This window comes from Tetrao urogallus, assembly GCF_951394365.1.
Source record: "Tetrao urogallus genome assembly, chromosome: 11".
NCBI lineage: Eukaryota > Metazoa > Chordata > Aves > Galliformes > Phasianidae > Tetrao > Tetrao urogallus.
In genome coordinates this window covers 324,846-455,497 of record NC_136824.1, presented here as the reverse complement: position 1 = coordinate 455,497, position 130,652 = coordinate 324,846, and the positions used below count along the sequence as shown (strand labels likewise).

The 130,652-nt window shown below is 64.3% G+C and overlaps 19 protein-coding genes across 27 annotated transcripts in view; 7 read left to right on the top strand and 12 right to left on the bottom strand.

Annotated features, from left to right (window-relative positions):
* Positions 1–747, top strand: part of LOC306950725 (transmembrane emp24 domain-containing protein 3-like) — a gene marked incomplete at both ends in the record, with an annotated part of 1,967 nt that extends 1,220 nt beyond the window's left edge. Inside the window, 2 exon segments of the mRNA XM_079541085.1 lie at positions 1–212; positions 511–747. The exon segment at positions 1–212 is cut by the window's left edge and continues 37 nt beyond it. Of these exon segments, the coding sequence (XP_079397211.1) occupies positions 1–212; positions 511–747 (449 nt within the window).
* Positions 748–2,560: 1,813 nt separating this feature from the next.
* On the bottom strand, positions 2,561–4,488 carry LOC306950441 (putative gonadotropin-releasing hormone II receptor; the record flags this gene model as incomplete). The annotated part of the gene is made up of 4 exons (XM_079540708.1): positions 2,561–3,015; positions 3,155–3,359; positions 3,545–4,098; positions 4,443–4,488. 4 exons carry the CDS (start codon positions 4,486–4,488, stop codon positions 2,561–2,563), a joined length of 1,260 nt encoding a protein of 419 aa, XP_079396834.1.
* Positions 4,489–5,773: 1,285 nt separating this feature from the next.
* On the bottom strand, positions 5,774–7,072 carry LOC306950626 (uncharacterized protein; the record flags this gene model as incomplete). The annotated part of the gene is made up of 2 exons (XM_079540925.1): positions 5,774–5,836; positions 6,224–7,072. The coding sequence occupies 2 exons, from the start codon at positions 7,070–7,072 to the stop codon at positions 5,774–5,776; spliced, it is 912 nt and encodes a 303-aa protein (XP_079397051.1).
* Positions 7,073–12,092: 5,020 nt separating this feature from the next.
* Positions 12,093–17,135, bottom strand: ANPEP (alanyl aminopeptidase, membrane; the record flags this gene model as incomplete). Its single annotated transcript, XM_079540648.1, has 20 exons — positions 12,093–12,251; positions 12,394–12,475; positions 12,582–12,722; positions 12,793–12,960; positions 13,042–13,152; positions 13,308–13,399; positions 13,480–13,627; positions 13,711–13,766; positions 13,838–13,971; positions 14,061–14,137; positions 14,233–14,405; positions 14,557–14,622; positions 14,751–14,816; positions 14,893–15,036; positions 15,338–15,451; positions 15,523–15,677; positions 15,766–15,892; positions 15,969–16,105; positions 16,176–16,318; positions 16,522–17,135. The coding sequence occupies 20 exons, from the start codon at positions 17,133–17,135 to the stop codon at positions 12,093–12,095; spliced, it is 2,907 nt and encodes a 968-aa protein (XP_079396774.1).
* Positions 17,136–20,747: 3,612 nt separating this feature from the next.
* LOC306950451 (AP-3 complex subunit sigma-2) lies at positions 20,748–24,874 on the bottom strand (the record flags this gene model as incomplete). 5 transcript variants are annotated; one of them, XM_079540721.1, is made up of 6 exons in its annotated part: positions 20,748–21,173; positions 21,509–21,628; positions 24,197–24,268; positions 24,456–24,567; positions 24,635–24,726; positions 24,806–24,874. In XM_079540721.1, the coding sequence occupies 6 exons, from the start codon at positions 24,872–24,874 to the stop codon at positions 21,045–21,047; spliced, it is 594 nt and encodes a 197-aa protein (XP_079396847.1). In that variant the 3' UTR covers positions 20,748–21,044. The 5 variants fall into 5 exon arrangements, with proteins under 5 accessions (XP_079396847.1, XP_079396848.1, XP_079396849.1 ...); XM_079540722.1 differs by having other exon boundaries at positions 21,521–21,628; XM_079540723.1 differs by having other exon boundaries at positions 21,521–21,610.
* An 18,580-nt stretch (positions 24,875–43,454) lies between these two features.
* IDH2 (isocitrate dehydrogenase (NADP(+)) 2) lies at positions 43,455–45,801 on the bottom strand. Its single transcript, XM_079541074.1, has 10 exons — positions 45,736–45,801; positions 45,403–45,568; positions 45,049–45,209; positions 44,835–44,978; positions 44,604–44,740; positions 44,362–44,513; positions 44,176–44,288; positions 44,003–44,100; positions 43,811–43,903; positions 43,455–43,655 (listed from the first exon to the last, which is right to left on the bottom strand). The coding sequence occupies exons 1-10, from the start codon at positions 45,784–45,786 to the stop codon at positions 43,568–43,570; spliced, it is 1,203 nt and encodes a 400-aa protein (XP_079397200.1). The 5' UTR covers positions 45,787–45,801; the 3' UTR covers positions 43,455–43,567.
* A 5,649-nt stretch (positions 45,802–51,450) lies between these two features.
* SEMA4B (semaphorin 4B) lies at positions 51,451–58,925 on the top strand (the record flags this gene model as incomplete). The annotated part of the gene is given in 20 exon segments (XM_079540955.1): positions 51,451–51,595; positions 51,598–51,695; positions 51,697–51,868; positions 51,871–52,153; positions 52,155–52,171; positions 52,293–52,352; positions 52,355–52,462; positions 54,835–54,995; positions 55,266–55,328; positions 55,420–55,518; positions 55,592–55,703; positions 55,821–55,937; positions 56,017–56,174; positions 56,574–56,755; positions 56,873–57,023; positions 57,111–57,321; positions 57,408–57,523; positions 57,751–57,914; positions 58,005–58,099; positions 58,180–58,925. Coding segments are annotated over 20 exon segments (3,258 nt in total).
* Positions 58,926–60,748: 1,823 nt separating this feature from the next.
* On the bottom strand, positions 60,749–63,055 carry CIB1 (calcium and integrin binding 1; the record flags this gene model as incomplete). 2 transcript variants are annotated; one of them, XM_079540872.1, is made up of 7 exons in its annotated part: positions 60,749–60,821; positions 61,405–61,493; positions 61,571–61,689; positions 61,913–62,066; positions 62,308–62,410; positions 62,768–62,802; positions 63,005–63,055. In XM_079540872.1, the coding sequence occupies 7 exons, from the start codon at positions 63,053–63,055 to the stop codon at positions 60,749–60,751; spliced, it is 624 nt and encodes a 207-aa protein (XP_079396998.1). The 2 variants fall into 2 exon arrangements, with proteins under 2 accessions (XP_079396998.1, XP_079396999.1); XM_079540873.1 differs by lacking the exon at positions 60,749–60,821 and adding an exon at positions 61,152–61,173.
* A 289-nt stretch (positions 63,056–63,344) lies between these two features.
* On the top strand, positions 63,345–64,442 carry GDPGP1 (GDP-D-glucose phosphorylase 1; the record flags this gene model as incomplete). Its single annotated transcript, XM_079540875.1, has 1 exon — positions 63,345–64,442. One exon carries the CDS (start codon positions 63,345–63,347, stop codon positions 64,440–64,442), a length of 1,098 nt encoding a protein of 365 aa, XP_079397001.1.
* A 150-nt stretch (positions 64,443–64,592) lies between these two features.
* On the top strand, positions 64,593–76,267 carry TTLL13 (tubulin tyrosine ligase like 13; the record flags this gene model as incomplete). Its single annotated transcript, XM_079540660.1, has 15 exons — positions 64,593–64,750; positions 65,184–65,224; positions 66,662–66,780; positions 67,310–67,440; positions 68,372–68,528; positions 68,775–68,918; positions 69,973–70,058; positions 70,201–70,426; positions 71,037–71,221; positions 72,158–72,346; positions 72,778–72,961; positions 73,273–73,470; positions 74,978–75,338; positions 75,531–75,725; positions 76,191–76,267. The coding sequence occupies 15 exons, from the start codon at positions 64,593–64,595 to the stop codon at positions 76,265–76,267; spliced, it is 2,451 nt and encodes an 816-aa protein (XP_079396786.1).
* A 439-nt stretch (positions 76,268–76,706) lies between these two features.
* On the top strand, positions 76,707–77,589 carry HDDC3 (HD domain containing 3; the record flags this gene model as incomplete). The annotated part of the gene is made up of 4 exons (XM_079540924.1): positions 76,707–76,818; positions 76,972–77,027; positions 77,123–77,363; positions 77,441–77,589. The coding sequence occupies 4 exons, from the start codon at positions 76,707–76,709 to the stop codon at positions 77,587–77,589; spliced, it is 558 nt and encodes a 185-aa protein (XP_079397050.1).
* A 163-nt stretch (positions 77,590–77,752) lies between these two features.
* Positions 77,753–83,856, top strand: VPS33B (VPS33B late endosome and lysosome associated; the record flags this gene model as incomplete). Of its 3 annotated transcripts, none has more annotated exons than XM_079540686.1 (23): positions 77,753–77,848; positions 77,974–78,054; positions 78,131–78,189; positions 78,277–78,326; positions 78,669–78,736; positions 78,940–78,985; positions 79,225–79,319; positions 79,683–79,787; positions 79,990–80,086; positions 80,173–80,250; positions 80,782–80,855; positions 81,185–81,271; positions 81,354–81,444; positions 81,650–81,724; positions 82,036–82,100; positions 82,171–82,225; positions 82,302–82,348; positions 82,519–82,651; positions 82,837–82,910; positions 83,184–83,285; positions 83,406–83,481; positions 83,587–83,703; positions 83,777–83,856. In XM_079540686.1, 23 exons carry the CDS (start codon positions 77,753–77,755, stop codon positions 83,854–83,856), a joined length of 1,851 nt encoding a protein of 616 aa, XP_079396812.1. The 3 variants fall into 3 exon arrangements, with proteins under 3 accessions (XP_079396812.1, XP_079396811.1, XP_079396813.1); XM_079540685.1 differs by having other exon boundaries at positions 78,128–78,189; XM_079540687.1 differs by lacking the exon at positions 77,974–78,054 and having other exon boundaries at positions 78,128–78,189.
* Positions 83,857–84,221: 365 nt separating this feature from the next.
* PRC1 (protein regulator of cytokinesis 1) lies at positions 84,222–89,829 on the top strand (the record flags this gene model as incomplete). The annotated part of the gene is made up of 14 exons (XM_079541084.1): positions 84,222–84,310; positions 84,394–84,526; positions 84,603–84,725; positions 84,977–85,210; positions 85,292–85,462; positions 85,705–85,854; positions 86,115–86,262; positions 86,388–86,524; positions 86,728–86,823; positions 86,986–87,132; positions 87,446–87,556; positions 87,877–87,987; positions 88,364–88,549; positions 89,752–89,829. The coding sequence occupies 14 exons, from the start codon at positions 84,222–84,224 to the stop codon at positions 89,827–89,829; spliced, it is 1,914 nt and encodes a 637-aa protein (XP_079397210.1).
* A 1,146-nt stretch (positions 89,830–90,975) lies between these two features.
* Positions 90,976–94,112, bottom strand: RCCD1 (RCC1 domain containing 1; the record flags this gene model as incomplete). The annotated part of the gene is made up of 7 exons (XM_079540849.1): positions 90,976–91,214; positions 91,309–91,338; positions 91,408–91,551; positions 91,618–91,722; positions 91,799–91,920; positions 93,493–93,844; positions 93,962–94,112. 7 exons carry the CDS (start codon positions 94,110–94,112, stop codon positions 90,976–90,978), a joined length of 1,143 nt encoding a protein of 380 aa, XP_079396975.1.
* A 223-nt stretch (positions 94,113–94,335) lies between these two features.
* UNC45A (unc-45 myosin chaperone A) lies at positions 94,336–100,414 on the bottom strand (the record flags this gene model as incomplete). Its single annotated transcript, XM_079540881.1, has 19 exons — positions 100,262–100,414; positions 99,716–99,752; positions 99,439–99,614; positions 99,248–99,340; positions 98,824–98,991; positions 98,419–98,587; positions 98,022–98,192; positions 97,716–97,887; positions 97,171–97,471; positions 96,929–97,023; positions 96,704–96,845; positions 96,363–96,503; positions 96,042–96,169; positions 95,786–95,852; positions 95,555–95,668; positions 95,165–95,280; positions 94,951–95,068; positions 94,720–94,875; positions 94,336–94,617 (listed from the first exon to the last, which is right to left on the bottom strand). The coding sequence occupies exons 3-19, from the start codon at positions 99,448–99,450 to the stop codon at positions 94,336–94,338; spliced, it is 2,445 nt and encodes an 814-aa protein (XP_079397007.1). The 5' UTR covers positions 99,451–99,614; positions 99,716–99,752; positions 100,262–100,414.
* Positions 100,415–100,906: 492 nt separating this feature from the next.
* On the bottom strand, positions 100,907–101,737 carry LOC306950723 (protein shisa-like-1; the record flags this gene model as incomplete). Its single annotated transcript, XM_079541083.1, has 3 exons — positions 100,907–101,099; positions 101,174–101,648; positions 101,719–101,737. 3 exons carry the CDS (start codon positions 101,735–101,737, stop codon positions 100,907–100,909), a joined length of 687 nt encoding a protein of 228 aa, XP_079397209.1.
* Positions 101,738–102,992: 1,255 nt separating this feature from the next.
* Positions 102,993–109,505, bottom strand: MAN2A2 (mannosidase alpha class 2A member 2; the record flags this gene model as incomplete). Of its 2 annotated transcripts, XM_079540679.1 has the most annotated exons (23): positions 102,993–103,145; positions 103,508–103,618; positions 103,704–103,895; positions 104,147–104,224; positions 104,460–104,593; positions 104,672–104,813; positions 104,898–105,031; positions 105,116–105,230; positions 105,327–105,449; positions 105,542–105,778; positions 105,887–106,052; positions 106,194–106,261; positions 106,374–106,488; positions 106,673–106,855; positions 106,926–107,128; positions 107,263–107,440; positions 107,524–107,710; positions 108,009–108,182; positions 108,270–108,397; positions 108,487–108,658; positions 108,752–108,896; positions 109,003–109,254; positions 109,374–109,505. In XM_079540679.1, 23 exons carry the CDS (start codon positions 109,503–109,505, stop codon positions 102,993–102,995), a joined length of 3,522 nt encoding a protein of 1,173 aa, XP_079396805.1. The 2 variants fall into 2 exon arrangements, with proteins under 2 accessions (XP_079396805.1, XP_079396806.1); XM_079540680.1 differs by lacking the exon at positions 104,147–104,224.
* Positions 109,506–110,279: 774 nt separating this feature from the next.
* FES (FES proto-oncogene, tyrosine kinase) lies at positions 110,280–115,171 on the bottom strand (the record flags this gene model as incomplete). Its single annotated transcript, XM_079540883.1, is given in 19 exon segments — positions 110,280–110,422; positions 110,523–110,645; positions 110,840–110,997; positions 111,066–111,214; positions 111,216–111,248; positions 111,250–111,403; positions 111,594–111,712; positions 111,794–111,847; positions 112,012–112,134; positions 112,461–112,670; positions 112,894–112,971; positions 113,074–113,260; positions 113,337–113,459; positions 113,526–113,645; positions 113,736–113,873; positions 114,150–114,333; positions 114,522–114,618; positions 114,693–114,866; positions 114,947–115,171. Coding segments are annotated over 19 exon segments (2,592 nt in total).
* Positions 115,172–119,094: 3,923 nt separating this feature from the next.
* FURIN (furin, paired basic amino acid cleaving enzyme) lies at positions 119,095–128,008 on the bottom strand (the record flags this gene model as incomplete). Its single annotated transcript, XM_079541082.1, has 15 exons — positions 119,095–119,663; positions 119,735–119,851; positions 120,103–120,227; positions 120,306–120,485; positions 121,353–121,470; positions 121,558–121,661; positions 121,745–121,845; positions 121,933–122,145; positions 122,917–123,089; positions 123,268–123,356; positions 123,701–123,777; positions 124,038–124,166; positions 124,274–124,369; positions 124,931–125,029; positions 127,829–128,008. The coding sequence occupies 15 exons, from the start codon at positions 128,006–128,008 to the stop codon at positions 119,095–119,097; spliced, it is 2,370 nt and encodes a 789-aa protein (XP_079397208.1).
* Between the last annotated feature and the right edge of the window lie 2,644 nt (positions 128,009–130,652).

Here is a 130,652-nt window from a genome sequence, read left to right as displayed (position 1 = left end):
TCGAGGACCCCAACGGCCGCATCATCTACAGGGAGACCAAAAAGCAGTACGACAGCTTCCCGCACCACGCTGAGCTCATGGGGATCTACACCTTCTGCTTCAGCAATGAGTTCTCCACGTTCTCCCACAAAACCGTCTACTTCAACCTGCAGGTGGGCGACGAGCCGCCCATCCTGCCCGACATGAGCAGCCGCGTCACGGCGTTGACACAGGTGTGTTGCAGCATGTGGCCAAACGCACAACCCCGTGCGACCGCGCTCGCTCCCTTCCCCTCTGCTGAGTGCAGAAGCGCCCGCTGCCAGGCGGCGCCGTGCCGGCCTGCTGGTGGCAGAGCGGAGCCGCGGTGCCAGGCTGGGGCGCAGAGCCCTCGCTGAGCCGCGTGGTGTCCCGTTGCCCACCGGGCTCCGGCGCTGCCCCTTGGAGCAGAGCCGCGTCGGCGGAGCCGGCAGCGCACCCCTCCCCCTGCCCAAGCCGTGGCTGGTGGGTGGCGCTGCATCCCTGTGCCCCCAGATGGAGTCTGCCTGCGTCACCATCCACGAGGCGCTGAACGCGGTGATCGACTCCCAGACTCACTACCGCCTGCGGGAAGCGCAGGACCGCAGCCGGGCTGAGGACCTCAACGGGCGCGTCTCGTATTGGTCGGCTGGGGAAACCGTCATCCTCTTCGTGGTCAGCGTTGGGCAAGTGATGCTGCTCAAAAGTTTCTTCACTGAGAAGAGGCCGGGCAGCAGTGCAGCTGGCACCTAATGCCACAGCTGTGCCATCCCAAACTGCAGGAGGGAGCGGGGGTTTTCATGGTGCTGTAGCGGGGACGTGGCTGGGGATGGCATGGGGAGTGCTGCTGTTGCTCGCCCGGGTGCAAAACAGCTGCCAAGCACCAGCATCCCCGCACATATTGGCAGCAACTCCCAAGATGTCACCTGCCCTCACCAGTGCCAGGCCACCTCTGGGCCGTGCGCCACCAGCCCAGGTCAGCTCCCCACCTGCAGACTGCAGGCTTTGCATCTGGCTGCATGAGCACGGCTCCCTGCTGTGCCTGCAGTGGGCAGGTTGTGCCCCGAGCGCACACAGCATCTTCCATGTTGAAATTTCAGCAGGGGCTCTTGGCTTCTTTATTTTGTCTGCTTCTCCCTGTGCAGTGTTTCCTAGGCCACAGGGGTAAGCAGCGTGCTCCACAGAAGATATTTTTGTACTTAGCTGAGTCTATGCCTGAGCCCCATCCCCTTCCCTTAGTCCTAGCCCTCAGGGGCAGCTGGCTGCAGCACCCAGTCAGCTCCAGCAGCACCACTTTGTCCTCCCACTTTGCCACTTCACAATAAACACACACAATTCTGTTCCTGCTGCTGTTATTGGGCACTGCTCCCAGCATGGCATGGCAAGCTCCTGCCCCATCGTGCCCCAGAGGCCCCCAGTGCTGTCAGTGACTGTGCATGGCTGCTGCCCTCCTGGGGACCTGGCATGACACTGCTCCTCGTGCATGGCTGCATCTGCAGGTGCAGTGCCATGCCATGCAGCCATGGTGTGGGATCAGGGCATCAGCACCATCCTTCAGCCCTGCCATCACCAGCCTGCGGGGACTGCAGCTCTGTGCTCAGCTCCCTCCCAGCTCCCTGCAGCAACTGTGGGGCTCTTGCGGTGCCTCCAGAGCCCAGCCCACCCTGGGGCCGTGTCCAGCCCTGCTGCAGAACGGAGTGCAGGGATGTGTGCCCAGAGCTCACAGTGCGCATCCCACCCATGCACCTGCTGGAGTAACGCCAGGCTCCTACTGCAGGCCTCTATCCAAGGGGATGCATTTTGGCAGCTCCAAATTCCTCCCGTATCCACTGCCCGCTTGCACTCTGTGCCAGGTCCAGGCTGGTCCAGTAGCAGTGTCAGGATCTGACAAATGCACTTACGGCACAATTCCATGCACCAGATCCGGGGAACCCCATTGAGGAGTGCCTCACTGCCCTCTCCCCACCAGCAGCCCCCACCCTTGCAGGGACCCCAGCCACAGCCCACACTGGGGCCGGGGCTGCAGCCCCTACAGTAGCAGAGCAGCAAAGCTGCGTCCCTGGCCCCGGCAGCACCACTGGCCTTGGAGCAGCTGCTGTGCTGCTGGGCGCTGCCAGGCTCCCGCACCTCGCAACGACCTTCAGCAGCAGCCCAGATCCTGTCCCCAGCAGCAGGCGGGTGCAGGGCTGGCACAGAGCAGAGGCACTGCAAGCCCTGCTCTGTGCAGCCCCCAGCAGCGCTGTGGGGATGGCAGAACCACTCTGCCCTTGGGGACAACAGCCAGGATCCCTACACGACCCATCCCCAGCCCCAGTGCAGCCACGTCCACGGATGCAGGCAGAACACAAGATGGCCACAGGATGCTTTATTACTGTGTTGGGCTCCAGCACGTAACATAAATGGGTGCAGAGAGGGAAGAGGGGTGGCTCACACCCACCTGGCTGTAGGAGCAGCTCTGCCCTACCACTTACAGAAGCATTTTGGAGCACAGCCCCCACCGCCTGCCCTCGCTGTTGTGCCCTTCCGGACACAGAGTGCCATCTTCATGGCATCAGGCTGCCCTGGCTCACAGCGCACTGCTCTGGCAGGAACTAGCCCCAGCAGGCAGCTCCAGCTCGATAGGTGGCTGTGGCCTCTCCGTGCCCCCTGTACTCTGCCTGCCCCGCAGGGATGAGGCTGAACAGTGGAAGGAACCCGTGGCTGAGGAGGGTGGCTCAGGCTCAGGGTTGTGCCCGCAGGGACAATTGCAGCGCCTCTGGAAGGGGATGGTGAAGAGCCCGTAGGTGATGGGGTCCAGGCAGGCATTGAAGAGGCCGAAGATGAAGAGGATGTGGGAGAGGGATGGTGGGACTTTTTGCTGCATGGCCCGTGGGCAGAACCAGTACCACAGCCCCAGCAGGTAGTAGGGGGTCCAGCAGAGGATGAAGGAGGAGACGATGACCAGGCTCATCTTCAGCGTGCGCAGCCGTGCCCGTGGGATGTTGCTCCCAGAGCACCGCAGCGGCACGTCCCTGGAGGAGACTGAAACGTGGGAGTGGGACCGGTGAGCGGGGGGCTCAGAGTGGTAACCGCACCCCAAGCAGGGAGCAAGGACCCCCACCATCCCGGCTGAGGCCGCACACTCGGATCTGCTCGCAGCCCCCCTGCCAGCCCCACTCACAGAGGCCGGAGCCCATGCGCCGGGAGATCTCGAGCAGGATGCGTGTGTAGCAGCACACCATGATGAGCAGCGGCAGCAGGAAGAGGCAGGAGAAGCTCAGCATGTTGTAGAGGGTCTCGTGCCAGGGCTGCGGGAAGCTGCCGCGCGTGGTGCACTGCGTGAAGTTGTGCGGGGCGTGCAGGGTGACGGTGTGGAAGAGGAACAGCTGGAAGCGGAGCAGAGGTGGGACGGGGCTGAGATGGAGACCCTGCCCCTCCCCAAGAGGCACCCAGGGGTCTCAGAGCACCTGAGCTGCAGGGTTGGGCCCCGCACCGAGGGCTCACGGCACTGCCACTCCTGAGAAGCCCCCGGGGCCCCCAGGAGCGCGGGGTGCGTGGGGCTGGCAGGCACCTGCGGCGCAGCGAGCGCGGCGCTGAGCATCCACGCGGCACGGAGCATGGCGCGGTTCCTGCGGCGCGCGCGGGCGATGGCCAACGGGCGCAGGATGGCGGCCTGCCGGTCCAGGCTGATGACGACGGTGACGAAGGCGGAGGCGTACATGGCCAGCAGGCGCAGGTACATGAGGAGGCGGCAGGCCAGGTCGCCCGCCCTCCACTGCAGCGTGATGTTCCAGACGGCATCCGACGGCATCACCACCACCGTCACCAGCAGGTCGGCGGCAGCCAGGTGCCGCAGCAGCAGGCGGATGTGGGAGCGCCCGCCGCCCCCCCGGCCCCCCGCCGCCCGCAGCACCGCCACGTTGCAGCCGGCCGAGAGCACGAAGAGCACGAAGGTGGCTGCCACGCGGGCCTGGGCCGCGGGTGAGAAGGTGGGGAGCAGCAGCGGCTCCTCGGCACCCTCGGAACGGGGGCTCCAGGCACAGCCCTGCTTGGGGTGGGACGTGATGCTGGAGGGCTCCGTGCTGACGTTCCCCGCCTCGGGGCCTGGGTCCAGCCAGCCCCCTCCTGCTGCGATAGGCAGATGGGCAGCACGGCCCATGCAGGGCTGGGGGTGCTCAGGGGAGGGGGTGACCTACCGACCCACCCAGAAGCCCACCTCAGCTCTTGGCATTCCCATCTGCAGCCCCGGCACCCAGAGAACTGTGGGATTCCGGCATCGCAGGTAAGCATGGGGAAGTGGTCTCAGCCTCCCCTACCCCCTGCCTGCCCCAGGCCATCGCTGCCGCCCTGTCCACCCCACTCCAGAACATCCCTCGTGGTCCTACTCAGGGACAAAGGTGCTCCCCGCTGCAGGAGCCCTTTGGTGCAGCACCCCATGCTCCCTGCACCCATCTCCCTGCACACCTCACCTGCAGCAGCAGCATCCTGCCCCGTTCCCCCGCCGAGCTGGGCCATGTCAGGGCTGCTCAAACACCACCCACTCGCTGCTCCCAGTGCTCCTACATTGGCATCAGCTGCAGCCAGCCGGGACGCGGGCAGCAGGGCCGGCACTGCAGCACTCAGCTGCCTGCAGCCACCTCCTCTCCCGCCCAGCACTCCGCCGGCTGCTGCCCTTGGCAGCTCAGGTTGCTCCTTGACGTAGCCAACCTGCATGGAACGACTCCGTCCTTTACCCCGCATCACCCACTCACGGATGAGCATGAACAGCCTCGTGCACACAGACACACGTGCACAAATGAACACGGTGTGTTACCAGCCCGACAGGCCTGCACCCAGGCGCTGTGGGGTGCCCGGAGCTGGGGTTGCTGCTGCAGAGCCGTGTTTGTGGGGTGCACAGTGCTCGTTGCTTTGGAGTGCATCGTTGGTGGGGACCCGAAGATGCGCAGGTCCCTTCTCCCGGCTCCTCCGTAGGACCAGGGCTGCGGGCTGGGGGAGGGGAACGCGGCTCTTTTGCATCTCAAAGGCTGCGTCTCCCAGGCGGAGGGCATTACCGTAATTAGCAAGTCACCTCAGTCATTTCACAGATAAGCGGGGCTCATTAGCCCTGCAGACCTCCTGCCCCGGGGACCCCGGTGCGCGTTAGCATCTGCCCGCCAGTCCCGGGATGGGGCTCCGCACCGCTCGACAGCCCGACCCGCGGGGATCCCCTGCAGCCAAGTACCCGCCCTCCACCCGGGACCCGCGGGGTCTCCAGCTCGGCGGGGTGCGGCCCCCAGGTGACCCTGCGACGTGGGGCCCTCCCAGGCTCCGGGCACGGGGTGCGGACATCGCTCAGCTGTCAGTGAGCCGCACCTGGGCAGTGCTGGTGAGCTCCATTCCCAGAGCTGGAGGTGTCTGTCCTGATACCTCCCGGCAATTGCTTTCCCAGATGCTGTCCCCAGCTGCACGCTGCCGGCTCAGGGCCCCGCAACGGTGCTGGCTCTGTGTCACAGCCCCTGCCCATGCCCAGAGAGATGCCCTGGTGCAGTTTCCCCAGCTCAGCTGTCCTCTCAGCCCCAGCATGACGGCTGTGCATGTTGCACCCATCCCGCGCCCAGCAGTTGCTGCAGGAATGGCCACGTGGCGACAGTCAGAGTGGGCAAAGGGGTTTATTTATGTACAGTCACAGTATATTATGTACAGTCTCAGCCAGCATGGATCCGGGCTCCAAGCACCTTGCTTTCACCACCCCCTTGCTGTCCAAGGGGGGACACACGTCTCCCTGGGTCCTGCAAGTCGTGGGCATCCGATGGTGCGTGGCTCAGTCCTGGGGCTGCGGTGGGAGCAGAGCCTCCAGCAGAGAGAGCAGATCTGCTGAGATGTCCTGTGGGGAAGAGAGAATCGGTGAGGAAAGCACCGATGCCAGGGCAGGGATGCAGGGCAGGGCTGGGTGTGGGTCAGCAGCATTAGGGGCTGGCAGAGTCCACCGTCAGGAAGGCACCCACTCAGGTACCAGCAGGGCTCTGTGCTAGCTGATAGGAGCCCAAACGATGCAAGGAAGGGTGGGAGCAGCTGAAGGATCCAACTCCCCACATACACATGCCATAGGGTAGAGGGGGGTCCTCTCCATTCCCAATCCCAGACTACATCACTGTGACCCCAACACCACTTCCACACCCACTCCCAACACCACAGGAGCACTCCGAGCACCCACCAGAGAGATTGTGCCCAGCCCCACATCAGTATCCCAGCTCCACGGCCACGCACATACCTGGGTGACCATCTCTGCATCCACAAAGTCTGGCAGCAGCAGCCCCGTGTCGAGGATGGGGTCACTGGGGGGGTCTGAAGAGGTCCCTGCCACTGCACAGTGAGGAGAGAATGGCCAGGAGGACACGTCGGAGGCGAGAGCCTCGTGCAGCTCCGGGGGGGTCCCCGCGGTGGGGCTGTAGGACGGTGATGACCAGAGCCCCATCCCCACGTCAGGAACCACGTGCAGCTGCGGACGGGTCTCCAACACGGGGCCGTTGGAGAGCGACCCCCAGGTCCCCGTCCCCGCATCCAGAGCCCCGCGCAGCTCTGGGGGGGTCCCCCAACCCTCCGAGCCGGGGGGCGAATTCTCCTGCGGGGCTGGGGAGCGCGGCCGGGGCTGCGGGGGCTGGCAGCAGCCCAGGCCCCCGGGGCAGAGCGGGCAGCGGCGGGGGGCCGCCCCGCGGCGCAGTAGCAGCACCTCCTCGCTGAGGCCCAGCAGCGCCGAGAGGTGGGCGATGTAGCGCGTGGCGAGGCGCAGGGTCTCGATCTTGGTGAGGCTCTGCCCGGCGGGCGCCAGCGCGGGCGGCAGGTAGTGCCGCAGCCGGTGCATGGCCTGCGCCAGCCGCCGCATCCGCAGCTTCTCCCTCTCGCTGGCGCTCTGCCGTGAGCCCCCGGCCGCCCCTGATCCCCTCCTGCCCGCCGGACCGCGGCGCGGTGCCCTGGCAGGGGGTGAGAGGCCGCAGGAGTCGGGTGAGGGTGCCGGCGAGCTGCTGCTGTAGCCCTCGGGCTCAGGCACGGCGGGGAGACCCCAGTCGTGCAGCGGAGACGCGGTGCGGAGCGCGAGGCCGGGAGCTGCCTGGTGGGCCATGGCTGAGGGCTGAGAGCCGCCCGCCCCGGAGCCCCGGCTTTATGCCGGGCCGGAGGTGTGAAGCGGCACCTCCGTGGCCGGCGTCGGCAGCACTTCAAAGGCGGGGGGCGAGGGCAGCCGTCCTTTGAACAGGCGGGTGAGGATTTTTACCCCGGTGGTGTGAGGCTGCTCCGCGCTGCCCACCCCCCGGCACTGCCCGCATCCCAGCACCGGCTCTGGCCCGGGGCCGGGGGAGCCCCCCCAGCAGGGATGCACGCGGGGTCTGCGGTGCGGTCTGCCGCAGGGTGCGTGCGGTTGGTTCGGCTGCTCGGCCGGCAGCGGGCTGCGCGCTGCGAGCTCTGCACGTTTGCTGGCACGTTTCTCTGTCCCCTCGCGTCCCCGGTCCGGTAGTCCCAGAGCCCAGCACCGCGCTGTTCCAGCCCATCCTGCTCCCCAGTGTGACCTACGGTGCCAGGGTGGGTCCGTGCCGCCACCCTCAGCCGGGGCAGCGGGCTTTGCCCAGGCCCCCCTGCAGTCCCTCTAATGGCATTTCACATGCTGGCACTAATGAGCCCTGACGCCTGTGGAGCCTCCCGGCTCTGCCTACAGCCGGTGCCCAAAGTCCACTGCTGTGACTGACAGCCCCCGCGCTGCACCCCCGACCCCCGCCTGCCCCCATATCCCACAGCAGCTCTGACCCTGCTGCCCCAGTCCCGATCTCCAGTCCCTGCAGTAGCACCCGCAAGGCGGCACAGCCCCACAGACCCCGGCCCCTCCCGGCATTCGTGGCCCTGTCCCCGCTCCGAGGGCTGGGAGGGGGCTGGGAGGGGGCTGGGAGGGGGCCCCCCGCCGCGTTCCCAGGCCCCGCACAGGAGTCGCGCGCTGCGGGTGTAAAGGTTTCCAGGGAAACGCGGCACCGAGCGGGAAGGAAAACAGATCAGGGAGAGCGCGCCTGGAAGGCCGGGGGGGAGAGCATCCCTGTGCCGCTGCGCGGCCCCACCGCACCGCAGCCGCACGTCAGCGGCGCAGCCTGGCCGTGCGCTGGGACGGCCCCTGAGTGGCACGGGGTGAAGCAGCGCACGCAGCTCCCAGGGCAGGGCGTGCACAGCCCCTGATAGCGGGGGTGCTCAGCCTCTCTGCTCGCGGGGCACGGAGCTGCGCGCAGGGCACGGAGCCGGGCACGAGGCACGGAGCCAGCTGCGGTCACGGGGTGCGCCGCTCCACGGGGAAGTGCTGGCGATGGGACTGCGTGAGCCGCCGCTTCATCAGCAATGGTCACATGAAAGTCATCCGGTTTTCCCCGCGCATGCTGTGACACGGAGGTGGTGACATCGGCCCTGCCTATCAGTCACCCCCGGTGGGGCCGCGGCACATCCGCACTCCTCGCCACGCTGGGCAGCACCAATACTGGATCTCCATCCCTCAGCAGTCACACTGTGTGGGTGTCACTGCACCTGAGCACACAGCAGCGCCGACACAGCAGGCGCTCCCTGCCCACCACCCACTGTGCCCAGCACTGCTGGAGCCACGCACACCCTGGTGCACGCCGTGCTGGCAGGGCACATCACCACAGGGCACCCAGGCACCCGCCACCCTGCTTCAGGCTGTCTGCCACCACCCGCACAGCCCCAGCTGGGTGCCACGAGGACAACAGCATTTTTCACCCCGCGGATGCCACAGACTGGTGGATAAATGCTGGTGATTTCCCAGCTGTTCCTCTGCCCTCGGTGGAAGAAGTGCCCCTGCGCCGTCCCATCCGAGGTCTGAGCACACTGGAATGCTGTACAGCTCTGTGCTCAGGCTACTGACAACAGCTGCACAGCCACAGGGTTGGAGCTGCACTGGGGACCTGGGGGCCTGCAGAGGATCCAGCCCAGAAGCGCAGAGGGGTGTTTGGGGGCGCTCAGAGGGAGCTCCACAGCCACGGGCACAGCCTTGGGCACAGCCCCTTCCCCACACATCCCCCTGCGCAGTCCCACAACTGCTCCCCCCTGTTCCCAGACCCCCTCCTGTGTCTCATTAGCTGACGAGCTCCCAGGTAATGAGTTTTGCGGCCCTGCTGGGCAGGCACTTCCCACCTCCCTCAGTGTTTAGACAAGTGCTGGAGCGCGGCCGGGGCTGAGGTCAGAGCCCCTGCAGAGCAGTGCCTGCAGCTCCCTATCGGGGAGCCGGGATCCCCTGCTCCCTCCATGCTGTGCTGATGGAATGCGGCACAGGGCGCTGCGCTGAGGGTGCAGGGATAGATTTTGGAGGCCAGGAACCCAGATCCAAACCTGAGCACTCCTGCAGCTCCCATCCCATCTTGGCACCCTCCTGCCCAGCACCAGCTCTTAACCCCAGGATCTCCCACCCACAGTTCTACTGGCTGAGCCCAAAGGCCGCAGGCAGGACCTGTGCCCTGGAGCACCTCACCACAGTGCTGCCCACATCCTGGGGTCAGGGCCTGGGGTTTGCCACAGCTGGGCAAGCAGCATGGCTCACTGTGTGTCCACAATCACACCGATAGTGTGCCCAGTTGCATGTAAGCATCTCAGGGACACACAGCAGCATCCCACAGAGTCAGGGAGACTGAAGCAGCATGGCTGGATGCAGAGACACTCAGGACCCCCATCTCTCAGCCACGCAAGGGGCAGAGTGGTGCAGGGATGCCAGGGATGCTGGCAATGGAAGGTCAAGGCCTCGCTGCCCCATAGTGCCATGCCGCAGTGCGGGTGCTGGCAGGGCTGGTCGGCACGTTAGCATCTCTCACGACCGTGTGAATTGGTCCTTGCACACTTCCCAGCACTGGGCAGTGACAATTAAGGGCTGGAGGAGTCAGAACTGACACCTCCGCAAATGGGTCCGGCTTTCCCAGGCTCCCGGTCCAGTCCCAGCCCACACCATGTAGGTTTTGACACCTCCAGGTGGCCACAGAATTGCCACCTCACACCTTGGGCCCACATAAAGCCAGGGCTGCCCAAGGACCCCCAGACATGCGCAGCCCCAGAGCGGAGCCCGCCATGGCCGGGTCCCCACTGCCACCCTGCAGCCTCCAGACCCCAACAACCGCCACCCTGACACCAACCGAGGAGCTCTGCAGACCCAGCGGCGGGTCCGGGCTGCGGCGGTGCGGGGGTCCGGCGGGCAGGAGGGGATCAGGGGCGGCCGGGGGCTCACGGCAGAGCGCCAGCGAGAGGGAGAAGCTGCGGATGCGGCGGCTGGCGCAGGCCATGCACCGGCTGCGGCACTACCTGCCGCCCGCGCTGGCGCCCGCCGGGCAGAGCCTCACCAAGATCGAGACCCTGCGCCTCGCCACGCGCTACATCGCCCACCTCTCGGCGCTGCTGGGCCTCAGCGAGGAGGTGCTGCTACTGCGCCGCGGGGCGGCCCCCCGCCGCTGCCCGCTCTGCCCCGGGGGCCTGGGCTGCTGCCAGCCCCCGCAGCCCCGGCCGCGCTCCCCAGCCCCGCAGGAGAATTCGCCCCCCGGCTCGGAGGGTTGGGGGACCCCCCCAGAGCTGCGCGGGGCTCTGGATGCGGGGACGGGGACCTGGGGGTCGCTCTCCAACGGCCCCGTGTTGGAGACCCGTCCGCAGCTGCACGTGGTTCCTGACGTGGGGATGGGGCTCTGGTCATCACCGTCCTACAGCCCCACCGCGGGGACCCCCGCAGAGCTGCATGGGACGCCGGGCTTTATGTCACAGCCCTCACCATCACCGCTGTGCAGCATCAGAGCAGCGACCCTCATGGAGGCCCCACGGAGATGCACAGCAACCACAGGCACCAGGACAGGTCCCTCCTGCTGCACAGAGCCCGCAGCCCCCTCCCTGCATCCTGGGATGAGAGCAAAGGCCATGGGACCTTCAGCACTCCACACATGCGGCTCTCAGGTACACATGGGTGCATGCGGGCTGATGGTGGAGCCTGGGATGTGGTGGGGTGGGATGGAGGATGCTCTTGCAGCGCACGTGTGTGCTGTGACCAGGGTGACTGCATGGGGTGGGGGCACAGCACAGGAGATGCAGAGCCAGCCCGGGATGCATGCACGTGGCCACAGCACTGCCCCACGCAGCCACCTGACACACAGCCTTTCTGCAGATCGGCAGCCCCCTGGACCAGGACGTGTTCATCTCCTCCGACGTCCACGGGACCCCTGTCCTGCCCGGCTGCAGCCCCGCACGGTGCTGGGGGTGGTGGAGCTGATGCGGTGCCCACAGCTGATGACGCAGCATGGGGACAGTGCCAAGAGGCACTGCGGGACACTGGGAGGGGCTCCTCATTAAAGCTGCTGTGCACTGCTGCACTTTGCCTTTGGTTATTGCGGGGCTCCTGATCACTGCATTCCAACAGGGAATGGGGCCCCGGGGGGGGGTTGTGGAAGGGCAATGTTCAGCCTTCACCTCCACATTACACACCTCGATGTGCTGCCCCCAGTCTCGGGGCTTGGTGTACTGTCCCACAGCCCAGAGACGTCCCCAGGGCCGGAGTGACAGAGGGACCCCATTTCTGGTCTCCCTCAGCCCTCCACCTGCCCCAGTCCCACCGATCGCCGGGGCACGGCGCCCATCCACCCGCCGACCCCCCCCCCTCCTTTCTGCACCCACGAGGGTTTGGGGTTGGGGCTCGAGGAGCTGCGCCACCCCCCCGCAGCGCCGCGGCCGAGCTCACACGCAGCCGTCAGACGGAGAGGCCGAGCGCTGGCGTCGGCGCAGCCCCCGGAGCCACTTAGCACCGGGCTCCTAACAGCCTCCGCTCCAGCCATTTCCTGCCCCGGCCCCGCTCAGCTTCGCAGCCGCTGCCACACCGCGCTCCCGTGCACCTCTTTATTTACGAGACCCCACGTCTGGCACGAGCCCTCGCTGTGCCCGGCCCCGTGCCCCCCCGCCCATCATCCAGGCGCCGGGCGCTTTCCGTCACGAGCAGCGAAGGGCTCGGCCGGGCGGGCCGGGGCGGCGGGCGGCAGCGCTCCGGGGTGGGCGCGGGACGGGGACGGAGCGGGCGAGCGGCCGGAGCGGCTTCGGGGAGCGACGGCGGACCCCGCGGCGCGGCGGTGCGCAGAGCAGACTTAGCTGGAGGCGATCTCGGCGCTGAACCAGGCGAGCACGACCTCCTTGTTCTTATTCACCCAGTTGATGTTGGTCCTGGTCCGCTCCAGCGCCTGCTCCAGGGCGCGCGTCCCCGAGCCGAAGCCGACGTCCTGGTTGTCTGCCTTGAACTGCTCCAGCTGCGAGGGGGGGACAGAAGGGCTGGGGAGGCGGGGGGACCCCGCAGCGAGCACACCGCGACGGCAAGCGGAGCAGGGCACACGCAGGGCTCGGCGGGACAGAGGGACCCGGGTGCAGAGGTGCCAGCTGGCAGCCGCTCACCTGCTGCAGCTCAAACTCCGTGTTGAAGCGTTGGGTGACGGCTGTAATCAGCCGGGAGAAAGAGAAGGAGCCGCCGCCGTACCTGGGGGACGGGACAGATGGCTGAGCCGTGTTGGAGCTGCCCAGCGTCCCCCCCGGCACACAGGCAACTGCGGCTGCTGCTGCTCCCCGCCCCACGCAGTGCTCACTGGCTGAAAAGTGTCTTCCAGTTGCCTCGGATGAAGTCCCAGGCCAGCGGCTGCCCCACCACGTTGCTGGCGATGCTGTTGATGGTGGAGGTGGCGTCCTGCCTGCGGATCTTGGTGGAGTCCATGGTGTACTGCAGGTACCTGGGTGGGGGGAGCTGCCAGGTGAGAGGCTGCGGGGGCAGAGCCGGGCCCCCCCCAGCCCTGCACCCACCGCTGGAGGATCCAGGGTTCAGTGCTGCAGGTCAGGGCCGTGCGCAGCTTGTCGGCCTCGGACACCACAGGAGCCTCGAGGAAGCGCTCCCATATGAAGTCCCACGCCTCCTCCCCGCCTGTGGCCACGGCGCTGCAGTAGATGGCGGAGCGCAGGTTCGGGGTGATGCTGTCGGGGAGAGATGTCTCAGCACGGAGCCCTCGCTGTGCCCAGCCTCTCTGTGCCCAGCCACGGCACTGCAGCACTCACGGGTTGTTGCTGACGTTGTTCTTCCACTGTTCGAAGAGCTCGGTGGCCAGCTCCTGGCACTCAGTGATGCCATAGGAGCAGGCTGTGCTGATGGCATTGATCTCGTTGTACCTGGGGGAGAGAGCAGCCCGCGGGGCTGGGATGGGCGCACAGCCTCCGGCACCCACTGGCCACATGGGGGGCTGCGCGTCCCCCCTGGAGCACAGTGCAGTGAGCGCCGCACCGCGCACAGGGCGGCAGGCAGCCCAGAGCTCTGCGGCACTCACTGATCCATCAGGTTGACGGGGATGGTTGTCCAGTTGCTGGTGACATTCTTGTAGTGCTCAAAGAGCGGAGTCACTTGCTTCTGGATGTATTTCTGCAGGGCGGTTGGGCAGGGCTCAGCATGCAGCCCCCACAGCAGCCCCGGCCCTCAGCACCCCCTGGGGCTGCGCTCACCCTCATGGGCCCGAACACTTCGCTGCGGTCGAACATCAGCTGGAAGTACTGCAGGTTGCTGAGCGCTGCCTGCCAAGGCATGTACTCTGTCTCCCCGCTCAGGAAGCGCGTGGTATTCAGTGCCAACGTCACATCGACTTGCAGTGCCCTGCAGCGGGGAGATGGCAGCGTGGAGATCCCTGTGCCACCCGTGCCGTGCATCCCACCGGGCCGCCCGGCCGCCCCGCTCACCTGGCCAGGTTGAAGGCATCATCGATGATCTGCGCCCGGTTGATGACGGGGATGACCTGGGGGAGAGCAGAGGCGGTGCCACAGGGCAGCGCCAGCGTGGGGCGTGTGGGATGGGAGTCCCACGTACCTGGTGGTTGTTGGAGAGCTGCTGCAGGAGCTGATCCCAGTTCTCCTGGTTGTAGTTGACGCGGAAGTAGCCGCTGACATTGAGGTTCAGCAGGAGCCAGGTGGAGTTGCCCACACTGAAGTTGCTGTTGGTGTCTGTGCGGGCAGAGGGGTTCTGCTTCTGCCCCGAACCCACCAGCACATGGGGGGGCAGCGAGCCCCCAGCCCAGACCCCAGCACCATACCTGAGACGTCCACCAGCCAATACCTGTCCCCAGTTCTGCTAGGCGTCATCCAGGTGATGGGGACAATCCAGGTGTAGCTGTGCAGGGGACACAAGGCCAACAGCCATTTCTCACTACCCATTCCCCCCATCCCCTCCGCACTCCACAGAACCACAGTCCCAGCCCCACTCACTTGAACACGGAAGGTCTCTCCACTGTGGAGTTGGAGTCGAGAAGGAAGTGGCTCTGCTTGATGCTGCCATTGAGTGTGTTGACAGTCACCAAAGGGAAACCCATTTGCAGCGTCCAGCGGTCCATGATGTCACTGATGGTGTTGGGCAGAGGCACGCTGTTGTTGTTGACAGCCTGTGAGAGGTGTTGGCAGTGTTCCCCGGTGCTGTGGGGCCCAGCCCCATGCAGGAACCGAACCCCTCGCCCAGGGGAGAATGCAGCCACTGGACCCAGAGGGGATGGGGAGGGTGGGAGCAGCACGGAGAGCTGCCCACTCCGCTCATACCTCCTGCAGGTGCTCCCACAGGTCTGTGTACACGGTGTTTCCGTAGGCAAAGGTGTGGAGGTAGGACTGCAGGAGAGCACCAGGAGAGCTGGGTGGGGAGGGGCAGAGGAGCCCCGTGGAGCCCCAGGGAGGGGAAAAAGACTGCCTGCCGCAGACACATGCACCACAACGCAGCCCAGCAACCCTCAGCTCACCTGCAGCCCCTCCTTGAACACGTCTTCAGTGAGGAAGTCAGAGAGCATCCGCAGCACCGATGCTCCCTGCGGAGACAGCAGTGAGGCTCTGAGCACACAGCGACCGCCGGGGACCTCGCGCTGCCCGATGCTGAGCACCCACCTTGCTGTAGGCGATGCTGTCAAAGACCTCGCTGATCTCTGCTGGGGTGTTGATCTCATCCTCGCTGAAGGTGAGCGGGTGGGAGGTGGTCAGGGCATCGGTCGCCATCACCGAGTGCAATTCATTCAGCACCATCAGGTCTTTCTGCGGGGGTCGGTGCAGCCATCAGTGCAGCATTTGCAGCAGGGCAGCACCTGGGCGCTGGGCAGCAGGGGGTGCCCGTGCCCTTGCCTCATATCCCCATCCCATGCCTTGTGACACATACTTGTCTCCCGTGCCTCATGCCCCACACCCATGCTCCAGGCCCCAGACACATGCCCCACATCCCGTACCTGTGCTCTACACAGCATGCCCGTGCTCTGTACAGTATACTCTGAGCCCCACACACGTGCCCCAAGTCCCATACACACGCCCTATGCTCCACGTCGCTGGTACCAGCACTCACAATGTTCCAGGTGGGTTCTGCTGAGTCTGCGCCCAGGTACTCCACGTAGGAGGCAAAGCCCTCGTTCAACCACAGGTCATTCCACCACCGCAGCGTCACCAGGTTCCCAAACCACTGCAGAGGAGCAGAGCGCCCTGTCAGCGGGGTACCGTGGCTCCAGGGGCGAGCAGGAGCCCGGCAGGTACCTGATGGGCCAACTCGTGGGCGATGACGGTCACCACGCGCTCCCTGTTGGCAATGGAGGAGTAGGCGTTGTCATAGAGCAGCGAGTTCTCCCGGTAGGTGACCAGTCCCCAGTTCTCCATCGCGCCCGCGTTGAAGTCGGGCAGGGCGACCTGATCTGGAGGATGGAGAGGCGCCATTGGCACATGGCCACAGCTGGAGCAGCTGCCAGCAGCGCAGCACGGCCCCATGCCCCCCGCACCCACCGGACTTGGGCAGCGGGTATGCCGTGCTGTAGTGCCTCTCAAAGAAGCTGAGGATGGGTCTGGTCTTTTCGAGCGCGTAATCGCCCTGCCCTTCAGCAATGGCTGCGGGGCGGCCCCAGATGCGGATCTGAGAGGAGAGATGGTGCCGGGCTCAGCTGCTGCCCTGGCTGCGCCTCGGGTGCGCGGGACGGCGCTCGGCTCACCTGCACCTCCCCATTGTAGTCTTCTACACAGTCAAACTGGCTGACGATGAAGGCCAGCAGGTAGGTGGACATCTTGGGCGTGGGGTTGAACTGGGTGACGTTCCAGCTCTGCCCATCCATCTCCAGCTGGTAGGTGTCTGCGGGGAGCACGGAGCAGCTCAGCCGCCCGCCCGCCCACCCGGCACAGAGCTCCCCCGCCCCACTCACTGTTGGCAGGCATGTTGGAGATGGCCTTGTGATCGGAGGGGTGGATCATCGTCACCGTGAAGACGGCCTTCATGGCCGGCTCATCAAAGCAGGGGAAGGCTTTTCTCGCATCAGGGGCCTGCATCTGCGTGGTGGCCACCACCCTGCAAGCGAACCCATCAGCACCGCGGCGCCCGGGCTCTCGTCCCCTCTGCCAAGGGGCTGACACCCCGTGAGGAGCCAGAGTCCCCTGCCCGCTCACAAGGGCACGTGCACACAGGCAACCTGCACTCATGGAGAGGCTCCTGGCACCGCGGCCACCTCCCCCCGCAGCGCCGTGCCCCCTCCCCGCCAGCCTTGCACCTACTTGGTGACGTTGCCCTCGGTGTACTCGCTGCGGTAGAATCCAGCCAGATCGTCGGCCAGCTCCCCGGTGAAGTTGCTGAAGAGGCGGTAGCTCTGGCCCTGCTGCAGCGGCCCGGCCAGCTGCACCACCAGGTACTGCGTGCTGGTCTCCAGCCACGTGTTGCTGATGGCGGGCGGTGTGGAGCCGCTCACCGCGTGCAGCGAGGCGTGGAAGCCATTCTGCAGCGTGTAGTTCAGCTTGTTGCTGTGGATCAGGATCAGGTCGGTGGCTTCCTCGCAGGTGAAGACCACGCTGCTGTTGCCCCTAAAGATGTACATGTTGTTGGCATCGGGCGTCAGGAAGGGCTGCAGCGTCACCTCGTAGCTCTCCGGCTTCAGCGCCGTCGGCAGCCGCCAGCGGTTCCAGGGGTTGTCGGGGGCAGTGGTGGTGCTGGCGGTGGTGGTGGTGGTGGTGGTGGTGGTGGTGGTGGTGTCGGTGCTGCCGCTGCCTCCTGTTGATTTGTTCTTCTCCTGTGCATACACCACAGACAGCGCAATGATGGTGGCCACGGCACCCAGCGCCAGCACGATGCCCACGATGCCCACGCTCTTGCTGATGAAGAAGCCGGCTGCCATGGCGAGGCTGCGGAGCGGCGTGCAGAGGAGCTGTGCTGGGCTGGCACGGCTTTTAGCCTCTTGCTTCCACAGGGTTTATTAGTCCAAGTTAATGGAGTGAACAATTAAAAGACCATGAGGCTCAGGATGAGCCTTCCACCCACCCACCTCCCCGCACCGCAGCTGCGCTAATCCCGAGCACTGGGGCACTACGGGAGCTCAGGGCTGCACCTCCAGGGATGGGCACAGGAGCGGGCATGGCTCCGGGCCAGGGCTCCCGGCATCCCTCCAGGGCAGCGGTGTGGCCCTGCAAAAGGAGGGACAGAGAGGGGTCACAGCCAGCAGCCGCATCCCCACCTCACCATAGGGAAGGCGGTGCAGCAGGGCGGGTGCTGGCCCTCAGCAAGGGCACAGCCAGGGCCCCCTGTGCAGGCAGGGAGAGCACGGCATCGCAGCTGGGGGTCCTCAGAGCCAGGGAGGAACTCCCCTGCCTCTCAAAGCCCAGGGCTGCATTAACAGGTGTGTGCTGGGAGCCCGAACTCCAGCACTCACATACCCCGCACAGGCTGGCCATACCGCACCCAGCAGCTCCCCATGTGCCCCTGAGCTGGGGATCCCAACCCGCACAGCACACAGCTGGGAGAATGCTGGTGGGCCTGGGGGCTCAGTTTGGCCTGCACCTCCCAGCTGAGAGCTGAGCAAAGGCACCGGGCCAGGAGCGCTGCAAGTGGCTCGTGACCAGGACACACCTTCCTCGTGCACCTGCCTGCATGGGAGAGCAGCCCCAACCGCGCTGGGCTGATCCCCCTGAGCTCTGCCCAGGGCTCCCATGGGCACAGCCAAAGACAAAGGAGCAAAGTCCCCATGCAGGGCAAGGTGGGGAAGAGAAAACATTGTGTGCACCTCACAATGGGAATAGAAACTCGTTTTCCCAAGGACTGATACCTCCAGCGGTGTGACCCGGGCTGGTACAGCTGGCAGAGGTACAGGAACAGAGGGCAAAGCAGGGCAGGGGCTGAGCGGTGTCCTCAAGGCACTGCAGCTCCCCGGTGTGCCCAACACTGTGACCTGTGCCCAGCAGCTCCCAGATGCATATCTCTGAGCCTGAGGAGCAGCACCACTTCCCTGCACATCCCCTGCCCCGCACGGCTCCACCGTACACACTGCCCTGCAAAGGCGCTGCGTCGGGGAACACCGTACCCCGAATCACGGCTGAGGGGGGGGGGCTGCCCGGAGCCCGGCGGTGCAGCCATGCCCCCCGCACAGACATCTCGGCACCGCACTGCGGGCGTTCGACCCCGCACTCCTCCCACCTCTGCCAGCTCTCCCCAGCCCCGCCCGCCCCCCAGCCCGCGTCCCCGCTTGCGCACCCGTAAACATCGCCCCACGGGCGGGCACGGACGCGACACCTCCGGCCCCGGGGCGCGCACACAGGGGCTCACCCCACAGCCCCCCACGCACACCCCACAGCCCTCCGGAGCTCCCTCGCTCCGTCTCCGCGTGCCCCTCCCGGAGCCCTCGCTCACACCGCGCTCCATTCCCCCGTGCAGTCGCAGCTCCCGTCCCCCCGCCCGGCCCGCGGAGCCCCGGCAGACCCCAGCCCCATCCGTGCCCCACTCACCACCCCGCGCTCAGCCGCGGCGAAACGCGGCCGCCGGGACTCCCGTCGGTGCGCCGACCGCTGCTCACCGCCCCGCTGCCGCTGCCCCGTTAGCTCGGACGGCAGCGGGAGGAAAGTTTCCTCCCCGAACTCCAGGGGAAGTAACCTTAACCGCTGCTCGTCACCTTAACCCCTGGGCTGCTGGCTGGGGGGCGGGCAGAGGGGGTCCCGGAACGGACATCGTGTGCCCAGCACAGGGCCGGGGCCCGGCACAGGGCAGTCACCCCAAGTCCGGGCACAGGGGACATCCCAGATGCACCACTGCCCTGTCTGGGAGGCACTGCTCGGGGGCACCAGCCTTTACCAGCGCACTCAACCCCAGAGGCGGCAGGGAAGGGAGCAGGGCAGCACTCGACAGCAACACCACCAGGCTGTGCTCACCCAGCACCCGGGCACCCTGCAAATCATCCCTGCTCTGGGGTGCCACACCGCTCAGCCCCTGCCCAGCACCCCATGTCCCACCCGGCTCCCCGTGTCCCTCCCTCCATGCTGTGCCCCATGCGGCTCCCTGCGTCCCACCTGTCCCAGCTGCAAGCAGCCTGCGGGGCTGTGTGGATGTGGATAGATTTGCAGTTGGCAGCCCTGTGCAGTTCCCAGGAAGCAGGGCTGGAGCGTTTCTCCTCTGGGAGTGAGCGGGCTCACCCAGTCCTTGGCAGGGTGAGGGCAAACACTGCAGTTTGGGCAGTGCAGGTGCCCGCAGAGGGGCTGGGCGCATGCCAGGCTCCATCTGCCCACATCCCCCCTCCTCCCCAGTGGCAAGGGGTCTGGAGGACAGGGGAGTTCCCACAAGTGAATCGAGCTCAGGAGAACCCTGCGCCCATGGGTGCCAGACACACCCGGCTGGTGGCGGGGCAGTACCTGGCAGCCACGCAGGGCTGGGACGGGGCCCCAACGCCAGTTCTTGCTTCCCCTGTGCAGGCAGCTGGGGAGCACAGTGCTGGGCGGTCCCTACGCTGCTGGGCTCGGGGCTGCAGCTCTCCTGGGTGTGGGGACGGGGCCGAGGGCTCAGCCCGTCCCTTTCTCCCTGCCCCGTCCTGCGCGCGGCAAGGCCGGGGCTACAGCAGGGAGCAGCAGCGGGACTTACCCAGCCCTGGGCTTCCCAGCTCCAGCAGGATACAGGAAAGGGCGGTGGGGATGCAGCCCGTACCGGAGGTGCCAGAACGTCTCCTTGTCATGTGCAGCCAGGCACGTCCTGCGCCAGTGACCACCACGGCACTGGGCTGGAGAAAGGGCACTGCTCGCTGCAGCCAGGATTCCCCCAGCCCCGCTCCACGAGTCCCCCCTGCATACCGGGCGTGGGCAGGAGCACCGCGCTGAGCCCCCCACCGCCCCGACCCCTCAGACCCCCACAACCACAGAACCCATCCCCCCCATCCCCGGACTCATCTCTGCACCGCTCACAGCTTCCACCACCGCGTGGCAGCCATGCGGCAGCAGGAGGAGGAGGAGGAGGAGGAGGAGGAGGAGGGCTGGAGGCGATGAAAAGCGGCTCAGTCCAGTGACCCCCCGCATGCTGCTGGGGGCCGGTGGCCAGCTGGGGAAGGGTTAAGTGGTGGGGAGGGGAGAGCAGAAAAATTCCTTCCAAGCAGAGTCACTGTTTCCCTGCCAGGGGAAGTGGAGGCAGAGCCCGCGGGAGCGCAGCTGGCGGGGAGGGAAACGGCACAGGAAGGGGCCCCCGCACCCAACGCAGGATGGTGGCCAGGAGGGGATGTGGGGCACCTCTGCCCCGGGATAGGGCTGCCCAGCCCTGTGCTCACTGCCTGCAGGCACCGGGCACTGGGCAGGGACGAGGACAGGAGGTCACAGGCTTCCACAGCCCAGCAGGAGGCAATGACCTATCTCAGCGTCTGGGCAGGCACCTTGCCAGAGCCACACCGCCACAGCCCCCACGGGCAGCACCCACAGCCCCATTTCCCCCCCACTGGCCAGACCCACAGCCCCGGCCCAGCAGCACACAGCGCAGACGGGTTCACACAGTGGTTTATTTGGAACAGGACACGCTCGCTGCTCACATCCACGTGTTCCTGGCACAGCAGGGTACACTGGCAGCTCCCAGCAGCTCCCACCCGCTGCCCTGCCCCGTGACACCAGCGCCAATCTCTCAGGGCCCCAACAGGAGCAGCGTGGGCAGGGAACACAGGCGGGCAGAGCGAGCCCCACGCCGGGAGGATGGAGGAGCAGCTCCACCACGGCTCCGCCACAGCCACATTTCCACACTGAGGAATCCCAAGCAGAGTCAGCCCCAGCTCCGGCCCCCCACGCCGGGACGCTCACATGAACTGCGATAGGTTGGGCACTTTGATGTTGATGTCCCCGATGCTGATGTTGCGTGGCATCTCCGGCAGGTTGATGTTCTTCATGGCTGAGACGGCGCGGGATGGCGCAGCCGAGAGCCCCCCCTGGGGGGAGAGGTGGGTGCCAGCCCCACACCCAAATCCCGTCCCTGCTGTCACTGCATGCTGCATCCTCATGATGACAGCGCCGATGGACCATAAAGGTTTCACTGCACGCTATTAACCTTGACAGCACGGCAATAACCACGTGCTGGCTGCTCCCTGCACCCTTCAATGGGGAGTACCCACCCTATGCCCTCTCCCTGGGGACACGCAGGCTGGGAACATCTGGGGGGGCACCGGCTCGCTCACCCCCGGCCCCACAGCCTGCAGCACGCTGTCTTCTTCACGGCACCCAGAGCCCACCCTGCTCTGCACCCACACCTCGGCACCCTCTCCAAACTGCTGCTCACCTCTGCCTTCTCCAGCTTGCTCTGCGCTTCCGCCTGTGCCACGATCTCATTCATGCTGGTCTCCAGCACCATCCCACCGATCACCACCTCCTGCAGGATGTAGTGCACCTGCGAGGCAAGAGAAGCATGTGGCCCCAGCATGTGCCATGGGGCAAACCTGGCCACTACCCCATGCCGGCCCCCCACCTCCCCACACCCCAGGATGGAACGGAGCCGTTCCTGAGCAGCAAGCTGCCCCCCAACACACACAAAAAAAGCCCTGGATGAGGTTTGGAACATGAGAACAAGAGTGCAGGTGACCGTGCCACTGCGACACACCTTTGGTCACGGCAGCAACACGGCTCTCTGCTGAGCCAGCACCTTCTAATAATCTCTCTGTGCAGATAACTGATTTATGGGTTTCTGTTTACTTCCATTATAAAGGCTGTTACTGGAAGATGGTTGTTATGATATTGGTTTATGGACACATGACAGCTGATTGTGCCTGTAAATGTTTGGCTGACACACCTGAAGGCTGTGCTGCCATTCAGCAAGACCTGGATAGGCTGGAGAGCTGGGCAGAAAAAAAACGGATGAGGTTTAACAAAAGCAAGTGTAGAGTCTTGCATCTGGGGAGGAATAATTGCATGCACCAGTACAGGTTGGGGGATGAGCTGCTGGAGGGGAGCTCTGTGGAGAGGGACCTGGGTGTCCTGGTGGATGACAGGTTGGCCATGAGCCAGCAGTGTGCCCTTGTAGCCAAAAAGGCCAATGGCATCCTGGGGTGCATTAAAAAGAGCGTGGCCAGCAGGTCGAGGGAGGTGATCCTCCCCCTCTGCTCTGCCCTGGTGAGGCCTCATCTGGAGCACTGCGTCCAGTTCTGGGCTCCCCAGTACAAAACAGACAAGGATCTCTTGGAAAGAGTCCAGCGGAGGGCCACGAAGGGCCTGGAGCATCTCTGCTATGAGGAAAGGCTGAGTGAACTGAGTCTGTTCAGCCTTGAGAAAAGAAGACTGAGAGGGGACCTGATCCAGGTCTATAAATTTCTAAGGTGTGGGGGGCAGAATGGCGAGGCCAGACTGTTTTCAGTGGTGAGTGGAGACAGGACAAGGGGAAACAGCCAGAAAAAACTGCAGCATAGGAAGTTCCGCACAAACGTGCGCAAGAACTTCTTTACAGTGAGGTGACGGAGCACTGGAGCAGGCTGCCCAGGGAGGTGGTGGAGTCTCCTTCTCTGGAGATGTTCAAGACCTGCCTGGATGCCGACCTGTGCGACCTGCTGTAGGGAACCTGCTTTGGCAGGGGGTTGGACTCGATGATCCCTGGAGGTCCCTTCCAACCCCTACAATTCTGTGATTCTGTAAATACTGTGTGGCAAACATCACCAGAGCAATGCTGTGAGAAATAAAATGCTGCCCAGCACCTTTCTCTGAGCAGGGAAAAACCCAGCTGAGCACAGCGCCTGCCCCGCGCTGCCCCACTCTGACAGCACAGCACAGAATATCAGGGTGCAGGAAACGGCGCTCCTTTTAGATCTGGTATCAGCTTAGCTTGGATCCAACCCAACCGGGCAGCAATCCCAAGCAACCTTTGTTTTCCAAGGAGCAATCCATGTCTCCTCTGGGACCTTGCAGCTGCCGAGCAAAACACGCTGTGCTCTGAGGTACAGCGGGGCCGAGCCCTGGGATGGCAGCCGGCAGCGCGCACTGAGCCGAGGTGCCGCACGGCCAAACACCGCACGGCTGTGGCGCTGCTGTGAGCACAGCGAGTGCATGGGAGCCCAGGGGGCTGAGCCGGGGCTCTCCCCAGCAGAAACCCTCCTGACTGAAACTCCTCTGAACCCTCATCTCATCAGCTGAGATCAGAGGAGGGCGGTTCGTGCCGCTCACAGCGCCGGGTCCCGACCCCACAGGAGCACTGTGCGCACAGCCGCAGACAGGGCTCTCACCACCACCCCCGAGTGCTCCTCCTTTCTCACCGCTCTCTCCCCTCCTCTCCCTCTCCTTTTACTTCCTTTGATAAGAGCACTTTTCCTGACAAGATAACTGGCCTAGCGACATCCCTGCAAGCTGAGAGCCAACCAACCCAACGGCAGAGTCAGAGTTACAAGCCAGGTGCAGAGCAGCCCTGACCACTGGAGCACACTTCCACGTTTGTTTCTCAGTCACGGAGTTCAGAATTTGGTATCCAAAACAGGAAGGGAACATTTACAGCACCACTGATTTTCCCACTTGTTTTTTGCTGTCAGGTTTTGCCTCCCAGCAGGCAGGAAGGCCTTATCAGCCCCGCACCACCCCTGCGCACAGCCCCGCTATCTGCAGCTCCATCCGGGACATCAAAGGAGGACACTTCCTCCCTGGGATTCTGTCCGCCTGAAGAGGAAGCGCAGAGGCTGTGCTCAAATCGAAGTTTACCAAACACTGCATTCCAAACACTTCCATTGTTCCTCCCCTTTTTTTTCCCCCTTACACTCCACGGCGTGCTGTGGTGCAGCAAGGGGCAAAGCGCCCACACACAGCCACCCCACATACATCTCCATCAGCACAGGGCTGTGCAGGAGGCAAAGAGCAGAGCTGCACATCCCTGTCCCCGCAGCAGCCCGGAGCGGTGGGGTTCCACTCTTGGCACAGTGACCCCAAGCTCAGAGCCAGGCGCTGCTCCCAGGAGCACAGAGGAGCGCACCAAGGCAGCACCCACCTTGTCCATGTGGAAGATGAGATCCAGCTCGCAGACGTTCTCAAAGCACTTGTCCAATGTCTCCACAAACACCTGAGGAAGAGAACGGGAGCACAGTGAGACCCACACAGAGCCTCAGCCCCACCTGGACCCCCAGCCCTCGCTGCCCCCTGCCCAGGGGCGGACCTCCCCGCTCTCATTGGTGCCGTCTCAGGGGTGGCACGGGGCAGGCAGCAGCACGGGCAGCTCTGCGGAGCTCGGGGCTCCCCGCAGCACCGACCTGGATGAGATCCAGGATGCCCAACTCGCTCTCGGAGGAGTCCACGCAGAACACGAAGTACAGCGTGGCGTAGTGCCGGTAGATGAGCTTGCAGTCAGGGCTGCCGAACAGACTGCGGGGGGATGCGGGGCTCAGGGGCCGGGCAGCTCGCAGCCCCCCCCGGCCGGTCGTTGCGGTACCTGCCGCACTCCAGGAAGTTGCAGACGTGCTCGTCGCGCCGCAGCACCATATGGAAAGCGTCGCGGAGGATCTGCTGCTGCGCCTCCTCCGCCTGCGAGCACCGAGCGGCCACGGCCTCGGACCCCGCCCGCCCCACCCGGCCCCCCATCGCGCAGCCCCCCGCCCCGCACCAGGTGCCGGTAGAAACGGACGAGCCGCGGCTTGCCGTGGTTGTTGAACACCAGGATGGCGTTGATCATCCCGGCGGCTGCACGACACGGCCGGAACCGGAACCGGGGCGCTGCGGCCTCATCACCCCCCCCCCCCCCCGCCCCCGCCCCCAGGAAGCCCCCCGCCCTCCCCGGAAACGCGGCGGAGCTCCGGGACCTCACGGCCGCTGCTCCCCTCCGCGCCGCCAGGGGGCGCCACAGCCACGGCGCGCCGGTACCGGGAGGGGCGGGGCTGCGCGGCGGGACGCGCGCGCACACACACGCGCGCGGCCGGGGGACGTCAATGGCCGCGCGAGGACTCCCGGCCCGGCGAGCTGATTGGCTGCAGGTGTCACGGCCGCCAATCGCCGTTATGCGAGGCTGCGGCAGGGATCGCGTCCGCGCGCTCCGATTGGCTGCGGCTGGAGGCTGCGGCACGATCGGGGCCGGCGTCGGTCGGGGCCGCCGGACGGCCGCGGGGATCCTTCCTGCCCGCCAGCTCTGATTGGCTGCTCGGGGCCGCGCATCCAAACATCGCCTCTGAGCGGGGCTTGGACTGCGATAAGCGCCGTGTCCGCGCGCAGCGATTGGCTGCGGCCGCTACGTTGCCCAAAGCACCGTGCCTGTGTGTTGCTATTGGCTGAGGCTGCCGCAAGCGTCGCGTCTGCGCGTTCCTGTTGGCTGAGTCCGGTGGGCTGCTGGAAGGATCCTGTCTGCGCGCTCTGATTGGCTGAGGCCGCTGGGCTGATGCGAGCTCCGTGTGTGCACGTTAGCAGCGGCCGAGGCTGTGCTGCGTTTTCTCCGCCGTGTTTGGGGGCTGCAGAGCCCAGCAGCAATCACAGCCAGCTGTGGCTGCTCCACAAGCGGCCTGCCGGTGGCCGGAGCTCGGCTGGGAACGATGCTGGTTGTGCCTTTGAGAACGATATGTAGCAGGACCTGGGAGAGAGAAGGGGGAAAGCAGAACAGTAATCTTGCTGGCACAAAGCTCTGCGGGAGGGCTGAGGTGCTGCAGAGCCAGGGCAGAAGTTCCCCCGCCATGGGAGTTCCCTGTGCGTCACGGAGATGCCCACAGCACAGCAGCGGGATGGGGCTGCCCGAGCTGCTGCCCGCAGAGAGCAGCCTGCGGTGCAGAGGGAGCCCTGGGGGGGGCACAGCCGTGCACGAGGCTCTGAAGGGTGGGAGCCCCGTGCTTCGGGCTCACGTGGGAAACCCACGCAGGATCCGTGCGGGAAGGCAGCGTCCATGGGAGGGACCCCAGGCCGAGCCCAGCCACCACCACACAGCGGCAGTGGCCGCGCTCTGTGCCGGCTGTACTGCTGGGGGAGAGGAGGGACCGGGGCCGGCGGATGGTTTTGTTTGCCCACAGTTACCGCTTCGCTCCGGTACCAATAGGTGACCGCTCGTCCCCACACCTCCCGTGCTGGGGCAGCGCCGCAGACCGGGGCTCCGCGGGGATGCTGGGCGCGGGCCGCCATTGGCTGCTGCGTGCAGGGGCCGCTCTGCGCGCGCGCTGATTGGCTGACGGCCGACTTCCTCCCTCCCCCCCCTCGGGCAGCCTGTGCTGACCGCTGCCCCTCGGCGTCCATCCTCAGCGGCGCCCAAGCCGCTCCTCACGACGGCCCCAGCGCTCCCCAGCCCCGCCCGTGCGGGAGGCCAATGAACGGCGTCAGCCCTACTGATGATCCTTGAATATCTGCAAATATTTGCATGGAAAAACCGAGCCCTAACAAAGCCCACACAGCGGGGAAAGGCTGCGGCCGCACGGAGGTGTGTGGCAGTGCTGTGCGTGCGCGGTGGAGGATCTGCCTTCTTTGAACCGGGCCCTCCGAGCAGAGATGCTGTTCTGGGCTCACCGGACCACCCTCCACACGTGCAGTGACAGCCGTGATCAGTCCCAGCTTACACGTATCAGCAATGTCAGTTTGCACATAAGGATGTGGAAACCAGAGTGAAAATGAGAAGCGTCTGCCAGACAAAGGACTGCATTTTCAGACACCTCTCGGCGGCGATGAGTCTGTTCAGCTCCGTGCTTCCATGGAGATGAGCCTCAGCCGCAGCCCCGCTGCCTTCGCTCCCTCTCCCACCGCCCCGCAGACCAGTCGCCTCCCGCTCTCCCCTCGCCCCGCTGCAGCCATCACACCCTGTCCCCCCGCGGCCCTCCCGCATCCATCCCACATCCCCGGGCCCTGAGCGGCGCTCCCCGGCCACGGGACGCTCTGGGGTTTCAGGGAGGGGGAAAGTTCTGCCCGCCCAGGGCTGGCCCTTCCCTCTGGGGGGAGCCGTGCCCGTCGCCGTGCCCCTCGCCGTGCCCTCGGGTCGCTCAGGTCCCCGCAGCACGGGGCCGTGGCTCCGGGGGGGGGATGCCGAGTCCCGGCAGCAACCGTGCCGCGCCCCCTCGTGCTGCCTCTCCCGGAGCGACCCGCGCAAAACCCGACCGGGCGGGCGGCCTCGAGGCCGGGGCTGGGGGCGGGGGCCGCTCCAGGCCCACGGTTACAGGTGGTCGCGGCGGGCGGCGACCCGGACCCGACGGGGCGGGGAGAGACTCGATGGCCGCCCCCGCTCCGGGCAGCGCCGCAGCCCCGGCGGCGAGCGGGCCGCGCCCCGCAGCTTTGTTTCCCGGTGCCGGGGGCGGGCCGGGCTCCGGGCGACCGCCGGCGGCCGGAGCGGGTCGGGGGGTGGGCGTAGGGCCGCTCGGATCCCGGGAAACTTGTCCGGGCGCTGCGGGGGGGACGCGGGGGCACGGCGGCGAGATAAAGGGCCCCGGCGCCGCCGCGCTCCTCGCTCCCGGCCGAGTTAGGAGGAGCTGTTTTGCATCCCTTCACGTCAGCCTGCCTCATTCCCTCCTTCCTTCCTTCCTGCGCGCCCAGCGCCGGGCCCGCGGCCCGCAGCCGCCGTCGCCCCGCGCCCTGCGGAGCCGCCGCGGCAGCGCACGGTGAGTCCCCGCCGCGCCCCGGGGCCGCAGCCCCCGCCCGGGGCCCCGCGCGTCGCCGCCCGCCCGCCCGCCTCCCCACGCCGGGCCGGGAGCGATGGCGGCGGGCGGGGGGTGCGGGGCGGCGGCGGTGCCCGGTCCGCACGTGGGTCCGCCCGCCCCGCTCCGCAGCCGCAAGTTTCCCTACCGCCGCCTCTCGCAAAGTTTCTCCGCGGCCGCGGGGGCCGAAGTTGCGGAGGGGCGGGAGGGGGCCGGGCGGGCCGGGCTGGGCTGCGGGGCGTAGGGTCAGGACCTGTTGCGGTGCGGCAGCGGGGTACGGCACGCTCCCACGCCGGCACCGGGCCCCGAGCGCGGCGTCCGGGGCGGGAGCTGAGGAGAGGTGCGGGTAGCGTGGATTTTGGGGGGGGTCGCCGGGGTCGCGCGTAAATGGGGCCGCGCTGCGGGGCGGGAGGCGACGCCAGAGGGGTCGGGGCCGGCTGCGCTGTCCCCGTGTCTCCGTCATCCCCCGGCTGTCATCCGCTCCTCACGCGCGGAGATCCTCGTGGAAGGCGTGGGAGAGCGGCGGCGCTGAGGGCGCGTCGTGCGGCCGCCGAGGTGCGAGGGAGCGCGGGGTCGGGCGGAGCGGCGCGGAAGCGGCCGGCTGCACCGGGGTTCGGGAGTCGGGGTGCCGTCCCGGCCGGGAACCGCGGTGCCTCCAGAGAGAGGGGAAAGGCCCCGGCGCGGGGTGACACCGCCGCCATCCCCGGGAGCCGCCCCGCCAGGTCCCGGGCTCCGCTCCTTTTGTCCCCCGGGGGCTGCGGGAGGGGCCGGGCCGGGCACGGCTGCGCTGGGCAGTGCTTGGCTGCGCTTCGGGCTGCGCTCGGAACTTCCTGCGGCCTTTTAGGAGCTCCCTGATAACCGGCAGGATGTAGTGCGTACATTCGTTACAGTTAATGAGTAAGTCAATCATGAGTAGTTTCTTTGTCAGCATTCGGGGTGGCAAGAGGTGGCAGGAGGCACCCAGCAGCACCTTCACTCCCCGCAGTGCCCTGGGGTGGCCATGGCAGCTCCCACAGCAGCACGGGCTCCCAGCTGTCACCGATTCCAAGCAGCCCAACACAACACACGGCTGCTCCGTACGCACTGCAGCAGTGCCATGCCACGCTGCTGAGGACACAGCCCAGGTGTGTGGGAGACCCTCAGCCCACGACTCTTCCAGGGAAGCTTCAGGAAGGCACAACAGCAGCACTCGCTCCAGCACCTCCTCTGAGCCCCTTGGCAGCGAGTTGAGGAGCAGCAGCCGTGGCCTCGGCAGTGGGGCGCTGCGGGTGCATTTCCCCAGTAAAGAATCTGAGAGCCATCAGAGGTGGGGCCTGGATGGGTGCAGCACCGAGGCTCTGAGGTTGATGCCCTCTGTGAACGCCCTCTGCCCCATGCAGCACGTTGGGCTGCAGCGACTCACGGTGCCACACACCAGGGAGCCTTTCTGTCCTGAGCTTAAGGAGCTCAGCGGGCAGGCGTCGGTGCTGGCAGTGCTGCAGTGAGAGCCTCCTTGTGTGGTGCCCAGCGCTTCTCTGCTGGTTCCTGCTGACAGCACGAGGGCGGGTTGGAGCCCTGCAGAGGTGCGTTGGGTTGGCTTTGTTGGGCAAACACACAGAGGAGGCTTCTTGTTTATCGGTGAGTTTAGGAAACAGCGCAGAGCAAACACAGCCCTGCCGTGCCGAGTGACGCCAGCAGCAGGCGGGCAGCGATGGGTCGGAGCGTGCAGGAGTTGCTCTGGTGCCGCAGAGCCCCCCAGCCCAGCGCCCGATTGCAGCCAAGCAGCCGTCCTGAGTGCTGTGAGTCCTCAGCACGGCCGCAGCTGCAGCTCAGGCCTGGCTGGGTGGAGGACGCTTCTTTATCTGAGGAATTCTTCCCCCTGATTCCGATGGGGAGCTGCGTTTTCTTTCTCCAACTTCAAACTGAAGGGGGCGAGGGGGATTTTAACCTCTCCCCACGGTGGTCTTTGCTCTCGGCTCCTTGACGGTCATTTGAATGACAATAGGGCATTTTTAACAATCTAAATAGAAACAACATGTAATCATCCTGCCTAAAAACCTCTTTGTGAAGCGCGCAGCTCCCCTGCTCCCGTTCCCCTGCAGACTGTGGCACGGTCACTATGAGATGCCACGGCCTTTTCTGTAAAGGAGAAGTGAGAGAGGGAGGCTTGTCTTTTCCGAACACGAGATCTGCTGAACTTCTGGGAACGTTCTCAAATGGGAAGTAGGAACACAACTTCCCCCTCCTCCTTCCCTCCCAGCCCAGCAGAGACACTGAGGCAGGAGGCACTGAGTCAGGAGAGGTAAAATCTCATAGAAGTTCACCAGCGGCTCCATGAGCCGTGCTGGGTGGCACTCACACGGGCCGCTGTGGGGCTGCAGGGCAGCGAGGCTGCTCTGGGCTCAGCCCGTGGCTCAGCCGGACGGGATTCCAACCTGATAGCTGAGAAGCAATGGACAAAGGAAGGAAATCTGTAACCGTTCATCACCTTGAAAGGCTGAAAATTAACTAAGTTAAGCCACAAAGCTGAGCGTTGCTGCTGAGAGCGGGAGCGAGGAGCTGTGCTGTGCTGTGCTGTGCTGTGCTGGCCGGAGGAGCCAACGGGACGCGGTCTGGGTGTGAAGCAGGAGGGAAGCACTGAGATGTCCGTCCCTGGTGCCCAAAAACGGCCCTGTGGTGAAATCCCAGAGGGCCCCTGGGAAGGGCTGGGTCCCTCCCGGAGGAAAGAATCGTGACAGAGGAGGTGATTCCTTTGGGTGCTCTTCTGGGCTGCGGTGCCACAGCGGCTTCCTCACTGCGTGGGAGCTCCCACTGCCCGGGAGCACTGAGTGTGGTCACGGCATGCCGTGCACTGCTGCCTTTCTTCCCTGTTTTGTGCTCTGACCGTACAGTGTACGCATCAGAAGCTCATCGGGGGGACTGCAGAACGCGCCTGCAGAGCTTAAGCTGTGATTTATGGGGGGTTTCATTTTATGATCACCAGCGAGGGGTGCATAGAAGTGAATTATTTCAGCAGTAGAATATTCAGTACATTTATGGGATTTCTTACTGCAATGAGTGCAAAACAGAGCAGCGATGCACATTGTTTTGGAAACATGGACTGCAGGCAGCTCAGGCAGCCCTTGTTGCCAAAGCAAAGGGGAAATGCATTTGGATAAAAGCAGCCTTGTGGCCGAGGTACCAAAGGTGCCAATGTTTATAACACTGCTAAAACGAAGGCGTTCCCAGAGCTGTGATAGGTGAGCATCCAGCCCAGTGCCTGCGGCTCAGTGCCCTCAGCTGTGTGCCGCTGGAGGTGCTGCCCTGGGAAGCAGCTGGAGGAGCACTGAGGTGTGCTGCTGGGCTCCTCCGCCCCACATCGCTGCCCTCTGCACTATTACCTCCGAGTTTGTTTCACTGTGGGCAGACTTTACCAGGCCTCCCCAGCTTTTAATGCATGGAGCTGCTGCACTGGTGTGCTCTGCTGTGCCTACATCCCGTGCACCTGCAGCTCCCCGTGCAGCTGCTCCCATGCAGGTCTGCAGGACAGGGCTGGAGGCAGACACAGTGCAGAGCCAAATGCAGCTCCGGTGTGAAATTTCAGCTGTTGCAGGCTGCCAGGCCGGGGCACTCAGCACAGCAGCGCACAGAGGGACGCAGTGTGGTGGTGTGGATCCCTTCCCCAGCTCTGCACTGCTGGTGTCACCACCTTAGTGGAAGCGGCCTTCTGCATGGGCAGCCCAGCAGGCTCCTTACTGGATCCTTACTGGCTCTTTCCCAGCACATCTGAAGGAGAGGGAAAAGCAGCTCTGCTCAAAGCGATCCCCAGACTCTGTTTGCTCGTAGGCTCTCAAGCAGTCTTCAGTTCCACGTACAGCCTTTACCTTCTGAAGCTTCCATTCCGTGCCCCACACGTGTTACCTTCGCTAGGGCAGCAGCAGAGCCTCCCAGCTCAGGACTGCTTTCCCTGTCAGTCACCAATTGTGTTTTACCTGTTGGTGCTCCAGGCTTTGCCATTAAAGGAGGAAAGAACCTCCGCACAGAGCCTCACTGAGCACAGCGCAGAGTTCTGTGCGTTGAAACGCTCGCTGTGCTCCCGCAGTGCTGAGATGGGCAGCAGGCGGCACCGAGCCCCAGCACCGGCCCTGGGGAGGGCTGTGGGAGCAGGAGGTCTGTGTGTGTGCATGCAGGTGTTTGCCAGCTTGTTCCTGAGCCTTGATGTATTGCAAGCAGTGCGTGTGATGTCTGTGCTGCTCACACAGGGCAGGGCTGTGCAGGGATAGGGCAGGGGAGCAGCATGCAGTGGAAGCACTGAGGAGTGCTGGCAGCAGCTCTGGAGCTTTGGGAGAGCTCCACGCTCCGGGCAGACCCACGCTGCTCCCCCACACCCCATTGCTTCCACTCTGTGAGTCACTGGGAAGCGCTTCCGAAATGTGAATGCCCATCTTTCCAAAGCGCTGCCCTGTTCAGAGAGGGATCTGAAATATTTTCAGTTCTCAGATCTGAGAATAACGCGGCCTCTGCAGCTGAGCGGTTTCTTTTGCTCCTAAAATGGTGAACGTACACCGGTGCTGCTGTTGGAGAAATAGGAGGCGGTGGGGCTTTCCCAGAGGGTCGTGGCCCCCCGAGACCCGAGGCGGCTGGCTGGGAGCAGAAGGTTTGCGTGTCCATAAAGCAGCGCTGAGCTCCTGTCCCTGCTGGGTGCTGGGGCTGCAGATGGCTGCTCCGGCCCTAGCAGCAGTAAGAACCGAAGCACAATACGTGGTGCTCACGGCTCAGGGGCCGCTTCCCAGCCGGCCATTGTTTGCTGCGTGGAAGGGTTGGGCTGTCGGTGACGCCGTGTGCAGCCGCGGCGGTCGCCCATTGACCCCCTGCTCACAAACCAGCCCTGCTGTGGGCTGCAGGGCCCAGCACCGCTCTGCCTGCGTGAACCCTGTGCCGGGATGCAAAGGCAGAAGTTGTTGGCAAGGAAAACGCAGCACATCACAAGAGCTGCCCTTGTCTCACTCGGTGCTCACTGCAGCGCAGCAGGGCACGGCGGCGTTGTTGGGGCTGCGTGTTGCACGCTGTGCCACCGTGTTCCTCTCACAGTCCCACATCCAGGCCTCGCAGCGCCCGGCTGCCGTCCCGCAGAGCTGGCTGCGTAGCTCTGCTGCCGCTGCCCTCCTCCCTCGGCCTGGCCACACGCAGGCCCCGCTCCGGCAGAGCAGCAGCGTTCTCCTGCCTGCCTCCACTTCCACCATCCTCTCCTCCCTACGCTGCGTTCTGCCTTTGTCCCACGTTTCACCCCCTCCCCACGCCGCGCTGTTTGCTCTGCGCAGAGCCCCACGCTGCTGCTGCGGCACTGAGCGCCGTGTGTCCCGGCAGGGCAGAGCAGCGCTCAGCTCAGGGCGTTCGGCCCCGCAGCGCCCACCCCACACGCTCAGAGCGCCCTGGTGCCCTCGGAGCGGCGCTGGGTCCCGGCCCTGCTCCCCGCCTGCCTCCCGCAGCCTTCCTTCCCGGCGAGGTTTGCTTCTTGACCCACATCTCCAGCTCGCCTCTCGTGGCTGCGCCGTTTTGTTTTCTGTTTGCTGCTTTTTCCAGCAGGGAAAGAACGGAGGTTTCGCGGAGGCCCTCTGTGGAGTCGGACCCTCCTGCAGGATCTCAGCATGCGGAATTCCGCTGACTTTTCTACATATCTGCATGCGTGATGGCCAGAGAAGCATTTTTAAAAGTAGCTCGGTGTCTCTTTCAGGGACTTAGAAAGGAGCAGATTTATTCTCTGCTGCGCTGAGAATTAACTCTCTTTTCTTCCTTCTCCCTCTGCCCCCACTGGAAAGAGAGAGAATGTAAAAAAAGAAGAAAGGATTTACATTGTCGTCGTGATTGGCACAGTCTGTGAATGAGAGGTCATTTCATGTGGCTGTTTCTTTTCAAGCACTCTTTTTTTCATGCACACTGTATTCAGGCTGGGAGCATTCTTTCTTTTCAAAGCTTCTCTGTCTGTCTCTCTCTTCCCCCTCCTTTATTTTTCATCCCTTTTCTTTACTTTTGCTGTCTTTTCATTCTGTTTTTCTCCTCCCCCTTGGGGCTCCATTTTTTCTTTCCTCTTTCCTCTATTCAGTTCCTTTTTTCTTTTCGCGTCTTTTTTGAATAGCTCTTCTATTTTCGGAGAGGAAAGGGACCGTGTAGAAGAGAAGTCGTTGCAGCAAGCAGGAACTTGAAAGTCGCTCTTTCCCTGTTTATTTCACTTAAAAGCAAAAAAAAAAAAAAAAAAAAAAAAAGCAAAAAGCAAAAAAAAAAAACAACCAAACTGTTTTGCAGGGAGGAGGGACGAGTGCCGCAGACCCCGCGCGCTGCGGGCAGCCCCGGCCGGGCAGGAGGGATCCGATCCGTGCGCCGGCATCGCTGCGCTCCGGTGCGGGCGAGCGGGGACATCCCAGGGCACGGCGCGGGGCCACGGCTCCGCTGCGCAGGTGGGGCGAGGCGCGGCCGGGGGGCTTCGAATGGAACACGAGCGCTGCGGTGCCCGCGGTGCGGTGCTGACGGCACTCGGGGCTGCGGGGCCGAGCTCGAGGGCTGCGGGCTCGGCGCTCCGTGTGGGGCAGCGGGCTCGCCGTGGGTCGCGGTGCCCCGGGGCGAAGGGCGCTGAGAGCGGCTGGCAGCGGCGGCTCGCGGCGGTGGCGCTCGGTGCCATGCGATGAGCTGCGGCCGGCGCTCCGGCCCTCCCGTGCGCTGCCACGGCCCGCGGCCGTTGTCTCCCCGCCTGCTCAGAGCCAAAGCGGAAGCTGAGGGCCGCAGGAGCTCGGGTCAGGGCCGCCGGTTCTCCTTTGGCGTCGGAGGGGCGGGAGGACGGAGCGTGGGGACGTGGGGACCGGGCTGCTGCAGGGCTGCTCCGTTTCAGCTGCAGAGCGCCGGGTAAAGGCGAAGCGGGAACGCAAAGCGCGGCACCGCACGGAACGTGGGCAGCGTGCGGGGCAGCTCCGATCGCCCAATCCTGGACGGCCGTAGCACGAAACTGACGCCGGGCTCTGCCTTTGTCTTTGCGGGGCTGGGAAGCGCTCGGCTGCAGCGCTGCTCCCAGCGCGGCTGGGCGCTCGGGGAGCCTTGGGGTCCCAGGCAGCACCGGGGCCACGACCGGTCACGGAGAGGATTCTTTTCTTTGTGAGATTCAAATAATCGTATCCCAGAGATAGAGGAGACGTAGGAGGAGATGAAAAGCGAGAGAGAAAGCAGGCAAGCAAAGGACAGAGGTTTGGAATACAGAGGGAGATTAGGAGATAGATGAAAGAGAAAGGAGAGAGATAAGAGGGAGGCAGAGGACAGATCCACAGCGCCCAGATAGAGGTTGCCAGGGAAACGGGAAGGATGAGAGTGGCGGAGAGGAGAGGAGAGGAGAGGAGAGGAGAGGAGAGGAGAGGAGAGGAGAGGAGAGGAGAGGAGAGGAGAGGAGAGGAGAGGAGAGGAGAGGAGAGGAGAGGAGAGGAGAGGAGAGGAGAGGAGAGGAGAGGAGAGGAGAGGAGAGGAGAGGAGAGGAGAGGAGAGGAGAGGAGAGGAGAGGGGAGTGCTGGGGGGGAAGGGGTGCAGGGTGGGTGCTCAGGGCTGGGCTGAGGGTCTCAGCAGGGGCTGTCTCAGGGTGCAGCCCTGCTCGGGCCAGCTTCTGGCAGCCCTGTGCTGTGCTCTCCCCATGCTGTCATTGTTTGGGAATCAGCCCTCCTTCTCCTCCACCTGTGTGACCAGGAGCCCCGTGGCTGTGAGCCCGTCAGTGATTGCTTTCCCCTCTGGGTGTGAGGATGGCAGTGAGACTGCTGGCAGATGTTGATAATGTGTGTGTTTTTAACATGGCCTGATGAGGAGGGGGTCGCTGCCTCCCTGACGCAGTGCCACGCAGACACACCGTCACTGTTTGCCCCAGGTGCTTGTGCCACCAAACGCAGTGCCTTCATCACAGTGAGGGCTGGGGCTGTCCTTGGCTCTGGAACCTGAGCCCCAGGAGGAGCCTCCACAGCTCCTCCACAGCCCCGTAGCTCCTTGCAGCGGATCAGCACGCGCCCAGCGCTGTTCTCTTTTCTCTACAGGACCTGCTACCAGTTTCCCTTAGTGAGCCCAGTTAGGTGGCACCCAACTTGGGGGCACTGATGGAGTGAATTGAAATGTTGGCTTGATTTCTTTAAGAAGGCCAAGTTTACTTTGTCAGCAGCAGAATGACTGTCCTGTATGGGGACACGCTGGGGAGCGGAGAGCAGAAACCCCCCAGGGCTCCATTGCGCAGCTCAGACCGTGGGGACCTCACCAATCCCCCGGCCTCATGCAGAGCGGCGTCCAGTTGGGGTTGTAAATGACTGCAGTGATTCCTTGTGATTTTCAGAGGGGAAAAATGCATTTTATTCTGCTTAAAATTTGTATGGATGCCGTAAGGAGGTTTTTTTTTTTTATGGAAAAATCACGCACAGACCGGAAGATGAAAGGCTGACTTTTTTCCTTTATCAAACTTGATGGAAAGCTCTTTTAGAAGAGAAAGAAAATAAGCCCAGAAGTGCTTGCGCAGATATTCGAGATCCAGCAATTAGCTGCTTGCTGCGGATGATGTGCACAGCCCCGGTGCCCCCCAGCGCAGCAGGGTCTGTGGGTATGGGGACACCCAAAGCACAGAGCAGCACAGAGGGGACAGGGAGCCCAGCAGGCACAGCAGCACAGGGGAAGACAAAGAGAGCTCAGCCCGGGCTGCGGGTGCTGCTGGCACTGCCTGCGGCTGTGGCTCAGGAGCTGCAGTGCACACAGCAGAACCAACGCGGCCTTTGCCCCCAGAGCACCGCAGCCACGGCGCGGGATGGGCAGCGTGGATCTGGGTGTCCCTGGAGCTGCAGAGGGGCACCGGTGTGCTTAGGGGAGATGTGGACAAATCGCTGTAGCGGGGGATTTTTGCAGAGATATTTCCTGGAAGAGTGATGGCTTTGCTGGAAAGTGGAGTGATGAAATTTGTGCAGCTGTTTGCTGGCACTCAGGGAGAGGCGGGCTGAGAGCAGATGTGGGGCGGGCAGTGTGCTGCAATGAGGTGTCATGGGGGCACCAGGAGTGGTCAGGGGTGTGCTGGTGCAGAGCCGTTCTGGATCAGGCTGTGCCTGTGCCACACAGAGCTCTGTGCATGCAGGGTACAAGCTCATGTGCCTGGTGGTGCTTTCCTGCTCGCAGCGGGCACTATTGCAGCGGTTTGTCCCTCTGCAGGGGTGCCTCTTCCATGGACGGGTGGAGTTCAACCATTCTGTCCTTCCTGTGCCCTTCTGGTGCTGGCCTGGAGCAGTGCTAGGATGGGTGCTGGACTGTGGGACCACCTCCCTCCCCAGTGCAGCACTGCAGTGCGGCTCTGCCCCCAGAGAGCCCCTGCTGTGTGCACGTGGAGCTGTGGGCGCTGCTCCCAGCCCAGCTGGTGCGCGGGGGAACGGCACTGCTGGCCCATGAGAGCCACAGGGAAGTGTGAGGGGGAAGTGACACATCAGCGTCCCTCCGGCTGCCACTTCTCCCTGCTGTGGTGCTGTGCAGCTGCGCCGGCAGCTCTGTGGCTGCTGTGGCCGTGCTCTCTTCTGAGCGGCAAAGCTCACTCACATACACAAGCTTCAATGTCTGACAAAGTGCAGAGGGTCCTGTGTGACACAGGCCTGTATTTAGTGCTGGGAGCACAGAGAGCAGCTCTCATCCCCTTGCTCGGAGTGCTGCAGAGGAGGATCTGTCACTGACCTTCTTCTGAAAGCCTCTGGTTATTGGCGATGTTTGGTTGTTTGCTTTTCTCAGGCACGTGAGTGCTGGGAGCTGTGTGTGTGCAGCTGCTCCCCGTCGCAGTGCTGTGCCATGGAGGAGCAGAGCTGTCCCCACTGCTGCTCCAGCTCTGCGCACCGCGACCCGTCCTGCCCCGCTGACTGCAGGGGGCAGAGCCGCTGCCCCAGGTGATGAATGGGGTATGATAAATGGCTTTGGAGAAGTCAACCCTTGGGTAAAGCGTGATCCAAATGGACTGGAACAGACATTCAAGTGAGAAATAGTAATTGCTGCACTGCCCTGCAAATGAAGGAAGAGAGCAAAATCCCAACCGGATCCGAGCAGCTTTTCCTGCTTTCCGTCTCCCCCCGCCTGCACAAACAGAGGGGACCCGGCCTTCCTCCCCAGGGAGCTCCTGTTGTGTGCAGCTTCCTCCCTGCAGCACGAATGCACAGCTCTGGGAGCCGAGTTCCTTCCGGGAAGCTGCTGCCCGCTGCGAGGCGCCCCGAAGCCCCGGCGCTGCGCTTCCCATCGCAGCATCCGCACCGCTTTGCCCAGCCCTGCCCCGACTGCAGCTCTGCTGCCGGGATGTTGAGAGCCTGATGGGGGGGGGGGGTCAGACAAGGAGGGTGATACACAGCCCGCGGTTGCTGCTCTCCAGCCCCATAGGTGCTCCTAGGACTGCGACAGCATCTGGCTTAGGGTTTATCCCTGTTTCACCTCCCCCATAGGGCTCCTCTTTGTTGCAGCTGCGGAAATAATTCCACTGAGCAGGACGTCCCCCCACAGGAGGAAGCTGCAGCCTCGGCTCACCCAGGGTGGCCGTCCCGTTTCTGCCTGCCTGCCCCGGGGATGGGCCCTGCTGGGGGCTGTGATCCCACGCAGCAGAACGCCCACATGTCCCCACGCAGTGGCTGTGTTCCCCACCAGCACGCTGCTCCCGCCGCCGGATGCCTGCTGCTTTAAGCAGCTCTCCCACTTCTCTCTCCCTCTTCCGCTTTTGCTTTGTCTGTGATCCTCCCTCGGCGTCTCCCATCATTGCTTCTCGCAGCCGGGATCATCACAGTGTGGGCCGGCCGCGGGGCTCTGGTGCTCCCCGCCCCTCCTTGCTGCAGGGCTGCTCCCGGTGCAGCACGGAACCTCCGCCCGGGGAGGAGCGGGTGCTGCTGCGTGGGCTTCCTCGGGGAGGAGCAGGGTGAGGAGGAGAGCCACAAGGCTGTTCCTTTGCCAGGGACTCTCAGCAGCAGTGGGAACCGAACAGAGGTGCTTTGGGGCACGGCTGTGCGGTGCTGGCAGTGATCACTGCTGTCTGTGGCACTGCTCATCCCCTGCTCTGGGGCTGGGCACTATTTCCGTTGGAGCGATTTGCTCAGAGGGTCCTGTGCTGCCAACAAGCCCGTGCCGGCGGTTCTGTCAGCCCGTCCCACTGCGCTGCGCTCCTCCCCGCACAAATGAGCATCGCTCTGTGTCAGTTGTGAGCAATGCTTTGACTTTCTTCCCGGAAGCAGATGGAATTATTAAACAGCATGAGGAGTCCCGCAGAAGCCTCCAGAGGGCAGCTGGGATGCTCTGCACGCTGAGTTTCAGTGCGTCCTGCTCTGCAGGCAGCGTTAGGTTGGGATGAGCCCCTGAATTGCGTGGGATTGTGTCAGTGGGAACGGCTGCGTGGGGGTCTGCACAGGGTGGGAGGGAGCACTAACAGCCGTCCCTCTCCTCCCGCAGCCATGACCGCATAGGGCGCAGGGATGGATCGTTTCAGCGAGTGTGGGACGCAGACGGACGCCGTGGTGGTGCTGTCCCTGGCACAGGCTGCGGTGCTGGGCTTGGTGTCCGACAATGAGCTGCTGGGGGCCACCGTCAGTCCCGCCGGCTTCTTCCCAGGGCTGGGGGGCGAGGGAGAGCCCGACATCACGGCAGAGCCCGAGAGCGAGGGGACGGCGCCAGACGGGCAGGATGACGAGTCCCTGGAGGCAGAGTGCTCCCCGGAGAAGCACGCGCGCAGGAGGAAGCGGCCCCCGGTGAGGCTGCTGCCCAAGGTGAAGCGCGAGGAGGCGGAGGCGGAGGTGTTCGAGGTGGCCGCGCCCGGGGAGGACGAGGCCGAGCCGCAGCGCGGCGCCCCGCCCGCCCCCCCCCCGGACCCCGTGCCGGAGCCCAGCGGCGCCGTGAAGATGATCGACCTCGGCGCCTTCAGCAGGAAGCCCCGGCGCCTGCGGCACCTGCGCCGGCACACGCGCCAGCAGCCGCACGGCCGCGAACCCGACCCGGCGCAGGGCGGCGGCGCAGACGCCACGCGGACGCCGTGCGCCTTCGAGGCGGGAGCCGCGTCCCCCGGGGAGCCCGAGGCGCCCGCGTCCCCCGAGCGGGTGAAGAGCGAGCAGGGCTTCGCGTGGCAGGAGCCGGGCGAGCTGGAGGCGGATGCTGCGGGCGGCAACAGCGAGCACAGCAAGAAGGCTCAGCTGGACCGGCTGGACATCAACGTGCAGATCGACGACTCGTACCTGGTGGAGGCGGGGGACCGCCAGAAGCGCTGGCAGTGCCGCATGTGCGAGAAGTCCTACACCTCCAAGTACAACCTGGTGACCCACATCCTGGGCCACAACGGCATCAAGCCGCACTCCTGCCCGCACTGCAACAAGCTGTTCAAGCAGCCCAGCCACCTGCAGACCCACCTGCTGACCCACCAGGGCACGCGGCCGCACAAGTGCGAGGTGTGCAGCAAGGCGTTCACGCAGACCAGCCACCTGAAGCGGCACATGCTGCTGCACACCGACATCAAGCCCTACAGCTGCCGCTTCTGCGGCCGCGGCTTCGCCTACCCCAGCGAGCTGAAGGCGCACGAGGTGAAGCACGAGAGCGGCCGCTGCCACGTCTGCGTGGAGTGCGGGCTGGACTTCTCCACGCTCACCCAGCTGAAGCGGCACCTGGCCACGCACCAGGGCCCCACGCTGTACCAGTGCCTGGAGTGCAGCAAGTCCTTCCACTACCGCAGCCAGCTGCAGAACCACATGCTGAAGCACCAGAACGTCCGGCCCTTCGTCTGCACCGAGTGCGGCATGGAGTTCAGCCAGATCCACCACCTCAAGCAGCACTCGCTCACACACAAGGTAGGTGCCGCGCAGCACGGAGCGCCCGGGCTGCCTTGCCGTGCCCGGAGACGTGTTGGCCGCAGAGGGAGCCGGGGTGCCTGCGGCCCACGTCAGCCCCGAGCCGGGGGGCAGCAGGCGGCCACCGCAGCGCAGCGCCCGCTCCGTGCCGGGCAGCTCAGCTCGGCTCCCCGCTGCGCTCACCACTTCCCGCATGCCTGCAGGGCGTGAAGGAGTTCAAGTGCGAGGTGTGCGGGCGCGAGTTCACGCTGCAGGCCAACATGAAGCGGCACATGCTCATCCACACCAGCGTCCGGCCCTACCAGTGCCACATCTGCTTCAAGACGTTTGTGCAGAAGCAGACGCTGAAGACGCACATGATCGTGCACTCCCCGGTGAAGCCATTCAAGTGCAAGGTACCAAGGGGCACCGGGGGAGGCCGGGGACGGCGCCTGGCACGCTGGGTTCTGCGAGTGTGGAGGCTGCAGAAAGGGCAGCGGGAAAGGAAAGGTGTGGGAGGTTGGTGGGAGGGCGGGCAGCCCCGCTAGGGATCACTGGGGAGCCATCGGGGCCCCCTGCGGTTTGAGGTCCGTTCTGCACAGCCGCACCCCGAGGCTCTGCTGGGCTTTTTGCTGGGACTGGGGGCTGCGGGACCCCGGTAACCGCAGAACACTGCTGCAGGTGTGTGGGAAGTCCTTCAACCGTATGTACAACCTGCTGGGCCACATGCACCTGCACGCGGGCAGCAAGCCCTTCAAATGCCCCTATTGCTCCAGCAAGTTCAACCTGAAAGGCAACCTGAGCCGGCACATGAAGGTCAAGCACGGCGTGATGGACATCAGCCTGGACAGCCAAGGTAGGTGTGGGCTGTGCTGGAGCTGTGCTGGGCTCTGCGTGTTGCAGACTGGGAGCTGTGCTCACTGCTGGCTTGCTGCAGGAGCGGGACCGAACCATGGTGCCCATACAGATGCTCCTTGGGGGCCGTGGTGGGGTGGGGGCCGCTGTGGGGAGAGCAGAGCCGCAGAGCCCCACAGGCACGGGGCTGATTCCGGGTTGTGTGCGCTGTGCCTAGATCCCATGATGGACCTGTCGGGGGCTGAGCACACCGAGCTGGATGGGCAGCAGGAGATGGAAGACGACGAGGAGGAGAACTCGTACGGCTATGAGGGTGTGGGGAACCCCCCAGATGATGGTGCGCTGGCAGAGCAGGCCATGAAGGAAATGGCTTATTACAACATGTTGTAGCAGGGAGGGTGGGTGGCCTGGGGCGGGCGGGGGGATGGAGAAATGGACCCAGCGTGTGAGAGAACTGCTGCTGGGATGCAGTGCTGCTGCAGGGGGGTGAGCAGGGGGCAGGCAGGGACATCCCTAAAGCACGGCTGGGCACAGGGCAGGGAGCCTGGGAGAGCTCTTGCCTTCATGAGGTCATTCCTGCCGGGGGCCCGTTCTCCCTAAGCCTCTGGATAAGGAGTGCCCTCCTACCCGGTGCCCTGCCACCCCTTTGTCCCTCACACCTCAGTGGTGGCCGGACCCTCGCCCCGTTCCTCACCCTCAGCCCTGTGTGATGTACTTGAAGCTGGCAGGCTGCATCCCAGCAGACAACGAGCATCACTCCTGATCCTACCTCCCGGGTCCCCGCTCAGCTGCGCCGTGCCATGCATCAGCCTGGCATCTCCTGCATGGAGACCAGCGCTGCACCGCCCCGCGCTCCCCAGCTCCCCACAGCCCAGAGCAGCTCCTGTTGCTCTGGCACCGGCCGGGAGCTGGTACGGGCAGAGCTGGGGCAGGCCACGAGAGGCCACAGGGCACACACACAAAGAGTATTTTCTTACAAACTAATTGCAAAGCTCAGCGGAAGCAGCAGCTCTGAGTACAGAGTGGCTTTGGTGAGCAGTGTATTTAAAGGAAGGCAAACCCTGTTCAACTTGAGCAAATGATGGTATTTTGAAAGTAATTTATTTTTTTCAGACGTGCCGCGTGGTTGGATTGATCTTTTCACTGAGTTCCGCTTCCCTCAACCAGTGTTCTTTGTAAACCTGTGTAATGTGTGTGATCTGTGGAGCTCTGCGGGGCTGCAGGGGCAGCGTGGGCCGGGCGGGGGTCCCACACCCACAGCGGCTGCTCTGCTGCACCAATGCTGCACACTGCTGCCGTGTGAGCACCTCTGGGCTGCAGGCAGGAGTGTGCCCTGGAAATGCAGGCCCGGGGGGGGGCTGCGGGCCCCTCCTGCCCTGCGGTGGGAGCGGGCTGCAGGGCTGCCCTTTGGTCGTGGCACAGCCTAGGATGCTGCACCCCCATCCCCGGGGCACACAGTGGTTGCATCCTGCAGCGCAGAGGGGAGCGGGCCGGCACCCAGAGCCGAGGGGCAGCTGCGTGCTGACCTCACAGCGTGCAACCCGTCACCACCCTGCCTGCTGTCCCTGCACCTGGAGCCTCCCACCGTGGCTCAGCAACTCCTCCGGCCCAGCTCCCCCCCCCCAGCACAGCCCCCCGTGCCCACCCACATCCCCACATCTACCTCTGTCCCGTTACCAAAAAGCACCGCACCCCGCGCCACGCTGTGCCGGAGAGCCGTTGGGGTGCAGCCCGCGCTGCGTCTGCAGAGCGGTTGGCCCCCCGTGCAAAGCCCTACTGTGTTTATTTTTGTCTATCTCCTCGGTTGGAAGAGTTGTTCAGCAATAATTCTAAATAAATGAATTTAAATTCTTTAGCTGCTGCTGCCTGCTGTGCCAGGAGCGCATGGACCCCCCTGCACACCACAGGCCGGGATGTGTTTAATGGCCATTTGGCACCACGAGGTCAGAGGTTACATAAATTACAGCACAGTGAAGGACAGCCCCCCGCACCCCTTCCTACAACCCCCCCTAGAAACGCTTTAAAAACACACGTAAGAAAATGGGTTATAAAAATGAGGGAACGTTCCTGAGCCGTGTGGAGGAGCTGCAGGTGCCGCTCGCGGGGTGTTAGCAGTGAGGTAAAGGCGGGCGGCACCTGGGGGGTCCTCTACTTTTTGCCCAGGGCCTTGTCCAGGTTGTTCCTGATGGCATCCAGGAAGTCGGTGGTGTTTACGAAGTGCTCGTTCAGCTTCACGCTGAGGGAGAAGGGCAAGGAATGGGAATCCTGCCCCCCAGCCACGGCCACAGCCACAGCCAGAGCTGCCGCCCGGTGCAGTGCCAGCCCTAAATAGCTGCCTGCTGCCTCCCGGCACGCACTGCCCCCCTCCCCCCCCCCCCCGCAGCCACGTACTTGGCCAGCCCGTGGATGCAGCCTGCCAGGTCCTTCGTCATCGTCCCACTCTCCACGGTCTCAACGCAGACTTTCTCCAGCGTCTGAGCGAACCTGGGGGCAGCGCGCTCAGCAGCAGCCGTGGCCCAGCACGGGTCCCCACGTGCCACACGGGGCAGCCCCGGAGCAACCCCCCCACCTCACACCACTCACTTGACCAGCTCCTGGTTGCCGTCCAGCCTGCCACGGTGCTCCAGCCCGCGCGTCCAGGCGAAGATGCTGGCGATGGGGTTGGTGCTGGTGGGCCGCCCCTGCGGGCAGACAGCCCCCACTCAGCAGTCGCCCTGGGACGCCTCACTTAGGTACCCCTCAGGGCGCTCACCCACCTTCTGGTGCTCCCGGTAGTGCCGTGTGACGGTGCCGTGTGCCGCCTCCGCCTCAATGGTCTTCCCATCGGGGCACACCAGCACCGAGGTCATCAGCCCCAGAGAGCCAAAACCTACGGGGGCAGGACGGGGTCAGGACGGGACGGGAGCACGGAACCCCACCGGCCCCAAAGCTGCCAGCATCACCTTGGGCCAGGATGTCCGACTGCACGTCCCCATCGTAGTTCTTACACGCCCAGACGAAGCCACCCGAGGACTTGAGCACCTGTGCCACCATGTCGTCGATGAGCCGGTGCTCGTACAAGATCTTCAGCTTGTCGAACTCCGTCTTGTAGTGCCTGCAGCAGCGCAGTCAGCGGCACCGTGCCGGCACAGGGTGCCCACCTCGCAGCCCTGCCCGGCCCCACGCCGCCCCGCCTGCTCCATACTTATCAAAGATCTCCTGGAAGATGTCCTTGAAGCGCCCGTCGTAGGCCTTCAGGATGGTGTTCTTGGTGCTCATGTAGAGCGGCCACTTCTTCTGGATGGCGTACTGGAAGCAGCTGTGCGCAAAGCCCGAGATGGACTGCAAAGGACACGCGGTGCTACACTCAGTAGGGTCCCCCGGGCTCCCTACCAGCCCCACGGCACCCCGGGACTCCCCAGCAGCTCCCCGGTACCTCATCCGTGTTGTACATGCCCATGCCCACGCCGCCGCCAGGGAAGTTGAACACCTCCCACTCCTTCGCCCCACTGCCATCCTTCGGCGTGAAAACCATCTTGAAGGTCCCGGACTTGTTCACCACGAAGTCGGTGGCTTTGTACTGCGTGGGGTGGCGTGTCGGTATGGGGCCGGGCAGCAGCAGCCCCCCAGCCCCACAGCGCTGTGCTCACCTGGTCACCGTGGGCGTGCCGACCGATGGTGATGGGCCGCGTCCAGCCAGGCACCAGGCGTGGGATGTTCTTGCAGATGATGGGCTCCCGGAACACCGTCCCACCCAGGATGTTCCGGATCGTCCCGTTGGGGCTCTTCCACATCTTCTTCAGTTTGAACTCTGCGAGGTGCAGCAGTGAGGCACGGGGTGCTCAGCCAGCGCCACGCAGCGCAGCGCAGCACGGCCCTCCTGGCCCCTCAGCTCCCTTGTGCCGTGAGCAGCTGCCAGAGCCCCGTGCCAGCAGCACAGCGCCCAACTCACAGCCAGCCCTGTGACACTGCGGTCCCGCATCCTCCCCCCAGTCCCTTCCCACCTTCCACCCTGGCCTCGTCGGGCGTGATGGTGGCACACTTGACGGCCACGCTGTACTTCTTGGTGGCCAGCGCCGAGTCGATGGTGACCTGATCATCCGTCTTGTCCCGGTGCGGCAGCCCCAGGTCAAAATACTTCAGCTGCACGTCCACGTTGGGCAGGATCAGCTGAGGGGGGAGGGTCAGAGCAGGGCTGTTCCGGAGCAGCACAGTGCAGCGCTGTACGGCCAAACCCGGCCCCCCTTCCCCCTCCCCCCCGCGTGCCGGAAGCCGCGCAGTGCGCACCACCTGCTTCCTGCGGGGAACGGGGGCCGCTGTGCCCCGCAGCCCCGTACCTTCTCCTTGATGAAGGCCCAGATGATGCGCGTCATCTCATCGCCGTCCATCTCCACCACCGGCTTGGCCACTTTGATCCGCCTGTCGGCATCTGGCGGCAGCACGGCGTCATGGGGCACCGCGTGGGGACGAGCCTCACGTCGGGCCGGGTGCGCTTCAGGTGCAAAGCGCCAGACGGGGCCGGGAGCAGGCTCGGTGCAAGCCTCCATTGGGGCACGATGGGTCGGAGCACAAAGCCCCCACCCGACCCGGGGTACCGGGGCTGAAAGGCTCCGGTCTGGACGCGGGTCGGGGCGCCGGGCGTTGGGGCTCACCTCTCACTGGGGTCCCACCCGTGGCCCCACCCACGGCCCAGACGAGGTGGGAGCACCGTGAGCTGCACAACCCCACCCGTCTGGGAGCGGCTCCGGGTGCAAACCGCGCTCAGGACGCGGGTACAACACGAAGGGCAAAACCCCACGCGGGATCGGGACGTGGCCCGGAGCAAACCCTCGGGGCCACGGGGACACGAACGCAGCTGGATGAGGGCGCAGCCTCCCCCCCCCCCATCCCGTTCTCAATCCGGGTCGCTACGGCCCGCGGGGCGAAGTGCCGGGCGGGGCCGCCTGCACACGGTGTTGGGGCCGGGCCGTGCCGAACCGCTCCGAACCGCGCCGCGTCTCCTCCCCGCACCCCTCCAACCCGCGCCCTCCCCGTCCCAAAGGACGACCCTCCGCCCCCCCCCCGAGGTCACCGCACTCACAGTGCCGCCGCTGCCCCGAGGGTCCCAGCGCGGTGCAGATGGCGGGGGGCGGGCAGCGGGACAGCCCGGCGGCGCGGCTCAGCGCCGGGACAGCGCGGAGGCAGCGGGCGGCCATGGCGCGGCGCGACGGGGCGGCGGTGGCGGCAGAGAGGGGACGCGGTTCGCTCCGCCCCGGGGCGGCGCGTAAAAGTCTGCGCCCGGCACCCCCGCGTTGGGCCCCGCACGGGACGAGGGGAGGTGGGGGTGTAAGCCGTTGCCGCCCCCATCCCACCGCCCACCCCGTATCCCTGTGGGGTGCATCAGGAGAACCCCCGGGTGGAGATCCTAAGGGCGTAAGCTGACCCGTGGTGCGCAGCGGGGTGCGCTTAATGCGGGCCACGAGCGGTGCCAAGGCACAAGGTGACCGGGCGGAGATCGGCTGTTAGCGCCGCGTGCTGTGGCCCCCGGGCTGCGTTCATCCCCCTCCTGCTCCGCGGAGATACTGGGGGGCTTGGCACAGTCTGGCTGCATACGGTGGTAGGGCACACAGGGTGCAGCGGGCGCGCTGCGTGTCCCCGTGCCCTTGTGGGGGCTGGGGGGGACGTGGCGCCTGCACATCTGGGGACGTGCTGCCAGCCCAGCCCACAGAGGGCACCGAGCTTTCCCTATATAGGAGCGAGCGATCCAACACGTGATGTGGGCACCGCACCAAGCGGGACGCAGCGCTGCTGCTCTGCCGAGCTCTGCCCGGACTGAGCCTGGCACGAGGGACGCCGTGCCCCACAGACACCCCGCAGCGTGCCCACGGCCGGACTGCGCAGGGCGTGGAGGCTTGCTGTCCCTCTGCTCGGGCCAGCGGGAGGCTTTTTTTAGCCACGAAGGCTGGGCAGAATCCCACTTTGGGAAGCGGAGCTGAACAACAGGCGGCCCCGAGCAGAGGGGCGGCAGGGAGGAGGCGGGGGGGTGGGGGGGGAGAGGCAGGGCCGGGCACAGTGACGTCCGCTGGCTTTAACATTAACCAGAGAGCTGCGGACGGCGGGCTGCCAGCTGAGGGGGGCTGCCAGCTGCGGGGGCCACGGCTCCAGTGCAGCGTGGGGGACTCGGGATCCCAACATACCCACTGCAGCTCAGCTGCGCACAGCCACGTGGCCGGCACCGTGGGGCTGCCCCATGGCAGGGTGTTGGCGTCGTGGGAAGGATCTGGGGGCCGCCCCACGGCCGCAGCGCTGCCCCCTCCGCCGCCCTGCGGTCAGTGACCTCGTGGCAGGGACGAGGTCAGGGCAGCGCGGCCCCGCTGGGGAGCGGCCATGTGGCACCGTCCCAGGAAGGACGGCCTCCCAACAAAGGAGAGCATAGTTGGCTGGAGCAGCTCTCCACAGCTGGGTGGCCCCAGCAGGGTCAGCGTGGGCTGCCGAGGGCGGGGGCCACACTCCAGCGCTGCTTGGAGAGCAATGTGTGCCAGGGGAGTCTGACAGCTGTGGTTTGAGGGCCCCAGCAAGGAATAACGGGGCTGGTGGAGGCGTGTGTCATCTGTGCCCCTCCACAGCCCCCACAACAGCCCCACAGCACACCCCACTGCACCAAAACCTGAGAGCCACCCACAGTCCAGGAGCAGCCGGGGCCACGCAGGGCAGCACAGCAGCTCCAGGAACATTGTGACAGCGGCACAGCAGCCGGGCTGCCAGGGCTTGGTGGCGCAGCAGGCAGATGGCAGCGCTCCGGGACGTGGCACAGCTGAAAATGCGAATGGAATGGCAAGGATGAGGAGCCCCCGGAGGTGTGGGGCTGAAGCTGGCGGGCTGCATGTGGTGCTTGGCTCCATCAGGGCTGTGCTGTTGCCGCAACTCTGCTCAGGGGCTGTGGGGGCTCAGCACCCAGGACCCCCATGCTGGGCCACCCCAAGCACCCACTAAGACTCAGGGAGACTCCAGCAGCCCTGCTCACCGGCAGCGCTTGGCCAGCAGCCTCAGGCTGTGCGTGGCTCTGGGCAGACACCAGCAGCCACATGCTGCCCCGAAGGCCCGGAGCCACGCAGCAGCGCCAGGACCTCACGGCAATGCCCGCAGCCCCAAGCACATCCCCGTCGTCCGTGCACCCGCCATACATCGCCAACACCTCTGCCTCTGGGGCTGCCCGAGAGCAGCTCCTCCCTGGAAGCACCCACAGAACCGCTCCCCATTCCCCGCGGCTCTCACTCAGCGCTGCGCGGGGAGCAGCACCGTCCGGGGCCGACGGCACCGCCGCACCGGGACCCCCCCTGTCCCGCACAGCCCCCCAGGTCCGCCTCCTCTCCCCGAACCCGAGCCGGGCGGACGGCGGCGGCGCTGCCGGCGGTGTTGAGCCGCGGGGAGGGGCCGGGCGGGGCGGCCCTTTGTTGCAGGCGGCGGGCGGAGCAGACGGAGCCGCCCCGCACCGCCCCGCACCTCTCCGCGCCCCCCGCGGGCGGGGAGCCCCGGAGCCGCCCCGCGCTGCAGGCGGGATCCGCGCCCCGAGCCGGTAAGCGGCGTGCGGGATGAGTGTGTGTGTGTGCAAGGGAGGTGTGCGGGGGGATGCGTGTGTGTGTGTATGTGTGTGTGTGTGTGTGTGTATATGTGTGTGTGTGCACGCTGCTGGGCGGGCGCTCATGTGCTGCCGTGCAGCGCCTGTGTGCGGGTTGGGGGGGGGGCGCGTGTGTGTTCGTGCACGGGAGGTGTGTAACGGGGGGTGCGCTGGGATGGGGATCCCCGCAGATGCGTGTGCACAGCGGCAGCGGCTGCACAGAGCTTGCAAGAGCCGTGGGGGTGGCAGAGGGCCTGCGTGTGTGCAAGGGCGTGTGCAATGCGTGCAGGGTGTGCGTGCACACAGCGCGTGGTGCAGGGGCACTCGGGCCGCGTGTGGGGACTGCTGCCCGCAGCAGCGTGGGGCTGCACTCATTGGGGCGCTTCCAGGTGTTTGCAGTGTGGGGCGTGTGCCTCCCGTGAGCGCCGTGCGTGTGTTTACATGCGTGTGGGGCTGCGTTCTGCACACTGCCTGCCCCAGGAAGTGCACACACAGCGTTATGGCCGCGTCTGGGGCGGCTGTGAGGAGCTGCGTGTGCTCTGTCACACGTGGGACGTACGTGTGCGTCGTGTCCCACCTGTGTGAATGTGTGCAGAGCAGGACGTCTGCATGCTGTGCACACGCTGCGCGTGCAGACACCACACTGATGGCGTTCGGTGCCACAGCAACCACGGGGCTTCGAAGTGGTGGGGGACAGCTGGGGCCACGCAGGTTGTGGGGTCTCAGTGCCTCCGACGTCTGCTCCCGCAGTGCCGTGTCTGCTCTTAGATTCCAGGAGCCGCTCTTCCTGCTGTGCCTGCGGGGGGCCGAGGAGAGCAGCGCTGGTTTGGGCTCTGCAGGGCCGAGGGTGGCCAGGGAGGGGTCACGCATCCCTGCACCGGGACCCCCTGCTTCCCGCACCCTGCATGCAGCTCGGAGCCGCCCCATCCCCGCCCCCTGAGGGGTGGACGGTGCTCTGGTTCCCAGGCCACACGCGCTGCCGGGTGGGTGCTGGTTCCAAGCGGGGCCTCTTTCTGCTGCCATCCGGGCGCAGCAGAGCAGAGAGGGCCGGCGTGCTGCAACCAACCCATTCCGCGCGGCCGCGGCTGCGGGCCTGAGGAAGCCCCGTTTCATGGAATGCACGCTTGGGGCCGCCAGCAGAGCAGCTGAGCCGGGAGGATCTGTGCGCGCATCGGCATCGCTCGGCACGGCTGCAGGTGTGCGTGATGCGCGCTCCCGCTCCGCACGCACAGCCGAGGGGGCGGCGCGGGGTCCCGCGGGGCGGCTCCAGGCTGTCTGGCAGCTCCAGGGGGAGCCGAGCCGGGGGTGCGCACGACATCCCCGGTGACGCGGGGCGGGACGAAGGGCCGCACGTGGGCTGCATCCGAGCCGGCGATGCGCCCGCACCGTGCCCGCAGCAAGCCGGCTGCCGAGCAGGGCCGGAGCACGCAGGGAACAGCAGCGCGGCGCGGCCTCGCGTTGGCTTCCGAGGGAGCGGAGGGCTTCAGCGTGGGAACTCGGTGCGAACACCGCGTCCCCCCCCGCAGCTGACCCCGGGCCGCGGGTTTGGCTCTGCCCAGCCCCGCACCCCGAGCTGTTGCCCCGTCTCCACCGCTGCGGCCGGTGCCGGGCTGACACGGCCGTGTACAGGCAGGGCGGGCAGACACGCACACACGCACATGCCCGAGCGGGGGGCGCGGAGCCGCGGGTGCCCCCCGTGCTGGCACGCTGCGTGGGCAGGCGGAGGAGATAAATGGGAGCTCGGCGTAAACAGGCCGGGCTGCCAGCAGCGGGCCGCGGGGCCGTTCCAGCAGCGCTTAAAGGCGCAGGCTCCGGGCTCGCTCCTGCTCCGCTCGCTGCCCTCCCGGGGCTCCCTGCCCCTTTGTCCCTCGGCCCACCCTTCCCGCAGGGCTCGCGCTGTTGCGGGCCGTCGTCCCGGGGCTCCGGACACCGCGCTGCGGCGGCCACACGTGGGCGATGCCCGGGTCCGCGGAGCCCCGCGGGGACCCCCACGGTGCCGGGGGACGGCGCTGCGGGGGCAGCGGCAGTGCTCGTACCCCACGCGGCGTGACGCTGCCCCGCTCCGTGACGCAGAACGCGTACCGTCGGTGGCACTTCCCGGGCAAAGGGTGCTGATAAGGCGGCGGGGTGGAGCCGGCCGGGCCCAGGAAGGGACGGCGAAGCGGCGGGAGCGGGAGGAGAGCCGGGACGCGGAGCGACGCTGCCCCGGCCCTGGGCGCCAGGTACGGCCCCACAGCGGGCAGTGCGGGTGAGCGGGGAGCAGGGACGGCGCGGAACACGGTCCGTCCGGGGAGGGTTCGCCCACGGTCCCGCTGGGGGTGGCGGTGGCCCAGGGGTGCGGGGCCGGGGCGGCCGAGCGAGCAGCGGGGAGATGAACCCCGAGCACGGGAGGGGGCGGCGAGCCCGGCCCCAGGAGAGCTGCCGAGGAGACCCTTTCCCCTTTCCCCTCGTTGCCATGGCAAAACAAGCAGCTGTCATTAATAACCGATTGCTATGGCAACCGCTGGACGAGCGCGGCGGTTCTCCGGGGGTCTGCATGTGCTTCGGCAAGAGCCCCTCATTCTGGCATAGGCCCGCACGGCTCGGGGCTGGAAGCGGCTCTGCGGTACGGCTCGACCGTACCCCGCACGCACCCAGCCGGGGCCGTGCCAGTCCCCCCGGGGATGGACCGGTGGGGAGGCGGAACGGTGTCCGGCGCTGCCGGCTGCTGCCGCGGCGGACACCGCTGCTCGCAAGCTTCAACCGTGGGACGGGCCGGCACGGCCGCTCCAGGGATGCTGTCGTTCTCCGGGCGCAGCAGCGAGCGCCGGGCCGAGCGGAGCCCCGCGGCCGCAACTCGCGGGGCGGCGCAGACGGTGCAAACGCACGGAGGGGCTCGGGAGCAGCGGCGCTCCCCGCACGGCCCCGCTCCGCCAGCGGCCCCGGGACGCGCTGCTGCTGGAAGAGCCGCGCGGGGGCGGCCCCGGCGTGGGGGCTGCCGGTGCGCGGGACGGCCGTGCCCTCCCGGCTGCGGCCAGCTGCTCGGTGGGAGCGGGGCCCGCCTGGGGAAGCTCACGGCACCGGGTGCCGCGGGCGGGGCTCCGCCTGCTCTCTCTCCCCGGTTCGGGTCCCGCCGGGGTGGGAGTGCGGGCTCTGCGGAAGGCGCCCGCGCTCGGTTCGCCCGTCGCCCCGTGCCGGTGGCCGCGCGTGGCGGGCCGGGAGCCCCGCGGGTCGGGGCGGGGCGGTGCCGGGCCGGGGGCGGAGCCGCGCCGTGCCGAGCGCGCCGAGCGCGCCGCTGAGCCCCTTCTCTCCCCGCAGGTCTGCTGTGCCCGGGGCGGCTTCGCGGGACGCGGCGGAGGCCCGGCCCGGCCCGGCTCGGCTCGCCATGGTGCCGCGGCCGGCGCTGCCCGTCCTGGCGCACTCGGTGTTGGCGGCGCTGCTGCTCTCGGCGGCGCAGGAGCCCGTGCCGCGGGTCAGTCTGCCCTATGGTGAGTGTCCGCCATGAGGAGGGGTGGGCTTGGGGCCGCCCGACCCTCCGCGCCCGATGGTCCCCTCGGGGGGGCGGGGAGCCCCGACGGCGGGCGCTGCCCCCGCGCGTCCCGCGGTACCGCAGACCCGGGGGTTGCGGGCCGCCCTCGCCCGCTGGATCGGGGTGCGGGGTACGGGGTGCGGGTTGGCCTCCCTCGACCGTGGATGGAGCTGGCCCCGCCGCTCCGGCGTGGAAACGCCTTGTGACAGCCCGCGGGGCTCTGAGCCTGCACAACACTCCCAGCCGGCCCGGCAAGCTGGGGCTCGCTGCTCCGTGGGTGCCGGTAGCAGGGAGCAGCGGCCGGGGCGGGTGTTTGTGTCCCTGTGTGCGGGGCTGTGAGGGCGTGGGAGAGGGCAAGCCGGCCGCGGGGGACTGTCCACGTGCTCCGGTTGCACTGCAGCAGCAGGGTTGCTGCCTGCGGGACCCCCACGACCACACGTGCTGGCGCTCTGCACGGGCTCTTGCTACACCCGGCCTTGGGGCTCCGGGTCCTGCTGATCCTGCTCTGTGCTGGTACCAGAGATGGACGGCCCAGGATAAGCGGGGTCCTGGCAGGCAGAGCCCCCTCACCCTGCAGGGCCGTTTCTGGCTGCTGCCTGTGGCCGAGTGCCTGCAGTGACATCGGGGGTCAGCATCGGGACGCTGGTGGGGCCGGCTGCCCTGCCTGGCGCTGCAGCTGTGGTGTGGGCGGCCCACAAGTGGTGAGGATCACTTTGCTCCAGGAGGTGGCAAATCCAGCTGCTGCTGCGAGCAGCGTCTGTCCTGTGCTGCCTCCTGGCTGGGGACGGCTGAGAGGGCGCGGTGGCTTTGGGTCAGGATGGCTCTGGCACAGCAACACTCCCTGGCTCCGTGTGCTGCGGTTCTTTGACGTGGCCGTGGCCTTGCCACGTGCTCCTGGGACCGCCAGCCACAGCCTCGGTGGCACCAGCAGATGTGAGATCTGCTCAGTGGGGTGGGATGGATGGGAGCCATGGGAGGCAGCGGGACAGCCCAGCTCAGCACCGTGCCACACTGTGCCTGCACAAACCAGTTCTGGCCCAGCTCTGCCCTCCTGCAGCTGGTGCTTGAGCAGGCGCTGCAGCCTGGGCTCAAAGCTACACAGAGAACCTCGGTGTCCCGATGTGGATGCACCCTCACCAAAGGAATGGGGAGGGGGGTGCAGGCTGGCCGGTGTGCACCCAGCAGTGGCTCCTGCGTGGGGCTCTCTGTTGGCAGGGGGAGGAGCAGGCGAGCTGCTCCCCTTGAGTGGCGGGATGTGCCTCCAGCAGGTTTGTCTGGAAGAAGCAGGTCTTGTCCTAACAGGTCCCCCTGGCAGCCAGCACAGGCTTCAGAGCTCCTGGGCTGGGTGAGCTCTGTGGGGTGCAGGGGCCCCGCTGCCCTTTTGCGCTGCGTCCACTGTGAGTGGCATCACCCTGTGCCAGGGCATGGGAACCCTCGGAGGGATGCAGCACCCCCAAGTGCGTCCCTGTTCCTCTCTACTACTGCAAGGGAGGCGATGGCTTAGGACAGGCACTGAGCCAAGTGTCCTAGATTGTGCCCATACTGCCAGGGCTGGGGAAGGGCTGTGCCACACAGCCGTGCCTTCTGGGGAGCCCAGAGAGCTTGCAGGCACAGCAGGGCTGGTGCCAGTGGGGGAGTGGACTGGGAGTGCCGTGTCCCTGTGGAGCCGTGACAGCATCACTGCTGCACTCCTCGCGGTGACAGCAGGAAGCAGGGAGAGGATCAGGGAGGGTCCTGCCCCAGCAGTACTGCTGGCACCGGGCACGGCTCATGGCAGCTGACACTGGGCAGGGCTTCGGGCAGGTCGGGGCTTCCCAGTGAGCTGTGGGTCAGGGGTGAGGGAGTTGGCAGCGTGAGTAAGCCCGACGTGTCCCGCTGACACAGCTGGGTGCTCTGATTCAGAGGGCTGCTGGCTGAGAGGAAGGGCTTCCGGGACTGGGCCACCCACACGGGACGGCTCTGCCTGCCCTGGCTGGCAGCCACTGCAGCAGCCTGGTGCGGGGAGCTGCTGGGGCATGGCCAGGGAGCTGTGCCCCCAGCTCTGTGGGAAGGGACCCCAGGGCTGAGGAGTGGGGCTGTGAGCCCCCGGGCTGTCCCCAGGGGCCGGGATGCCGTGGCAGTTCAGACTCTGCCCTCTGGCATTATTATGGCCGTGCGTGGTTTGTGGCGGTTCTGAGGTGCGGCAGCCCGGCCCACACTGGCGGCCAGGGCTGGAGATCGGGTCCTTGTGCAGCATCTGCTTCCTTCTGTGTTTCCCAGACGGCGCAGCGCCACCCTGGTGCTCGTGCCCCGGGTGCTGTGTGGTGCTGATCCCTCGCTGTCCCCCTGCAGACTCAGCTGAGCGTGTGGTGCAGCGCTTCGAGGTGCCCGGCGTCTCCAACTACACAGCGCTGCTGCTGAGCCCGGATGGCGGCACGCTGTACCTGGGTGCACGTGAGGTGCTCTTTGCTGTCAACACCAGCCACTTCCAGCACAGCGTGCTGGCCCACAGGGTGAGCCCACGTGCGTGCTGCCAACACCACGAGTCCACGGAGGGGGCTGGGGACACTGAGCCCAGCTCTGGCGTGGGGTCCTGGTGCGTTCTGCAGCCGGTCAGGGCAGCGCAGAGGGAGCTGCACCATCTGTGCGGGCATCAGGTGCTCAGACCCAGTGCTGGGATCTGTCTCGAGTGGGGTCAAGTGGAGCCACTGATATTGGGACCATAGAGCGGTGCTGGGGGGTAGGTGGTGATTGGGCTCTCGATGACCGTCCCTTCTCTGCAGCTGCCTTGGGGTGCAGATGAGGAGAAGAAGAGGCAGTGCGTGTTCAAGGGCAAGGACCCCCAGGTGAGCCCTGGTGCCTGGGATGTGCTGCCTGGGCTGGGCGGTGCCGGTGCCCGTGTGCAGGGTGGCTGAGCTGTGTCTCTCTCCTCTGCAGAGGGACTGTCACAACTACATCAAGATGCTGCTGCAGCTGAACAGCACCCACCTCTACACGTGCGGGACCTGTGCCTTCAGCCCCACCTGCGCCTACATTGTGAGCTGGGGAGAAGATGGTGTGGGAGTGGGGGGCACTGCAGCCTGCAGCTCACAGCCCCATTCCCTCACAGAACGTGCAGCACTTCTCCCTGGAGCGGGACGGGTTGGGAAGGGTGCTGCTGGAGGACGGGAAGGGACGTTGCCCCTTCGACCCCGAGTATCGCTCCACCGCCGTCATGGTCGGTAAGGCACGCGCCTGCAGCTCCGCCAGAACAGCGGGGCTGTGATCCCACACGCAGCCCCCACGAGGAGTGGGGCTGCGGGGCCGGGCCGGGTCCCAGCACAGCCCCTGTTTGGCAGATGGGGAGCTGTACGCTGGGACTGTCAGCAACTTCCAGGGCAACGAGCCCACCATCTACCGCAGCCAGGAGAGCCGCATTTCCCTGAAGACAGAGAACTCCCTCAGCTGGCTGCAGGGTAAGAGCCGGGCCGGGCCAGCGGGCTGCGGGAGGCCCTGGGATGGAGGTGAGCGATGCTGAGTGTGCTGTTCTCCCAGACCCGGTGTTCGTGGGCTCAGCCTTCCTGCAGGAGAGCCTGCCCGCCGGCAACCCCGACGGCGATGATGACAAGGTCTACTTTTTCTTCAGCGAGACCGGCAAGGAGTTTGACTACTTTGAGAACACCATTGTGTCGCGCATCGCACGCGTGTGCAAGGTGGGTGCAAGGCAGTGGGGTGGGAGGAATGCACCCCTAGAGCGTGGCGAGGACATGGGGCTGCCCTGCGTGTGCATCTCTGCTGGTTCCCAGACACTCTGGGAAGGAACCTGCAGGAGACCCTTCTAGGGCACTTCCAGCTCTGCAGTGCCTTTCCTCACCAACTCTGCCCCTTTGCTGGAGGACACACAGACCTGTCCGCCTCCTGCACCGCATTTCCCTTCTCCTGGGAACGCCTGCGCCTCCCCAAAACTGAGCTGCTCTGTCTGTGATCCTGGTGCAGCAGCATGAGTTGCAGAGCCCTCCACTATTCACCGACATGGGGGGCATCTCGGGGGCTCCCTCCGTGAGGCAGCTGCACCACCGTTGCCCATGCCCTGACCCTCAGTGCCCACACAGGGGGACCAGGGTGGGGAGCGGGTCCTGCAGCGGCGGTGGACGACATTCCTGAAGGCGCAGCTGCTCTGCTCGCACCCCGAGGACGGCTTCCCCTTCAACGTGCTGCAGGACGTCTTTGTGCTCACGCCCGGGGAGCAGCGCTGGAGGGAGACGCTCTTCTACGGGGTCTTCACGTCGCAATGGTGAGCGCAGGGCCGGAGCAGCAGTGTGGGGCGCTTGGGGCGGCGCGGGGGGTCTTGGCCACACTTGGGTTCCTGAAGCCGCAGTGCTTGACCCTGCCGTGTGCTGCTCCCTGCCAGGAACAAGGGCGGCCTGGGCAGCTCGGCAGTGTGCGCCTTCCCCATGCACAGCGTGCAGAAGGCCTTTGGTGGGCTCTACAAGGAGGTGAACCGTGAGACGCAGCAGTGGTACACCGACACCAGCCCGGTACCAGAACCGCGGCCAGGCACGGTGCGCGCCTCGGGGTGCTGGTGTGGGAGCGGGACGGGGCGGCCTCATCCTGCCCGGCTCCCCGGCCAACCCCCGCTCTCTCCACAGTGCATCACCAGCCACACGCGGCACCTGAAGATCAACTCGTCCCTGCAGATGCCGGACCGCGTGCTGAACTTTGTCAAAGATCACTTCTTGATGGACAGCCCGGTGCGCAGCCAGCCGCTGCTGCTGCAGAGCCGCCTGCGCTACCAGCAGATCGGCGTGCACCGCGTGCAGGGGCTGCGCGGCACCTACGACGTCCTCTTCCTGGGCACGGGTGGGTGCAGCCCGGGGGCTGGGCGGCACGGGGGGGTGGGTGCTGTGCGCCCCCAGCCCTGCTCAGCACAGTCGCTGTGTTTGCAGATGATGGCCGCTTGCACAAGGCGGTGCGTGTGAACCACCGGGTGCACATCATCGAGGAGATCCGCCTCTTCCCCACTGGCCAGCCTGTCCTGCAGTTGCTGCTGGACCACAAACAGGCAGGAGCCGAGCATGGGGGGGGGGGGGGGGGGGGGGGCTGGGGCAGGGGGGGTGGAAGGGGTATGAACCTGCTGGTGGGTTGAGGGTTGTCTTCCCATCTTGCCAGACCTGCACCGTGCTGGAAATTGCAACTCCAAGCCCAGGGCAGGGGATTCAGGCACGTGGGGTCCGTTCCCACTGCAGGCGCTGGTGGTGTGACTGACACCGCTGTGCCTCCTCCCCACAGGGCCTGGTCTATGCAGCCTCCTACACGGCGGTGGCTCAGGTGCCCTTCTCCAACTGCAGCCTGTACCGCAGCTGCGGTGAGTGCGTGCTGGCACGGGATCCCTTCTGTGCCTGGAGCCACGGCGCCTGCCGCAGCACTACCCCGCACCCCCCGGCGCATCCCCAGTAAGTGCTGCACCCCACCAGTGCTCCGTCCTCCTCAGAGCTGCACTCCCCCCGCAGCCCCCAGACCCCTGATCCCTCTCTCTGCCTCAGGCTGTGGGCGCAGGACATCGAAGGTGCCGAGACAGAGCGGCTCTGCCAACCAACCAACGTGTCCCAGCCCCGGCCCCGCGTCCTCCTGCCTCCAGGTGAGATCCTGCTTGTCCCCCCTAGCGCCCACAGCGCCAGGTCCCACAGCCTGGCTGACATCCCTGCTTCTCTCCCGCAGCCTCGGGCAGCCCGTGCCAGCGGATCCAGCTGCCGCCCAATGCGGTGCAGCCGCTGCCGTGCCGGCTGCTCTCCAACCTGGCGTCGCGGCGCTGGCTGCACAACGGGACCCCGGTCAATGCCTCCTACCTGGTGCTGCCCGAGGGGGCCCTCATCCTGGTGGGCAGCCCGGAGCGTGCGGGCACATACGAGTGCTGGTCGCTGGAGGAGGGCTTCCGCAAGCTGATGGCCAGCTACTGCGTGGCTGTGCAGGAGCCCGGCAGGAGGGGCTTCACCGCGCCGGAGACCGTCAGCACCTCGCGGAGCACTTCGGCCGCGGGCAGCATCGCGGCGCGGCTGGACGGCAAGACCTACTGGACCGAGTTCCTGGTGATGTGCGGGCTGTTCGCCGCCGCCGTGCTCGTGCTGATCCTCTTCCTCCTGCACCGCCACTGCGACGGCGTGAAGGCGCTGGTGGAGCCCGGGGACGCCAGCCGGCACCAGAAGACGCCCCGGAAGCCGGTGGAGAGCCTGCCCCTGAACGGCAGCAGCCTGCCCAACACGGCGCCCGAGCACAAGGGCTACCAGGCGCTGCAGGACAACTACATCGTCAGCACCCCCGTGCACGAGCCGCCGGGCGCTACGCGTGCCTTCTCCGAGTCGGAGAAGCGGCCCCTCCACGTGCGGGACAGCTTTGTGGAGGTGTCCCCCGCCTGCCAAAGACCCCGCGTGCGCCTGGGCTCCGAGATCCAGGACTCGGTGGTGTGAGGGGACGGACAGCCTTCGCGCACCACCTCTGCTCTGCTGAGCCTCGCCGGCTGGGATCGGTGTTCGTCTGTGTGTGCATGCCTGGAGCCCGGCCCCGTCGCGGCGCCGCCCACCCTGGTGGGGGGGGGGGGGGGGGGGTCTTGGGCACCGCCTCGGGATGGGGCCGGCAGAGGGTACCGCACGCCTTGCAGGGGTGGTCGGACTTCTCCCATCCCCGCGCAGGCACAGCCCCGTCTATGCAGAGGGCTGGGGGCGGCCGCAGCCCCCTCGAGCCCCGACTCACTGTGACATCCTGCTGGGGGCCCGGAGCCTCGTGTGCGGCCGGGCGGTGCTGGTGCGTGGTGGCCACGTGGATGTGGTGTGTGTCTGTGCTTGGTTCGTTTTTAATACGTTGAAAATGTGAATTGTGTCCTGGGGAGGGAGCAGACAGCGGTGCTCACCCTGTGCCGGGATGGAGCACCATGCTGCGTGTCTCGTGTCCCCGATGTGCGTGTGCAGAAACGTCTGTGGTTTTTATCTAAAGTCCAGGTGTTTCCTTTGTACACGTGTGTGCTGCTGTGGCTACAGGTGTGGAATTGGGGCCTCTTCCCGGAGCCAGGCCCATCGCATTGGCTCCACGGCTGTGTGTGGGGCAGGCACGATGGTGTGTGGGGCTGCTGCGTGAGGCTGTGCCAGCACACAGCTCCAGAACAGGATCCCCGTGACCCCGCTGTAGGGTGCTGCAGGGCTACAGCAGTGCTTTGCTGTTTTGAGGCCCCGCTTGCACGATGTGGGGAAGCAGCTCTAGAGCGAGGCACTGTGCTTCTTATCTGCCTGCTGCCTGGGAAGCAGTGAGCTCCGCACCATGCCAGCATGCTGGGGCAGGCTTCCTTGGGACCCGCGCTGGCTCACTCCCGCCAGGACAGTGTTCCCCACTTCCTGCCCAGCCTGTTCTGGGACATCAAAAAAGCCACCGGAGGCGTCGGCTGGTGCCGTGCCAGCAGACACGGCCCGCAGGCTGTGGCAGGCAGATAGCATCATCGCTGCGGGGCGGCGAGCTGGAAGGGCCCGCATCGCTGGGAGCAAGCAGCCAGGACGTGAGAAAAGGCAGCAAGCTGGGGCTGCGGATCCGGCAGCACCGGGGATCCGGCAGCACCAGGCCCTGCAGCCGTCTCAGCATGGTGCTGCTAGGGAATGCTGCGGGCTCCCTAAACAGAGCTGTTCCCAGATGGCAGCCAGCCAGCACCGAGCCCGCTGGATGAACAGACACAAAGGGCCCTTGCGTGGCACAGCAAAGGTACTGCTTGCTTGCCCTGGATTTCCCTTTGTGCCTCCTGCTAGAGAGCAGAGCTCTTTGTGCAGCGCCTGCTAAGCGCTCTGGGAACGGCCTCTGGTTCTCCCAAGGAGGGAGGGATCCTGCACCGAGCTTGTTCTCCAGCAGGACTAGGACCTGCCCCCTGCTGAACTGGGACCGCTGTTCCCAGGAGCTGCCTGGGGCTGGCAGGGGGCCACGTCCCCAGCACCATCTTGGCAGTGGTCCTGCAGCACTCACACCCCGCTCCTCCCTCCCCTGACGCAAGACAAAGGCCACTGGCAGCAGGACCAGGTTGGGGGTGAAACCAGAGCCCTTTATTTGTCCTCTCCAGTGTACAAAGGAAGGGGCCAGGCCCTGCATGCACCAGGCAGAGCGCTGGCTGAGCATGAGCCTAAGGCAGACAGGAAAGAACTGGAAAACGAGAACAGACCCTGAGTTTATTGGTGCAGAAGCAAGGAGTGCAGCCCCTGTGCCCCAGGGCAGCAAAGGGGAAGCACTGCCGGGATGGCACATCCAAAGTGCAATTGGGTTATTGCTTGGAGAGACTGCTCCCCAGGGTGCAGAAAGGCCCCATGGAAGAGCAGCAGAAGGCACATATGGTACTGGGGGCGGTGAGAGGGGCTGTGCTCGATGCACTGTGGCACCTTCTGTGCCTGCCCCATCAACCACAGAGCTGTGCTTGTGTGGGGTAAAAATGTGCTGCTGGGACAGCCAAGCTGCTGCCTGTGGTGGATCCTCATGGGGCGCCTGGACACCTGTAATCAAGCCCACCAGGCACTGGGGAAGCAGAGTCTTGCCCTGCAGCATGGTGCAGCACTGCCAGGCTGGGGAGGAGCAGGGCCTGAGCTGCTCTCCTCAGAAGAAGAGGGAACATCTGAGATAAAGAGCTGCAGCAGCTGGAGAAGCAGATCTGCAGGAGAGCTGCACGGCCCTCACAGGACAATCTTGAAGGAGCTGTAAGAGATAAAACATGTTCAGCACCTCCTTGCTGCAGAAGAAGTGGTTTGTGAGCAACCAGCTCTGTGCTGTGCTCTTGCGTAGATGAGTACATGCAGGAGGAAGTTCCTAAAGGAACTTCTAAGGGGTGGCTTTGCCTTGCTGCTCTGATAAGCGCTGCCCCAAAGCCAGCACAGCAGCAGGGTGGGCTGACTCCTGGGACCCCTCGTGCTGCTGGAAGCCACATACCTGACAAAGTCTGGGGAGCGGGAGATGACATGCTGGAACTCAGAGAGGTTGATGGTGCCATCCTTGTCAATGTCAGACTCCTCCAGGACCTGCAGCACAGGCAGTGAGCACCGAGCTCTCCGGGGCCGGGACCATGCAGCGCTCCCTGCCCAGCTCAGGTCCTTACGTTACAGATGAGCTGCTCCATCTCAGTGCTACTCAGCCGTGCCTCCTCGCCTTGCCCTGTCAGGCAGTTCACCAGCTCCTCCAAATCCTTTCTGTCCAGGACCCCGTCATCGTTAAAGTCTTTGGGCAGAAGAAAGTTATGTTTCTGTGGGGTCCCTGTGACTCAAGTCACAAAGCACCTGTGCTGAGAGGGGGCTGGAACAACTCATGGGCACAGCAGCTCCAAGTACAGAAGGTGTCCCCAAAGCTGCCCCACGGCACACTAAAGGAGCTGCCAGCCCTTGCCAACTGTCCCCGGCCAGTGGGTGGGATCCCAGGACACCACGTTCACACCCAGGGTTACCAAAGATGCGGAAGGCGTAGTTGGATTTGATATCTGAGGTGGCAGCATCACTGAAGGCGCTCAGCATGTCGAGGAAGTCTTCAAAGGACAGGCTGTCGTCCCCATCCGCTGACGTGGAGAACACACGGCAGATCCGGTGCTGGAAGGGGTTTGCCTGCCAAGGCGGGGAAGGCTCAGGACGGGGCTGGCACCGAACCACGTGGAGCAGAGCTCCGCTCTGATCTCAGCCCATCCCACCCGGCGCAGCCGTGCCACCACACAGCGGGGCCGCGGGGCTGCTCTGCACAGGGCCGAGGAAGCAATCCACGGTGCCACACGACGAGCACGGCGCGCTCCCAGCACCGAGAGCGCTCAGCGGGTGAGCCCGCCCACCCGGCCCGCTCCAGGTACCGTACCCGCAGCTCCGGCAGCGTCAGGATCTGGCTCTTGGGAACGCGCACAGAGCAGGCGTTCTCCCTCTGCTCCTTCGGCAGCAGCTCACTGAACCTCTTGTAGGCACTTGAGAAAGCGACAACAGGGGCCGCTCTGTGCGGGAGCACGCGGGGCAGCCCCGGGGCGGAGCAGCGCGGCCCCCAGGCGGCACCGCGCGGGGCCGGAGCCGCTGCCCGCCCCGTCCAGGAGCGGTCCCGTCGCGCAGCCGGAGCCGCTCTCTCGGACCCGGAGCCGCGCGCCCCGCCCGGCCAGGCCGCACCCGCGCACTTCGCACCCCGGGGTCACGAAAACGGCCCGGCCCAGCTCCGCGCTGCCCGCCCACCCCCCACGGAAAGCAGTTCCCAGGGTGAGCAGCGCCCGCGGCGCGGGGAGAATGCCCAGGGCTGAGCCCCCCTCCCGCAGAGCCCCGGCCCCGGCACTTACAGCAGGATCTCCTGCTTGTTCAGGAACGTCAGCTCCTGCGGGGAGAGCGCGGTCAGCGCGGGGGCGCCGAAGGAAGAGGCTCCGTCCCGGTCCCCGCCACAGCCCCGGACTGCCCCCGTTCCCCGGTTCTCACAGAGCCGGGAGCTTCCCCAGATACGGGACCGCAGATTCCCCATCCTTCGCCCCCCCACCCGGTGATCTTTCCCCCCGAGCGCCCCAACAGCCCATCCCACAGACCTGGTACTCCCCCAGCGCCTCCCGGGACAGCAGGCTGCTGGAGCCCCCCATGGCGCCGGTGCCGCTTCCGCCCCGCACGTCACTCTGCCGCTCCCGTAGCAACGGCCCGCCCCGGGCTGGGTACGCGCTGCACGTAGCACCGCCCCCGGCCCCGCGCGGCACCCGCTGGAAGCGCAGGTGCGTGGTGTGATGGGTGGGAGATCGGCGGGACGTGAGGGCCGGGCCAGAGCGGGTGCGGCGGGTGATGGGACGAACGTCGGGGACGGGGGTCAGGGCTGGGGACGGGGTTGCCAACTCGTACCCGCGTTCCCCCTCCGTCAGGTTCCCGGTGGCACCAAGCATGGCAGCGGGGACCGGTGAGCACCAAGAGCAGCTGCAGGACGCCCTTCAGCCCGAGGACTTCGCGTACCACGAGGATGAGTTCATCCTGGAGGGCGTCGCCTGGCCGGGCGCCGCGCCGTCCCGCTTCGACCGGGCGCTGCTGGGGGCCTGGCAGGAGCGCATGGCGCGGGGGCTGTTCCGGTACCACCTGGCGGAGCTGCCCACCCGCGTGCTGCCCGGCGCCATGCGCCTGCTGGTCCAGCTCAACGCGCAGCGCAGCACGGAGCGCAGGCGGCCGCAAGCAGTGCGCAGCCTGACGCAGCCTTTCGACTCTCAGCAATTCAACTTCACGCAGATCCGCCCCGGCGAGGTGGTGCTGCGCCTGCGCCGGAGGCCTGCGGCCGAGAGCGACCTCGCGGCTGCGGACCACGCGCTGGTGGTGATCAACGTCAGCCCCCTGGAGCGCGGCCACGTGCTGCTGCTGCCGGAGCCGACGCTGCGCCTGCCGCAAATCCTCACCCCCGAGCTGCTGCGCGTGGGGCTGGAGGCCGTGCTGCTCAGCGCCCAGCCCGGCTTCCGCGTGGGCTTCAACAGCCTGGGGGCCTCCGCTTCCGTCAACCACCTGCACCTGCACGGCTTCTACCTCGCCCACCCGCTGCTGGTGGAGACGGCGCCGGCCGAGCCGCTCTGCCCCACGCGGGGGCTCAGCCTCCTGCTAAAGGCCCCAGCGCCGGCGCTGCTCTTCTACACGGCGGGCGCCGGCCTGGAGGCGCTGGCCCGGGACGCGTGCAGGGCGGCCGCCCGTCTGCTGGCCCTGGGCCTGGCCTACAACGTCTTCGTGACGCGGGGCGCTCCGCCAGAGGGCTCGGTCGGGCCCGGGCCCGGCGCGGGGCTGCGGCTGCTGCTGTGGGCCAGGAGGCCGCACTTCGAAGTCGAGGAGAGCGCGGCCTTCAACGTGGCGCTGTGCGAGCTGGCCGGGTTCCTGCCCGTGGCCACGGCCGCCGCCTTCGAGGAACTCAGCGAGGCCGAGGTGCTGCGCGCCATCCGCCGACCCCTGCTGCCGGAACCGGAAATGCGCCGCCTCGCCGCTGACCTGGCGCTGCTTCTGGAGGACTGAGCCGCGGGGGCGCTGCCCGCGGGGGGCGCGGCGGGGCCCCGCCAGCCAATCGTGAGGTGCGGCGGGTGCGACCGCGTGACCGGTCCGGGGCCGCTCTAGCTGGCTGTGCTCGGCTCTCTATGGTCGAGAGGAGACAGCTGCCCCGTCGCCATGGGAACGGCGGCGGTCTCGAGCGGCGCCATGGAGGCGAGCGGCGGCGGTGGCGGCTCCTCGGGGACGGCAGCTCCGACCGGGTCCGCTGCGCCCGGGGACGAGCCCGGAGCTGCCGCCTCCAGCCCGAGACCGCGAAAGAAACGGAGGAAGTGCAGGCGAGTGCGGCGGGGGGAGGCGGCTCGATCCCGCGGCCTGTATCCGTCCGTGCGTCCGTCCGTCATGCGAGAGCCGTGCTGCCCGGGCCGCGCTGCTCACATAAAGCCTCTGTGCACACACCGCGTTCCTGTGTCTGTTGCGGGGTCCGCAGGCGGAGCGGCCCCGCGGTGTCTGGGCCTGCAGCCCTCGGGCTGGGGTCCTGCGGGCGGGTCGGAGCCCCAGGAGGAACGGGAACTGCCCCGGCGTGCGCGTCCTCCTAAGGAACAGCACGGGCCTGGCACCGTCTGCCTCACGGCCCGTGGCGACGGGCCGGACTTGGCAGTTGGCTCTGTGGGGTGTGCGGGTGTGGTGGACAGTTGTCTCCTTTGTGCCCACTCCCCTTGGGCTGGTCGCCTCACTGAGCAGCTCTTGTGTCGTCTCTTTCAATTCCAGCATCCCATCCATTAACCTGAGCAGCTGCAAGTACGAGAGCGGTAAGTCCGAGGATGCGGCCCCAAGGATGGAGCCCGCCTGCAGCAAGCCGTGCAGGTTCAGCTGGCGAGGTGGGCTGGTATTGAATTTCCACTGCAGAGTCACCTTTGTGTTATGTGTTTACTGCTTGTGAGCGACTTGGATCCCTGTGAATATTCTCCACTGTGGGCTGAGGAGCTTTGTGCTTTAAAGAGACCCAAGCTGCACAGCAGCACTGCAAGCCCTCACCACCCTCCGTTCCTGTATGTGCCACACTCCTGCTAAAAAATTGGTGAGAAGGGTTTGGCTGGAGGCAGTTACAGTGCAGGATGGTAGCTGTGCTTGGGAAAATGGAGTGAAAGCTACAAACAGTTTAAGTTGAAGCAGGTGGTGCAGCAGGCTGGATCAGTAGCTGTGATATCTCTTTGCTATTCCTCTGCAATGACGTGCTCTAGGCAGCTGCTTCAGGCTCCTGTCTCGCTCTTCTTTGCTGCCACAAGCTATTTCTCAAAAGAACGATTTGATGGATGTTATTAGTCAATTTGCTAATGACTACTCTAGCATTACTACTGTGTTTGCATTGTTGAAGGTCACAGCCTTGTCAGCTGTGTGAGGAATGCTGTTTTCACCCAGAGCGACACGTGTTTCACCTGCGGCCATGCTCAGGAGCTTTGGTGATGGGAGGTGGATGAGGATCCACGACAGAACATGGTGTGGCCTTTGGAGCTCCATAGGAACCAGAACAGTTTCATGCCCACCTCCAGAGCTGTGGTGCTGCTGGGCCGAGCTGGTCAGCCCAGAATAAGCAACAAGGCAACAGCCAATGCAAGGTGGCAGGGTTGTGATGGAGGAGGGCCCAAACGGCCTCAATAGCATGTGGGCTGTTGGGCAGTTCTGGCCACCTGGCTGTGGTGTGTGGAAAGACAGAGGCCTCTGACTTAGAGCTGCCCCCTGTGTTTCCTAACCTGCTTCTGTTTCACACGTGGTTCGTTCATCAGCTCCCCAGCTGTGTAAGAGGGCAAATTCAGAATTGGCACCAACACTAAATCATTGCAGCAACAGCCTTCCATTCCAAAGCTCATGCATTCTGCTACCAATTAGCCTTTGATTTTGAAGGTGAAACCAACACCTTTCAAAGACCTGTATTTAGCTGTGTGGCATCAAACCCAGGGTGGATTCAAGCCTGCTGTAATGCAGGGGATGTTCTGGAACCCCAAGGCAAGTGGACTTGCAGGCCGATGGTTCCCAGTGCACCTGCAGGCAGAGGCTGTGTTGAATTTAGCGGATAGAGTTTGTGTTTCTGAGGTCTTCTGAAGGGTCCTGCTTAGACCTTGTCATCCCTGGGGGTGGCAGTGCAGCTTGAAGAGTTTTGCCCACCCTCCTGTTTACTCTGGGGATTTACCCATCCCTGGCATTCGTATCCTCCCCCTGGACCTTTGTCTGTGCTTCCTTCCACACAGTGCGTCGTGCTGCGCTGTGCTGCGGGCTGAGAGAAGCGGGAGAAAACGAGGAGTGGACGGTGTACTGGACTGACTGCTCTGTCTCTCTGGAACGTGTGATGGAAATGAAGCGGTTTCAGGTAAGTTCCCCATGGAGAGGGGGTGCCCAGCAGGAAGAGCTCAGGACAGGAGGACGAGACGGAGCTGTTAGTGGAACAGAGTGTTGCAGAACAAAACCGATTTGTCTAAAAGTAGCGCTTGTGCCCCACGTTCTGTGTGTTGGTCCCAGATGCACGGGTTCATCGGTCGCTGCTTCTGTTGTGTCTGCAGCGATGCCATCAGTAACAGTCTGACAGTCAGTGGGGAGCTGGAAGGTTGCCAGCCCCTTGAATGTAGAGTGAAATAAATGGCTCTTGCTGACAAGCTGCTCCCTTTCAGAAGCTGCAGTACTGTAGGAAGGCAGAGCTTCAGGGCTGAGATGGAATGAGCAGATAAATCACGCTGCTGAAATCAGATAAGGCAGTTGGCGAACTCTTGTCCTTCAGCAGGCGTTCAAGGCAACAACTGGCCTGGCTTCCTGTTCTGCGTGCTTGTTTCTCCATACACTGCCTTTCCTTGACCTCAAGGATTATCACTGACAACTCTCTTTTTCTTCTGCACCTCTTTCAGAAAATCAACCATTTTCCTGGCATGATTGAGATCTGCCGGAAGGATTTGTTGGCTCGCAACCTCAACCGCATGCTCAAACTCTTCCCCAAGGAGTACAATATTTTTCCCCGCACGTGGACCCTGCCAGCTGAGTGAGTGATACCCATGAATGCAGCAGAGAACAGGGGTATGAAATCAGGAAGTGAGAAGCACCGTGCTTCACAGCTAGGGCTTGGATGGGAATGGCCTCTGAGGTTTCCTGTGGAATGACATCCCCTACGGTGTTTACTGTGCTCAGTGGCCAAAGAGCTGAACCTCGGAAGAGGGACCCGCCCTGAAAGCCACAGGGCAGGATGAGAAGCATAACTTCTGTGTTTCTGGGGAACGTCCCTCTGCAGCTCACCGGGAACAGCAGAGGTAAATGCAGAGCAGAAGAAGCTCTCTCCCCACGCAGGCTGGGTTCAGTGCCCACCGCTCACGCAAGAAGGGTCGGTACGGCTCCTCATTTCCCTGCAGTACAGAGACAGTGTTCCTCCATCAACAGCAAATAATTAACTGGCATGTGGGCTTGACTCTTCAAGGCATCATGTCCCAATGGAGCTGCTTTTGCAGACCAAGCAGGTGATGCGATACGTGAGCGCAGCCTGTGAGCCTCCGCACCCTGCTCACAGCATCCTGGCTGCAGCCTGCTGACCATTTGCTGATGAGCTGGAACAAAAGGGGATGTAAGGGCTTGTGACCTCCTCCTCCTTTGTAGGCAGTGTTTTATTTTTCCCCGATCCCTCCGCAGCAGCAGAGCCAAAACCCTCACTGGCTTCTGTACAAATAGTGCTGAATGTTTCCCATGAAACTCCTGGTAGAGGTAGAGATGTGTGCAAGAAAAAGCTGGAACTGGAAGAGCTTTGTCAGGTTGCTCAAGGACTAAATAATGTATTCCTGATGTAAGCCAGCAATTGCTGTACTATTTCCCCGCTGCAGAACTTAGGTCTGTTGTTAGCACAGTAGTTTGAATGTCTGAGTGTTACCAGAGAAGTGAGGGGCTCGTGTTCTGCAGCCTGTAACAGTCAGCCCTTCGTTGCACAGCTACGGGGACTTCCAGGCCTACAGGCGCAGGAGGAGGAACAGAACGTTCATCTGCAAGCCCGACAGCGGCTGCCAAGGCCGAGGCATCTTCATAACACGCGACCCAGGGGAGATCAGGCACGGAGAGCACATGATCTGTCAGCAGTATATCTCTAAGGTAGCGGGGATGACCTGAGGCACGGGGAAGGACTGCAGCTCCCTTGCTCCTCCCGCACCCTGCCTGCTCCTCGTCCTTTGCCCCGTGTCTCTTGAAGCCAGGGGCGCAGCGACAGCTTGTGTTCCTCCTCGCTGCTGGGCTGAAGTGGTGCAGGCAGTGCAGGTGGAGCAGCTGGCCTTGGGGACTCAGCAGCACACCCAGCAATGTTCCCTTTTCTCACGCTTGCTCCTGCCTTTTTCCTCGCAGCCTTTCCTTATTGATGGCTTTAAGTTTGACATGCGTGTCTATGTGCTGGTCACATCTTGTGACCCACTGAGGATTTTTGTCTACAAGGAGGGTCTGGCCCGGTTTGCCACCATGAGGTACATCGATCCCAGAAGGAGAAACCTGGTAAAAAAAAAATAGAAGGGGAGGATTACAAAAACCTGATGTAGTGTCTGTAGCTTTTGGTCCCTAATTTGTCCTAGGGGCATTCCATACCCTGAACAGGCAGGGACTGGTAGGTTTTATGGGACTCGGTTTTCTTTTTTCCTGCTTTCTCCTCCCTCTGCACCTCCTCCACACAGAAGGTATTTGGGGGTGTCTGAAGTACATCCCAGGTCCCACATCTAGGCTTTTTAATGACATTATCACAGAATCTTAGAGGTGTCTGGATTTGGAGGAACCCAGGAAGGTCTCAAGTCCAGCCTTCTGCTCAAAACTGGGCCAACAATAATTTCAAATGTGATTCCTCCGAGGTGTCACCCAGTTAGGTAATGAAAATCTGCACAGATGGAGACCCCGCAGTGTCTCTAGGCAACACTGCTGCTGCTTCTTGCCTCTGTGAGTGCTCTTGGGTCTGTACCATTCCCTGTCCGCACACCTGGAGACCTGGAGCTTACCTGGTGGTAGTGGAACAGCCTAGGAGACAAGGAGGGGAAATGGGAAAGAAAGGAGGAAAGGTACAGGCCTTGACACTGCGCCTTTCTAAGCAGGGGTCTGTGGTGTGTAACATCCCTAAAGAACGTGGAGTCTGTTGGATTGTGGCCCTCTCGTCAGTCTGATGCCAGGTGCACCTCTCCCAGAGCTGCACAATTACCTGCCCTCTGTCACTCCAACACGTTTATGTCTTGGAGAGGCCTTCTGCTTCACGTGAGCAAAGAGGACGAGTCTGCAGAAATGTGCTGCAGCTTCTGCCCTGGGGAGTCCCTTGTTCAGTGGTGAGGTTACAACTGGAACAGTGCCTGTGGAGCTGACTCCTGTGCTCTACCCAGGAGATTGGGACAGTGAAGCAAGTAGAGCAGTTAGCTCTAACTTCTGGTGAATCAAAGCTGAAAACCATTGCTACAGAGAGGAGGTAAAAGCGGGTGAAGCTGGTGGCTAGATCAGTACTAACGGAATTGTTGTTTCCATTGATGCTCTGCAATGAAGTGTAAATGAAGGTCTCTTGTGGTTCCTCTCTCAGGGTGACATCTGCATGCATTTGACCAATTATGCTATCAACAAACGTAATGCAAACTTTGTCCAGGATGACACGATGGGCAGTAAGAGGTACAGTCTTGTCCGGGTACCACAGCGCCTCCGTGACATCCTGCAGGAAAGCTGCACTGCGGATAGCTGTTTACTTCCACCATTTTTGGGGTGAAGTGTGACGTCCCAGGTGAGCTCTTATCATCTCCTGTCTTCCACACAGGAAACTCTCCACCCTGAATGCCTGGATGATGGATAACAGCTACAACACAACAAAACTCTGGGAAGATATTGAAGATATAATTATAAAGACTCTTATTTCAGCTCACCCTGTGGTGAAGCACAATTACCAAAGCTGCTTTCCTAACCACACTACCAGCTGTGCCTGTTTTGAGATACTGGGTTTTGACATTTTGCTAGACAGAAATCTGAAACCTTGGCTACTAGAGGTGAGGAAGAAATCTCCTGCTGTGTTGGAGCAGCTCTGAAAGTAGCAGATAGTTGAAAGCTTGCTTGTGTGCAGGAAGCTCAAGAACAAGGGCTGGTGGGCTGAACAGAACTTATTTGATTAAACCAGGCCACCTCACTCTCAGAATTAAACGGGTTATGAATACGAGTGGCCAAACAACCTTCTGCAGGCCAAGCAACCTTAATCCACCTGATCTAAGAGCCTGTTCCCTACACACCCTGTCTAACAGCAGGGAGTTTCCTGAACCTCGGCGCTCCTCGATCTGTAACAGCATCCTGAATTTACGGCAGCTGCTCTGCTCTTGCAGTCCTGTGGGGGCACAGAGCTGAGCAGCCTGCAGTGTGGATGAGCATCATAAGGCAGGAGGGACAGAAGGCCAGAACCAGATGGCGTGCACGCCCTCCTGCTTTCAGCCACTGTTATGGGGGAGAACATCAGTTGGACTCGATCTCTGTGGTCCCTTCCAACATTGGATATTCTTTGATCAATGGAAAACATGCAGAGGGGCAGGCTGGGGCCGGCAAGCTTGCTGCAGGCAGCAGTCTGAGCGCTGGGAGTTGCCAGGCTAGATGAGCTGTTTGTTTTGGCAGGTGAACCACTCTCCCAGCTTCACCACAGACTCTCACCTGGACCATGAGGTGAAGGATGCTCTTCTCTTTGACACCATCAACTTGATAAATGTGCACGCCTGTAGCAAAAGGAAAGCGACGGAGGAAGACAAGCAGCAGGCAAAGGAACGACTCCTGCAGGCTCATCGGTCTCCTCGTGTGTCCAGGTACTGCCTTCCCAATGGCACTGCAGGTCCCTGTGAGGAGAAGACAGGCTCTGACACTTGTGCTACCTGAAGCCGTGGCTCTGTGCAGCCCCTGACAGAGCCCACCCAAGCCATCTGCACTCTGGATAGGGAGAGCCTGTCCAGAACTGATCTCAGAAGAGATCTGGGACTCCCTGTGCTGTGATCCCTGGGCTTCCCCTTAGAGCTGCATGTCCTCGTGTCCTTCAGCGCTGTCAGGCTGCAGCAGTACGTTCCTGGTCTCGCAGTGACTCTCACAGGACGGGCCATAGCACTGCTTCAGGGACCAGGAGCACCGCGGGGCACAGGGCTCTTCTCCAAAGCAGGATTCCTTTCCCAGGGTTGAGCATTTTCCCACCCTTCTTTGTCTGCATGCCCTTTCATGATTTATTAATCTGCACGGCCTCTCGAGGCCATTTTAGATGAGGCTGCTGCCCGGGCTTTTCCTGCTGCGCAGGGCAAGGCAGGAACTGCCTCCAGCTCCCATTTCAATTAGGAAACCTGAGAAAACTGCAGGCTGGGGAAGCTGAGCTCGTTACTCCGTACATTTCATGTCCCTGCAGCCTCCACTGCTCCCAGCTCCCTGCTGGCTGAAAGCTCCCAGCTGAGTGCAGAGTGGCAAACGCTCCTTGAACACAAACACTGTAATTGAACTCTGGCAATCAGCTTAGTTGGGTGAAAAGGCTGAGGGGCAGGGTGTGATCCCAGCAGCAGGGGAGGCATCTGGAAATGCTCCAGCAGCATTCGCCATGCAGAGAATGAACAAGTGGGAATTGTTGGTTCCCAGCAGCGAACATGTGTGAAACGGGCTCTCAGATAGGGAAAGGCAGGAGCAAAAATTGAGCTATGTCCATTGTAAAATACCTGGAGCCTCCCATCGCAGCTCCCCGCCTGCCTGCGCTGTCTCCTGGTTTGCAGACATGAGGAGGCAGAGAGCAGCCAGGCAGCCTGGCTCTCTGAGGCAGAGGACTATGAGAACTCCCACCTGGGCAGCTACCGGCGCATTTACCCAGCGTGTGGCACTGACAAGTATGAGCCGTTTTTCAAGCAGAGCAGCTCCCTCTTCAAGGAGACTGCATCATCCAGAGCACGAGAGGAGTGTACCAGGTACGTTCACACACTGCTTCCTTGTGACCCTTTGCTGGGAGTGAGTGTGTTGTTTAAGGGAAGCAAGGAGGTTGTGGAGAGCTGGATACGGGGCAGTCTGCTGTACCTTGTTGCCATGGCAAAGCAACTCCTGTAGCAGTAACTTTGAGAGCAAATGCAGTATTCCACTGGCTTTTGGAATCCGGAGGCACATGTTGAAACATCCTCCACTGTTCTCCCCCTTCTGGCAGGCACAGACTAATTCATGGGCATTTCTTACAGCAGTGAGAGGCTCTCTTAAAAGCACTCCTCCCTCATTTCTTGGCGTGCTTTCTTTATGGTTATTCACTACAGTACTTGACTGCAGTAAAATGTCCTCAGACTGAAGTCTTTGCAGTTTTGCTATTATGCCTCTTATGGAACCAGTGACCAAAACAGCTCTTCTGTGGCAGGCAACAACTGGAAGAAATTCGCATGAAGAAAGAAAAGTTAGAAGCTGTTAACAGCAAGAAGAAAAAAGAGAGGAAGGAAGGGCTGCAGGGAGAGTCGCCTGCAGACAAATCCATGATCCACAACAAAACCTCAGCTTCTGCAACCCACTTCACCTACAGAAGCACAAAGATGTGGGATAAAAAGGTACCTTGTTTTCGTCTGTGCTCATCCATGGTGTATAAAGGCAGTCTGTGGCTCTAGGAGCAGCACTGGGCCATGGGTATCTCCTAAGGAGATGAGGCCCCTCCGTGAAGTCCTGTGGGGCTGACAGCTTGTGCCAGGAGGCACCTGGAAGCAGTGCTGCCCTTTGCTGCTGTGCAGTCATAGGCATTTTCATCCTACTCCACCCTGAGGTCTGTAATTCCCTGTAGGGCTCAGAGCAGTTTGCAGTTTTGTATCTCTCGCCCATTTCTGTAGCTTCAACTTTTCTGTAAGTCGGGTGTTTCTTTCCTAAGACAGAGCACGTGCAGTATGACTCCATGCAGCCTCAGGATATTCTGGAAAATGAAGAGAAGAAAAGAGTGAATGCTCTTGCAAGGCGTAAGAACCTTATCCAAGGCCTGGGTATCATGGATCAGCTCTCCCAGCTGCTTCCCACAACTGAGAGATCATCTGACAGCCACAGGCCCTGCGCTGTTACCTCTGAGATCCAGGTAACTGAAGCTTGCCCCGATGGTTCTACGAGGCCACCACAGGACGCCGCCGCTTGTGGCAGGATGCGGCCCATTTAAACGAGGTCCAACGTGCCGCCCGGGTCCTCGGGTCTTTTTCTCCTACAAGGGCTGGGGGCACGCCAGGCACTCACACAGAGCCCCTGGGCACCTTTCCTCAGAAGGTCCCTCATTCTCATTCCAAAAGACAGTCTGATAACACTGCCTTTCGCTGTCCCCACGTGCAGCACGGCGTGGTCTGCTTCTTCAGGGCCGTAAGGTTCTCCTGTCTAAGTGAGATTAATTCCCGAGCAGGAGTTCTCTGAGCTATGAGTGCTAAGAGCATGGCAAAGAAGCACAAGCAGCAAACAGGGTCTGAGTGGAAGTGTAGAAATACCTAAAAACATCTCGGTGAATTCTGCACTGCAAGCAGTGCCTCTTCCTAAACCCCCCAGCCTCTGTGTTACACAGCCCCCACCCATGGAAGGTGAAGAGCCCCCTGCACATCTCCTGACAGCACATGTGCTGGAAACACATCAGAGCTCAGTCCTTGCTGTGGGGCTTCCCCTTGACAGTCATGTTTGCTCTGCAAGAGCTTGCTGTAGTCTAAGCCCTTGGCTTTGCCACTGTCACGTCCTGGATTATTTCAAGGTGCGCAGCTGAAGAAACCTGGGCCGTGCAGGGATTACGCCCAGGGAAAATTTGGAGCTAGATTTGCTTGCCTACAGTTCCCAAACCTGGCCACAGGTGCCAGTGTTCTGAAATCAGATGAGGAGAAAGGCAGCAGTCTGTCATCACTGGACTCCAGTGGGCTGTAAGGGCTGCAGCAGAACTGATGGCTGATATCTGATATGTGGAGAAAGTGCTAATTGTTGACTGGCAGTTGTGAAAAGCCTTGCAAGGTCCTCTCCTGTGGCACCACCTGCTTCCATAAAGGCCTTCCACTCCTGCTTGGAAGGACAGCACACCTTGCAAGGATGCTGACAAACTCCAGATACCAGAATTGCAGGAATTATGTGGGCTGTGGGAGTATTCTGTGCCTTACAGCAAATTGGAAACGTCCCTTTAATTTAACAAAACAAGTGTAAGGTGCGATCTGATCTGTAAGAACTGATGGTAGCTGCCTTTTCTGCTCCCAGACAAAGCAAAGCAGAACTTGAAACCACGAGTTCCACCCTAGCTCTGGGCAGATCTTTTCAGAAGCAAAGGACTGTACAGGGCTGGGTCAGATCCTTCATCACTGAAGCCTCCCCACAAGGCCGTGGCGTTTCTTTCCACAAACCCTGCTGCAGCTCAGGGCGATGCTACGGGCAGTGCATGGGAGCCTCTGAGCTCTGCTGCAGGCAGACCAGACGCCGTCCACCTGGATGATTTGAATCTAAGGCTGAGGTGTGTGCAGGAGAGCAAACGTGGGGAGATGTGTAGTGAGCACCGGCGCGGAAGACGTTTCCTTCCTGTCTCTCATCAAGGGTCTCCAGAGCTAAGCTACAACCGCTTTCTCTCCTTCCAGACGCAGTTTCTTTGGGACGCACCGCAGGCACAGCAGCCTGCCCCCTTGATGACCATCATCCCCCTCTCGTTCCCAAGAGGCACCGTGTGGCCTTCAGGACAGCCGTGTGCTCATAAGCACAGCACCAGGGCACAGCTGCTGGCTGGCCAGCACCCTGCCCCGGGCACGCTGTTGGTTCGAGGGCAGAGCATCCCCTTCCGAGAGCAGCACACGGTGCAGTGCAGCGCCCAGCCCCAGGACAGGGGCAACTCGTGGAGCCGGGCTGCAGAGCCAGCAGCAGCTACCCAGCCCTGCACTAAAACCAGGGGAAGGCCGATGAGCGCCTGGCAGCTCTCTGCAGCCAGAAACAAGGCGGAAGGATGTGAGTGCGATTATCTCACTTTGGTTCTGCCTTTGTGTGCTTTGCGTGCAGAGCCGTGCAGACATGGAAGTTCTGATGGAGAAGCAGGAGGGTTGGGTGGAGCTGTTCCGCGGTTGGGGGGCTGTGCGGCGGCCACAAAGAACAGCAGGCTGCAGCTGTGCGGCTGCCCACACGCTGTCTGTGCTCCTGCAGGTGACGTCGGGCGGCCGCTCTGCGCAAGCAGCGCTCACCGCTGTTCGTTGGGATGCCCGGCCCGTGCAGGCAAGGCCACGGGTGATGGCGGCTTCAGCGGTGCGGCAGCACGGCGGCTCCTCGTAGCCTCTGCCGCTCTCGTGCTGCACACGCGCTGCGCCAGCGCCATGAATTTCCGCGACGTGAGCAGCACAGGTAAGGGGCAGCGGCGGCTCCAGCCCCCCCCCGGGCGCCGCTCCCTGCACCGTGGCTGCCGGGGGTTCCATCCGAGCGCCCTCGCTCTGGTCGTGGGGTCCTGCGGGACGTCGAGGCCCAGTTGTCCGTCAGGACTCCGAACCGCCGGCTAGCGGCGGCGCGGGAGCCCGCAGCCCCAGGTGCCGGGGAGCGGCGCGCCGTGCCCAGACCCCGCCGTGCCTCCCGCGCTTCCCCCGCCCTCGGGCCGCCCCCGCCCCGCCCCCCCTCGGGTCATGGCGGCGTTGGTGCGGCGCGGGCTGCGGGTCGGTGCGCTGCTGGCCGCATCCCCGCGGCGGGCGGCAGCAACGTGGCACGGGGAGCCGGAGCCGCCGAACGCGGTGCCGGATGAGGCCGAGAGGTACGGGACTGCGGGGCCGAGTCCGCGGCCGGGAGGACCGTGGCGCTCACACGTTTCTCTCCCCGCAGAGCACGGAGGCGGCGGGCAGCGGCGCGGCTGCGGCGGGAGCTGGGCGCGGAGCGCGGCGCCCCCGAGCGGACGCTGACCTGGGAGGCGATGGAGCAGATGCGGTGAGCGGCCGGGTCCGGGCGGGGCGAGGCGGGACGGAGCGGTAGGCGGTGACCGCGCTGCACCCGCAGGTTCCTGCGGCAGGAACTGCCCGAAGAGTGGCCGCTGGAGCGCCTGGCCGAAGGCTTCGGCGTCAGCCCCGACGTGGTGCGCCGGGTGCTGCGGAGCCGGAGCCGCCTCCCGCCGCACCGCCGCCTGCGCCAGGACGCGCGAGCGCTGCGCGCCGCCCCGCAGCGCCTGGACCCGGGCCCCGCTCCACCCGCCGGCACGGAGGTGCGCGCCCCGGACGGCTCGCTGCTGTACCGCCTGCCGCGAGGGCTGGACGGGTCGCAATAAACTGTTGAACTGGGCTCGGCTCCGCCCGCTCCTGGCGTTTGCATATTTTCCGGCGCGCCGGCGCAGCCCGCACAACGGCCATGGGTTCGGATGCGGCGCGGTTGCTGGAGGCGGCGGACTTCGCGGCCTGGAAACACAGGGAGCAGCGGCGGAAGGACCCCGAGGGCACCCCCTACATCAACCACCCCATCGGTGCGCGGCCGCTCCCGTCCCGTTGCCCTTCTCGCGATCCCTGCAGCGAGCCCCCGGTGCCGCTCCCGTCCGGTCAGCCCCCCTACGGTGGAGCGCGCGGCGCGGGGCCTCGACCCCCTCCCTCCCCACCCCTCCCGGTGTCTCCCGTTCCAGGCGTGGCGCGGATCCTGTCACACGAGGCGGGGGTCACGGACGTTGTGGTGCTGCAGGTACCGCTCCGCCCGGGGCCGCGGTGGGGACGCCGCCGCCCGGCCGGCCCTGACCGTCCCCCCCCCCACTCCCAAACTCCCCCCGGCCCCCGCAGGCCGCGCTGCTGCACGACACGGTGGAGGACACGGACACGACGCTGCCCGAGATCGAGGAGCGCTTCGGGCCCGAGGTGCGGCGCGTGGTGGAGGAGCTGACGGACGACAAAACGCTGCCGAAGGCGGAGCGGAAGCGGCTGCAGGTGGAGCGGGCGGCGGGCAGCAGCGCCCGGGCCAAGCTGGTGAAACTGGCGGACAAACTGCACAACCTGCGGGACCTGCAGCGCTGCGCGCCCAAAGGTGCGCCCGGCGCCCGGCCTGGCCCCGCCCCCCGCGAGCCCGGCGCCGGAAGTGACGCGCCGCGCGTGTCCCCGCAGGATGGTCGCAGGAGCGCGTGCAGGAGTACTTCCGGTGGGCGGCGGAAGTGGTGGCCGGCCTGCGCGGGACGAGCCCGCCGCTGGAGGCGGCGCTGCAGCGGCTGCTGGAGGAGCGCGGCGTGGCGCCGGGGCCGGGAACGGGGCAATAAATGCGGCGGGTGCCACCTCGCGTCTCCTACCTGATTGCCTTGGCGCTTCCGGCGCGGTGTCACGTGACTCCCGGTGCTTCCGGCGCGCGAGGTCCCGGGGTGCGTGGGTTCCGGCGGAACTGCGGGCTCGCGGCGGCGTTCCGGGCCCCGCGGCGGCTCCGCTATGGCCTCCACCGCCCGGCGTGACGCGCCCGAGCCGCCCGACTTCGGTATCCTGAAGAGGCTGGCGCGGGACCAGCTCATCTACTTGCTGGAGCAGGTGCGGGCGGGCGGGGGGCGCTGGAGAGGGCCGGGAGAGGGGAGCGGCCCCGGGGTTCGGCGCGGGGATGGGGCCCGGGGTGCGGGGTTTCCCGGCGCCGCCCCACGCCGCCCGACCGCCCGCAGCTGCCAGGCAGGAAGGACCTGTTCATCGAGCCCGACCTGATGAGCCCCCTGGACCGCATCGCCAACGTCTCCGTCCTGAAGGTATCGCGGGGCCGGGGGTCGGGACCGGGGGTGCCGGCACCGCCCGCTGACGGCTCCACGCCTCGCCCCGCAGCAGCACGAGGTGGACAAGCTGTACAGGGTGGAGAACCGGCCGGCCCCCAGCACCAGCGATCAGTGAGTGCTGCCCTTCTGCTCGGGACGCACCTCCCTGCGCCGCGGGGCTCAGGTGGCAGCTCTCACACCCTGTCGCCCTGTTCCCAGGCTCTGCTTCCTCGTGCGGCCGCGGGTCAGGACGATGCGGTACATTGCAGGTGAGCGCCCGGCGGGCAGCTGCCTGTGGCCTGTCGTTGGTTCACCGTCCCCTGTCGTTGGTTCGTGATCCCTCAGCTCTGCGCTCTGCAGGCGCTCTGGGAAGGTCAGGATGTGGCGTGTGGGTCATCTCATGCTGCACTGACTGCAGCTCTGCACTGCCAGTACCTTCCGGCCCCTGCAGGCCACTATTCCTGGGCTGGAAAATGGCCCTGTTCCCAGGTTCTTCTTTCTGCCCTGGGTGCTGTGAGGAGCAGTGCCCCACACCTCATCCTGTGGGACAAGTTGTGGCAGTTCAGGGTGGCAAGCAGTGTCTATGAGGTCTGCGCACATGTTCTTTGCAGACATTGTCAATGCTGACAAGATGTCAGGGAGGAGCCGGAAATACAAGATCATCTTCAGCCCCCAGAAGGTCAGTGCTGCTTCTACCCCTTGTGACCTGGTCTGACCCTCACGCTTCCTGCCCCTCCTGTCAAAATTGGAAGTTGTTTCTTAACCAGATGTCACCACTAAAGTCAAGCGTTACGGTGTCTGGGAAGAAGACAAGTCCTGTTACTGCAGGGAGCTCCTTCCCTGCCTGTGGTGGAGCGTGACTGAGGATCTTTTATTTTGCAGTTCTATGCTTGTGAGATGGTGTTAGAGGAAGAGGGAGTCTTTGGTGGTGAGTAGGTCTGTGGTGTGTGACACTTCGCTCACAGCACTCTGATCACCTCTGAACCCCAGTACCAGGATCTCCTGGGAGGAACAGTGGTTCTGCCCCTGCCTGGGTAGAGGAAAGGATGAGTCCCCTCGAAGAGGACCCATCTCTGCTTTGCTCCTCTGTGTGAGGAGTTGCTGGGATTCCTGGGGCTGTTTTTGCTGGGGGTGGATGACTGTTGCCTTTTCCTGTCCCGCGCTCAGATGTCACCTGTGATGAGTGGTCCTTCTACCTGCTTCCCCTGGATGAAGATATCATCAGTATGGAGCTGCCTGAGTTCTTCCGGGACTATTTCTTGGTCAGTAGGGATGGTCTGCTGGGTGCTGCCTGTGGGATGGCAGCCCTTCTGTCACTTGTCCCTGGGCTCAGGCTAGGAGGGCTTTGTTCAGGAAGCTAATGTCCTGCTCAGTCCTCCCAGCCCTCACTGCAGGCTGCTGCTGCTGTCTTGGGGAAGGTTTTGCCTGGGGCAGCCACCTGGACGTGCTGTGGTGGCTCCTCCTGAGCAGCACTGGGCACCAAGCTTGTTCCTATGTGTGTGCAGTGGGAGCCCACGGACCCTCAGCCCCACGTTGTGTCTGATTGAGGCCCCCAATGCAAGCAGTTATTTCCAGTCCAGCCTGCACAGAATGCACAGATCCTAATGCTGCTGTGCTCCTTGCAGGAGGGAGATCACCGCTGGATCAACTCCGTTGCTCGAGCCCTGCAGCTGCTGAACTCCCTGTATGGGCCATTCAGCAGGGCCTATGGGATTGGGAGGTGTGCCAAGGTAGGTATGGCAGGGCTTGTGGTGTGCTCTCACCTCTGGAGTGAAGGCTGGTGGGAGTGCCCTGTTTCCTGTGCCTGAGCTGAGGCTGCGCAGGGGAAGCTGCAGCAGCACCCCCACATGGCCGGGGGCTGTGCTGGCACCGGGTCCCTGCCGTGTACTGCAGCTCTTGGTCACAGGCATTGGCACAATTTTCCCCCTGCAGATGAGCTATGAGCTGTGGCGAGACCTGGAGGAGGAGAGCGAGAGTGAGGGGCAGGGCAGAAAGCCAGAGATTGGGAACATCTTCCTTATGGACAGAGGTGAGGGCTGGCACCAGTGGGAGTGAGAGGCAGCAGGACTGGGCCTGGCAGGGGGAAAACAGGCAGCAAACGAGTGCTCATTGCAGACACAGACTACGTCACAGCGCTGTGCTCGCAGGTGGTGTACGAGGGGCTGGTGGACGACACCTTCCGTATCAAGTGTGGTAAGTGGGGGTCAGTGATGGGGTGACGGGAGGCTCTCCTGAGGTTTGTGCTCGGTCCTGGCGTGGGATGGCGCTAAAGAGCACGCACGAGGGCAGACCTGCCTGCAGAAACATCAGGGCAAGTGTTACCTATCTCTGCAGGGACGTCACTGGTGCTGGGGCAAAGCAGTTTGGGGGGCACCTTATTGCAGCGTTGCACTGTGTGAAAGGGGCTTGTAAGAAAGAGAGAGATCTTTTAAAAGGGCTTTTTAAAAGTAGTGATGGAACACAGGGTAGGAGCTTTAAACTTGAGAGTAGATTTGGATTAGACGTTGGGAAGAAATTCTTGTCTGTGAGGGCAGTGAGGCCCTGGCACAGGCTGCCTAGAAAGGCTGTGGATGCCCCCTCCTTGGAAGTGCTTAGAAGTCTGGATGGGGCTGGTCTGCTAGGCAGGGGGTTTGTAACGAGGCCTTTAAGGTCTTTCCAACTCAAACTATTCCGTTGTTCTGTGATTCGTGCTATGATTCTGCAACTCTTCATCTTTCTCCGTAGGGAGTGTGGATTTTGGGCCAGAAGTCACCTCTTCTGACAAGAGCATTAAGGTGCTGCTCAATGCCCAGGACAAAGTGAGTCCTGCTTATGTGGCAGCAGGCCTTTCTGGTGCTCTGGGGGGAGGCTGAGCAGAGATTGACCGGGCACTGCTGGGTCTGGAGGCTTGGGTTGTCATGGGCTGCGTGTGGAGATGTAGAAGCAAAGTGTGGGCACAGCTGACCTCTGTTGTCAGCACCACCCCTGCAGGCAGAGCTGAGTCGTGCCCAGGGGGCAGCAACCACACTGGTGGAGTGCAGCCTCTTCTCACTCTCGGTCAGGGCAAGCCTGGCCCCTGGTTGGGCTGTGCTGACCTGGCCTGAGCTTTGGGGAACAATTAGCTCAGGTGCTGCGGTGCTTTCTGCAGATCTTCAGCCAGATTCGGAACGAACACTTCTCCAGTGTGTTTGGCTTCCTGAGCCAGAAGTCACGCAACCTGCAGGCGCAGTATGATGTGCGTACAGCCTTGTGCTCAGGGCTCCCCAGCATCATCCCTCCACAGCTGGGTCACTCCTTGGATGCTCTCACTCCCACAGCGCCGCCAGGGCATGGACATCAAGCAGATGAAGAACTTTGTCTCCCAGGAACTGAAGGGACTGAAACAAGAGCATCGCCTGTTGAGTCTGCGTAGGTGCTGGGACGGCAAGGAGCGGGAGGCCCCAGCTGCTGCAGTGGGTGCCTGAGCCCTAGGGAAGCAGGGGGGTTGCAGGGCCTGGTGGTCCCTAGGAGTGCGGTCAGGGCAACAGAGGGTGTTGTTGCATGCGCGTGCCTGCAGTGGGACTGCGTGCGGAGCCTGTTACAGCTCCACAGTGGAAAACTCTTGGCTGTACAGATATAGGTGCCTGTGAGTCCATCATGAAAAAGAAAACCAAGCAGGACTTCCAGGAGATGATCAAGGTTGAACACGGTGAGGGCCGTTCCCTGTGCCTGTTGTTGTCCCCACCCTAGGTCTGGCTCTTCCACCTTTGCTCTGATGCCAGCCTCATTGCCCCAGGTCTGGGCTGCCTCACAAGCTGGGAGCTCCCTCCAGACCTTTCATGCTGGGGTGGGTTGTGAGGTCCCCACAGGGCTGACACGTGGTAAGGCAGGCAGCCCAGCATTGCAAGCCTTCCCCTCTCCCCGAGGCTCAGTGGGGAGGCTGAGACCAGATTCTACCTCAGCTGGCTGGTGGGAGCCCCAGGGACGGGAGAAGTGACTGCCTCTCCCCCCCCGCCACAGCTCTACTGGAGGGTTTTGACATCCGGGAGAGCACCAGCTTCATCGAGGAGCACATTGACCGGCAGGTAGGAGCTGCACCGCACTGCGGGGCCGTGCGTGGGCTGGCAGCCTGCTCACAGCACCACTGCAATGCAGGTGTCCCCTATTGAGAGCTTGCGCCTGATGTGCCTGCTGTCCATCACGGAGAATGGTGAGGGGGAGTCTAGGAGCTCGGCGGATGTCAGCACGGGGGGCCGTGCACTCAGTTCACCACGGCATCCCCACAGGTCTCATCCCCAAAGACTACCGTTCCCTGAAGACCCAGTACCTGCAGGTGAGAGAACCTGGGGCACCGGGGCTGTCAGAGCAGGGGCTGAGCTCTCTGCCTGCCCCCGCCCTACTGAGTTACCTGAAGCAGCCCGCTGGGCTCCTGCGTGTCCCTGAGGCAGTGTCACACTGCTGTCTCGCGTGACTTTGTGCTGATCTGCCCACTCCCTTCCTCAGAGCTACGGGCCTGAGCACTTGCTGACCTTCCACAACCTCAAGCGCATCGGATTGCTGACTGAGCAGACAGCTGGAGAGACCCTGACAGCAGTGGAGAGCAGAGTCAGCAAGCTGGTGACGGACCGAGCGGCAGGTGAGAGGCTGCAGGAAGCCCAGGGCAGGACAGCAGGACAGCAGGGCGCTGCTGTGCTAAGAGGACGTGGTGTGGCCCCACAGCTCGTACTGCTGCTCCATCTTCCGGCAGTGCCTCAGCCTGGCTTATGGTGTGCAGCCGCTGTGATGCATCCAAAGACTGTCATTTATTATCTTGTTTTCCAGGAAAAATCACAGATGCATTTAATTCCTTGGCCAAGAAGAGCAACTTTCGAGCCATAAGCAAGAAGTTGAGCTTGGTACGTCCTCTGGGGGCTGCTGCGCTGGCAGAAGAGTTGTGCCCAGCCTGTGCCCGACCCCCAGGGCTCTACGCCCTCAGCTGCCGGCCAGGCACACGCGCTGCACAGGAGCTGGGCTGCTGCTGGGTGCCCCAGCCTGCTTTGCCAGCCACAGCTGCTCTGACCCCGCTGCAAGGGCAGTCCCTGCCGCTGGCCCTGCCTGGGACTCAGTCAGACTCAGCAGAGCCCAGCCCAGCTGCGCCTTTGTCAACATCAAGTGGTGCCTCCCTGCAGATCCCGCGGGTGGACGGTGAGTACAACCTGAAAATGCCTCCGGACATGGCGTACGTTTTCAGCGGGGCCTACACACCCCTGAGCTGCAAGATCATCGAGCAGGTGAGCCCCCCCTCGTGCTCTCCCCGAGCAGAGCACCGCCTCGTCTGCCCCGCGCCCCTGCGGGGGCTGCGCCGCTGCCTTCTGTGCGCGGCCCGGCCCCGAGCCTGCGCTGTCCTGCAGGTGCTGGAGCGCCGGGGCTGGCAGGGCTTGGAGGAGGCGGTGCGGCTGCTGAACGGCAACGAGTTCGCGATGGCCGGTAGGCCGGGGGTCGGTGCCGGGGGTCGGTGCCGGGGGTCGGTGCCGGGGGTCGGTGCCGGGGGTCGGTGCCGGGGGTCGGTGCGTGCCAGCCCGTGCCCCGCAGACAGTGCGCTGGAGGAGGGCGCGGGCGGGGACGCGCAGCGCGTCGTGCTGGCGCTCTTCCTGGGGGGCTGCACCTTCTCCGAGATCGCCGCTCTCCGCTTCCTGGGCAAGGAGCGAGGTAGGACGGGGCACTACGGGGGGGGCGGCGCGGCCCCGAGGGCGCCGAGCACGAGGCGCTGTGCCGTCCCCAGGCTGCAGGTTCATCTTCCTGACCACCGCCATTACCAGCAGCGCCCGCATGATGGAGGCCATGGCCGAGGCCAAGGCGTGAGGCCGGGCGGGGGGCGGCGCTGGCGGCTGCGGGGCGCCCCGTTCTGCTCAATAAACGCCGCCGCGCCGTTGGGGCGGCATTCGAAGCCGAGCGACGCGTACGTTTCCAGGTCACGTGATCCGCGTTAAAGTCCGCGCCTGCGCAGCGGTGCCCAGAGCGGCCTGGCGTAGCCGTTCTCGCTTGCGATTGGTAGAAACCCCGAAGGCGTTTCGCCGCCATTGGCTGGCGCCCGGCTTGGGGCGGGACCTGAGCGACGGTTGTGGGCGGGACCCGTCGCGGCACTTCAGCCAATGAGCGCCGCCGGGAGGCGAGTTTGAATCGGCGGCCCTGGACGGGCGGCGGCGGTGGTGGCGCAGAGCGGAGCCATGAGGAAGAGGTGCGGGGCCGGGAGCCGGGACGGGGCCGGGAGCCGCGAGCCGCGAGTTGGGGTCGGGGCCGGGAGCCGCGAGTTGGGGTCGGGGCCGGGGCTCTGGGCCGCTGGGCGCGGGGGGATGGCGGGCCCGGGCTGTCGTGCCGCTCAGGCCCCGCTGCCCGTAGCGAGGTGCTGGCGGCTGAGGCCGTGTCGTGCCTGAACCGCGCGTTTTCGGCGCTGCGGGACATCTGGGAGGAGATCGGCATCCCCGAGGAGCTGCGGCTGGAGCGCACCGGCGCGGTGAAGAAGCACATCAAGGTGAGCGGGGCGCCGGGCCGGGCGGGGGGCGGCGGCGGCGGCGGCCTCGGCGTGCCCTGAGCGTGCCGTGCCGCAGAACCTCCTGGACATGATGGTGGCGGAGGAGGAGCACCTGAAGGAGCAGCTGCTGAGGAGCGTCGCCGCATACCGAAAGGAGATCGAGGGCCTCTGCGCGGAGCTGCAGGCGGAGCCCTTCCAGGTGAGGGCCGCGGCTCTCCGCAGCCTCCCCCGCCCAAGCTGGGCCGAGCCGAAGGCTTTCTGCCCCCCTCCCCCGGCGTTGGGTGACGGTTGTGAGGCGGCCGGCGGGAAGCAGTGCTGTGCCTGGGTCCTGGGGCTGCCCTGCTGAGCTCTGGAGCTGCGTCCCGGCTCTGCGCCCAAGGATTTCCGAGTATCTGAGTTACTTCCAAAAAGCACAGCAGAGAACAGATCCTGATCCGTGGCTTCTTTCAGACAGAGGAGGGGAGTACCATCCTACAGATGGTGAAGGATTTGCGTTTCCACATGGAGGTGTTGCTGAAGCAGAAGAAGGATAGGAAGCAGGAACTGCAGGCCCTGCAGGAACAGGATAAGAACCTGTGTGACATTCTCTGCGTGTCCCTGTTCAGCATTGATGACAGCGCCGTGCCCAGCCTGGACGAGCTGGACCGCTACCGACGGCACGTGGCCTCCCTCAGCGCCGAGAAGGTGAGCAGGAGGGGCCTGGACCTCTGGGGAGGGAGGGTCGGAAGGCACCCACTGGGTCTTCATGGGGCTCCTCACCTACAGGAGCGACGGCAAGAAGAATTTGTCAGCATCAAGCGGCAGGTCATCTTCTGCATGGCGGAGCTGGAGCACAGCCCTGACACCAGCTTCGAGCGGGACGTGGTGTGTGAGGATGAGGAGGCCTTCTGCTTGTCCACGGATAACATCGCTAACCTCCAGAGCCTGCTGCAGCAGGTATGTTGGCATGCTGAGCTGGCCCTGCCACGACTGACGGCACTGCGGAGGCTGCCTGGCAGCACACTGTGAAGGCTGTTTTGTTTGTAGGAAGCCTGTGTGTTAGAATGTACTTCTAGAAGCTTTTGCTTGGAAGTGCTGGGGGGTGAGAGGGGGTGTGAGAGCTGCGGTCTGTGAACGGCCTCCTTGCATCCCTCAGCGCCAGGCTGAGGCAGTGCTGAACTCACGCTTTCCCTCTGCAGCTGGAAGCGCGGCGGGCGCTGAACGAAGCCATGTGTGCAGAGCTGCGCTCCAGAATCACTGAGCTCTGGGAAAGGCTGCAGGTTCCTGAGGAGGAGAGACAGTCTTTCGCAGTGCACATGACCGGGTCCAAAGCGAAAACCAGAGAAGCTGTAAGAACCACCTGATGGCATTTGGGAGTGGGAGGGTAAGGGCAGGGCAGCTCTGGGGTTCACTTGTTTGCTCATCTGGAGTGGAGGAGCAGCTTCCAGCAGTCAGGCGTAATGTGAGCAGACTAAATCCTGCCTTCAAGGACAGAGAGCTGGGAGTTGGTGCTGATGGTTGGCTCGCTAGAGGTGGACTGCGCAGAACTTACATTGGTCTTGCTCTTCTATTCTTCCTCTCTGAGTCTGTGCTGTGGTTGTGTTGGCAGCTGAAGCTGGAAGTAGACCGTCTGGAGGAGCTGAAGCTGCAGAACATGAAGTCTGTGGTTCAGGCGATCCGCGTGGAGCTGGCTAAATACTGGGACAAATGCTTCTACAGCCAGGAGCAGAGGGACGCCTTCAGTCCCTATCACGATGGTGGGTGGTGGCTCTTCCTGTAACTGACTCCCTTGAGGGAGCTCAGCAGGCCTGCTGCCAAAAAGGGCTGCTGAGTGGTGCGGGGATCCTGGGTGCTTCCTGAACGTGCTGCTGTGTCTCTCCAGAGGATTATACAGAGGCCTTGCTCCAGCTCCATGATATTGAGGTGAGGAAGGTGAAAAGCTACTACGAAACACACAAGGAGCTGTTTGAGGCTGTTCAGAAATGGGATGAAAACTGGAAGCTGTTTCTGGAGCTGGAGGTATTGGGTAGTGCTACATCTCTGGGCTGTGCATAGGGGTTGGTGAGGGAATGGGATGCTGTGCCTGGAGCACCAGTGTGACCCAAGGTGCAGAGCTTGTGCAGGTGTGTTGCACCGCTAAGGTGACTTCCTCGAGGGCCTAGGGGAGTGCTGGGCAGTGAGGCTGGGCCCCATCTCATTATCTCCTGACTTCTCTGTGCTAGAGGAAAACAGCTGACCCCAGCCGCTTCTCCAACCGTGGGGGGAGCCTGCTGAAAGAAGAGAAGCAGCGAGCAAAACTGCAGAAGACTCTTTCCAAGGTGGGTACAGACCTGGAGAAAAAGCTGTAGTCCTGAATAGGCACAGGTAACACTGACCAGGGAGAAGCACAGCGCTTGGAGCGCCAGCAAGGGCTGTCTGTGGGCAGGGAGCTGCCCACGACCAGTACGACGCCTCCTACACTGCCCTCCTGTCCTGAGCAGCTGCAGGAGGAGCTTGAAAGCAGGATCCAGGCCTGGGAGCAGGAGCGTGAGGAGCCTTTCCTGGTGAAGGGACAGCAGTTCATGGAGTATGTGACAGAGCAGTGGCAGCTGTATCACATGGAGAAAGAGAAGGAGAAACAGGAGCGGGTGAGTGCAGAGCTGACCGTGCTGTCGGGGCTTGGCACCGAGCTGTTGGCAGGGAGAGCAGTTCCAGCCCAGGTTCGCTGCCAGCTCCCTGGGGCAGAGGGGCTCCTCCTGCTCTTTTCTGGCTCTGTGTGGTCGCCTTCTTCAAACAGCAGGGCAGGTGGCTGCCTGCATCTGTGTTGAGCCCCAGCTGCTGCAGACCTGTAGTGTTTGCGCCTGTCCTTCCCCAGCACTGAGTGTTGGAGTTCCGTGGCGCTGTGCAGCCAGCTGTGTTCTGCTCCTCTGCTCAGATCGGTGACGTAGGTCTTTCACACAGCACCTGAAGAAAAGCCGCCAGATTGAGACGGAGATGATGTATGGGAGCACCCCAAGGACTCCGATCAAGCGTCGAGTGCTTGGCCCCCACACGCCTGGCAAAGTAAGGAAGGTAAACTGCCTGTGCTGGGCATGGAGTGCTTGGCTGAGACCCGACCAGGGCTTGAGCTAGACAAGTACTGTGAGAATAAAGGTGTTTAGAGCCCTCCCTCTGGATTTAGTCTCACAGTGATGCCAGAAGGGCCCAGGCTTATTGCAGCAGCAGCGTAAAAGAATCTTATGCTGTAAATGGGTACAGGGGGTGGGCTGCAGGCATCTCTGTTCTCTGTGGGGACAATGGGATCCGTCACCCTGCTCTGCAGCCAGTGCTTCCGCCGTGGTTTTCCTGGTGTGAGCATCCCCTCACGCTCCGTATGCTCTGCTTTCCTCCAGCTCAATGGCACTTCCCTCTCCACGGCCACTCCCAACAGCACCATTCGTTCAGCTTTTGGGGCAACTCTCTTCCATTCACCAACGTCTCGGCTGCCACCCTCTGGAGGGAAGGTGAGAGGCTTTGTGGAGCTTCCCTGCTCACAGGGTGGGTTGGTGCAGCACTGCTGTGCCACGCTGCTGTGTGACACTGCCAGGGCAGCTTGTGCTCAGCTGCACAGCTGTGCTCCTGGGCCACAAAGGCTGCTCTGCTGGTACCTGCTCTGCTGGTCAGCCATGCTGCTGGTAGGATGTTCTGGGGGACCAATACCGCCCAAATTAAAAGGAGAGCGGTAGCATGCAGGAAGTCTTCCTCCAACCCATACTTCTGCTGTTTCCGGGTCACAGACCTATGATGCAGGGTTTTAGGAGCTTGAAGTGCAGGGCAGCAGCTGCAAGTCCAGCACTGCTGCAGGCTGCCTCAGCTCCCACTCCGCCTCTCGTCCCACAGCTTGGCCAGGCTCGGACCCCCATCCGCGTGGCTGCGAAGCCCCCCCGGCCCGGACACAGGGAGCGGAACAAGGAGAACCTGTCGCAGCTGAACGGAACCACCCTGAGCGGTGGGTGCAGCCCCGCAGCCCCTGCCCAGCGTAACCACAGCGTTAATTCTGTTGCCAGCACCTATTCTGAGTTTGCGGTAATTCACCTCTTCTGAACGTGCCTCCCCTCACTGGGCTGCACCCAGGCTGTGCTTCTGCTCCTCCCAGAGCACCGCAGGGCCACCGCTGTGCACAGCCCAACCTCTGCCCTGCGCAGAGCAGCTGCTCCTGCCAGCACCCACGGCACCAGCTGCTGACTGTTGTCAGGAACTTCAGTTGAAGTTTGGTGGCCGAGGCCGAGCGCTGCTCCATCGTGTGCAGGCCCTGAGCAGCCCAGTGGGGATCTGATATTTACACAGGAAGATGGTGATGCTTGGCTCCCGCCTGCCCCTGCAGGAGCAGAGCTGTGCCTTTGACACGGCCCGTTGTGCCAGGCCTCCTGCATAGCCCTGCTGTAGTAATGCAGCCGCCCTCCAGACCTGGGTCTGCTCCCAGCTGCTTAGCAGAGAACCTCCACGTGGTTTGAAGCAATGTGTCATGGAGGGCATGTCCCATCCCAGCCCAGAGAGGCCTGGGTAGCTGGCAGCAGCAGCGCTCTGTCACTGTACTAACAGTCATGGGGAGAAGGGAGGGTGGGAGCCTTTTCCTGCAGCCTGCACGGCTTCATCAGTGCACGTGCTGTGCTCTCAGCCCAGGGGGAGAGATCCCTGTGCCGCTTGTTCTGCGGGCATGAGGTGTGCTGGGTGAGCAGAGGCTCCCAGGGGTGTGGAGGTGGGTGATCTCTGCTGTGGGATGGAGCTTTGCTGCCCCGAGGCCTCAGACTTTGATGTCCAAGCACTGACCTCTTCTGCCTCGTACAGATGTAAGCGTCACTCCCCATGGCAGTTGAGCAAGTGCTGAAGCTGCCCTGACACCAAGTCCTGCTCCCATGCATGTGTTTGGCTCCTGCTGGGCAGAGGCAGGGTCCTGCAGAGCTCCCTTCTGCAGCTGCATGTTGCCATTTGCGCCCATCCCCTGCCTGCGCTCTTGCTTCCCCTCCCTGCAGCTGAGGGACACCAGGTTGGGGCTGAGCTGCCCAGGACCAGCAGTGTGTGCGCTGCCAGCTGCAGGACTATGTACCAGTGCTTCTGGGATGCTCCCAGTTCTCTCCCAGCTATTAGGAGCAAATCCTCCTGTGTCCTAAAGCAAGAGGGCAGGGCCTTGTCTTCTCAAACAAACAGCAGCAGCTTTGTCTCTGTGGCCCTTGGCACAGCTACCCTCTCCCCCCCCTCATCCCTCTCTCTGCTTCTTGTATCCACAGCGTGAACTCTCAAAGGCCTCCAGGTGTGATACCAGCTCCCGCATCCTCAACTCCACCACCACCCATGCCTTCTGCTGAGGTGCTGCCTTGGGCTCCAGCTCTCTGTAGTCATAGTGAGTCACTGTTCTGGCAGCTCCTGGCCCCTGGGGCCGCTGCTCTCAGTTTAATTTTAGCAAGCACCCCTGCCAGCCTGGCTCTGCCGCGTGGGGGGGTTCCCACCTGTGAGGGCAGCAGCTGGAAGGGACACTTCTAAAATTTTGTTTTTATTTGGGGAACTCTTGCAAATAGTTGATTAAAGATTAAAGATTTAAGGTTTGAAGACAGTCTGGGGGTGGTCTAGTAGTGGATGCTGCAACCCAGTGGGCTGGTGGTGCAAGGGCTCAGGGCTCTGCCTTGCTGAGTGTGCACAGGGACAGACAGGACCAAGCACAGATACCTTCCTCCCCCAGTGCCTGTAGCTACTGTCTCTCAGGGTCTTCCTCTGTCACCATCACATCAGCTGTGCTTCAGCCAAGGCTTGCTTTAGCTGAGGTTTCCCTCAGGCTCCAGCCTGGCCTCAGCATATCATCTCGCCTAGGAAGGCAGCGTGGGCACCTGTGTCCTGCAGCTGCCCCGTGCTCCTGGAGCTCAGCACCCTGCTTCCTTGCATCCTCTGCCCTTCCTGAAACGTGCAGGGGTTGGGACTGGAGGCACAGTCCCAGCAGCTACTTGAGCTGTAGTAGGACCAAAGCCAACAGCCTCCAGTGCTGCCCCTTCCCCTGTTCTGCTCCAGCTGCATTCACAGTACAACAGCATGGTTGGTAGTTTGCACCTTTCTTAGCTCAGTCCTTGATCGTGACTAATTTGCACCTTGTTATCACTACAGCCCCCCGCCTGCTGTTACTTACACCCGAAGTTCTGTCTCCTTACTCTGTAACTGTATATACTGTTGATGAGAATAATCATATCTGTACATATAGCCACTGCTGTCCGTGTGTTTGTTGGGATGACCAAAATCTCTTCACAGAGCCTGGAGGGGGCAGAGTGAGGGCTGGGCGCTTCCCCCTCCCCTCTTGTCACTCCGGGGTCTCTGGCAGACAGGAGCCCTCCTTTGTAAGCACCATCAAGCACTACTGCCGCTGTTACAAAAGAATTACATTTAATAAATACGTTCATCCTGCCTCATCTTCAGCAGCAGCCCCTCGCTGGGCCGCAATGGGCAGCAGCACCGCTCCAGCACTGAGCTCAAGGACGGGGGCTGAGCTCCTCCTGGCAGCTCCTGAGCTCAGTTCCAGCTTGCAGGGCTGGGGCCGTGCAGGGCAGGGGGGAGCCCCGCGTCCCTCCCTGCTGCAGGACACAGACATACGTGCTCCAGGGCCCGCACACCACCTCCTGCGCCCGCAGCCCCTCAGCCCAGAGCTGCTCCACACGCCGTGGCTGGTCACAGCTGGCACGGGCCCCGTGCCCGAGCTGCCCGTATTTACCTGCGGGCAGAGCAGTGCAGACTGGGGGCTGAGGGATTCGCCCCTGAGGCAGCACCCCAAAGTGAGCAATAAAGGAGTGAAACCAAAGCCTTACCCCAGCCCCAGGTGTACAGCTCTCCGCCTCCTGCAATCAGGACGGTGCCATCAGCCCCCAGCCGGGGCAGCAGGACCCCCCCCCACCCCCGGCACTCACGTGTGACCGCAGCCGTGTGCCGTGAGCCGCAGCTCACTGCAGCCACCGCCGGCTCCAGCGGGAGGTCCAGCAGGGCCGGGAAGGCCTGGATGGAGATGAAGGCAGGGCCTGGCGGCTCCTCAGGCAGCGGCGGCTCTTCGGGCCCTGCGCACAGCACTGCTCAGCCCCACAGATGAGCCCAGCGCTGCCGCGGCCCCCCGGCGTCCTCACCTGCACCCACGTCCTCATCCTCTGCCTGCTCTTCCGCCACCGCCCGGGAGGGCAGCCCCAGTTGGCCCGACTCGTTCCAGCCCCACACGTAGAGGTCTCCGCCATCTGCAGAGGACGCGTCCCGCTCAGGGCACGGCACGAGCTGCCACCCCGTGCCCCCGGGCAGCGCCGAGCCCCTCACCGCTGATACAGGCCGAGTGCCACCCGCCAGCTGCCACCGCCCTCACGGGCAGACCGCCCAGAGCCTCCACCAGCCGCGGCTGCTGCTCGGATTCCAGGCTGCCGTGGCCGAGCTGCCCGTGCCTGCAGGGAGACACGGACAGACAGAAGGGCGCAGGCACACGCCTCCCCCACCACCCCTCGCCCCATGCCTGCTGCCCCTCTGCAGCTGTGTGCAGCTCAGCCCTCAGGGGCTGACAGTGCAGTAGCTATGTGCAACCCAGTGATGCGTGACACAACAGTGAAGCAAGCCCTGAGTTTACACATCGCTCCCTGATCTCACCGCTGCTGTCTGAGCTTCCTTCCGAGCAGCCTCCCCCTTCAGCCCCTGGGTTCAGACCTGGAGGGGGGGATTCCCTGCTGGGCCGGGTTTGGGCTCAGCTGGAGGCAGCACTGGCCAGCAGGCAGCTGAAGGCAGCAGTGCTAAGCACAGCGCCGGGACACGGCTGCAGCTGCACCGAGCACATGGCGTACAGCAAAGCAGCAGAGGCTGTGATTGTCACAACTGCTGCTGAAGCAGAAAGGGCTTTACTAAACCAAGAAGTCCATTTGGAGAGAAGGGTTGGTGTTACAATCAGAAACACCAGTGAGGTGGAAGGGCAATACAGGAGTGTGGTAGCAAAGGGACCAATGGAATGGTGTCACAAAGAAAAAGGAAAGTGCTCACCCATTCCTGTTCCTGAAGGTCTGGGCTCATGAGGAGAACTCCACCAGGGACGGATCTCCAAGCAGACATCCCTCCCCAGTGGCATCAGCCCTTAAATGAGCTCTAAGAGAGGCGCAGTCAGGCTGCACCCCTTCCTGTCCCACAGCTGATCTGCCTTCACCTGTGCTCCCAGGGCTGACCGGTCCTTTCCCCAGGTGATTATCGGTGGGTCAGGCCGTGACTCAACAGTTACCACACAGGTTGGGGAAAAGACAGCGATCAGATTTGGGTGAGGGCTGCTGAGGGCAGTGCTGTCAGCCCCACACGGCTGCAGCTGCCCAGGCCCAGCACGGCTCTGTGCCCAGAGCTCGGGCGCCTCACCGCCTTCTGAAATACACAAACCAGGGGCAGAAACCTTTCCTTTAATGGAAAGGAAACAGCAATGTTAATATCCATAAATGCAAGCAGCACTGAGCTAACAGCGCTGTCTGCTATGACAACCGCTGCCTATGACAACAGCCACCAAACTGCACTGCACCGACCCCGAGTGCTGCAGGAGGAGCCGGTCCAGCTGGCACCGCGCTGCTGAATGCCGAGAATCATCCCCAAGGCCTTGTCTCGTGGAAGCGGCACAGAGATCAACAACCCAACCTTCCCATAGCGCTGCTGGGCACAACAGCGGCACCTCGAGCCCAGCGCGGGCAGCGCCCCCCCCCCGACCCAGAGCCACGCCGGGCCCCAGCGGGGCACTCAGAGTCTGCAGGGCGCAACGAAGAACCGAGACCGAAGTTACTCATTGCAGTCAGTGTTTATGTGTAGCAGCAGCACGAGGAACAGCGGGAGCTCGGGTTGCTAACGGGTGCGCTTACCGCTCGGCCGGCTCCCTAAGCAGGTGATCGCTTCGTTATCTGATAGCGCCGAATAACCCACGGCCGCCACGGAGCCCCGAACCCACGCGGCCGCACGGCTCCGCCGCACCTCCGCCCCGCACCCCCCGCAGCCCCGCTCACCTGCCGCCTCCCCAGCCGTACACCTCCCCGGCCGCTCCCAGCCCCACGACGTGTTCGTGTCCCAGCGCCAACGCGCGGAGCGGCAGCGCTCCGGGCAGCGCCGTGTAGAAGGGCGGCCGCGGGGCCACGAAGCCGTCCGGCAGCAGCGGCAGCGCGGGCCGCGATCCCGGCGGCAGCGCTCGGCTCCACGCGGGCTCTCCCCGCAGCTCTCCCCGCAGCACCGCGGCGCGGGGCCACGCCTCGACCGCCGCCCCCCTCAGCAGCACCGCGTGCGTCTCCGACGGCAGCGCCGCCTCGCAGTCCTCGGGCAGCCGCCGCCGCCGCCCCGCGCTGAGCACCTCCAGCCCGGAGCCTGCGGGAGCGGCGGGGTCAGCGGCCCGGGAAGGTCCGAACCCCGTGGGGAACCGAGCACCGAGGGGAGTCGGAGGACGGCACCGCACAGGAGACTCGGGGCCGGGGGGGGGCTCACCCGTCTCCAGCACCGCGTAGCTCCACGCGGGCCACACGCGGCGGATGCCGTCGCCGCTCGGCTCCAGGCGGTGCCGCCCCGGCCCCGCATCCCCCGCCGCCTCCTCGGCGCTGAGGCCGAACAAGAACCAGGAGCGGCGCTGAGCCGCCATGGCGGGGGGGGGAAGAACATGGAGGGCGGCGGAAGGGAGCAGGCGGGGCCGGAGGGACGGGAGGCGGAGCCGTCGTTAAAGAGCAGCTTTAGTGCGTCGTGCGGCGCCGGAAGCCCGGCAAGGCACAGGCGGTGGCGGTGGCGGAGGCGCGGCCCCAGCGTTGCGGTGTGCCGCCCCCCCGCAGGCGGACCCGAGCAGCGCGGTGAGCCCGAGTGGGGCAGCATCACTGCTGGCGCGGGTTGGGCTCGATGAGGCCGTACGACACAGCCCGCTCCAGGCTCTGCTGGGCCGCCTGCGCCACTCGGGGTTTGTCCTCGTCCTTGGCCAGCACCGACAGGATCTCCAGCATCTCGCTGGCGATGAGCTGCTCGGCCACCTCCCGCGCCGCCGCCATCATGTTCATCACCACCACGGCCCCGCGGTGCTGCAGCTCGGCGCTGGGGCTCAGCAGCAGCGCCTGCAGGATCTCCAGCCAGTGCACCGTCTGCGGGCACGGCGTGACGCGCTCAGAGAGCGGCACCCCCCCCACCCCGAGCCGCAGGGCAGAGGGCGCCCCCGCGGGCAGCCCGGGGGCCCGGGGACGCACGCAGGCAGCCCCCACACTCACCACCCGCGGGATCCTCTTGCAGATGGGGGGGTGCAGCGCTGTCAGCATGGCCAGCGTCCCCGAGGCCGCCCGCCGCAGCTTCTCGTCCTCCTCCCCGCTGTACAGAACCATCAGCTTCAGGCGGTCGCTGCCCTCGTCCAGGAACAGCTCCTGCACCTGCAGGCGAGGGGGGGCTCACAGTGCGGCGCCGCACAGTGGGGGCTGCGCGCCCTCGGCCCAGACGGCCCTCACCTCCTTGCTCATGGCCATGTTGCACATGCACTCGGTAGCAGCCAGGCGGATCAGCTCGTGCTCTTCAAACATGTATCCCTCGATCATGGGCACAGCCCTCTCCTTCAGGATCTTCTGCCTGCGGCAAGGCAGCAGTAAGCGCCTCGCGCCCTGTGCTGGCCCCGTGCCCTCTTCCCCCAGCCGGAACAGCACAGCCCCTGCCCCACGCCCATACCGCAGCCGCTCACTGATGCCAGCCAGGTTGGTCAGTGCCATCAGCCCCTCAAAGTTCTCCAGGCCTGAGCGCTGGAGGTGCAGCAGGCTGACCAGGGGCCGGACCACCTCGTAGATCTGTGGAAGACAGCAGCACAGGGCTCAAACTCTGCCCCTGGCAGAGCAGGGGCTGAGCACAGTAGAATGGCAGAGGAGCTCACACAACTAGGCCTAGAAGGTTAGGCCGCTATGGAGACCACTGCGCCTCCTCAGCCCAACGCCTCCCCAGGCAGACAGGTGTCTGTCTGCAGCAGCAGCAGCAAGGCTCCATCACAGCCCCTCCTGCTGCCCTGCAATACTCCGACCGTCCCTTGGGCGGGTCCATTCCCCAGCCCACAGCCGTGACACCGACCCGCTCTCCAGGGAACGCCATCTCAGGGTTGGAGGTGATGGTGATCTTTGCCAGGGCCTGAGCTGCCTTGGTCTGCCCCACTTCGGTGCCCTCCAGGGACAGGGGGATGAGAGCCTGCAGATGAAGATGCATCAGCCAGGTCACAGCAGCCTCAGCTGCTCCCAGGCTCATGTATGAGTTCCAGACCTCCCATAGAGCAGGCCAGGGGCACCGTAGCACCCGTCAGCTCACCTTTCCTCCTCCCTGTGCGACCACACCGCCTCGGTCCTCTGCCTCTGCCACCAGGGCCAAGAACACCCTGCAGACAGGGCAGCAGTAGTTGGAACTGAGGACCTGCACCAGCACCACCCAGTACCTGACACTGAGCCCAAGCACTACTGGATGCCCACACACCCCCTTCTGCTCCCAGAAGCCTGGGTTCACCAGAAGCACCAAGCCTGCAGGCAGGGCAAACTCAAGGCAGCTCCCACCATGCTCTGCCCCATACCTGGAGATCAGCTCCCGACAGGAGTTGGTCAGTGCTGGGTTCTCACTCTTCACCACACAGGCCAGAGCAGACACCACACCAGCCGTCAGCAGCTTCCGCACGCGTCGCTTCACAAAGTCTGGCTTGTCCTGTCCCAGAGGCAGGACCACCACTCACTTTGGAACTGGCACACAACTTGCTGCTGCTGCTACCTGACCATGCTCAGCTCCCCAGAGGCATCAAGGCGGTACCTTCAGACACCTCTGTCCCACCCACACATTTTCCTGTGGGGCTGTGGGTCCCCACAGCTCCTGAGATCAGCCACCAGCCATGCTCCCTCACCTTGGGGTGCTGCTCTGGAATGTGCTGCTTGGCATACTTGGCCAGCTCCAGCATCTGTGGGTCTGGCTCCTCGTGGTCGTAGCTGTTGGTGCAGTTCACCAGCGTGGAAGCAACAGCATAGAGAACGCTCCTATCTTCTGACTGCAAAGGTAACCGAGCACTGATTGCAGCCACGGCAGGGGACATACGTGGGCTTGAGCCCAGTCAGCAGCACCAGGCCCCTCCACACACCCCAGCCACAGCCCCACGACCCTCTCCAGCAGGAGGGGCAGGTGGACACATTCCTCCAGCACCAGTATTCCCCCGACACAGGTCCCCCCACCACAGTGCTCAGCAATCACCTTTGTCAGCTGAAACATGGCCTGCATCGCTGCCTTGTCCTCTACAAACTCCTCCTTGACGTCAGCATCAAATGTGAGGTAAGCCAGGCCCTCCACAGCCCAGCGCCGCGTGCCGGCATCAATGGCCTCATTGCACAGCCACCTGCAAGATGGCCCCCGTCAGCCCACGCTGCAGCGCCCGCCCAGCTCCTGCTCCCATCACAGCCCACAGTTCTCAGCACTCACTTGCGGCACTGCTTGGCTAATTTCATCGTGGAGCCCTCGGCAAACTGCTTCATGCTGAAGTCGGTGCCTCCAGCAGATCCCAGCTTGCACAGCCCCTGTGGCCAGAAGCAGAGCGTCAGAGCAGGGAAGGCCGCGATGTCCCAGACGGAGCTGTAAGAGCCCCCAGCCAGTAAAGATGGCAGCAAAGCCCAGCCCTGCCCAGCAGCTCGGTGCAGCCGCTCCTCCCGCCCCGCTGCGCTCACCACCAGCGCACGGATGCGGATGCTGTCCCTCTCGCTGTGCTTGTAGATCTCTTTGAGCAGGCTGACCCCGTTGGCAGTGATGAAGGAGGCACGCTTGGCCTTGTCAGCGGCGTGGATCAGAGCCTCCACTGCTACCAGCTGGTGGGCCTCGCGGACGGAGGCGCAGAGGGACAGAATGCTGTCCATGATCCCCTCCAGCTCCAGCACCCTGTTCCCAGCTTCCGAGGGGCCCTGCAGCAGGCACGACACTGTCTGGATGGCCCGCAGCTTCCCAGCCAGCTCCTGCCCCTCGAACCAGCTCCTGCAGTGGAAGAACATTCAGAAGGACGAGGCTGATCCGGAACGCTGCCTCCAGCCCCTCGCAGCCCTACCCTGACAGACCCCAAGCTCTGCAGGTCGCAGGTGGTCTGCACTCCACTTTCACCAGTAAAAGCAAGAAGTTCAGAAATAGGAGTGCTGTCACTTACAGCGGAGACAGAAACAGCAGCAAAAAGCTCCTGACCGAGGACTCGGTCCTATGCAGCCCCAGGGAACCCCAGGCTCACCTCACATAGTCCTCACACAGGTGGTGGAAGTTCTCCCTCTCGGCATCGCATTTCAGGTCATCATAAAGCTTACTCAGAAGGACCGAGGCACTCATCCTGCTGTTCTCTGTCACAGGCAGGCTGCCCGGAGCCCCACACACAGTGCTTCCCACCTCCAGGATCTTCTTCAGGCCTAGGAGCACCTAGAGCTCAGGTGCCCGATGAGGTGCAAAGAGGGGTGCGCAGGTGCCTTGCAGAACCAAAGCACACAGCACCCCAAGGCAGAGGGATGTGCTGCCCCAGTGAGGTGCAGCCTGTTTCACTCACCCTGGTCGATCACCCAAAGGCTCATGCTGTTGTTGATATCCTTTGGTGACTTCCTGGGCACCACCTTGATGAGCAAGTTAAGGGCATTGTCACGGCCGTGAGCAGAGGCCCCTTCCAGAGATAGCAGCTCCAGGAGGTCCTTGATCAGCACTTTCTGTTCCTTGGAGGAATCTTCCAGGAGAGACAGTGCCAGCAGTCAGTGCCCTGCACACAGGCCTCACCCCATCACAGTAAGGCTGGCAAGCCACGCTGTCGGGACAAGGGGCTCCTGACTCCCATCTCAAGGTCACATTAATCCAGGCCCCATGGAAGGGAGCTGCGGCAATGTAAGCAGCAGGACAAAGCTCCCTCGGTCCTCCCTGCACCACGTCAGCCAGCTGGGGCAGCAGGCACTCACCCAGCACCACTGCATCCTCCTTGCCACGGAAGTCCTTCTGCATCCCCTCCTTCAGAGAATCGAACATCACATGCAGGAGGTTGCAAGCAGCCAAGGAAACCTGCTCGTGCTCCACACCCAGCACTGCTGAAAGACGCGAGGACCCCAGCTCTGTCAAGATGGCCATGGACTGTAGGTGGAAGCAGAGGCGTTTTCAGGAGACTGAGGAAACTGGCACTCCCCAGCACCTTATCAGCTCTGACAGCTCAAGCCTGGCAACTAACAAATCAAAGCTCCACTGTCAGGCTGTGGCCTGACACAGACAGCAATGTTCCCTGGCCTGACAAACTTCACAGCCTTCCCAGTGTGGACACCCCCTGCTCCGGGATTCCTCACACAGGAGAGCTGGGCTCTGGTGTAACCTACCCGGGAGCGGTGCCCAGAGCACAGCCCCACCAGGGTGCGCAGGGCCGCCAGCATCAAGTCAGCCTTGGCTGTGTCAAGCAGCTGCGTCAGGAGCCGCACTCCGTCACTCTGGAATATTTTCTCTGCCCCAGCCTCTTCTCGTGCCAGTACAATCAGGTTCTGCGCAGCCTGCAAAAGGAGAGGTGCATTGGGGTCACCAGCCCACCAGAACAGAGCTCCCTGCACACAGGGAACTCACCAGCAGGGAGCCCACAGGGCAGCCAAAGCAGCCACAAGCACCCAATCACCACTCCCAGTCTCCAAGGATGGCATTCTGCTGGCAGGAAGCCCAACCTCCAGAGGACAGAAAAGTTCAGCCAGCAGCGCTGACCTGAGAGTACAGTTCTTTCCACCCAAGCCACCTTGTGTGTCCTGGAGTTCAGACCTTTTGCTTCCTGTCCACATCCTTTTCTTGGGGATCCAGCAAAATCTGAAACATCTGTTCCACCTTCGAGTCCGTACAGGACATGGTCTTCATCTGAGGCACATTGGGAAGCGCAGCTCAGCCCTCGCTGCTCCCTTGAACCTACTGCACCCAGAGGGCACACAGCAGCCCCCGCACCACCCACTCCTCACCTTCTCATGCATGCTGCTCCCCAGGGCGCGCAGGGCCTCCTGGAAGGCTTTGTTCTTGGGCTCCAGGCTCACACACCTCTGCAGGTCGCTGACAGCCTGGTCCAAACGGCCCAACTTCTGCAGTGCCTGACTCCGACGGAACAGCGCCTTCACATCCCGGCCATCGGCTTCAATGGCTGCAGAGGAGTGAGGGAGCCATCACAGAGGCCCCGCACTGCTCCAGCCCGCCCCAGGGAGCAGCGTGTGGAAGGTGGTCCCCTGCCACACCTGACAGTACCTTTAGATGCATCTGCCTCTGCCTTGGCATAATCCTCCTGCAAAGAGAGTCGGTGAGAAGGAAATCTCAGCACGCTGCCATGGTGGCTGCACTCACCTCCACCCGCTGTGCCCACTGCTTCGGAAAGAAGGAGCAAGGAAACAGCCGCGGAGTTTAGGGATGGAAACAATGCCATGGAGCGCTGGAAAGCAGCACAGCAGCATGCCTGCCCCTCCCACAGCACGGCCGTTGTCCCCAACAGTCCCCGTCGCCTCGACACTTCTTGAGCCCCTACCCGAGCCCCTGCAGCTCACCGCACTCTGCCCCACAAACCCGACAGGAAACCAGAGATCCGGGGCCGCCCGAGGAGCAACCCAGGGCACCCGCAGCCCCCGACACAAACAGCAGCTCAGTGGGGCAGAACATCAGCCACCAGCGGGGCCGGGAGAAAAGAGGCGCAGAGGGAAGATGGCCCGTCCCGGGGCCCGCCGGGCAGCGCTGCACAGAGCCGAGCCCGTCCCGTCCCGCCCCGTCCCGCCGGGCAGCTCCCCGCTCTGCCGCTCTCACCAGTTTCAGGTAACACGCGGCGCGGTTGCGGTGCAGCACGGCGCGCTCCGGCTCGGCCTGGCAGAGGCTCAGCGCCCGCGTGTAGGCGGCGAGGGCCGCGCCGTGATCCCCGGCCTGGAACAGCGCGTTGCCGCGCTCCCGGAGCTGCCCCGCCGTCACCTGCCAACGGCACCGGACGGCATAGAGCAGAGTCCGAGACCCGCATGGAGCCCGACGAGGCCCCGCGGTGGCCCCGTTCCCCCGGCCGCCCCGTTCCGCCCCCCGGCCCGGCGCTCCCTCACCGCCTCCTCCATCTCGCCGCTCTCGCCACGCCCGTGACGTCACCGCCCGTCGCCGGGGGAACCCGGACGGCGACTCCACGTCACGTGACGGAGGGCGTCGGCGGTGTGGCGACGCAGGGCCTGCAGCGCCCCCCTGCGGCCCGGCGGTGCGCTCGCCGGCCACGTGCGGCCTCGTGAGAGCGCCCCCCCGTGACCCCAGGCGCGACCCGCCGTGACCCCGCGCGCCTCCTTGCCCCCCCCCCCCGAGATGCCCACGTGTGCCCCCACCCCGCCGCCCCCCCCCGGCCCCTTTATCCCCTCGTTCCCCCCTCCCTCCCCGTGCCCCTTTTCTGCCCTCCCCCACCCCGCACTGGGCACCGGGACCCTACGCCCCTCCGCCGGCAGCGCGCGGTGCCGCGGCTGCGGGGCTGGGGGAGCGGCAGGGCAGGCAGCGGGCACGGGGCAGGCGGCGGCCGAGGGCGCAGCGCTGGGTGCGGTAGAAGTGGGCGAGGTCGAGGGCCACGAGGAGCAGCACGAGCAGCCCGTAGAGCCCCACGAAGGGCAGCGCCAGGGGGTGCCTGCGGGGCGGGGACGATCAGCACCGGGCACTCCTCGGCGCCACCGCCCCGCACCGCCCCGCAGCCCCGCTCACCGCAGCAGGCCGGGCGCGGGCAGCCCGCTGATGTTGAGCCCGGTGAGCGCTTCCACGCGCAGCCGTGAGCAGCAGCCCTTGAGGGCGTGGGGGCCGGGCTGGCAGCAGTAGCGGTGCGTGGCCGGGTCCGTCAGGCGTGGGCAGTAGAAGCCGGGGTGGTAGCGGCCGTCAGGGCCCGCATAGCCCTCACACAGGTGCAGCTTCTGTAAAGAGGCTGCGGTGGCAGCAGCGGGGCCGGGGGCGTAGCGCCTGTGTGAGCTAATGCAGGCGGGAGCAGCCCTGGCCCAGCTCCGGTTCCCCCAGTTCTTCCCACCCCACGTGCTGCCCAGGACCAGCTTCTGCACCACGACCAGCACCCCCAGTGCAGACCATCGTCCCCCGGCCCTGACCGGCACGGCTCCGCCCGGGGACGCGGGGAACACCCAGGGGATGCAGCCCAGGAGCAGCGCGGGGGATGCGTGGCTCCTGCCCCCACCTACGAGGCGGGCAAGAGGCCATACCTGTGCCAAGGACGCCAGGAGCTGCAGCGAGGAGCAGGAGCCCACCCAGCATCTTCCCCGCCATACTGGGGTGAGGCAGCTGAGGCAGAAACCGCAGCCCTTCCTGCGCCCGCCTCCAGCGCGGCCCATCAGGAGCCTCGCAACCATTAGAGCCTGCACTTAGTGCCCTGCTCCACAGGGACGGTGGGCAGGAGGCGGGAGCATCGCTAATGAGCTTCTTAGGGCTGTGCAAGGGGCCAAGGGCACCATGCCCACCCTGCAGCGGGACACAGCCCTGACCGTGCCAGTCAGGCACTTGGCCCTGCTGGGCTCATGGCTGAGGGCTGTGGGCTGGGCAGCGGTGCAGGGTGGTGGGCACGCTGTGCCACAGCCTCAGGCAGCAGGGCAGCCTACCCCTGGCTCCCCCCCAAGCCGTGCCACTAGCTGGGCGGTGACAGAGCCGCTGCTGGGTGCCTGTGGATGGGCAGGACCAGCCTCCTGGCATCGCCCCAGCTGCACCCCATGGCCAGAGCCCTAAGCTCTGTGCCCAATAGCCCCTCATCCTGTGGCTCTGCACCCCGTGCAGGTCATGTGCTGAGTGGTGTGGTGCAAAACGAGGAGCTCAGCCAGCACCAGCTCCTTGCCCGGCCTTCCTTGAGGGCACCACAGCCCTCCCCAGCAGCACCCCAGCAATAATAATCAGCCCCAGAGGGGGCACAGAGTGCAGCATCCACAGCAACGGGACACAGTGCAGCTTATTGCAGCCTCGGAGGCCCCACGGAACAGATGGGTTTGGCAGCGCCACCAGTACGCAGGAGCAAGGTCTGCCCCATCCCCATTCACCAGCCCCACTGGTGTGAGAAGCACAGACCAGACGCAGGCCAGGGCTCTTGGAAACAGACTCATATTTCCTACAAGCTCCAGGTGAGCTCAGGTTCCAGTCCACAGTGCCTGCCTGGCCCCTGGTACCTGCGTGTTGCTGTGCTGTGGTAGCCAGGCTCTAGGTGGGCGCCATCCCAGGCAGCTGTGCAAACACAGCAAGGCAGAGTCCGTCATGCTGACCCACTGTCACCCTTCTCCGCTCCAAGTAGCGCCCAGCCCATGCCCTCTGTGCCCAGAATCCAGAAGCCTCTGTGCAGCCCTGCCACGGCAGTTCATTGAAATCTATCTGAGGACACAGAACTAATAAATAAGAAGGTAGCAGCCTCTGCAGGTCTGGCACCTCCTGCTGAGCACCAATCGCCTGCTGTGGGCCATGTAGCCAGGTCTCTGTGGGCTGTGCTGGCACTGCTGCTCCCACGCCGTGCAGCCACTCTGCTCCCATCCTACTCTGACAGGCACTACCCCAGGCGGATGCGGAAAGTGGCGATTTCCATGGGATTCAGCTGGATGTTGGTGCTGTTGGAGGCTGTGCCCAGCGGGTACATCAGGGTCAGCGATGTGGGCTGCAGGGAGTTCAGCTCCAGCCCCTGGAACAGGCTGCCCAGTGCCAGCTATGGAGAGACAAGTGGGGTGCTGCTGATGAGCAGGACGGGCAGCCCCACACCATGCCTACCAGCAGCTGCCCATCCCCTCTGCACCCAGGGCACCATGTTGACCCTGCCCAGGCTCTGCCCTTCCTCATTGCGGAATGTAGTGCCCATACAAGGCCCCAGACCCCTGCTTTGCATCCTGCAGTTTTGCTTGGGCAAAGGGCAGAGCTGGCTGGGTGCTGCAGCGTGGGACCTTTGAACAGCCAACAATTCTGGGATGTTGGTGCTAGGGGTCTGAAGGCCTCTCCTGCCCCTACCCTGGCTTGGCTGGAGAACAGCATGCTTGTGGCAAGCACAGCAGAGCGCCCCAGTGCATCTCCTACCTGGCCCTGGCTGGTGGTGCAGTTAAATCCCAGATTCTTGGCCTCCAGACTGCAGTCAAAGCCTTTGCGGTGCAGAATCAGGGCCGCCTCAGCCGAGGGCAGCGAGTCGTCCTGCAGGAGCATGGGAAAGGCACGACACTGGGCAGCAACAGCCCAAGGGTCACCCGTCCTCACGCAGCACAGGGCCACGACTCACCTCTGCCTGCAGCGTCCGCAGGTTGAGGATGTGGAAGTCGCAGGGGAGGGTTGTGGAGAGGGGTGCGAAAGAGCGCAGGGCCGGCAGGGCCGGCTGCTGAGCCACCGGCAGGACCAGGGCCTCGGCATTCAGATGCATGGAGGTGAGGTGGCTCAGCAGCGAGGGGAAGCTGACTGGGCGGCCGTCCTGTACCTGCAAGAAGCACAGTCAGCACTGGCAGTGCGGCTGCAGTGCCGGGGCCACGGGGCCTCCAGCTCCTTAGAGAACCGGCACCAGGCACCCGGACCCCCCGCCATGCGCAGCCTCTCCCTCCTCGTCACCCAAATGGCCGCAGGCCGTGCAGCCTGATGGTCGGACTACAAACCGCTACGGGCCGGCTAGGCTAGAGGCTAGCAGCTAGTGCACGAGACTGGGAGCAACGGTGAGGCCGGGCCGGCCGTTACCTCAGGGCTGCCGGTCCTGGAGCCAGGGAAGCCCAAGGCTTTAAGCACGGAGGCCAGTTTGGAAAAGAAGCTGGAGCTCTGAACGGGTGAAAGTGTGCAAGGATGGAGAGCAACGAGGTGACAGGACGAGAACACCACGATGAGCAGCGTGATGACAGCATGCCCCCGCAGCAGGACAGCCATCCCACCCCCCCCACACACACCCTGGGCACGGCCGCATACCCTGCAGCCATCCACACACTGGTGCCCATGTGTTCCACACCACCACAGGCTCTGAGCGACACTGCGTGACCCCCACACCCTGCCCAGGCACCTTGCTGGCGCTGCTGCGGCGCTCCAGGAGGAGGCGGAAACGGTTGCAGGTCCGTTTGTTGTCTTTCAGCCCTTGGCCCAGGCCTCGGTTGTCATCCTGCATGAGGCGCCGGTCCAGGATCACCTCCAGCTGGCCTGCAAAGAGCCCATGCCCCGGCTCAGCACCGGCCGGCCGCCCTGCATGGCCCCGACAGCCCCACAGCCCTGCCTCACCACTGCCCAGGCTGGAGACCCCCAGGGCCTGCGCTGTGTGCAGCGTCAGGCGGCTCTGCGTGTCCTGGATGTAGGCCATGGCAGGCATGGGGTAGAAGTTGGCCTGCAGCGGCAGCTTCTGCTGGTACCTGCGGGGCTGGATCTGCCGAGGGATGGGGTCAGGGGGCTCAGCAGCAGGGCACCGTCCCTGTGGGCAACTCCATCCCTCCCCAGCCTGCTGGCACACCTGGAAGCCGTTGAGGTCTGTGAAGAAGGTGTCGTCGCTCTCGATGTTGGTGCTGAAGCGCATGGCCAGCTCCTTGTTGACATGGTCACGGATGTCCACCAGGCATGACACGTCCAGGGACAGCCCCTCCACCCCTGCGGGCAGCAGTGAGGGTGGGCCCTGTGGGCAGAATCTCCCCACGCCCCGGACCTCCCTTTCACAGCCTCGCATCATCTCACCTGGCACATTGTAGAGTCGCACCACGGTCTGGACATGCTGGTAGTAGCTGGAGACCTCAGAGAAGAGCGGACCTTCTGTCACTCGCACAATGGGGGGGTCCTTGGGGGTGTAGGGCTGTGGGGAAGGAGGGCTGTGCTGAGTCTGCTGCTCCAGGACTATCTTATGGCTGTGGGCACGTCTGCCAGCCACGCTCCCCAGAGAGCCCCGTACCTTGGCCTCGCCATCAGGCAGGAAGAGATAGGCTCCGCTTTTGTCCTTGGAAGTCCGGGTGCCGTAGATGAAGAACTCAGTGCTCACCCGCTGCTCCCGCTCCTCCCCAGCGCAGCGGAGGCTCTGCAGGGTGAAGGTGGCACAGCAATGAGCTCCCCTCACATGAGGCAGCGCTGAGGCACCCACCCTCTTTCAATCTTTGGACCTGCACCCACCTGCAGCAGGCCTGAGCTGCCCGAGAAGCAGCTACGCAGGTGCTGACTCTCCAGGCAGAAGTCATCAGGGGCGGCCGGGAAGACCTGCACGGGGACAGCCTCCTGCTGGCGCACAGTCACGTCCCGGCCGTGCAGGTACAGACGCACAGAGGACTGCAGCGTGCTGTGGCCATCAAAGGACTTCTGCAGCTGCAGCACACGCAGCCCCAATGCAGGCAGGCGGGCGAGGATGGAGAGCTGTGGGCAGCAGGAGCCCTGAGCCAGCAGCTCCATGGAGGGCACTCGAGTGCTGCTGCCAGCAGGGCTGGGCCCCGTGGCAACAGTGGGCAGCAGGGCACCCCCTACCTGATAGGTGTCAGGCATCGCATCGGTGGCAGAGCTCCAGTGTGCAGAGAGCTGGGCAGGCAGCGGCTGCCCGTTCTCAGACAGCACACGCACGTGTGGAGAGTTCACCAGCAGAGGCACCAGGCTCAGGCGTTCCTGCTCCAGTGGGTTGAACACCACCAGGAATCTGTGGGGTGGGGTTGCACGGGATGGCCACACTCAGCTCATGGCATTCTGTGTGCCCCGTGCTCTGCAGCACCCAGCGGTGCCATATGCCCATAAACCCCAAACACAAGACCCAGCTTCAGGCAGCAAGACGCAGCCCTACCGTGGCGAGGCATCCAGTTTGACAACTGTTCTTTCTGGGAGCGAGTCCTGATTGAGTCGCGTGTCATCCTGAGGAGAGGTGTGAGTCACAGCCAGGGGGTCCCTGTGAGCCCAGCCTGGCTCAGGGACGTGACACTTCCCCAGAGCCCCCAGCCCACATCAGGCAGGCAGTGCAGCTCACCGCACTGAGGAAAAGCGTGGCGGGGTCATAGCGGTACGTGTCCTTGTCCCCCAGCACCAGGTAATGTGCAGCATTGATGATTACACGCTTCAAGTTGGTGAGGGAATGCAGCAGCCTGGGGCACAGTACTGTGCAGAGTGAGCCACAACCCATGGGCCCCCATTCCCATTCCCATTCCCATTCCCATTCCCATTCCCATTCCCATTCCCATTCCCACTCCCATTCCCCTACCCAGCCCCACGTGCACTGGCCCCTGCCCAAGACAGACCCTGGGGCCGTGCCCTGCCACCCGCACGCACCGCACTCCATAGTCAACCACCACGGCCTCCTTGGCGGTGCCGGTGATGGCGTCGTGGTGCTGGAAGAGCCCCAGGTTGCGGCGGGCGCTGCTCAGTAGGCTGTAGTCGGACAGCGGATAGTGGCTGTCGGCGCCGGCGCGGCGCGCGTGGGCCAATGCCAGGCTGAACAGGAGCTCTGCCCCCCTGTGCAGAGACAGTGTCATCCCCAGCCCTGCCCTGGTACCGGCCCCCCCGGCCCCCTCTGAGCCCTCACCGGAGGTGTGCCTCCAGCACGCGGTCCAGACTCTTGTAGAAGGGCCGGGAGGTGTAGTAGCCCGTCCAGTAGTGGTCCTCCCGGTCCGCGTAGGAGAAGAAATCCCCGCTCAGCACTGGGAACCCGGGTGGCCTCATCCCCGGCACGATGCCCGCCTTCTTGTACAGCGCATCAAAGTAGTCGGACAGCGTCCCAAACTGCGCCTGCGGGACGGCACACAGCTCTGAGCGTGATGCAGAGCTGCGGGGGCTCCTCCCGCTGCCCACCCCCGCCTGCATTCCCCACGACACTGCTCCCCAGCTCTGCCCCATGGGCCGCCCGGCCCCCCTGCACCTGCCTGCACGTGGAGCTGGGGCTGGGCGTTGAGGAAGTCAAAGATGCGCTGGTAGTTGAGGAACTGGGCGTCCCACTCCTGCGGTTTGTCGTAGCGGAAATCGTCTCCCAGGGGCACCAGCAGCACTTTGCTGCGGTACAGCTTGGACTTCTTGCGGTACTGGTCCAGCAGGAGCTGAGCTCTGCCGTGGGGTCAGGGCGTGAGGCCGGCCGCCGGCCGGAGGTGCGGCTCGGTGCTGCTCAGCCCTGCACTCACAGCACTCACCGCTCCGCCACGTTGGCCTCCGTGATGGCGCGGGGCGGCACCTTCCAGGGACAGTTGATGCGGCCGCCTGGTAGGCGCTTAAAGTCAAACTGGCAGCAGATTTTGGGGTCTGGCCCGCAGGTGTGGGGCACGTCGTAGCTGTAGAACGGCATCATGTGGCAGAAGATGTCAGTGCTGGAGTCCGGGTCTGCAGGACCAAGGGCAGACAAGCATCAGCAATGGCTCTCCCTCTGCTGTCTCCTAGCAGAGGGCCCAGAACACACGGAGCGTGTGGGGGCACAGCGATGTGGCACACAAGATCTGCCAATGGCTCATTCAGGTGTCACCGTGGGGCCGTTCCACAGAGCAAAACCACTGAGTAGCAGAGCCCCTGCTGCCCTGCACTCCACTCCCCAGCCACGCGTGACAGCGGTCAGCAGCTTTTCCCAGCTGCCACCACTCCTGCAGGTCCCCCCACCACGGCCACTTCCCCAGCAGCCCCTCACCCCACGTCTGTCTCCACATGAACTCCAGGTTCTGGCTGGCAGCAAAGTGCTTCTTGATGGCATAGTGCACACGCTGGATGACCATGCCTGTCAGGTTGGAGCGCTTCAACAGGTAGGGCATGGTGGAGCTGTACCCAAAGGGGTCGACAGCCCAGCCCGAGCGCGGTGTCACACCTGGGGAACAGGGACCATCAGCACCCCTCATGGACAGCCCCCCCCAGCACCCCACTCCTCCTGCCCTGCGTCCTGCTCAGCTCTCACCAATGTTCTTCTCCAGCCACTGGTGCCCCTCAATTAGCTGGTCAATCATGGCAAAGTAGTGGGAATTCGCCTCGTCGGGCATCACCCAGCCACCCGTCACCATCTCCAGCTGCCCATTTCCCACCAGCCTGCAAAGGACACCCAGGGACACGGTCAGCACTGCAGTGAGCCGCGGCAGAGCCCTCCTCAGGGCACGGACAGGGAGTGTGGGCCCTACCTCCGCACTGCAGCCCGCTTCTGAGCACTGATGTTATCCCACCACTTGGAGAAGAAGGAGATCTCAGACCAGATGAAGCGTCGGCGTGGGTCCTCCTGCATCTTCAGCACCATGCTGTTGAGGATGTGCTGCGTCTGGTCGTAGTAGTACTTGTCAAAGGTCTTGATCCAGCCTGCCAGCACAAGGGGGTGGTCACAGGGGCCTACCGGGCACAGTAGGAGCTGGATGGCTCCTCCCCTACACCTGCTTTCACCCCACTTCTCACCAGGGTCATTGTGGGAGTGCGGCACCACGAACACCTGCAGAGGCTCAGCGTCCCACTCACTGGGCTCGTAGGTGATGTCGAAGCCCTGCTTCCAAACACCGCCGTCCTGGTTGTCGAAGGGCAGCAGGGAGTAAACGGCCAGCATCTGCCGGGGAGAGAGCTCAGGATAGACCGCAGCCCCCAGCAGCGTGCAGCCGCCGGGCTGCCCTCTCCCCGCACGGAGCGCTGCGGAGCCCCCCCACGGCCCTCACCTGCAGGTCGGGGCTCTCGCCTTTGGCCCCCAGGGCAAACTGGCAGTCCTGCGGGGAGACGGCGAGGAAGCTGGGGCGGCTCTCGGGGGGCAGCGTCCAGGAGCCGTTGTCGCGACGGGGCGGCGCGGGCTGCCCGTCGGCGTGTGCCGTCAGCTCCAGCACCGAGTCCTTGATGTGGCTGATGATCTCGTGGTTCTCCTCCAGCAGCTGCTCCAGCTGCTCGATGCGGTTCTGCAGCACCGAGATCTGGCTCTGGGGACGCGGGCGCCGCGGTCAGCGCGGTGTTCTGCCCCGGAGCTCCCGGCCCGCACGATCCCCGCAGCGGCGGAGCCCCGACCCGCACGATCCCCGCCCGCCCCGCAGCCGCTCACCCGGGGGAAGTTCCCCCCGCTCTGGTGGCGCGCGGGGTCGTGCTGCACGCGGTCCAGCATCAGGTAGAGGGAGAAGACGGCCACGCAGAAGATGGCAGCCCCACACACCGTCACCTGCTTCTTCAGCTTCATCCCGCAGCGCCGCGGGACGCACCTGGTGCGGGCGGAGGGCGCAGGGGCAGCCCCGGCTCCGGACGCGTCCGCCTCGCCGTAGCCGCGGCCCCGCCCGCCGGGACCCCCGGTGCCGCCTCCCCCTCCCCCGCCCGTGCCCTTTGCGTCCCGCTCAGTCCGATCCGGGGTATTTATAGCGGCTGACGCCGCGCCGAAGGCAGAACGCGGCCCCCGTTCAGGGCCGGCCCTCAGCCGCGGCGGGGCGGGGAGCGGGGGACCCAGAGGCTGCGCCGGGGGAGCCGGGCGGTCGGGGGGGCCGGGGCCGGGGCCGGGGCCGTGCGGCCCGCAGCAGGGCCGGAGCCGGGAGAGGGGGCGGGCGGAGCGGGAGTCCCGCAGCCCCGGCGCAGGGACGGAACGGAAGGGCGGGGGGCGGCCCGCGGGGGGCCGGGCCGGGCCGGAGCCGTGCGGCGCGGTTCCCCCCCTCCGCCCCGCGCTTACCCTGCGCGGCTCCGCGGCCCGGCCCCGTCCTCACATCGCGCCCGGCCTCCGCCGGCTGCCGCGGCCGCGATGGGCCAAACCCCGCCCGCCGCTCCGCCCACCCGCCCGCCGGGACGCGGCGCTGCGGCCCCGACGGCACCGGAGCTCGGGGGGGAGCGGAGGCGCCGAGCCCGGATCGCGCCGCACCGCCCGGCGGAGCTCAGGACAGACGCGGCGCTGCAGAGCCGGCTTTTATTCCGCACCGCGCACCGCGGCCCTCCGCGCCTCCGGCCCCGCCGCCCGGGCGGGCGCAGCCGCTCAGCGGTGCCGTTTGCGGATGGCGATGAGCTCCTGGTAGATGGCGCCGAAGCTCGGCCGCCTGCGGGGGTCGTACTCCCAGCAGCGCTGCATCAGGCGGTACGCGTCCTCGGGGCACTGCTCGGGGGGCTCCAGCCGCACGCCTGTGGGCGGCAGGGATGGACGGGGCGGACGGACGGCGGCCCCGGTCCCGCGGTCCCGTCGGGAATGGCTCGAGGTCCCCCGGCCGCGCTCCCCGCTCACCCTGCTCGATGGCCTCGCGCGTCTGCTGGTTGGTGAGGTTGGCGTAGGGCACGGCGCCCAGGCTGAAGGCCTCCCACAGCAGGATCCCGAAGCTCCACACGTCGCTCTCCGAGCTGTACCGGCCTGGGGATGTGGCGGGCAGTGGGCGACGATGACGCCGCCGCCCGGTGGGTGCCCCGCTGCCGGCCACCCGCCCCGAGGGACTGCAGGATGCTGCCACCCAATCTCCGGCGTTCCACAGCACAGCCTGCCCGCTTCCCTCCCCGATGCCCCCCCTCCCTGCTCGGTGCCCAGGCGGTGCCCACACCACCGCATACCGTAATTCAGAGCCTCGGGGGCAGTCCACTTCACGGGGATCTGCTTCATGCCCCCCGTGGAGGCATAGATACCATCCTCCTCCTGCCGTGACATCCCGAAATCGCTGATTTTCAGGGTGTTCTTCTCTGTCACCAGGCAGTTGCGGGCAGCCAGGTCCCTGGGGGGCTCGAGGCCATCAGCTGTGCGCCCATTAATGGGGCCCCAGCTCCTGTGCCTCCAGCCCACCTGTGGATGCAGCGCTTGCTCTCCAGGTACTCCATGCCCGCCGCGGCATTCTCTGTCATCTTGATCAGCTCCCTCACCTTCAGGTGGGGCCCCTCGCTGCGCAGGAAGCTCAGGAAATCCCCTCCTGCAACGCAGAGCGTGGAGCTGTTGGGTGGCTGCCGCGGTGCACTGCGGTGAGCAGCGTGGTGTGCCGGGCCGAGCTCAGCACACACACATCAGGGCTGCAGAGGCCGCGGGTCTCACCCTGCACCAGCTCCATGACAATGTAGATGGGCTGCTTCTGGGTGCAGACGCCGATGAGCCGGACGATGTTGGGATGGTTGTACTGCTTGAGGATCCTGCGGGGACAACGAACGGCACTGCGAGCGGGCGGGGGCCCATCTGATCCCAGCACAGCCGCCTGTGGGCTGTCCCAGGGACTCTGCCCAGCCAGCGCTCAGCCACAGCAGCGCTGCATCCCAGCGGGTTTGAGCAGCCCCGAGTAGCTGGGGCTCACGGATGGGCCGGGACAGTGACGGCCACACAGACCTGGCCTCCTGCAGGAACTTGGCCTTCAGCTCGGGCGGCAGGGTTTCCCGGCAGGATTTCACCGCCACGGGGGTGTTGTCAGCACGCAGGCGGCCGCTGAACACCTCCCCAAAGTTCCCCTGCCGAGGGACACAGAAGTGTCGGCAAGTTGGCAATGGGCTCCCAAGCTGTACCGCTGCCAGGACCAGCACCCAACTCACCCGGCCAATGCGCTCCCCCAGCAGCACGTCCTCATGGTTGAGCACCCACTTGTCCTGTGGGCAGCAGACCCGAGGTCGGCGAGCAGCCCCCAGCTCCAGCAGCATTTCCCTTTGCCCTGCAGCTCCCCCTCGTGCAGAGATGTCATGCAGGCGGATGGAGGCAGCTGCCGGGGCTGTGCTCTGACGGGGCGCTGCCGCCTCCCGCTGCCCACCCTCACCTTGAGCACAGCTCTGGTCAGGACGATGCCACTCTTGCGGGTGATGGGCTGCTGGCTCTGCAGCAGGTGGTCGATGAGCAGCGGGATGGTGGGAAAGCCGTCACCCTCCAGCCTGTACAGGTTCTGCAGGGAGGGAAGGCTGCGGGGTCACCTCTGTGTGCCCATGTGGTGGAACGCGTGCGTGGGGGACTGCACACATGTCGTGTGCCACCGCGTGGGGTGCGCGCATGAGGTTGCAGACTTTCACATGGCACAAGCGCATGTCCATATGCATGATGCAGGCTCACACTCTATGCTCCAGGTTTGGTCCATCAAGGACACACACAGAGTCAAGCCACACACACACATCCCGTGCGCTGACACCAGGGCGACTCCCTGTGGCTGCACATCCAGGGCACAGCTCCAGCATCTGCCCCTGCCAGGCCTCCCCCGGTGCCACGGTCACTCACATCAGCAGCCTGGATGATGAAGTGCCGGGGCTGCCCGTCCCACAGCACGCTGAGCACGTACTCCTGCTTCCCCTGGCTCTCCCGCACCAGGAAGTCCCCGCTGCAGCTCAGCAGCTCCTGCACCTCTGAGCGCGGGATGGCCCCGTGGTACCAGGCCTGCTGGCACAGTGGCTTCTGCACCTCCGGGATGAGGGGCACGGGAGGTGGCAGCTGGGTGAAGATGAGGTGAGTCCAGCCGTGCCCCGGCTCCTGCAGCGGTGCAGGGGGAAGGGGCGGCAGGACAGAGGGGCTGCTGCAGTGTGGGGAGCGGAGCGGGGCTGGAGAGCAATGGAAGCAGGGCTGCAGGGCAGGAGAGGAGGGGCAATGGGTTCCAGAGGGACTGGGAGGCTCATCAGAGCAGGGTCAGAGTGGCTGCAGGTGTCCAGGGCCTCACCGAGAACCTGGAACCGAAGATGCCCGTGATGTGGTTCTTGATGGTCTCCAGCGCAGTCACCCCACTGCGCTCCTGATCCTGGGGGAAAACATGCTCTGTCTCCCAGAGGGACATGGTGTGGAGCCGCCAGAGCCCAGCAGGCCCCAGCCTGTGGTTCTGGTGGCCGTGGGTGGGACTCACCGTGGAGGACACTGACTGCTGGTCCTCCTGCAGGGGTAAGGCGGGACGGGGCTCCCCTGAGCCCAGCTCTGCCAGCTTGTTGGCCAGCATATCCCGCTGTGCCTGCAGCTTGGCCTGGGCACAGAGGCAGCCCTGCAGCTGCTGCTGGACCTCCTGCAGCCCCTGCCTCTTGCCCAGCAAGTGCACCCTGGGGATGGGATGTAGCAGGCTCATCTCCTGCCCACCCAGCCCCCAGCCCAGCCCTGCCACCCGCTGCACCTCACCGCTCCCCGGGGCTCAGTGCCAGCTCCTCGCCCCGCAGCTCAGCCTGCAGCTCCCGCAGCCGCTGCTCCTTGCTGCTCACTGCCTCCCTACTGGCCAACAGCTCCTCCTCGATGGATGTCAGGCTGCAGGGACATGGGTGCTGAGCCATGTGCCTGCCACCCCACTGCCCGTGTCCCAGCCACACTCACGAGTGCTGCACGCTCTCAATGGTCAGCTCATTCAGCTGCAGCTCCCCTGGCTCCAGGCTCTCTGTCTCCTCCAACAAACTCTCATCAAAGACCACTGCCGGCGGTACCTCAGAGTCATACCTGCAGGACCCGGTGCAGCACTGATGCTTACTCTGCTGCATCCACCCAGTGACGCTGTGCTGCACCTTGCTCACAGCCAAGCCGCCGTACCTGTGGCACTGAACAAAGCTGCTGTACTCAGTGGTGGGGTCGATCATCTCGATGGCGTGGGCAACCTCCTGGTGGATGGCCAGCACGTCTTCCTGCACCAGGCTGCTGATCCTATGGTACTCCCCAAGAATCTCCTTCCTGCAGGGATGCATGTGCTGGGAGCTGCCACCCTCCTGAGCCCCATGGCCCCCCAGTGCCTGGGATGGCTGCTCCTGGGGTGCGCACGGCCCCAGCCACGTAGCTCTGACCCCATCTGTGATGGCTTCGGTGCCAGGGAAAGCACGTGCATGGGGCAGGCAATGAGGACAGTGCTTGAGGCTGGAGGGGGAGGGAACATCTCCAGCTCTTGAGGGCAAAAAGGGTGCAGGAAGAGAGGGGTTGCTGGGGTGGAGCAGCGGGGTGCAGGGCTCTTACAGAACAAGGACCATCTCCTGCTGCAGGCTGTAGAGGGACTCGTGCAGGGTGGGCAGCGCACGCTGGTAGTGGTGCTGGTGGTGCAGCGCAGCCGCCTGTACAGCCAGCACATACTGGTTGTGCATGGCATAGAGCTTCCAGAGGCTGCGCACGTACTTTTCCTTCGCCTTTTCCCTCTCCTTGTCTGCAGGGAGATGCCGTGGGAGACAACCTCCCCTCAGCACTCCCGCTGCATCCCCAGGGCTGTGCCATGGGCCCCATAGGGCTGTAGGGGGTCTGGATGTCCCCAGCATGCCGGTGAGGCTCAAGGGGAACTGGTGGGGGACACGGAAGGCACGGCAGGGGGTGTGTGGGAATGGGGCTGGCACACACCTTTGCTGGCCTCCTGGTACTTGCGCCTGGCCTGGGTGCTGTCACGCACCAGGCTGCGGTACTGTGCCTTCAGCTTCTCCATTTCCTGCTGCGTGGTCTGCAGAGGAGGTGCCGTCAGCAGGGCTGGTTCAGGCTGAGGGTCGAGCCCCCCCACTGCCCATAGGGCCCTACCCGAGCATACTCTTGGCTGAGCTGCTGCCACTGCTCACTAAAGGCCTTGCGAAGCTGCTGCTTGTCACGGATCAGCATGCTCAGCTTGGCCAGCGGCCCTGCTGCCAGCTCCTCTGCGTGCCGCCGCAGCGTCTGGCTCAGTGTCTCTGTCTGGTTCGCCAGGATCCACCACGACTGCAGGACAGGGTGTCGGCACAGCGTGGGGATGGCCGTCTGCTTGTGCCGGGTCTGGGGGTGCACTGAATTGTCCCTACCTCCCCGATCCGGCTGCTGTGGTCGGTGGCACGGAGCTGCCCCATGCCTTCCTGTTTCTCCAGCTGAGAGAACATGTGGTGCAGCATCCCCGCGTACTCCCGGTCGCTCTTGGCACGCTGTGACATCCACTTCTTCATCAGCTCCAGGAGGCGCAGCTCACTGTCCTGCAGCTGCAGCAGTGCACTGTGCCCCTTCGGGCACCACAGCTCCGGCCCAAAGCCCATGGCACTGGTGGGATGGGGCTGCAGAGTTGCAGTTGGGCAGCCTGAGCTGTGGCTCTGAAGCCCACATGGTGCTCAGCTATGGCCAGGGCCCTTTTGCTTCCCATGCCCCCCTCCCAGCTGTGCCCCTGGCCAGCCCTGGGGCTGCGTTGCCAGGGGCAGACTGTGCCCTGCACAATCTGCCTTGCAAAACACATTCAAAGCATCTAGGAAGGCTGCTTGCACCCAACGTGGAATGTGGGCTGCCGCAGGGACAGTGCCAGGGAGAAGGAAGCAAGGAAGCATGGGGTCAAAAACCTGCATCACTCTGCCATGTGACCAAGAGCAGTGGCACGGTGCCCCCACCATGCCCCCACCATGCCCCCATGCAGCTCCAGCAGCTCTGACCCCATCCTGCCCCAACACGGGGTCACCCCTGTGCCTGTGTCAGGGACAACCAGGCAGTGAGGGGAACAGGGCGCCGAGCCCTGGGGGAAAGTGCCAAGGCTGGAGGTATCCCTGCGCATGGCCCTGGGGTGCCCAGCCGTGCAGCAGTGGAGCAGCCAGCAGCGGGAGGGTGCTGCAGCCCAGCTCCACGCAGTACAAGATGTCCCAGCACAGACCACAACCCAATAGAGGAACGGGGCAGTAACCCCCCCAGCCCTACAGAAGGGTCCCCCATCCCGTCAGCGCGTTGCTGGGCACGGTGCCTCCAACCTGCGTGTGCCGCCAAGTCCCCGCTGCAGCGCTGGTGCTGGTGTGTTCCTGAGGCTGGGGCCGGTGCAACTGACCTGACGCAGCTCCGGCACCCGGAGAGGAACAGGAAACCCTGCACTGACCATACAGCCATTGCGAGATTTCCTGCGCTTCCTCCCCTCCCTGCCAGTCTGCCATATTCGGGGCCAACTGTGTCACGCAGCCTCACTGCGGCTGTCAGCCCCCAGCCCCGCTGCTGCTGCTGCTAACAATCGTGCACCAAGGCCTTTCTCTGCAGGATTTGGCCCTGCAGGAACCTGGAGATCTTTTTTGGCTGGGCCAGGCTGCCATGCATTGCCCTTGTGGACCCCATCCTCAGCCCAGGCCCCTCAGGGGTTTGACGCAGCAAAGTCTTTTCAGCCATCCCTGTGCCTGCAGCCGCTCTCCCTGTCCCCGCTTCAGGGGCTGGTGAGGCACCCAGGGCTCTGTGCAGCACTATGGAAGGGGACCATTCTAAGGCCACCCCTCGAGCACGGCCCTCAGACACAGCAGCTCATGCGTGGGCACTCAAGGAGCGGTGCCTCAGCACACTGTGATGCTCCCAGGGTGCCTGCAGCCGTGGGCAGACTGCAAGGCTTCACCCCTCAGCACTGCTGCATGTGCCCCAGCTGCAGCCTAGCCCAGCAGCCTCATTGGAAGCCCCTCCTCTGCCAAGCAGTGCCTTCTGGCCCTAAGGTGATACTGTGGTCACCTGCAAGATACGAGTAAGTTGTTTCACTTCATAAGGAAGTTCCTGACTTGCCTTCCCATGGTTGAGCAATGCCTCGGTGGTCACAACCAAGGAAGACAACAGTGTCACAACGCATCAAGTGCAGCATTGGGCAGCACAGCACGGCACAGTACAGCATGGCGCACCGTGCTGCTGGAGCTCCTGGGCACCGTTGGTTCTGGTCACCTTGGAAACAGTGTTTCTCACGGCACATTTCAGGGTCAGAGCAGAAGCACTGCAGCTGCTCTGTGCAGTGGCACATGCTGACCTGCCTCCAGCCACCGCTGCCTGACCCCAAAGCCCATCCAGGAATGGTTTTATTTTCTGAGCTGCTGGTCATATAGCAGCATCCGTGTGCACAACTTGCTCCTTGGACATCTGCAGCATCTGCTCACATTCAGCGAGCGCTGTGCCAACTCACAACTTATCCCAGCCCAGCGTTGCCTGGCTTCTCCTATGCAGAGCAGGCTGTCCCTGCTGGCACTGGGCACTGAGCTGCACAGGGCTGGGATCTGACTGTGCCATGTCTGTGAGGACGGCTGAGCTGCAGGGCCCTATCCGTGACCATGATTGCAGACAGCCCTGCTCTCCAGCAGCCCTGACTGCTGCCTGTAGCAGGAAGGTCACTGCGGGCTGCGTTGCAGCTCACCCAGTTTCACATCCTTCATCCCTTCTTTCACAGCAGAGCTCGGTGCTGCTCTGCTGCACGGGGCTGCACAGGCACTGCACAGCCAGTGGCCAAATCCTACCTGCAGTGCCCGTTTGCTCCTGCCTGGAGCCACCATCTCAGCCCTGTGCAGCCTTCACTGATGGCAGCAGGTGCGTGGCTGCAGCACAGCTCCAGGCAGGAGAGAGAGGAGAGAGCCACGGCAGCAGCTCCCGCAGCCACGTGCACACAACAGAGAACTGCTCGTGACCACAGGAAGATGCTGTGGCCAGGAGCATGAGGGGCTCTGCAGAGAGGAGCTGCCTCCATGCAAGCATGTGAGGGATGCAGCTCAGGGCTTGCCCTGGGGCCAGGGGCACAGTGAGGTTGGATCTGGCTCTGCCTGCAGCACGCAGCGCATCCATAGTGGGAGCAGGGCTGGGGACACCTGGCTACTCACCCCAGGCTGCCCATGGGCAACGTGCTGCAGCAGAAGGGGCTGCACTGGGCACGTTGCTGCAGCGTGAGCTCTGCACCCTGCTGCCCCACCTCGCTGCAGCCAAAATTACCTCCCCTCACCACAGGTTTACAATTGGAAGCTGCTTCCAGTCACTCAGGTGAGTGGGATGACTGCCACCTGGGTGCCAGCACACCTTCAGCCCCCAGCCCCCAGCTCTGGGGGGGAGGAAGGGGAGTGGGGTTGGTCTCAGCCCTGCCCAGGGCCCCCCACAACCTCGGGGCAGCAGGACACATAGCACAGGCAGCAGAGCTGGTTTGCATAGTTCTGAACATTTAATAACTCAGTCTCTCTAGCGTTATATCCACATCCATTAAATTAAAAATGGGCTCAGGAGGCAGCTCCCGGCTGATTAAATTACAAGAAAAAATTACTGTGCACCAAAAAGTTATTATAGAAAAATAGTCCTGTGCCCCCCCGCCAGCAGCTCCGTCCATGGGCCAAGGTTGGCATAGGGCAGGCAGGAGCCCGTGCCACGGCCCCGGTGTGCAGCGGTGGTGGACGGCCAAGGGGCGGGCAGCACCGACCCCCACCGTGCAGGGAGTGTGCTGAGGGTGGGGGGTGCCTGGGGTTCCGGGGGGGAACAGAACGGATTGTCACCAAGAGGGGGAAAGGCACATCGGGGCCGGGGCGGTGGGGCCGGGGCTGCCAGCACAGTAGGCTCTGCCCGGCCCTGTCAGGGTGCGTCAGAGCCGGGTACGGGGGGCACCAACGCTGCCCAACAGACCCAGCAGCACCGCAGCCCTGCCCGGGGCAGAACAGGGGCTGCTGCTGAGCGGGGGGCCCTCTCTGCACTGAGGGCACAGCCTTGGGGAAGGCGTTGCCATGCCCACACCCTCCATCACCGGGCTCCGATCCGCGCTGCAGGTGGCTGCGGTGGGACAGGCAGCAGCGGGCAAGGAGGTAGGGGGCTGAGGCCTGGCCATTATTGCTGTTGAAGGGCACGGGTGGAGGCAGACAGGCCCTGGGGAGGTGGCGGGGAGCCTCAGGTAGCCCAGTCGGGGCAACACCAACGAGGGCGCCCAGCTCCCATCCCTGCAGCCTCGTGTGGCCCCCAGCAACCGCCGGCCCAGGGTAAGGAACGTGGCTGCCGGCACAGAGGCAGCATCAGGGTCTGGCCACACACCAGCACAGGGCACGGCACGGACACGAGGCTGTGAGAGATGGTCTGGGACGGGGACGGCGCAGGGCTGAGGACGGTTCCAGCGGTGAGGAGCCCAGAATGCCGCGGAGGGGGACGGGGGCAGAGTCCAGGCCCCTCGGCCTCACCTGCCCCGGCCCCGAGGTGCCGGGAGGAGAAGGGAGGGGCGGAGGGCTCATCAAAGGGCACTTTGGTCTCTGATGAAGGCAGTCCTCTCGTTGTGCACTTCGCACTCCTCAATGTCCGACTCGGAAGGGCCCTCCTCCTGCCAGATGTCAGAGGGCAGCCCCTTGTAGGAGATGATGCCGCTGTCCAGGGCGTAGACCTTCACGCCCCGCAGGCTGAACCCGGAGCGCACTTGCAGCACCAGGAAGACGGTGATGAAGATGACAACGATGAGAACGCAGCTGAGGCTGGCAATGAGGACGAGCGGGTTGGCAGGAGGGGGGGCCTCAGGCTGCCCCTCACCCTCTGCCAGGGCGGGGGATGCACGGCTGCTCTGCGTCTGGTGGGAGCAGGAGAGGTCCAAGCTGCTGAAGTGGGAGTGCGCGGGGCAGGTCAGGCACTGGTTGGGGCCGGGCCCTGTGCAGGTGGCGCAGGAGGGGTGGCAGGGCAGGCAGAGCTGGGGCGTGATGGGCTCCATGCTGTTCTCCAGGTTGTAGTGTGTGCTCTGCACGCCAGGTGCGAAGCCGGGGGGGCAGCGCTTCAGGCAGCTCTTCTGGTGCAGGTAGTATCCCTCTTCACAGACTGAAGAAGAGAAGGGTCAGCACCGAGGGTGTCATCCGCACAACCATACCCACACGGGACCCCGCACTCACCCACGCAGGTCTGGCTGGGGGTCAGGGTCTTGCAACCACTGCTCTCCAGTTGGTTGGAGAGTCCAGGGGGGTCGGTGGCCGTCCCGTACAGCACCAGCGTGAACTTGGTCAGCGTGCCTGGAACAACACGGGGTGAGCACCAGCAGCGCACCCATCGACCTCATACAGAGAGGGTGGGCACCAACACCACCAGGGCAGCAACGAGGGCCACGGGGACACCTCCATGAACAAGCACAAATGCAGTTGCGGGGGACAGGCCACCTCAGAGCCCCAACAACCAAAGCAGCTCTGTCTCCTCCCCAACCCAGTCACCGAACAGCACCAGGTGCCAGCAGGATGCAGGCACTGCTCCCATTGCCGAGCCCTACCGTAGTTGTTGGCATCACTAGTGTTCTCAATCTCCAGCAGCCACTCCCCAGAGGGATCCTCGTCCCACGAGTGCGTCGTCATGAAGGCCCAGTCATTGAAGCCATCGGCCGAGTAGTCATGGGGCCTGGGGAGAGAGGAGATGGTGTGGGTCATACAGCTGGGCACCCGCTGCCAGCTGCCATCCCACTGCCCAGGCACCGACCTGGCGGCCAGGAGGGTAGAGCGGGTGCCCATGGGGCTGACGAGGTGGATGGCCAGGTCCCCCCGCCGGTTGTAGGACAGCGTCAGCCTGGCCTGTGCGTGCTCCAGCCGGCTGATGTAGTTGGCCTTCCCTAAGCAGGCGTCAACCTTCCGCCGCACCTCCAGGCGCTTCCCGATGTCCCTGCCGAGGAACAGCGTGAACCCAGTGCCCCCAGTGAGGCAGCGGCAGTGTGCAGGGCTTCGTGTGCCCCCAGGAGCTCCCAGCTGCTCTCCAGCTCCACGCCAAGTGGTGGAGCTGCAGATAATCCCGGGGCCGCGGACAGCCTCTCTCCACCGCCAGGATGGGGCAGGAAGCAGCAACCGAGCAGCACATCCCAACTCCCAGGAAACCAGGGGCAAGGAGGGTTCTGCTCTGCTGAGCACGCGTTAAATCGCACTCTGTGCCAGCTGTGAATGGGGCCTTTCTTCAGCAGCCAGGGGCCAGCTCCACCCCCGTGCAGCGCGGCCAGGGATGGACAGGCACGGCCCGCCATGGCCCGCAGCTTGCCAGCCCTGCTGCTGACACAGGACGCGGCCACACGGAGCGGGGATGGGCAGGGAAGGGGCTGGCGCCTGCCCACAGGGCCCAGGCCCAGGGGAGCAGGGCAGGGCAGCAGCAGAGACAGGGCCATACCTCCCCCAGCCCAGGGCCTGCCCCCCAGGCCTGGTACCGCCCTGGCCGCAGACGGGACTCGGCAGATGCTGTGCTGCAGCGGTGGCCAAGCAGGAGTAAAAGGAGCTTCTGTCTGACCCCTGAAAGCCCCTCTGTCTGGTGATGACTCGCACTGGCTGCTCCCAAAACCGCGGCGTCCCAGCCCAGAAGCCTCCTGGCTGCACCCTGCCCAGCCCGGCTGTAGCGTTTGGCAGTTCTGTGCTCCCTGGCCCTGCCCAGCAGCAGAGCCCAGCACCCCCCGCTCCCTTCCTGGTGCTAAGCGTCTCTTGGCTCCTGCACAGGGCCGCGCACGGGGCAGATGCCAAGCAGTGGCTGCCTGGGCTCACCAGCCCTTACTTGGGCTCCGTGAGGATGTCCATGACACATTTCCTCTGGGGTCCCACTGTGATCCAATTCCTGGCCAGGCTCACCATGGCCCCAGCATCCAGCAGGCCGTAGCCGTAGGAGTGGCTGACTGTAGGGACAGCAGGGTAAGTGCTGCACCCTGAGGCCTCCTGAGCCCCAGGGCTGTTGTGGGCACCGAGCCCCTGCCCCCCGGTACCTTTGCGGCCAACGCCGTTGGTGACCCAGTCATTGGCATTGAGGTGCGCGGGCTTCGAGGTCTGCACCACCAGGTGCTGCATGTCCCGCCAGGTTAGGTTCTTGCTGCGGGGAGACAAGAGGCTTAGGCACCAGCACGAGGCACCCCTGCAGCCCCCAGCCCGGCCCTGCTCCGCGCCCAGCCTTACTTTGCCTCCAGGGCAAGAGCAATGATCCCAGCAGCTAGAGGCGCTGAGGCCGATGTCCCCGTGTGCGATTCAGTGCACTTCTGTCTCAGGTCAGTTGTCACCTGCGAGGAACAGACCCGCTAAGGTGGTGCCGTGCTTCCCCAGTCCGTCCCACGTGCCCCAAGCCCACAGCCCCTCGGGGCACTCACGATCTGCTTCTCATTCTGGTTGCCACTGCTGTAAGTGGTGGCGAGGGTGGAGGAGCAGGCCTCGCTGTACCAGGGTACGTTGCCATACTGCGTGGTGCTGCTGATGGACAGTGTGTAGATGCTGTTGGTGTAACCATCACAGTTGCAGCTGTCGTGTTCGCGGCCCCCATTTCCAGATGCCCAGACGAAGATGGAGCCCAGCCCCCCACGTCCCTGACAACAAAGGCAGAGTAAGCACTGGTGCCTGTGCAGCATGCAGCTCGTGGCACGCTGAGCACCACAGAGCACGGCAGGCAGCTGGGATCCAGCGAGAGGCACGGCGCTCCCAGCTGATGTGGCAGGATGTGGACACAGCGGCCACAGGAGCTGCCCCGGGTGGCATCGCTGGCGGAGGCGCTGCGGAATTGGTTTTCCCAAGAACAGATGTTCTTCCTCTGCTCAGAAATCACCCAGGCTGGCTGCACGGTTGTGTGCAACTCACAGCACCCTGCAGCCCCACAGCAGCTCTGCAGAGCGTTACTGAGTGCCGTGGCTCTGTTCACAGTGCGTGGGGCAGAGCTGACGCTGTGTGGGGATCTGCCAGCAGCGTGCCCACGTTTCCATGTGGGGAATCCCAGGCAGAATGCAGCACAGGATTGCACCACGGCTATGCTGAAGCTGAGCTGACAGCTGGGGACAGTGGGGAAGGACGGGTGGTGGCAGGGGTGAGGTGAGTGGCGCAGAGCCAGGCAGGGCCCAGCGGGGCTCCAGAGAGGTACTGCCCCGCTTCATGTGAGCTTTCAGAGCACAGAGAACAGGGCGGCTCTGGAGAGAGGAGTACCCTGAGCAGGACGGGCCCTGACTCAGAGCTGCAGTGCAGGAAGAACCAGAAAAACCAACAGAGCCTGATCCCAGAGATGGGCCAGGAGACAGCTCACAGCAGGAAGGCTGTGACAACACCGGAGGCCTGGGGAGCTCAGCTGGCCCCAGGAAACCAACGCTCACCTGGCTGACCCCTCGGAAGAAGGCCTCCTCTGCCAGCCGGGCCGGGCCATCCACCGTCTTGCCATCATCCTCAGGGCCCCAGCTGGCACTGTAGATGTGGATGTGGTTGGGATTGAGGCCCAGGGAATGGGCCTCCACAGCATCCGTCACCTCCCCATCCAGCATGCGCACACCTAGGGCCAGACAGCAGACATCACGCGTGGCCACGCTCCACGGGGCAGAGGTGCCACCAGTGAGAGCTCTCCATGCTGCTGGAGCTGCAGGCTGTCGCAGGCTGCCCTGGCGGCAGCACCGAGGGAGCAGACGCCTGCTGCAGGCTCTGCTCCTGATGCATCACAGGGTGGCACTCACCTCCAATCCGGGCATTGTAAGCCACACCGACGCCACAGATCCCATTGTTTGCTACAGCAGCGACTTCCCCAGCGCAGCGAGTGCCGTGCCTGCAGTTAGAACAGCACCAAGCACTCAGGTGGGCAGCGAGTGCATGGTGCTGAACACCAGCTGCAGACGGTGGGATCGGCACCCAAACTGTCTCCATTCCCCCAGATGGAGCGGTTGACAAAGCCCAACCCACAGAAATGGGCACAGCAGAGCTCTGTCTGCCCTGCTCTGGGGAGGGGCACAGCACAGTCAGTGCGAGCTCTGGGTGGTCCCGAAGGACGTTACCGACATCAGAAAATGAGGGGGGTTCTGCATGGGGCATCACCCCCACGCCCTCCTGAAATCCACAAGCGCTAGTGCTGCCCACTGAGGACTGGCTATAGCTGGGCTCTGCCACCCTCACCTGTTGTCGTTCATCTGTGTGTAACGGGGCTGTGGGTCTGGGTCCTGGTCATTGACATCAAAGCTTGCCCCTGGATCCTGGAAGGCAGATCTGGCAGTCAGAAGTGCCTGCCTTGGCCACCAAGTCCCACCGACCCGGTGCCATGCTGGTACCACATGCCCCACTGCTGGGCTGAGTCAGGGAGCAGGTTTCTGACTCGCCCCTGTTGCTGTACCCTACACGCCCCCATGGCAGGCATGAACCCTGCACCTGCACCATGCAGCTCTGGAGCTGCAGTGAGCAGGCACCAGCCCTGCACAGGCTCCTGTGCACCACCCAGGGATTGCCCCACACTTACGTAGTTGGCCTCCAGGTCAGGGTGGTTCTTCTCAATGCCATCATCCAGGATGGAAACCACAATGCCCTTGCCTGTGTAACCCTGCTCCCAGGCCTGACGCACGTTCAGGTCCCGCTGGTTTGTGTTGTACTGCAGAAAGAAGTCCTGACACTGTCAGCCATGCCCAACTGCTGGTGCTGCGATGAGCATCACAGCCAAGAGCAGCCGCCACCTCCACACCCCTCCTCCACACTCACCAGGTACCACTGCTGCGGGAACTTGGGGTCTGTGGGCTCCATGAAAATGTCTCGCTTGGTCCTGCGCTTCGCCACCTGCTGCTCAAGCCAGTGCACCTGGCAAGAGAGGGCATGAGGCTCCCCCTGCTCCCGCTGCCCTCCTTGTGCCCAGAAAGCAGCCAACAGTGCCAGCGCTGCAGCATTCCAACCAGTCAAGGGCCCAGGGCCGTCCTGGCCTCCCCTGCCCTCAGCCTCATCGACACCGGCTCTGCTCCAGCGGAGCATGCAAGGCAGAGCACCAAGCTCTGCACAGCACTGAGCACCTGGCAGCCGCCACGCCGCACGCCCTGCTGCACCCAGGGCAGGCAGACAGCACGTGTGCCCGGCCACTGGGCTGCAGCCAGAGCATGGGGATGGCTTCCATCCTGCCACAGAGCCATGCTGGGAGCCCCATACAAGGGGAAGGAAGGCCCTCCAGGGGGCCATGGCTGCCTGCGCCCAGGGCAGCCTGCAGGCAGCAGTATTGGTCTGCCTCCCTCCGTCCTTGCTGGCCACGTGCCAGGCTCCCTGGCTCTCCCTGACCTCTGAACGCACAGCATCGAGGCAGCTCACCCCATTCTGTGCCCAGTGCTGGCCTCATGCTGGGCGAGGGGTCCCACGGGCAGCCCCCCCACCTACCTGTGGCTCCCTTGCCAAACGGCTGTGCCAGGGCTGGTGGGGTGAAAGGGAGCGCTTCACCACGCCGCGGTGCTGGAAGTGGTAATAGTCACCAAAAATCTGGAGCAGAAGAAGGAATAGGACGGATATGAGTGCCGGCTTCCCCATCCCCCACTGGCACCCTCAGCCCCAAATACCAGTAAGTATCTAACAGTCCAACCAAGCTGCAGCCAGGGCAGGGGGAGCTGAGTCTCAGTTCTTCCTTATGTTTGCCTAAGACAGGACGCTCTCTGAGCACCCAGGAAGCTCTGGTTCCTAATCTGCATATCTGTCCTGGGGCAAAGGGTCACACAGTTGTCCCACCCAGGACAGACATTGACAGCTACGGAGCCATGCAGTGCTGTCCCACATCAGCCCCCAGATATAAGAGCATGGCTTAGGCTCAGGGCAGCTACACAGCCACCGGCACGGCCCCAGCTGGCCCAGGATGCCTTCCGGCCTCCCCACCAGTTATTTTTAAACCTGAAACCCTCTCCAGTCCTGCCATGTCCTCACCCCTTCCTGCATGTCCTGCAGGCCATGTGGGGGAGAGAGGCTGTGCTTTTACCTGCCTGCTGGGAGCCAGGGCATAACCCCACCACACAGACTGCTGAGGGCTGAAGGGAGAGGATGATCCTCTCTCTGAGCACCCCAGGCTGCAGCAGAAGCTTGGTTACCTTTAAGGACAGCCCTAAGTGCTTATCAGACCTCCGCACATGTGTGTCATCATCCTGGCCAGCACACAGCCAGCCCAAGCCAGGCAGCAATAGGAAGGACGCCCTGCGTGGCTCAGAGGCACCCACGACCTCAAGGCAGCAAACCCCAAGCGCCACATCTCATCCCAAAGCCTCTCGGTGCTCTTCAGGGTGCAGGAACACGCCTCGGCACCTGTGGAGGGGCACGTTCAACCCACCCCCCCACTCTGCCTGGAGTCACAGGCAGCAAGACAAGGCCCTGTGCAGGCTGGGGAATCGCTCACCCCGCACATCTGGGGTGAGACACCCCTGTGCCAGGCTGGCTCCCAACGCCCTCATCCCTCCACAGGCACGAACAGAGCCCCGATTGTTCCGCAAGGAGAGCGTGGCTCTGCCCGCTCACTCGGCTGGATGAGGTCTGCACAGGCGCTGCGGTGACAGCCAGGAGCCGCCAGCCCACGCGCTGCCATCCTAATCCCCACAGCTCCTGTCCTCAGCAAGGACGGCGCTGCCCCCAGCCCCATGCAACCCCACTGCTCTGCATGTCAGTGCTGATCCTGTACGAGCGGTGCCCCAGCTCACCCCATACTGCCCGTTCCTCGCCTCTGTCCCCATCCTACAGCCACCATCCATTTGGAGCTCTGCAAGGCCACTGGCCCCAGGCGCATGTCTGCGGACTGCAGTCCATTCCCGGCTCTTCCGTCCCTGCTGGCCCAGGGTGCCGCAGTCCCGTTGCTGCCGCCCACCCCGGCTCTGCGGGCAGAGGTGGGGCTGGGCTCAGCAGGACAGCACATCTCTGAGGGCAGCGCCTCGGCCCCCACGGAGGGCAGGATCCTCCCAGACACAAATTCGGGCTCTCCCTGGGGTGCAGTCATTAGAGCCTGCTCCTCCCACCCCTCCCACCGCGTCCTGTTCCGCAGCACCAGCACCCCAGGAACAACTTCTGTGAGCACGGTGTGAGCACTCAGACACCCCCAGCTTCCAGCCCCATCCCACAGCACAGATACCAGGATGGGCTCCCGGTGGCGGCAGAGACGTGCCAAGACCCGCGCCTCCGGCTCAGCTGAGCCCACATCTTCTTTTGGGGCTCTGCTGTGTGTCTGCTCCACCGCAGCTCAGCACTAGGCAGGCTGGGAGCCAGGGGGCTGAAGGCAGCTCAGCCCTATGTCTCATTCTCAGGGTTCTCGGCAGGACCCGGCCTGCCAGAATGAGCCCAGATCTCTTCTTGAAGAGCCTGATACACACCCTTCTTCCCAACGCGCACAGAAGGACCGCAGGCTCCCTGAACAAGCTGCACCCACAGCCATGCCAGGGCCACGTTCGGGTGGCAGGACGAGTCACAGCCAGCTGCCATGGCGGTCATCCTCCCACACTCCCAGCAGCTGGCTCCCACCGAGGTCCTGACACCGCAGCCACAAATTGTGCAACTTCCTCTGGGATTTCACCCCTCGCTTCCTTCCTGCGGGAGCCAGCGTGGCCCAGCCAAGTGCCTGACCTTGGGAGAGTGGGCTGTGTGTGCCGGGGCCGCAGCGTTCACCCCAGCATCCACACCGCACCACACGGTGCCAGCAGAACCACAAGGCTCTGATCCGCCAGCTGCCGGTTCCACCGTTCACACCAACCTCACAGCTCCCATCAGTCCAACCTGGCCCCAGGGTTCACCCCAGGCTCCATGTGGCAGCACCCAGCTCCCTCCACCCCAATGGCTCCATAGGGCCTGGCCAATGAGAACGGCATATGACACACAACAGGGTCGTGCGTCCTGCCCACAGCTCCACAGAGCACAGAGCACAGCCAGTATGAAGAGCTGAGACCCAGGGAACACCCAGGACCACGAGGAACACAGTCCCACACTCCCCAAGCACTGCCCACGCAGCTGCAGGGATGGCACTGACACAGCCCCGTTCCCACACTGGCTGACAGCAGAGAAAGCTGAGCGTGGCGGGACCTGCTGACACAGGACTGCTGAAGGGCAGCGCAAGGGCCAAGGACACGCGGTGCTGTCAGACCTCTCGCCTTCAGCAACGTACAGCGACCTCAGCACCCCCAATTTGGGATGGGCTTTTCCCCCCTCCACGTCCCACAGGCAGCGCATGCTATGCTATGCCGTGCTGTCCCCTGCCTGGACCGCAGCAGGGCGATGGAGGACATCATTCCCACGGCGAAAGGGCAGCGAGGGACTTACCGGGCCCAGGTTAAGGAATCCATGCTTCCTGGCCAGCCGGTTGGCCTCCAGCGGCCCAGCAGGGACGAGCACAGCCCAAGTGTTGGTGTAAATGCGCTGGGCCAACACCTCTCGGGCCAGGAGAGCGAGGGCAACCACCAGAGTCCAGAGCAGGAGCAGCGAGCAGGGCCTCAGATCCATCAGAGTATCGGGGATCTTCTACCACAGCACGAGGTCCAGGCGGCGGCGGCTCCCACGTCAGCGCCCTGCGGCACACCGGGCCCCGCTCTGCCCCGCTGGCCCCTGCGCAGCCCAACAGACCATGGGGACGGGGCCGTGACGGCAGCAGGAGGGCAGCAGCGGACACAGAGCAGTGGGATGGCAGCACGGCCTGTGGGAGAGGGGAGGTCAGAGCAGGACAGGGCCCCGCCAGCCCTGCTGCGGCCCGTGGTTCCAGGGCTACCAGAAGGGCTCCGCAGCGGCACAGAGCTGTTGTTTACCTCACTCATTGCCCAATGTGTACTTATGCTCTAAGCTCACAAACATGGAAGGCAGAGTGCGAGACGGGCACAGAAAGAGCGGAGGAAATAGAGCCCGTGCTTCCTGCCGCCACCTAGCACGGACAGGGCACGGGGTGGGGAGCTGCCAGGTGAGCCCTGCCAGCCTCGTGCCAGGAGGCACAAGGAGATGCTCCAGGTGCTGTGCTGAGGACCTGAGCACCAGTTCCCAGAGGAACTGCAACTGCAGCCCCCGCCCCAGCATGCCTGAACTCAGGACCTCCGGCACAGGGGGGTGGTTCCCTGGCCAAGGGCACACAAGGGACTCCCAGACAGAAACACACGAGCTGCAGTGGGAAAAACAGGACAGCAGAAGGAGGAGAAGCTGCAGCAGCCCTTGCGCTCAGCTCGCAGCGCCCCAGGCCCAGCAGCTCACTAGCAGGCAACAATCCGTCCAACAGTGCTATGCTGCCTATCACCATCCACAGCTCTGCCCTTCCCCGGGAGCAGAACATGGTGACACCGGTGTGACTCATCTCCAAAACAGGGAGGAAACAGGCAGAGGGACAGGGAAAAAGGTGCACTATCACCTCCGGCAGCACCACACAGCCAGGAGATACTTGGGGGTGCAAGGAGGTCACCAGAGGTGTCAGAGTGGGAGCGAGAGGCCGGGCAGCACCTGGGGCCGCAGGCAGAGCGTGTCATGCCACAGCACAGCGCGGAGCCCCTCGGCAGCCCACGAAGGTGCCCGGAGCAGCACAGCAGCACGACGCCGGGCAGGAGCCGCGGTCCGGGGCTGCGCCACGGCCTAAAGCACAGCTCGCACTGGGCAGCGCTCCCCGAGCCCCGGAGGAGGTGAACAGCGGCCGAAGAGGAGCGGTGGAAAGCCCGAGGGGACTCCGCGTGCCGGCGTCCATCCCCCGCCCCGAACCGCGCACCGGGCACCGCGCACCGGGCAGCCCTCTGGCGCCGCGCCCCGAGGCCACCGCTGCACGGGGAAGCGCGGCAGGACGCCTCCGCCCGCCCGGACCTCTGCCCGCAGCCCGAAGCTCCGCACCCGCAGCGCTCCGTCCGCCCCGGGGCAACGAACGGCGACGCGGCCTCGGGCCCGGAGCGCCCCGCGGGGCCGTGGAGCGGATCGCCGGGACCCGGCCGGGCGGATCTCACCCCGCGGGCGGCGGGGGCGGCGCGGGGCGGGGTGGAGGCGACGGCGCCCGCCCGAGGGGCTCCGGGTGGCCGCGGCGCCTCCTCCTCCTCCTCCTCCTCTTCCTCCTCCTCCTCCTCCTCCTCCCCCCGCCGCCTCGCCGCCCCCGAGCGCCCCCCGCCCGGAGCTGTCAGACCCGGCCCGGCCGCCCCCGGCCCTTACCGCGGCGGCGCCGCCTCGCTCTCCCGTCCCGCCGGCGGCCCGGGCCCTTCTGTCGGTGGCGCCGCGTCACGGCGCGGGGTAACCCCGAGCGCCCGCCCCGGAGCCGGGCCCGGCCCAGGCAGGGGCGGCCGGGGCGGGCGGCGGGGCCGCTTGTTTACCTCGCGCAGCTGTCAGCGCCGCCCGCTCGGCCCCGCTCGGCTCGGCCGCCACGGCGCACCCGGCCCGGCCCGGCACGGCACGGCGCGGCACGGCCGCCGCTCCGCCGGGCGCCGCCGGATGCCGTCACCGCCGCCCGCCCCGCCCGCCCCGCCGCGGCACCGGCGCTGCCGGCCCCGGGCCCGGCCCCGCGTGCGGCCCGGCTGCCTCCGGCGCGAGGCCGGGGCTCGGAGCCGCCGACGGTCTCCCGGGGCGGCGGACGGACGGAGCCCGGGAGAGGAACCGCGTCGCGCCGGCCGGGATCCCGCGGGGAGCGCTGCCCGAAGCAGAGCGAGGAATCGCGGGGTTCGGCTGGAAAGGACCAGAAAGCACCACGGCATCACTGAGGTTGGAAAAGTCCATCCGCCAGAAGAATCTTCCGGCAGGTTCTGCTTCCAGGAGAGACCCTTCTACCCGGGGGAGAGGCTGCTGTGTCCCGGCTGCACTCACAGCCCCGCGCTGCAGCCCCCCATGCGCGGCAGTGCGTGCCAGGAGCAGTGCCAAAGGCAGCGCCAGAGCAGAAAGCGGCGGCCCCGGACTGACCTGGATGCTCCCTGCTGCAGAGGGCTCTGCAGGCGTCCGATAGGAGCAGCCCTTATATCTCCTGGCAGAGGAGGAAGTCACCGAGATACCCCGATCGCATCGCGGAGCAGAGGCAATCGCACAGGAAGCAGTCACCTTGGTAACTGCGATGCTCAGAACAGCCCAGAAAATCTGGCACAGGGTCGCTTTCTTCACTAAACCGGGTTAATGGTGCAGGGCAGCTCCAGTGTACAGCACAGCACCG

What these genes read in the sequence shown, in the direction of transcription:
- IDH2 (XM_079541074.1), bottom strand. Translation starts at nt 45,786, where the DNA reads ATGGACGGCGATGAGATGACGCGCATCATCTGGGCCTTCATCAAGGAG. An exon ending in CGACGAGGCCAGGGTGGAAG is followed by an intron (nt 45,210 to 45,402) that starts GTGGGAAGGGAC and finishes TGCACCTCGCAG; the next exon opens with AGTTCAAACTGAAGAAGATG. An exon ending in GGCAACCAGGAGCTGGTCAA is followed by an intron (nt 43,904 to 44,002) that starts GTGAGTGGTGTG and finishes CGCTGCCCCCAG; the next exon opens with GTTCGCTCAGACGCTGGAGA.